General features: G+C 39.9%; 7 protein-coding genes and 1 long non-coding RNA gene across 10 annotated transcripts in view; 4 read left to right on the forward strand and 4 right to left on the reverse strand.

Moving 5' to 3' along the window:
- Positions 1 to 12,297: 12,297 nt before the first annotated feature.
- On the reverse strand, positions 12,298 to 46,755 carry LOC113121634 (gamma-aminobutyric acid receptor subunit rho-3-like). The gene is made up of 10 exons (XM_026292306.1): positions 46,619 to 46,755; positions 41,165 to 41,277; positions 31,320 to 31,387; positions 29,992 to 30,215; positions 21,906 to 21,988; positions 21,616 to 21,753; positions 20,651 to 20,803; positions 20,227 to 20,288; positions 19,917 to 20,048; positions 12,298 to 12,600 (listed from the first exon to the last, which is right to left on the reverse strand). Exons 1-10 carry the CDS (start codon positions 46,753 to 46,755, stop codon positions 12,298 to 12,300), a joined length of 1,413 nt encoding a protein of 470 aa, XP_026148091.1.
- Positions 46,756 to 60,895: 14,140 nt separating this feature from the next.
- LOC117152789 (uncharacterized) lies at positions 60,896 to 67,431 on the reverse strand. The gene is made up of 2 exons (XR_004463346.1): positions 67,287 to 67,431; positions 60,896 to 65,833 (listed from the first exon to the last, which is right to left on the reverse strand). It is a non-coding gene; the product is annotated as an uncharacterized LOC117152789 (long non-coding RNA).
- Positions 67,432 to 70,208: 2,777 nt separating this feature from the next.
- Positions 70,209 to 78,447, forward strand: LOC113121355 (CD276 antigen-like). The gene is made up of 6 exons (XM_026291724.1): positions 70,209 to 70,338; positions 71,673 to 71,984; positions 72,652 to 72,918; positions 73,674 to 73,967; positions 75,267 to 75,356; positions 76,177 to 78,447. Exons 1-6 carry the CDS (start codon positions 70,272 to 70,274, stop codon positions 76,200 to 76,202), a joined length of 1,056 nt encoding a protein of 351 aa, XP_026147509.1. The 5' UTR covers positions 70,209 to 70,271; the 3' UTR covers positions 76,203 to 78,447.
- A 10,749-nt stretch (positions 78,448 to 89,196) lies between these two features.
- On the forward strand, positions 89,197 to 95,117 carry LOC113121551 (piggyBac transposable element-derived protein 4-like). Of its 2 annotated transcripts, none has more exons than XM_026292165.2 (5): positions 89,197 to 89,605; positions 91,402 to 91,519; positions 92,044 to 92,206; positions 92,939 to 94,240; positions 94,369 to 95,117. In XM_026292165.2, the coding sequence occupies exons 1-5, from the start codon at positions 89,243 to 89,245 to the stop codon at positions 94,940 to 94,942; spliced, it is 2,520 nt and encodes an 839-aa protein (XP_026147950.1). In that variant the 5' UTR covers positions 89,197 to 89,242; the 3' UTR covers positions 94,943 to 95,117. The 2 variants fall into 2 exon arrangements, with proteins under 2 accessions (XP_026147950.1, XP_026147951.1); XM_026292166.2 differs by lacking the exon at positions 92,044 to 92,206 and adding an exon at positions 92,657 to 92,714.
- Positions 95,118 to 97,452: 2,335 nt separating this feature from the next.
- Positions 97,453 to 104,064, reverse strand: LOC113121555 (zinc finger protein 583-like). Its single transcript, XM_026292170.2, has 2 exons — positions 103,525 to 104,064; positions 97,453 to 98,961 (listed from the first exon to the last, which is right to left on the reverse strand). Exons 1-2 carry the CDS (start codon positions 104,062 to 104,064, stop codon positions 98,269 to 98,271), a joined length of 1,233 nt encoding a protein of 410 aa, XP_026147955.1. The 3' UTR covers positions 97,453 to 98,268.
- Positions 104,065 to 107,418: 3,354 nt separating this feature from the next.
- LOC113121554 (zinc finger protein 383-like) lies at positions 107,419 to 118,194 on the forward strand. The gene is made up of 2 exons (XM_026292169.2): positions 107,419 to 108,225; positions 116,761 to 118,194. Exons 1-2 carry the CDS (start codon positions 107,419 to 107,421, stop codon positions 117,667 to 117,669), a joined length of 1,716 nt encoding a protein of 571 aa, XP_026147954.2. The 3' UTR covers positions 117,670 to 118,194.
- A 10,429-nt stretch (positions 118,195 to 128,623) lies between these two features.
- Positions 128,624 to 139,643, reverse strand: LOC113121553 (zinc finger protein 501-like). Of its 2 annotated transcripts, XR_003294749.2 has the most exons (3): positions 139,222 to 139,356; positions 133,293 to 134,833; positions 130,975 to 133,143 (listed from the first exon to the last, which is right to left on the reverse strand). XR_003294749.2 is itself a non-coding variant. In XM_026292168.1 (2 exons), the coding sequence occupies exons 1-2, from the start codon at positions 139,573 to 139,575 to the stop codon at positions 129,913 to 129,915; spliced, it is 1,557 nt and encodes a 518-aa protein (XP_026147953.1). In that variant the 5' UTR covers positions 139,576 to 139,643; the 3' UTR covers positions 128,624 to 129,912. The 2 variants fall into 2 exon arrangements, 1 of the variants encoding a protein (XP_026147953.1); XM_026292168.1 differs by lacking the exon at positions 133,293 to 134,833 and having other exon boundaries at positions 128,624 to 131,115; positions 139,222 to 139,643.
- A 2,017-nt stretch (positions 139,644 to 141,660) lies between these two features.
- Positions 141,661 to 144,179, forward strand: part of LOC113121979 (protein NLRC3-like) — a 7,128-nt gene continuing 4,609 nt past the window's right edge. The window contains exon 1 of the mRNA XM_026292869.1: positions 141,661 to 141,763. The gene's annotated coding sequence lies outside the window, so the exon portion shown is untranslated. The remainder of the gene's footprint in view (positions 141,764 to 144,179) is intronic.

Below are 144,179 nucleotides of genomic sequence, written 5' to 3' on the forward strand. Positions count from 1 at the left end.
TTTATAAATCTCAAATGGCAACATTTTCTGTAAAATATATATATATTTTTTTACGTTACGCATCACGGTACACGTAATGCATCACGTTACTCTTTACACATCAGCGTATAAGTTACGCCATTATGTGTGCAATATGTGCATTGCTGCCATTTGTCAGTCTACGTAACTGTTTCTGTTTTGATGTCTGTAAAAATAATTAATGAAGTGACTTAAAAATAAAACCTAAAAACTGACCCCAGCCAGAGCAGAACTCAGGCTGGAATCAAACTTCTGCAGCATCTCATGTGACGGAGCTATGCTTCATACCTTTGCCATCCACCCCAGTGAGCCACACACTGCTGTTTCTTATGAATGACAAAGGGTGAGTGACAAAGTAGGCTATAAGATAGTTATTTCAGAGAGTTGATTTAAAAGGAGAAGTGCATGTTAGATTTTTTCCAACCTGGAGCAAGGTTAAAACCACTGCATTCCTGATGCAACAAGAGACGTTTGGGTGTTCTGTCTCTTGGAGTTTGGGCACCCAACCCACAGCTCACACAGCCATCAGTAGCCATCCGTAGCTATGGGCGCACAATATGAAACAATTGACCTTATTTATTTTTATTTATTATTATTACTTTTCTACTATTTATTTAAATATGTATTTTTTTACGTTTTTTGCTTTCTGTTCTAAATGTACCTTAAATTGATAAAGAGTTTTTAACACTAATCAACATGGACATGGACAAACATAGATGCTTTATACAAATGTATGTATATTATTAGTGAAACCACCCTAAACATACAGCATAAAGAACACAGACATGTTTCAAAGACAGTAGATATGTTTTTCAAAGAACTTGTTCATGTCTTTTAATCACATGGAAAAAAGAACATAGAAAAAACACAAGTTCCCATTATTTCTCTTTCTTTGCTCTGAGCCAGTTGCTCAAACAGACAAGCCTGTTTATATTTTCAGATGACAGGGCAGCTCACTTTTTCTGAACAACATGCTCTGACAGTGAAAACAATCTTTCACAAGGGATGGATGTGGCAGGTGTTGTAAGTATCTGCAGACATTGTTTTGTAAATGAATTTACCATCAGAAGACCTTTTTCTTTCTCCATTTCTGTTGGCTGCTGCTCTCTTTACTGTCTATGGCTGCATTTTACATTTCTCCTACTACGGGCTAGGCCACGGGTCAAACAGGAAATGGGCGCTAGGTTAATCGCTCGTTAATAAAAAGTTTGTGCCGTTAAAATGAGTTTGCATTAACGTGTTAATTTTGACAGCCTATTATTAGGATTTTTTCCCTTAATCGAGCACCCATACTGAAATGTATTTAAAACATAAAAGTACTCACCTCAGCACATTCTGAGTATTCTGACACTGCTGAAGCCTGCATCTTATTGGTTAAATCGTATACCTCTGATGGCATGTGGATAGGACAGGGCTGCTGGTAGGTGGTCAGAGGAAAGTAGGTGCTGTAATGATTGTCGCAATGGTCCAGCTGGGCGGGTCGATAGCCATTTTTTGGAGTGTAGGAGGTAGCTGCCATGGTTTTGGCCTTTATCCTCACTTTGAGTGGCTTTCCCTTAAATATCCGAACCTCTTCACGAAGGTACTTGTAGGCCTGAAAACATCCAAAGACAGAAGTGTTTGATTTTGACTAAAGAATTGTTTTAAAATCATACAAATGGTACAGTTTGACTGCTGTTAATGCACAGTCAAACTATGTCACAGGACAGAACACTGAAAAAATATGTTTAGCAGTGTGACCTCACAGCAAGAAGTTTCTGGGTTCAAGCCTATGCAGGACCAAGTATTCTAGCCTGGCCAGCCAGACCCACTCCTTTCAAATGAATATGGGTCTGGAACCCCTGCCCCTGGAAATCAATCTCAATCAAAGAGATTCAGGACTAAGTTTTTGTATAAATTAGGAAAAGAGTTGGTCTGGCTGGTCAGGCTATTTGTTTGCAGGTTGTACCTTATTCCTCTTTAAATTTCCAAAGCAAAAACATTAAAAGCAATATTTGATGATTACTTTGAAGCAGCAAGATCAGTAAACAGATGAATTTTACCTGCTGTGCATCAGCTTCTGATTCAAAGGTGATGAACCAATTATCATTTCTTACAAACTCACAACTCAGGCACTTGGGTATGTTCTCCTTATCAATGAGAGCTTCCACCTCCTGGACAACAGTAATTTTAAAAGAGTCACATAACATGTACATTTAAAACATTTGAACAGCTGTGTCAATATGACACATAGTGAATGTGATAGAACACAATAGTCACTATATTGGTAGATGGTCTCTTGCCTCACGAGGTATAGTGCTAGGGATCTCACGAAGAATGACAACACATCGGTTCTGAATGGGCCGAACCTTCTGTCCACACGGGGCCACCTGGACCAGAGGCAAAGCTGCCATTAAATAAAACAAGACAATGTGTCATATATCAAAAAAGAAAAGAAAAACAAACAGCAACATTCAGTGGTCTCATATTTACAGTCAGCAAGAACATCTTTTCAAACAGACAATATAAAAATTTCCCATTAATATTTTACACTGACCGATTATAATTTATCAATACTGAATCCACGGTCCAAACTAACTAGAAACAAAAACAAAATTCCTCAGATTATTGCTGTTTACAGACCACAGTGACTGGGTTGTGTAGATAAAACCAAATCAAGAGATGGCTGATGGTTAATTTTCCATCCTGAACGATCCTGTAAAGAATAAATGTCAGTCAAACACTGTTGCACAGAAACAAACACTGACATTTAAGAATGTCAGAGATGAGTTGCAGGTCCGTGCTGAGATACTTGATCTTGTCAAGGCTAGCCAGAGTTGCAATCGAAACATACTGGTCACTGTCCATCTGAGATTTGAGGTATAGGTCATTACCAAGGTGTTCTCTGTGGAGGAAAAGAAAAACTGAAGATGTATCAAAGTTTGGAGAAATGCTTTGAGAAGTTACGACACACTGAACAAACCATCAACAGAACAAAACAAATGCAATTTTCCAGTTAAGGAAATGGCTTTTTTTTTTAAGCGTGGTGGGGTTCAAATAATAACCAAATGAAAACCAAACAGTATGTTCAGTGCTCTGTCAAATATGGCAGCACTGGCACTGGTGATCATCTAAATTTTTGATGACATAACTTTCTCAACCACAGCACTGACATTGTTAGCACTGTAACCTCATAGAAACAAACTTCTGGGTTTCAGCCACTAACAACATGGGACTTTCTGTGTGGAGTTGGCATGTTCTCTGGCTGTCTATGTGGGTTTTTTCAGGTACTTTGGTCTCCCATAGTCCAAATGCATATAAGTTAGGTTATTTGGTAACTAAATTGCCTGTCGGTGTGAATGTGAGTATTTGTCTGTCTCTATGTGTCAGCCCTGTGTAGGGAGTACACCGCCTGCCGACCAATGTCAGCTGGGATTAGCTCCAGCCCCATGCCACCTTTTGCAGGATAAGCAGTAGATAAAAGATAGATGGACTGATAGGTAAATACATGAATGGACGTCCTCCACAGAACCAAGAGAAATGTGTATTGTGAGTTACCTGGTTAAACAGGACTCCAAAACTGTCCTCAGCTCTTCTCTGACCTTATCTGAAAAAGGAAGTCATAATTACATCTGTGCTCATTGCTTTACAAAAGAGTTAGTAAAGTTTTGAAAAAAAACATAGCATAACTCATACCTGTCACAGGTGGGTCACTGGACTTTACATTAACTATATGAGTTTCAGCAGAAAGTGGCTGGTACTCCAGTGTGCTGGGATGAGCTTCAACCACAGTTTCTTCCAGACACATGTTCTCCAGTTGGAACGCTGACGTGTAACCTAAAAATCAATCTCCCATCATTTTACCACAACAAAATAACTAGAATCTGCATTGAAACAATGATCATTAGTCAACATTGTTATTCTCTTGCTCAAAGATTAAAGTAAAAACTCTATTGCAAAAACTCCTGAAAATTATGAAATATAATAAATTAATGAAATATAACAGTGAAGACAGGATAATTATGCAGTCCTAAACTCCAGTCTACCTTCACAACTGGTCAGTTCACTGGGGAATTGCTGCCATTGCTGCTGTTCCTGCAGATAGGCAGCACCAGGGATGTCTGAGTTAAAGTTGTTATTGGGCCATACCACAGCAGCAGGGTTAAGGCTAGAGGCCACAACAGGTTCCTGAAAAAACAAACAAACAAAAAAAAAACAAATGTGCAAAATATTAATCTATATGCAATCAAGATTCTAGAAAGGGCTTTTCAGATGACAGACCCTCTCAATCTCATTTAATCCAATACATACGTTGATATATTATGATGTCACAAATGTTACTTTATTAAAACATCTCTGTACCTGGACATCTGTGGGAATAAAGGCCACTAGTTATGTAAAACTTCCGGTATTGTATTTTACTGTATTTCAGCATCCGATGTTAAGTGTTAACTGCTAAGCATGTGATCAAGTCTATACAAGAATGTATCATTAAAAAGCAAACTTTTGGGGATAATACATATAATAACTGAATTTTTTCACCCAATTCAGCTCCCCTACATGTTGATGTAACACTTACAGACAAAGTACACTCTGTCGACCAGTCCAAAACACACAATCCCTGAGGCCTCACAGTGCTGTAAGGAAAAGTTCCCAGCACAGTCATAGAGGGTTGAAGCTGCTCTGAGACAAAGGCTGGGATCTGGTCTGAGTCAGTGCCAGTCTCTCTCTTATTCCACCCAATCTTAGCTGGTCCCTGATTCCATCCTGTTGTGCTGTCTTTCAAACCCAGTTTGATCCGGGGATGGGGATAGATGTGGTAGGCAGAGGACTCTGTGTCCTCTCCCAGCAACTTAAATGCTGTGTCACTGATCCCTCCTTCTTGTCCTCCTTCCTCAGCAGCTGAAAGAAGTTCATGACCCAGGGAGTGAACTGCATAAGATAGAGTTGAGGGATAAGTGTAAACCTGATCTGGGTCCACTGAAGTTATGCTGTACAATGTTCTGTCATCCGGACAAGGGGCGTAATTGCTCGAGTATGGATGGGTCTCAGTGCGTTTGGAAATACCGCAATTTTCTCGAGGAATTTTACTGTCTTGCTTAGGTTGCTCTTTCTGTGCCACCTTTATCATTTTAATTCCCTCCTGCTGAAGTCCATTTGACAACTCTCCAGGTTGAGGGACACCTTCAGGAGTGCGCAGTCCAACATCAACCTGAAGGTTTGCACAGTCAGGCGAAACAATAGAGGTAAATATTTCTGGGGTTTCAGAGGCTGGCTGAGGACTGGAGGACAGTTGTTTTAATACATCTGCAGATTCAAGCTTGAATGGCATAGAAAAGGGGTAGATGTCTTCTCCGCACTTGTACACAGATATTGTCTTTGTGCAATTTACCTTTTGTTGTTCTAGGCTACAGCAACTCTCAGTAGCATCAACTTCTGTCTTGGAACAAAAACTCTGCTCCAATCCTTCAAAAAATGTGCAAGAAGGCAGAGACTGGATGGAGGTATTAACAAAAAGCAAGCTTTCAGCAGAAGGTTGTAGGGGAGAACTGAGACTTGAATATTCAGTGCAAAGGTACTTGGGTTTCTGAAGAGTAATGCTTGAATTTACAACTGTACTGTCATGACATTGCTCTACACTGCAGTTGGATTCAGGAAGATGTCTGTCTAGAGAATTACAGTCAGTGACCACACTCTGGTCTAACGCTTTGTCCTGGAAGTTTACCACCATCTTCTCTCTGCCACTGAGGGTTTCATCTGCTAGTCTGTGATCCTTCAATAAACACACACTCTCCACATACACAGTACCCTCTATTATGTCTTTTGACCCATTCACTATCTCATACTTTACACAGGTCTTCTTCTTATCCAGACATGCACTTTCATCTCTGCATGATATCATGTCATCTGCAGATTCATCCACGTTCCTTGCAGCCTTCTCGCAATTCAAATCTTCAGGTTGAGTGATGTGAGGGTCCTTGCTCATTTTATCGTGATTTGGGGATAGCAGATCAAATAGTGGGTCTGCTAGCAAAGAACATACATCAGGTAGAGGTGATGTGTTCTGTTCTGGTGAAAGCGAAATATGTGTGTGTGTCTGCGAGAGAATGATGGAGGACTGTTCAGCAGCATGTGACTGTGTGGAAGTTAGCTCCTTATCATATTTTTTGCTGTTCCTCATAAACTGTCTAGACTGCTGGACTGTAGATGCCCCTCTCTGTGATTGACTGAGCCCTGGAGACTCCACTGTTAAGGGCAGAGCACCTTCTTCTGCTTCAGCTATGTGCAGTGACTCCTTGTACTCTTCTTTGAGAAAATCTTGCTGTGTCCCTTGACACAAACTGACCAGCTCTGGCTGGTCATCCTTTAACTCACTTCTTGTGATGTTGCCCAAGGAGTTAGCAGATGATAACATAGCAGGAGCTGACGGACACCTTGCTACTTTGTGTAATTTCTGCCCATCTAGGAACTGACTGAACCATAAAGCCTTGGGCCTGGCATTTTCATGAGTGCTTGCTTGGTAAACGTCCTTCTCACTGCACATGCTGCTGTTTGTCACAGCAGCCTTTGTGCAAACTTTGTTGTCCAGTCCTGAATGTCTTTTCTCTTCTTCCAGAGATGTCCTCTGGTATGGCGCCTCTTCCTCTAAGCACACCTGCTGAACTAAAGCCAACAGCTCTAACAGATCATTTCTGTCATTCTCTGGGCTAGGGTTGAGCTCCTTTCTAAAGCAGCACCCCATCTTCTTCAGCCTAGAGTGAAAATAAGACAAAAAACTGCTATGGCCACACACAAAGAGCCTACACAACACAAGACAAAAACAGTAATTTCTCACAGCTAGCAGCAAAAAAACAAACTCTACTACTACTACAAATTTTATGTTGCATCGCGGTCTCAATGATAAGAGTTGGACATTTTTTATTCGATGTGGACAGGTCTTCCACCCAATCATGCAGCAGAAACAAGACCGAGCAGCAAGGCACAAGTTTAGCACGTGTTTCGATTACACATTACCACCCACTTGTGATATAACTTTGCTCTAACAACTCATTCTGTAATTGTTTTGACAAAAAGCACGGACAGCCAATTATAATGAAAACAGTGCCACGCTGAACCATACATGCACACAGCACAGAGTGTGGAGGAGCAGCCAGAAGCAGCTCACATGCTAATGTTTGGGGTGCTGTTGCTTTGTAAGCCAGTACATCAGGAGCGGGAGCCTGATTAAAGAGAAGATGAACAGAACAGAAAATGCTGACGACAACTCAAGTGTCAGTGTTAAAACCCCCAAACGGATACAGCCCAGGGATCAAAAGACGAGTGCATTGTTGAGAGCAAGGGTCTGAGGACTTTAGTAGTGTGGAGATATTTCTGAAATTTAATGTCCAACCAGAAGCAGAGTAGCATACAGTGCAAAACAGAGACATATATTTGGCAATAATATACAAATGTTCTACTAAAATCAGGTAATAACACAAACCTTACATTCCCTGACCCAAGCAAGTGTTGGTGGTCCCCTAAAACAAAAGTGGCACTTGCTGCACAAAAACAGACCTATTGTATTTATTTGGAAGGGACCAAAGAATTTACTTTCTGTTCTGCTATGAAATGTGAAAGCTTTAATATTTTAGTTACAGATTCAAAATTTACAAATTAAGATTTTGTTTTATTCATTTGGAGTTGACCAAATTTAGTGTGTTCTGTAACACTTAGTTTATTATATAATTATTTATTTGAAACAGTTTTATAATCTTCTATGCCATGTTCGGTTTAAAAAGAAAATAACATAAAAATCTAAATTAACCTTATATCTACGCGTCACTTAGGAATAATAGGGAACCTCTAAGTTTGACTGCAAAAGTGCTTTGGTTTATATATATATATATATATATATATATATATATATATATGTGTTCTGTTCTTTATGGACTGATATCAAAAACAATTATTGTGATTAGATCTTTTCCCAGTTTTATTTCCTCCCCATTTAAAAGTTTTGTCAGTGCTTCAACATCTGAACAGAAAGCACCCAGTTGTGAACCAGACCGGCTCACCCAGCGGAGCCGACACAAGGTAATGTCATTTCAAGGTAACCTGTCGTTTCTGTCATGCATTACACAATAGTATTATTGTTTAAAAATACAAAAGTCTATTTTATCCAATTACTCGAGTAACCACTGAAATATTCGGTAGAATACTCAACTCCAAAAATAATCGATAGCTGCAGCCCTAGTTTTTATATTTCTTAACTGCATAAAGATCCAAAGGCACCAGTGTGTTGTATGCTGTGCAAATTATGAAGCATGTTGGAGATAATTCTGCTGTGTGGTTAGATGTTCCTTTTCAGACAATTTGTCTGAGCAAAATCTGTCAATGAAGGTGACTACAAACAAGATGTGTTGTTAAAGTACCTGGTAGAAGTAGTAGTATCCAGGACCCAGCGCTCCAAATGTTAACTCTACGTTAACTAGGTGAGTTGGATACAATGAATTCTGGTGAGACGTCATGTGACTTGGGCTGTAGCTAACTGTGCAGGACAGGTACTGCCACTTGTGGATGGTCTGGGTTGACACTGGCAAGGGGAGAAATGGAGAGAAGGAAATGGAGTCACACCACCAGCTGGCATGATATGGAAACACTGCACCAACTGGATTACTCAATATGGACTGAAACTGCAACCATCCCATACTGCAGTTGGCCACCCATCAAAACTTTTTTTTTTAAATAATCAATTAAGTGTGGAGTATATAAACTTCTTTAGTAGAGCACCAAAATCTTCAAATGTTTAGTTATACAAATAGCTGAGTGGTCGCAATTTATATCCTTAACTGACTTTCTTAAGCTCACCTTTTCTTCCATTGGGCCCACTCATTACTAAAAACAACTGTGACCTAGTTTTATCTGAATGGCTTGATTCGCAGGTTTTGACGCTGGGCCTTTCAGCCTTATTGTATGTTTTTTTTAAACATCAGTTTTACATCTTTTACACAGCCACAAACTAGAATTTTTCTCCACCTCTACAGATACACTTATTTTAACTGCACCACTTTTGGAACTAAGTCCTGGTTATCAATGGATGAGCTTTGGAGCCTACTGTTTTTATAAAGGTTCTCTACAAATGAAGTTTAACTATTTTTATTATTATTATTATTTTATTTATTATTATTTAATTTTTTTAATTTTTTTTGCAAGTGCATAGCTTCTTGTATAAAGCAGATGTGAGACTTGTGTTCATGTCTATGCCAGACACATGTTCACTTACGCATTGTTTTGTTAACAAAGAGCACAAAGAAATCTACAGAAATCTATTCTTTTTCTTCTTCTGCGCAAAAACCTTCAATTTGATCAAATTGTGATAACTCGCACACACATTGTCGGATTTCAATTGGACCGATTGATGAATTGTATTGCTAACTGCTAACGTTAATTTAACGTTAGCATTAACGCTTGTTAGTTTAACGCTAGTTAACGCTAGCTAAAGTTAAGAGTTCCCAAGGATGTGGCACCAAGCTTGCACAGCATGTTATGTTTCTAACACTCAAAATATAACTATGCCTTTGTAAAAGCGACTAAATACTGGAATGTGCAGTAAAGTCAATGGCACAGTTTTGCCAGCTAACGTTAGATAACACGCATAAATCGAACAATAACAGTGGCGAACGGTTTACCTGAGGCTAATTAACACTAGCTAAAGTTAACATTAAAAAGCTGATATATCTTAACTAACTTTCTGTGAAAAACAAACTGTGTCTGCGTTGTTTTCCTTCATTTTGGCGCAGGAACTCACCAGTCACCTCTCCTCCGTGTGGTCAAGCTTGATTTCTGGCTTTGCTGGTGCTGTGTTTTTGTGGATGTGTGAATTTTAATAGCTCTTCCTTTGCGTCCACAAAACCCCAACACACACGAATGCAGTTTAGTTGCCATAGAAACCTAAATCACAGGTAAGCATTGCAAATCGGCCGACACTGTGTGTTTTGCTTTTTGCAGCGCGCCTGCGTACAGATTGTGTTTACTCTTTTTTGCAGAATGTTTGTGTGTTAGGTTCACTGTGAAAAAGAAAGTAAAAGACTGGCTGTGTCTGCCAAACAAAAAGGTTGTTTAGGAAAAAGCTGTTATACAATACAAGCAAACACCTTCAATAAACTTTTAAGTTATTTCAAATTCCCATAAAATATAAGTAATCAAGATTACTGTGAAATATCCTCAAGTAACTTAAAAACACAAAATACATCTGAAATGAGTGTCACAGCAAGAATGAAAGGAAAGGTGGACAAGACAGTGGTGAGACCAGCAGTGTTGTCTGGTTTAGAGACAGTGGCACTGAGACAAAGACAGGAGGCAGAGCTGGAGGTAGCAGAGCTGAAGATGTTGAGGTTCTCTCTGGGAGTGACGAGGATGGATAGGATCAGGAATGAGGACATCAGAGGGACAGCTCATGTTAGATGTTTTGGAGAAAAAGCCAGGGAAGCCAGATTGAGATGGTTTGGACATGTTCAGAGGAGGGACAGTGAATACATTGGTAAAAGGATGCTGAGGTTAGAGCTGCCAGGAAGGAGGCCTAGAGGAAGACCAAAGAGGAGGTTCTTGGATGTAGTGAAGGAGGACATGAGGATAGTTGGTGTGGGTGTGGAGGATACAGAGGATAGGGTTGAATGGATGATGAGGATTCGCTGTGGTGACTCCTAATGGGAGCAGCCGAAAGGAAAAGAAGGTCTGGCTGACATCCCTGCACCTCCTGTCAATGTCCCAGCATTTCCAATATTCCTGCTGTCTGTATCAGTAGGTCAATCATTCCTGCCAACGCCACCGTGGTTCATGTTCCTGCTCCTGGTCACAGTGAGTCGACTGACCCTGCCGACGCTGCGGCATCCCCTGCTCCTAGTGTCTCCAGTGTTCCTGATCACCTGGGGGGACTGCCATCCGGGACATTCCCGGAACTATTAAAGATCTTTGTCTGCATCAAAGAACTTTGTCTCCACCATAGAAGATAACTGCATATAAGTATTTCTAAATTATACTTTAGTACTTGAGTAAATTTAGATTTATCATCTGTCAATAAATGAAGAATTAATATTTGAGGAATATTTTTATTTCTCTTCAGGCATTTGGCTGCTTGAGGGGGTGGGGTCTGATCACTATCTCAAAGAGTTAGCCATTCAGATGTAGGGGTTAAGAGCATTAGCATTTGCCATCCTGTGTTTTGTAGTGGATGTGCCTGCAGTGTCTGTATATCTAAGACACACTGGTGCAGAATAGAAACAACCTTATGTGAATTATTATTGGTGAAATTATTGACCAGTTGCTATCACATTGACTGATCTCCATCTACTGTAAGTTACTTGGTTAAACAAAAGACAAAATGAGATTTTTGAAAATAGATTTTAAGAAAGTAACAATAGAAAACTTTTGTTAATTTCTTTTGGGAAATAAATGTTATATTGACTCTGATAAGTCAGTGGTATAACACATTTCTTTGCAGAAATTCTCAATTTTGAATGTGTGAGCTACAAAAACAACAACAAAAAAAACTCTACTCTGAATCAATCAGAATTTCAATGCACATAAACCCATAAACATGGTTTTAAAAGTAAAATATTTAATTTAGTATTATTTACATGTCACAGTAAAGTGTTCAGGTAATTCATTATCACATCTATATATTCCTATAGAGTCTAAAAAATGTTTGAATCATCAAATAAAGTATATTAATCACATATAAAGTCACAGAAAGGGCAACGACATTTTTGTCCTTGGTGGCAGAATAGCTACAGTCAATTGTACACCCTTATGAATAAGATAAAAATGAGAAAATTTTAATTACATGAACAGTAGTAGGTTGGTTCTAGTCATTCATCAAAAGAAGGGTGCTTTTCAAAAAAGTGCATTTTCATATCAGTTTGATAAAAACTCCCTGTAGCTAAGGGAGCTAACTGTCAAAAATACAAAGTTTGAGTATTAATTGTATAATGATGCATAAAAATAAGAGTCACACAACAGTTATTTAAAAAAGTAAATCAGGTCCATTATTTTCCATATTTCTTTGGGGTTTCAACTCAACTCAACTCAGTCCCATGAGACACATGGCGGGGTGATGGTGTGCACTAACAGAGTTCCTATTCAAGCTGAGGGAGCTCAGTCTCTCTCACAATGAAGCAGGATTAGTGATGAAGATGGAGCTGATTTTGTAAATACAGACTCCTGTCATCAAGAGAGCCCCTTGGAAAAGAGGAGTCCTCCAACTTGCTGACTGACATGACACACGGACCACAGCGGAGTTCATGAAGAATTTGTAGTACTGGATCAGGAGTACATGCTCCAGTAGATGGTGTTAAAGAGCAGGTAGGACAGAGGGAACGCTAGACGAGAGTACGAGTCAATCATGTAGCTGTTGCTGACCAGCAAGTCCACGTTTTCTCTCACTGAACGCTGTCGGCGAAGACGAGTTCCCTCTGTGGGGTGGATGTCTGGGCTTTCAGTTGGAGTGGTGAGTGGGTCAGAGGTCAGGGTTGGAGCCATCCGAGGAAATGGAGTCAGTTCAATGTCATTATCGTGAAAACAACCATCAAAGGCCATCGCCTGGCTGGCATTGAAGGTGGATGGGATCTGAAAAGGTAGAGAAAGTATTTCAGAGGCACCCAGCATGTCAGTACAGGTTATACTGTGTATTGTTTACATTTGGCATCCAGTTTAGTATACAGTGGGTACGGAAAGTATTCAGACCCCTTTAAATTTTTCACTCTTTGTGTCATTGCAGCCATTTGCCAAAATCAAAAAAGTTCATTTTATTTCTCATTAATGTACACTCAGCACCCCATCTTGACAGAAAAAAACAGAAATGTAGACATTTTTGCAAATTTATTAAAAAAGAACAACTGAAATATCACATGGTCATAAGTATTCAGACCCTTTGCAGTGACACTCATATTTAACTCACATGCTGTCCATTTCTTCTGATCCTCCTTGAGATGGTTCTGCTCCTTCATTGGAGTCCAGCTGTGTTTAATTAAACTGATTGGACTTGATTAGGAAAGGCACACACCTGTCTATAGAAGACCTTACAGCTCACAGTGCATGTCAGAGCAAATGAGAATCATGAGGTCGAAGGAACTGCCCAAGGAGCTCAGAGACAGAATTGTGGCAAGGCACAGATCTGGCCAAGGTTACAAAAGAATTTCTGCAGCACTCAAGGTTCCTAAGAGCACAGTGGCCTCCATAATCCTCAATGGAAAAAGTTTGGGACGACCAGAACTCTTCCTAGACCTGGCCGTCCAGCCAAACTGAGCAATCGTAGGAGAAGAGCCTTGGTGAGAGCGGTAAAGAAGAACCCAAAGATCACTGTGGCTGAGCTCCAGAGATGCAGTAGGGAGATGGGAGAAAGTTCCACAAAGTCAACTATCACTGCAGCCCTCCACCAGTCGGGGCTTTATGGCAGAGTGGCCCGACGGAAGCCTCTCCTCAGTGCAAGACACATGAAAGCCCACATAGAGTTTGCCAAAAAACACATGAAGGACTCCCAGACTATGAGAAATAAGATTCTCTGGTCTGATGAGACCAAGATTGAACTTTTTGGCGTTAATTCTAAGCGGTATGTGTGGAGAAAACCAGGCACTGCTCATCACCTGCCCAATACAATCCCTACAGTGAAACATGGTGGTGGGAGCATCATGTTGTGGGGGTGTTTTTCAGCTGCAGGGACAGGACGACTGGTTGCAATTGAAGGAAAGATGAATGTGGCCAAGTACAGAGATATCCTGGAAGAAAACCTCTTCCAGAGTGCTCAGGACCTCAGACTGGGCCGAAGGTTCACCTTTCAACAGGACAATGATCCTAAGCACACAGCTAAAATAACAAAGGAGTGGCTTCGGAACAACTCTGTGACCGTTCTTGACTGGCCCAGCCAGAGCCCTGACCTAAACCCAATTGAGCATCTCTGGAGAGACCTGAAAATGGCTGTCCACCAACGTTCACCATCCAACCTGACAGAACTGGAGAGGATCTGCAAGGAAGAATGGCAGAGGATCCCCAAATCCAGGTGTGAAACACTTGTTGCATCATTCCCAAGAAGACTCATGGCTGTACTAGCTCAAAAGGGTGCTTCTAGTCAATACTGAGCACAGGGTCTGAATACTTATGAGCATGTGATATTTCAGTTTTTCTTTTTTAATAAATTTGCAAAAATTTCTACATTTCTGTTTTTTTCTGTCAAGATGGGGTGCTGAGTGTACATTAATGAGAAATAAAATGAACTTTTTTGATTTTGGCAAATGGCTGCAATGACACAAAGAGTGAAAAATTTAAAGGGGTCTGAATACTTTCCGTACCCACTGTAGATCACACAAAAAACATGCTGAAAAAACCTTTTTATTAATCTTTACACAGCTTTGGATAACACATGGTACTGTGAAGAACCTTTTTGTTTGTGTGTACAGCTGCTATAGTCAATGTTTTTATACTCACAATGGCTCAAATCATTACTGGTATTACTTATGTAACTAGGAATCAGTACAACCCTTTTCCTCTAGAGATCCTGGTTGCAGACAAGATAATGAACTGCTGACCTAGTCAGAAAATAGTTGATATTAACCTGAAGACGTTACCCTTATCAGGTTTAGGGTTAGAGTTATGGGTCAGGATTAACACTGTGGTTGACAGTCTTAGTTGCACTCTGCCTTCTTTATTTGTACCTAGCACTGTCTCTGAGACAGGATATGTATGTACTGAGATCTCATAATTGGTGACATAACTTTTAAAGTCTCATATATGAGGTACTGTAACTCAAAAGACAAAGTTTTTTATCAGCTCCTCTTTCCACTGAGTCTCCTTTCTCAAAGCAGAGGCTCAGTATGTGGTAAATTAGGCATCAAAGCAAATTGTCTTTCAGCCTCTCTCACCTGAGCATGTTCCCCAAAGTTTACCTTACCATTCAGATGAAAGAGATCAGTTCCTACCTTTTGCCATCATTAAGTCAGAATATTTCTGATTAGCATCAATTCCTTTGTTCATAATGATGCCAGAGACATGTCACATTTTCCAATCATTCTCGCAATTATAAAATAACAGCTTAATCACCAGCCACAAATTAAAACAACCTGCCTAATAATGTGTAGGTCCCCCTAATGCTGCCAAAATAGTTCTGAACGCCATGAATCATTCCTGAACAAATTTTACAGGATGACAGGTCACATTATCCTGCTGAAAGAGACCACTGTGTCAGAAAATGCTACTTCCATGAAGGTGTATACTTGATCTGTAGGCATCAGCCATGTGAATGCCCAAGGTTTCCCAGCATAGCTTTCTTCAGAACATCACACTGCCTCAACCACTTAAATGTGATTCATCTGACCAGACTTTTTTCTGTTGCTCCATGATCCAATTCTTATGCTCACATGACCATTGAAGGTTCTCTCAGTAGTGGGTACGTCAGTGTGGGCACTCTGCAGCTATACAGCCCCATAGACAGTTAGTTCTGATGCACTCTGTGTTTTGACATCTGTCTATTAGGTATTCAGCAGTTTGTCCTACTGTTAACTCTTCTCCGGTACTAAAACAGACAGACAAGCCTCCGCTTCCTGTGCACATCAGTGACCCTTGAGCGCCCATGACCCAACTGTCAGTTCACCAGTTGTCAAACCTTGACCCACTTTTGGTAGGTACAGACTGATGTATACTCTGAAAACCACACAAAATCTGCTGTTTCCGAGATGCGATGACCCGGACTTTGTTAAAGTCACAGAGATCCTTATATTTGGCCATTTTTCCTTCTTCCTGTTATGCACTTCAACTGCGAGTGGTCTGAACAGTGTACGATGTTGAGGTTCTTTCAGAAGATAGAAACTGGCAGTTTGTAGACAGTCTCAAGTAAACCATAGACATAACTGCAAGTTTCCATTCCAAAAAAGCCCACAGCCTCTTTTGAGCATGGTGTTATGGCATTTCCATCATGGCTCTTGATGAGTACGCCATAGATTCCCAATTGTCTCCATCATATTGGAGTACAAGTCCATCCTCTGTGCATAGACTCTACTAGGTTGTCTATGCACAGCCTTGTGCTTTCACAACCTGGCTGCATTGCCCCTGTGGAAATTCTCCAGTGCTGAGATCTCCAAAAGGAAGTCCAAAACAGTATCTCTAAACAGTCTATTAAAGGTGTCATACTTACTGCTTTCATGTTTAAGAGTCATGATAAACAACAGGTTGTGCTGCTTTCCTTTCACCATCACCTTAAATGTACTGTGTCCTTTCATTTCAGTTGACTGCCCATTATGTTTTTAGTGGCATACTTTAACCTTTGAATGGTTGAGGTTTCTTTGAGCCCAGCCTCATAACTAGCCCATGTGTCACTTTTAAATAGTGCCAATATCCCATTGACAAGCAATTTATCATTTTCCACTGCCCCTACAGTCTAGACAGGGTGTCTGTTTTTGAAGACTAGGCTGTCATCTTCATCATCTGACACCTTCTTTATATTTCACTAAAATCAATACTGTTATCTGTTTCCTCCACAGTGTTTAATTGATGTCCTTTCTTGTCTTTTGGAAAAAACATATTTTAACATAACTTTTTTTAGCACTTTGAACATGTTTTACCACATTGTGCTCAATGTACTGGAGCACAATGTACTGTACTAATGGCTCACTGCTCAGTGTGTGGACAAACATCAATACCTGTTGCCATGCTAGTTCACTTGTTTGACATATCTTGACTGTAGTTTCCAATGTGAGTTGTGTTTCCATAACGAGTTCCCTCAGAGTCTCTTCTCCTTTATTCCAAACCTGATTAATACATAGATTATTAGAATTATAGATCAATCATGTTGTTACTCTTAAATTTGCTAACAAATCTTTTAAAGTTTCTTTTTTAATCAACTCCAGTCCAAAACCAAAAAAAAAAGTATGAATATATGCTGCAAGGGAACCATCAGATCCTTGCATTTCAGAAGCTGAACTGGAAAAACTTGCTGATTATTCCTGGGAAAATGTTTAAAATAATACATCAATCAAATAATAAATGAATCAGCTTATTATTTTAGATAAATGAAATTTCATCTCAAATATGCTCCTACATCAGAATAATGATGTGAAATTAAAACAGAAAAGAATTATAAACACTGTGTATTAGTTAGCAGGGTGATTCCAATGTTTTTGGTCACATTGTATGTTAAACACAGTAATGACCAATTTACAATGAATGGAAAAGGCATTTCTGCCCTCAAAATACTTCATCTCTTGGATAGAAACTGTTATTTACTTTCATTCTATTCCCATTATATGTGATGACTTGATCTGAACATAATCTGCAGGCTGCAGGTTGGCGGCAGAAAGGCTTGGATTAATTTCTGGGTCTGTGGCATACCAGTGGTGTGAAACAGGACACTGTTTCTTGCCCTGTCAGTGACCACAACAACTGGTCTACATATTTTCTGGTCTGCAGTGTAGGGGGAGAATAATGGATGGAAATGAGAAGGAGAAAAACATCACTCTTAAAGGTAACCACACCTACAGCACACTGTTAGTGAACACCGACCAGTAAATACTTACTAAAGGACCATTCACATTTTTTGAGCCTAGAGGGCACTATTTGTTAATCTATCATACCAGGACCTAAACATGCCTTTTGCTGCACTCTGCATTATGGGGGTGTGATACTAATACAGTTTTTTGGTATTTCAATAAACATAAGTAATAATATACTTAACCATCATTGTAGTTTAACTGTTTTATATTGACAGAATAATAAAAAAATGTTAAATAGATTGCATGCTGGAAAATCTTATATCATTTAACATTAATGTCCTGAGTAATAGTTTTTCATATACAATAATTTATAGTCAGAAATTGTAAAATTAAATTGTAAAATTGAAAGTCAGCCGCCTCAGGAGAAAAAGTCATCTCTGCCCTTTTCTGATCTCACTTTCTCCCCTTTTATATAGAACCTCTGTGTCCAGTGACCAGTCAAACTTGTTGTCCAGGTGCACACCTAAATATTTGGCTGGCACCACTTCAACGTTTGCACCAAAGATGTTGACTGGATAAACAGGGGGTGGAGAACTTACAAAAATCCACTACCATTTACTTTGTTTTAGACGTGTATAGTAGGGAGGAGTCCAATCAGTGAAGGATTTTATCAGACCTCTGTACCCCTCTTCCTGTCCATTCCTTATACATGCAACAATAGCAGTATCATCAAAATACTTATATGTGAAGAACTGAATTGTATGCAAAAGTTTGCTGTGTACAGCATGTACAGAATTGGAGCCAAAACAGTACCCTGTGGAGCCCCTGTGCTGCTTAGAACTTTAACAGTTTCCCAGCCTGATGAGAAAAGCATGTAGAGGACAGCATCATCTACACAAATGTGTTCTTTGTAAGCAAACTGCAGGGGATCTATTGTGTGTTTGACCTCGAGTCTCAGTAGGTTGACTATCCTCTCCAGGATCTTCATACTACAGAATTTGAGAGCCCTGGCCTGCAGTCATTTAAGTCAGCTGAACAGTTTACTTTAGGGAAATGTGAGGGCCAATGAATGGCATTCGTGCCCCCATCATTCAGGAACTGCCTCAAACTCTGGCCACACTACAGAGGAGGAGGAACCCAGGGCCCACTGCACAAGTGTAAGGTCTGACAATAACTCTGACGATTACAACCTGTTACCTAGTCAGGGTACTGCTGGCTATGACTTGGAGATCTACATGGCCCTCCAAGGATATGCCATCTCAGACCATCACTAACCCACCACCACATTGGTCACGGTTGATGATGTTACAGGCAGCATAATTTATCACGGTGTCTCCAGACTCTTTCCTACCTGTCATGTGAATGGGGCACCAATGGTGGATCTGCCAGTTCTGGTGTTCTCTGTCAAATGCCAGTTGAGCTGTATGGTGCTTGCTGGGAGGTCATACTAAAGGATGTAAGGCCCTCATGCCACCCTCAATGCATCTGTTTTTGACAGTTTGGTCAGAATCATGTCCATCAGTCTCCTGCTGGCAATCATTTTTTAGGGCTCTCACAGTGCTCCTCCTGTTCCTCCTTACACAAAAGAGCAGATGTCAGTCCTGCCCTTCCATAGCCCTGTCCAGCTCTCCTGGTGTAAAGGCCATTCTCCTGGTATCTCCTGCATGCTCTTGAGACTGTGCTTGGAGACACAGCAACCCTTTGTGCGACTGCATGTAATCACGTGCCATCTTGGTTCTGCCTCATGCTACCAGTATTGATAAGGACATTAGCAAAACACAAAACTTGCAAAACTTGAGAAGAACCCATCAGGAAGGATTAGGAGAGTGCATTTGTCTGTGGGCAACACATGCAAAACCCATTCCCTTTCTGGGGGTTTTCTAGCTTTTGCCTCTCCATTGCATCTGTGGTTGAGCCATAAACACTTGTGCTTCCTAGATGGACAGATTCCTTAAGTCTAATTGACTTGGTGTATTCCTTTTTTAGCAGTTTATTTTATGGTGTGTATATGTTTATTGGTTGCTATATGCTGCCTGGGATTGTGTACTGATTTTGATTTTAACATTGTTTTAAACTGTTGTTCAGATTATTTACTGTAAATGTGTATGCCTATTAAGAGTGATGTTTTTTGGTTTTTTTTCCAACCATGATTCCATCCTCTGCATTGCAGACCACTAATTGCACATGTGGAGCAGACCAGTTTTTGTGGCTCATGAACCACTGAAACGGCAGGAAACAGTGCCCTCTACAGTGTCTGGCCTCTGGCCTGTACTGGAATGCCAATGACCAAAAAATATTCCCAGACTCATCTTCTTGGTGACAGTTTTTGGTGTGTGCTCTCATGTAATGTCTATGTTTCACCACTAGAGTGAGACATGAAATAAAATCTGAATTTCCTCTTGTTCTGTCCCTGTTTTGTTTTTGTGTTTATGTGGTGTCATAATCCCCTTTGTCCCCTGTGCTGACCTTCCCCCTCTTCATCTTCCTCATCTCCTCCAGTGTAGTGCAGTAGTTCACCGCCGCATACTCAATCACAGACAGAAAGACAAACAGAAAGCTTGTCCACAGGTAGATGTCTACTGCTTTCACATATGATACCTGGACAACAAAATAGACACATGCATAAACTCATATATAATCTGAGGTTTTCTTTTTCATATAAAAGTCAGTGATATTCCAGAAGCTATCAGAGGTTGCTTTGGGAGTTTGAGAGCTGACGTCAACACACACTGACTTGCACAGAGGTCTGTGTATCCCACATAAACACAGCTATTACCTGAGGCATGGAGGAGGACACTCCTGTGATGATTGTGGACATTGTGAGCACTGTGGTTATACCTGTAGGAAGAGAAAGCAGAGGTGTGTCTTTATATAATAGCACATTTGTTTTAACACAAAACATAAACCGACATTTGGAGATCTGCATGTTGGTTCCTTTATAACACAGTGGAGGTTTTACAATTACTGTATCGCTTATAAATATCATTTACATCAGAATTTAAAGAACAGGAATATTTTTTTAATAATAATAATTAGTACAGTATCACCTGCAAAAAATTTGCATCCATGGAGTGTAAATTCCTAATTCAGTGATTAGTAGCAAGGTTTGTACTGCTGCTGTTTTTAAGGCCACTGGCCCCACTTAATGTTAAGTTAGAGTTCAGTCTGTACTAGGTACGGTTAAGATCAGATTAACATACCCAGAGAGACTCGTGCTGGAACAGCCCTCCTATCGATCCAGAAGGACACCCAAGAGAGTACAACCATTAACATGGTGGGAAAGTATGTCTGCAGCATGAAGAAGAAGATGTGCCTCCGCAGGATGAAGTTAATGAAGAGACGACTGTACCAACCTTACAAAGAGAGACATGGAGATGCTGATTTTGAGCATCTCATTCAAAAATCATAGATATTACTCCACTCCTCTAGTTTCAGTCTTTCCACTAGATGTTTGATAAGTGAGGTCCAGCACTGATGCTGGATAACAAGGTCTGGATCATAGTCAGTGTTTTTGTTCATCCTAAGAAAATGTTGGTCGGTTCTTTTCACACCACACTGGGAAAAATCATTTCTCTATGGAGCTACTTGTGAATTGGGGTCATTGTCAAAGAGAAAAAGGACAAACACAAAATTTGGGCACAAATTGTATTGTCTATAACAGTGGTGGAAGCTCACATACAGTATATCCTACTTAACCTTACAGTTGCTCTAGCTTTGGTTTATGTAATTATGTAATTTGTAATAAAAGCAAGCTGTGTGTATTTTTAGTACGTAAAAGTCAGTATGCCTGTCGCATGGTTACTCAGACGTACACAGCATTGTGAGCTACAGTCACAAAATAAGCAGCAGTGAGCAGAATAATGATGTATTAGTGAGTGTAAACCCTAGAGAGTCCTCATCTACTCGTCCTGATATCTTCTCTCAGTATTAGGTATTTAGTTCGAGAAGTGTTTCCTTTGATTATCTTTGACAATGCAAGGAGTCCACTGGACAACAGAGTCAGACTAAAAATATTTTTTCCCCCTCGTTATTAACCCTGTCGCTAGTGGAACCACATGTGACAGCTGAGCTGCTTTGAGATGATTTGATTTATGTATGCACCTACAGTCAAGCCCGAAATTATTCATACCCCGGGAAAATTCTGACACTACAATAACATACATACCAGTGCTGCTGTAGAAACCCAAACCACTGGAAGCCTGAAAATGCTCAATGAAGAACTGAGACAAGACGATTTCATCTGTCCTCAGAGAGTCATTCCCATTTTTCCAGTATAGCATGAGGTCGTTCTCATTATATGCATCTACACAGAGAGACAGATGGAGAGATAGAGGTGGTGATAACTGAATGGAGATTCATTAGTGGGTTTTAATCACTTGTCTACCTCATTATTTGTTACTGCATTTGCTACACTATAAAGAACGTTAATTTGTTAATATGGTGTATGTGTCTCACAGCTCTCCAACTCCAGTGAGCAGTTCTGTGTGTCTAGAGGGAAGCTGCTGAAGTCCATCGAGCAGAGGGCTGTAACAGTGACCCTGAAACACAGACAAGAGATTACATTTATTACGTTCTCAACAAACCTTTAACCTCCGTATTTAACGTCTTCTTTCCTGCTCTCTGTCATTTTCTTGTCTTCTCAATTTCAGTTGCCTTTATTGGCAACTATTGAAATACAGTTTGTTTGAAAATATGTCTCCAGGCAAAGGACTTGGCATTTTAGAAGGGTGTGGTTTCCTGCTCCTATGATCAATAATTTATTTAACAATGGATCCCAGTGTGTGGCACAGTGAGGCAGTGTGTAACACTGTTCTTCCTCCCACAGTCAAAACACATGCAGTTTAGGGTTAGGTTAATCGGTGACCCTAAATTGCCCGTAGGTGTGAATGTGAGTGTTTGTCTGCCTCTATGCATCAGCACTGTGATAGACTGGTAATCTGTTCACCTCTCACCCAAATTAATTTCCATTAGCAATAATTAATAAAAACCAACTGCACACAATCCCTGTAACAGCCAGCTCTCTCTGCCATGGCTGGTTTGTGTCTCGGTCTGGATGCTGTTGCTTGTTTTGTACATTTCCTTCAGTTCCTGGAAGGCAGGGATTGCATTACTGTAATTGGGTGCACCTGGATAGTCCACTCAGAATGCATTATGCTTATTCCACCCCCATTCCTGTTGGCTCTTACATCATCCCTGGCTCTGCCCTCACACCATATGTTGGGTTTGTTTGGTTTAGTTTAGTCGTCTTCATTTTGCACTAAACAACATTACAATGTTCAATGAAACTCTATGTAGAAAGAGAGAAATGTATTTTTCTGAAATCATCAACAACAGCAGTAACAAGTCACGTGTCCTGTTTGCTACAATGAGTAGATTAACAAACCCTCCGTCTCCATTGCCATTGGAACTAATTTCAGCTTCTAAATGTAATGAATTTGCATTATTCTTTAATAAGAAGATTCAGGGTATTAAACAGGGGATTAAGCAAGCAATACATTGCACAAGGCAGATACCAACTCTGCAGCCATCCAGGAGACACTTGGTAGAACTGACACACTTTACACCTGTAAATGACAAAACAGTTGAAGAGACCATCTCCAGTCTGAGTCCATCCACCTGTTGCCTTGATGTTTTACCCTCTAGATTTCTGAAATCAGTACTAACAGTACCACAACTCACTCAATTAGTTAATAACTCATTACAGTCAGGAACATTTCCAAGTGCCCTGAAAATTGCTGTCACCAAGCCTCTCCTGAAGAAGAGCAGTCTTGATGGTACGGTACTGAACAACTACCGGCCCATATCAAACCTGCTGTTTTTAGGCAAAATACTTGAAAAAGTTGTTTACCAACAACTTACTGACTTTCTCCTGCTAAACAACTGCTTTGATGATCTTCAGTCAGGCTTTAGGCCCACTCACAGCACTGAGACTCATGAGCCTCACTCTTAGCTTCTCACATCCAAACTGGAAAACACAAAGTTTTACTTTCAAAGTTCTACTTGTCATTGTGTACCATCCACCTGTCCCTTACTCAAGAGTTTTTAACTGAATATCCAGACTTCCTGTCTGATTTAGTGCTTAGTTCAGGTAAAGTCATTATAGTGGGAGATTTTAACATTCATGTAGATGTTGAAAATAACAGCCTCAGCATTGCATTTAATTCAATATTAGATTCAATTGGTTTCACTCAAAACGTTAATAAACCCACCCACTGTTTCAATCACACCCTTGATCTTGTTCTGACCTATGGCATCAAAATTGAACATTTAATAGTTTTTCCCCAAAATCCTATTTTGTCAGATCATTGTTTAATAACCTTTGAATTTAAAATGATGGATCATGCAGCGTTTGGAAGAAAATTCCACTACAGCAGATGTTTATCCGACAACGCTGTTAATAAATTTAAGAAAATGATTCCATCTTTGTTTACATCTATGCCATGTGCCAACACAGTGGAGGGCAGCTGCCTCAATCCCACTCCCTACCAAATTGATCATATTGTTGACAGCGCTGTAGCCTCACTGTGTGAAACGCTTGATTCTGTAGCCCCTCTGAAAAAGAAGTTAGTGAATCAGAGGAGATTAGCCCCGTGGTATAATTTACATGTTCGTACCTAAAAGCAGGCATCACGAAGGCTGGAAAGGAAGTGGCATTCCACAAATTTAGAGGAATTTTATCTAGCCTGGAAAAACAGTTTATTAACATATAAAAAAAAGCTCTCCATGAAGCCATAACTGCATACTATTCATCACTAATAGAGGAAAATAAGAACAATCCCAGGTTTCTTTTCAGCACTGTAGCCAGGCTGACAAAAAGTCACAGCTCTGTTGAGCCCAGTGTTCCCTTAGCTCTCAGCAGTGATGAATTTATGAGTTTCTTTACAAATAAAATCACAACTATTAGAGATAAAATTCAGCAGATGCTTCCTATAGCTGCAATAAATTAATCTTCTACTACAGTAGCTCTTGAATCATCTGTAAGACCTCAGTTATGTTTAGACTGCTTCTCTCCCATAGATCTCTCTGAATTCACATCAGTAGGTGCTTCATCTAAATCATCAACGTGTCTCTTAGACCCCATCCTGACTAGACTACTTAAAGACACCCTGCCATTAATTAATTCATCTTTATCTTTAGACTTGGTAAATTTATCTCTAGTAACAGGCTACATACCTGAGGCCTTTGCAGTAATCAAACTCTTACTCAAAAAGCCTAGTCTTGATCCAGGAGTCTTGGCTAATTATAGACCAATATCCAACCTACCATTTATGTCTAAAATCCTTGAAAAAGCTGTTGCTAAGCAGCTATCAGACCACTTACACAGTAATGAACTATTTGAAGATTTTCAATCAGGATTTAGAGCACATCATAGTACAGAAACAGCTCTGTTAAAAGTCACCAACGATCTTCTCTTAGCCTCAGATAATGGACTTGTTTCTATACTTGTCCTCCTAGACCTTAGTGCTGCATTTGACACCATCAACCACAGCATCTTATTACAGAGATTGGAGCGTGTGACCGGTATCAGAGGAACAGCATTAAAATGGTTCCAAACCTATTTATCGGACAGATTCCAGTTTGTTCATGTCCATGATGAACCTTCCATGCGCACAAAAGTTAGGTATGGAGTTCCACAAAGTTCTGTGCTAGGACCGATTCTGTTCACCTTGTACATGCCTCCTTTAGGCTATGTCATTAGGAAGCACTCTATTAATTACCACTGCTATGCAGATGACACTCAGCTGTATCTATCTATGAAACCTGATAACACAAACCAGTTAGCCAGACTTCAAGCGTGTCTAACTGACATAAAGGCCTGGATGACCAGTAACTTTCTACTTTTAAATTCTGAGAAAAGAGAAGTCATTGTATTTGGGCCTAAACACCTCTGAAATAACTTTTCTAAAATTATAGCTACTCTAGATGGCATAGCCCTGGCCTCCAGCACTACTGTGAAAAACCTGGAGTTATTTTTGACCAGGACATGTCCTTTAACTCACATATAAAACAAATCCCTAGAACTGCCTTCTTTCACTTGCACAACATTGCCAAAATAAGGAACATCCTGTCTCAAAATGATGCAGAAAAACTAGTCCGTGCATTTGTTACTTCAAGGCTAGATTACTGTATCTCATTACTATCTGGATGTCTCAGTATCTCCATAAAAAGCCTCCAGTTAATCCAGAATACTGACAGGAACTAGCAAGAGAGATATTTCTCCTATATTAGCTTCTCTTCATTGGCTCCCTGTAAAATACAGAATAGAATTTAAAATCCTTCTTTTCACATACAAATCCTTTCATGATCAAGCTCCTTCATGCCTTAAAGACCTCATAGGACCATATTATGCCAATAGACCACTTCGCTCTCAGAGTGCAGGTCTACTTGTGGTTCCCAGAGTCTCCAAAAGCAGAATGGGAGGCAGAGCCTTTAGCTATCAAGCTCATCTCCTGTGGAACCAGCTCCCAGCCTGGGTTCAGGAGGCAGACACTCTCTGTACTTTTAAGACTAGACTTAAAACCTTCCTCTTTGACAAAGTGTCAAAGCTCCCCTCCCCTCTCTTCCTCTCTTCCCCCCTCCCGTATATTCCACCATTGAATGTCACTAACCTTGTGCTCTCTCCCTCTCTCTCTGTACCTTCTGCAGGTGTCCCTGGTCCTGGAGCTGTATATCGCTGATGTGCAGTTACTGGTCCCACCAACCTGCAGTGTCAATTTGTTGTTTATTGTTGTTGTGATTTTCTCTCTGCTCTATCCACTCACCCCAACCGGTCGAGGCAGATGGCTGCTATGGTTGTTTTACACAGCATGGAAAAGGTGGTCAAAGGGTCACTTAAATTTGTTGGGCTAAAGAATGCATGGTTTTAGTGTTTTAGAGGCCTGCAAATAACCGCCAACAATTTGTTTTAGTGCTGGCAAATGCCTGAAGATAGAGGACACCTGAACAAACGTGGGATCATTTCCAATATCAATCCACCCCTTTTTGTCAAGCTATACAAACCTGAATGTTGAGGAAAAGGACAGAGAATTCTGTAAGACTTCTCTCCATGCGCACGTAATTAAACATGAGATGATTCATCACACTTGTTTTGTTTTGTTTGGTTTTTTTTTTTGAGAATTGCCAAAAAGAAATTTCTACGACACCGCCCAACCTGAGCCCGGTTCTGCTGGAGGTTGTTTCTTCTGTTAAAGGGAGTTTGTCCTCTTTACTGTCGCCAAGTGCTTGTTCATAAGGGATTTGTTGGGGTTTTTTTTTTTTTTTTTTTGTAAAGTGCCTTGAGATGATTGTATTGTGATTTAGCGCTATACAAATATATTGAATTTGTTTTAGTTTTCTTTAAGTACGTTTTTTGAAGTTTTAAATTTTACTTTGATGACTGTTTACTCTTTTTGTTTGTGCTATTCTCAAGACCATGATTGTAGGTTCAGTGAAGATTTTAATTGCTGTATGAGGTGGTCCATAATACCTACCATAGAGCTGCATGAAGACTGAAGTCTGGGATAGGTAGCTGATTAGAAGGAACAAATGTCCTTATAAGAACTGATGCTGGGCTCTATGCATTTACTTGGTGTGTAGGGAAATTTGTTTGTAGATGAGTGACATTGTTGATTTCCTTAAAACTCCATCTGAGATTTTACAGATGAATATACCATGAAGCAATTATTGAAAGTCGCAGATGTTATAAAATTTGAATGGATGTGAACAGACTGAAGGACACTGGTAAAGAAATCAATGCCACCCCTGTGATGTGAAAATGAATCACTACAATCAGTCACTGGTGCCTCGAACTTGGATTTACAAATATACAATTCAATTCAATTCAATTTTATTTGTATAGTGCCAAATCACAGTAGAAATCATCTCAAGGCACTTTACAAAAACTAAAAACCCAACAAATCCCTTATGAGCAGCACTTGGTGACAGCGGTCTTCCGTCTTTCCCTTTAACAGAAGAAAAAACCTCCAGTAGAACCAGGCTCAGTCTGGGCGGCCATCTGCCTCAACCGGTTGGGGTGAGTGGATAGAAGAGAGAGAAAAGAACAACAACAATAAACAACTAATTGACACTGCAGGTTGGTGGGACCAGTAACTGCACATCAGCAATATACAGCTGCAGGACCAGGGACACCTGCAGAAGGTACAGAGGGAGAAGGAGAGAGAGAGAGAGAGAGAGCACAAGGTTAGTGACATTCAAAGGAGGAGACAATATAATACCTATATATATATATATATATATATATATATATATATACAGGAATTCAGTTTTCAAAACAAATTTTTCTGCATAGGTCATTGTAGATGCTTAGGAATCTTCATAAAAGCAAAAATCCAGCTCTGTCTAGAGAAAGCATGCTGTCATTAATCTTACCAGCTTTTTATTTCACAGTTTTTTTCCCCTTTGTCCTGTGCAGTGATCATTGATCCCAGTCACATTATTCTGAGAGGCTGGTGCCATGGACTCTTTACTCAGACATTTTCTAATTGACAGCAACACTCGTAACTTTTATCCTGCACTTCTTATCCTGGTAAAGGTGCTGAATACGATGCAACATCTCTTCATAATGCTGTGTTCACCTGTCCGAGAGCCAAGTAGAGCTGTTTATGAAGAGTCACACTTATTTTTGATTATACTGTGCTTGAAGGCTGATGTTCCTTCTGCTGTTGCTTCCTCCAGAACAGTAGTATCTGACAACAAGAGTGAGGAAAACTAATCAGATGTTTTCTGTACAGATTGCTGTGACACATTAGGGTTATTGGTTAAAAACAAACTGAGAGGATATATACTGGATATAATGAGTAACACGTGATCAGAGTTTCCATGAGTGTCCTATTTTTCAGAATGTTTTGCTTCTGAATTTAGGGTGTCTATTCTAAAGTATGCACATGTGGACACTCTGGTGTCAGGAAATTTTACAACTGCATTTTGAGGCATTCTTTGACCAGAGTTAAAAAGCCAAGTTGCTGCATTCATTTTGGTAGGCGTTGTCAACAAATAAAACATTCTGTTCATGCCTTTGGGGTGTTCAAGTCCAATGTGAAAATGACTCTGAATCCTTTCTCTCTGAAAAAGCTGAAGACTTTGGCTTTATTGTGTGATGGTGGATACATTCTCAAATCGGCCTGTTAATAAAACTTCACACTGTCTCAGATTCTGGTTGTTTTTCCTTTTACTATATTTAGTAAAACTGATTCATATGGTACCATCTGATGGGGAACACGACGTGCTGGGTTATTGTTGAGGTGGATGTACAGGCTATCTGACTATGGAATGTTACAATGTCAAATTTGCCAAGTCTACAGGTGTTTCTTTAATGCTTTTAGGTATTAATCTTATTGCTGATTTGGTTCTGGGGTACCCTGTAGGGACCTTCTTTTTAAGGCGAGGGTGGGAGTTTGGTGGGGTGTACGTCTTCTGACTCTACCATGGCCTGTAGCTTTGCATCTTGCCATGGGATGGTTGGTTGTGATTTACATTTCCTTTCATGTCCTGGGCGGCAGAGAACATATTGCTGTAATTAGGTGCACCAGGCCAGTCAATCGTGAATGCATTAGGGTTGAGCCATCTTCATTTCTGGTGGGTTTCACGGCATACTGGGTCTTCCTCTCTACCACATGCTATGTTTGATTAAGTTCAGTTTAGTTGCTCTTGCCTTCATTTTCCACTAGACCACATTACACCACCATTGCCAACCCTCCTGATTATCCCAGGAGACTCACGTTTTTCACCATTCTCACTTTGTTTCCTCCCACGGTCAAAATTCTCCTGCATTTCTCCAAATTTATAACAAAATATCACACTTTTCCTCACTTTTGTTATCACAACCTGTTCCTGGTACTGTGCATCATAAGACCATTGTTCTGTGTTTTCCATTGTCTGGAAAACAATGCAGCTGGACCTACTTGGCAAACAGATAAGCACTGTTCACCACTGCTCAGGTGCTGTACTGCCAAAACATTTGATTTTTAAATGGTTTGTATAGCAGGAAACAACTTAACCTTCTTTCATATTACCTCAGTGGACTGACAGAGGTGAAATATCACATATTTCAGGTTGTTCATTTATACTTCTTTTACATCTTTGTTATTTGTTCTTTGTTATTTATGTGCTATTGTGCTGCAGCTTTACTGGTCTACTAATTGAGTTATATACTGTATGGTCCATAAAATAAAATGACTGACACCACTTAACAAATGAAAGAGGTCTTGTTAAAAGAGGCAAATTATCTATCTGTTAATGCTACTGGTCTACTGCCATTTCACACATTTAGCTAGTCATGCATAGATCATGTAAATCAAGATGCTCTGTATCTTCCTGAAACAATGGTGTGTATTTCCTTTCTTTTGCCACTGCCTCACAGTTAGGTTATGATAACACTAAAAGGAAAGGTTAGCAACCAGCTGGTTAAAATGGTGGGCAAATTTGAAAAATGTGCACAACTCTGAAACCATAAAACAAGAGTTGGGTAATATTAAGCCTGTGTGTTTGTATGCACAAACCCCTAGTATCTTCCCTTCCCACCCATACCAATCCTGCCCTATACCTGACGCTGTAGAGGATGTTTCCGTCGGGAAATACCCGCAGCATGATGTTGTCCATGGTGGTGTCGTGGATGAAGGAGCGTTTGGAGTGGACAAAGAAGACGTCTGGAACCCAGATCTTTTTCACCAGTCGAGAGTCAAATGTCCTGCTCTGGTTGTTACGGGATGGAAACGACAGCCGCTCATCTTTCCAGTAGTGACGCAGGTACAGAGTCATGGTGAAGTCCTGAAGGACAAAGACACAAATTAAACAGTATCTATTCTGTTTAACTGGAGTTAAATGCATAAAGATAATTATTTATGATAAAATCCTTAATTATATATTGTTTGTCAGTGTAATATATTCAAATGATTGTGAAATGATTCTGCTTTGCAATACAAGTAACTAAAACTGGTTTCAAATTCTTCAAGTGTGTCTGTAACACAGTGTCATTCTTATTTTGGGAGTATCGTACTCTAAGATGGTTTACGTTTCTAGTGTCAAATGGATGAGATGTGTGTTGTTCTGCAATCTGCAGAGGATAAAACAGACTAATTGCAAATTTTCATCACTTCTGTTCTGGTAAAGTATTTATGAAATAAAAAGTAGCCAGCTGAATTGAAGGCAGAGCAACAGAGGGGTCCAGAAACCAAATGAAGGAAATGGGTAGGAACTGATTTAAAGTAAAAACCCTCATTTAACTTATGTCTCTATGAAAGAGGACAAGCTTTCAGTAACATTTTATTCCTTTTATGACCTTTGTAGTGCTCATAACATGTGGAAAAAAGCCAACCAGGGCAGAAATCAAACCTTTCAAAAGTTCAAGATTTCATTTTAAAAAATTGTTTAAACCCAGATTTACTTTAAGATAGAAAAATATATTATTAAATATTTTTTGATCACTTTAATAATTGAAGATTTAAATGTGAAAATCCAATCACATTTTACCTCCTTACCTATAGTTATTTATTCGTATATTAAACCATAATCAACCCAGTACCTAAACATCTTGTGTTTGTTTATTTTGTACATTTATATCGCAGTTATTTCATAGTTGGCATCTTATTCATGCAACGCACGTTTGCCTGTAGGTGTGAATGCAAGTTTTTGTCTGACTCTGTGTGTCAGCCCTGTGATAGACTGGTGATCTGTCCAGGATGTACCCCACCTCTCACTCACTGTTAGCTGTGGTCTATTAATTAAATCTATTAATCACATATCATCATATATGTTTACAGATGTATGGCATTTAGAAATATAAATATACTGTACAGCACCAGCTTTTTGAACGAAAAATCAACTTCAGGTTTGTTTGTATTGTCTGCCACTGAAATACACAGGAGTTCTCACCATGTTGACCTCTGAGATGCTGTCAATACTCTCCACCTGCACATCAATGCCTACAGGGATGGCTGCACCTGGAAAACCAAAGAAACCCATTTGTTTTAACATCAATGACTCTAACTTTAAAGGTATAAATCAATGCAGAGTTTTTGCCTTGACTTTGTATAGCATAGAGAGCATACTGAGCATGAGAACAGTAAAAACATTCAGTCAAAAATATTCTCATACGACTGATGGTGACGTACTGCCGAAAAATCTGGTTTCCAAAAAACACCATAAAAGTCCATTTTATTTTATTGATGAGTTTTAGTGTGTGTGTAGTTAAATTTATAGAATGAAGTTGGGCCAAATGTCAATGTCAGGATTTCAATGATCAGCTTTCAGTAGCTTCAATCCCATTATCTGTATTGGCCTTCAAACCTCATTTTGATCAAAGAACATCCTTTGTCCTCACCATCAGCTCACCTCAACATCTGTCTTCATCACTCCCCCACTTGATTAGCAGATTAAGCTTGTTTAACCAATAAACTTGGACAACCTGATTTTTAGACTCAAACAGAGCAGAAATAACTGAACAGTTCAAATCCCACCAGAAAAAGATGTCTAATCACATTTGAGCCTTCTCTGTTTTCTGCTCTGCCTCCACAAAGCAACCATGCCCTGAAATATTGGGAGGAACATTTTCAGGATGTTTGTCTATGCCAGTGTTGTAATGTAATGTTTGGTGGTCCTGTTGTTTTCTAAAAATCTCAGCTCCTTTTAGGAGTTATCCAGCACACTAAGCGCACCTGCAGACTAAAATCTCATTCCTCATTCAACCACAAACACCAGCAATAATTTTACCATTGTCTTAAACCTAAAACTTTCCCATCTGTAACACCTGTTGTATGTTCTGTGGACTTGAATGTAGAAGTGCTGCTAAACCAGATCTGACCACTTTAAATTGCACTGAAAAGATGTCCAGATGTCTATGATTAAATGGCTACATTTGTTTAAACAGCTAAGTGACATCATAATTGTTGTTTGAACATAACTGAAATGACTATATACAGTCACCCCCATCTACACACTGAAATATAATCATTTAAATATGTTGAAAGATAAGTTATACACACACATAATGACCCTGATTTACACACTAGTGCCCCAGCCGATATCATCCCCAACAACCTATAAACTGCAAGCTTAGCAGTGACCTCTCACATCAATGCAAGTCAAACATTATCAAGTAATACTAAGCACTAATTAAGAGGGAAATTACAATAAAGTCCATTTATATAAATGATTCTAAAAATTAGATGATAATAAAATGCAGGTATATAACAAATATGCCTACACTGTAATTACATGTTGTATTATACATCTGAATCGCTCAAATACAGATTCTGTTTGTGAACAAAAGTTGCCTTGGCAATGTTCTCTGCCCCAGCTGGAGCTATAAAAACATAGTTTGCCTGTCAAGGCTTGTGAAAGACTCTCAGCTAGTGCATTGAGTGTAAGGGCAGAGTGTGCATAAGTACGAAGTAGGTTGACAGGCAAGTACGCCATACAATGTTTTTTTTTTTTTTTTTTTGGGACAAATAAAATGATTGGTCAGGCTTTTTCATTCCTGCTGCTGCAAAAGATTATTTTCTTTATGTTGCCTTTATTCATGGTCATCGGGATGAAAAGAGAAATTTAAGAAATGGAATAAAAATGAGAAAAAAAATGCTTCTGAAAAGAATAACCAACCCTGAACCTTTAAAACAGACCTGAATTAAATGCATCATAACATAAATGGAAGCAACAGAAGACTCCAGGATTCAATTCAACAATAACAACAACAAAAATAATACAAAGAAGAACCATACGTGTAAAATGAAAGTCCACAAAACAAAAATCACAAAAATTGTTTTGTAATTTTAATAAAATTTAAATAACGTTGTCCATTGACCGGTAGATTGGTTGAAGATCCGTGGGAAGATCCAGGTCGTCAGCACAGACTCTCAGGCAGGAGGGGGCACACCCTCAGGACCTGGAGCCCCCTAATCTTTTTTCTCTGAAAGAGCTGTTGTACATCATCTTCACAGATCTTTAGAGCAGGCAGAGGGTATGGGTGGAAGGGTGGTGGGCTGTGCAGGCAGTCCATTCACATGGGTGAGAGGTGTGAAGGGACATTTCTCAAACCTGCAGTAGAAATTACTCAGGACATCTGCTGATCTAAGGTTTTCCTCAGGGTAGGGAAATGGTGTCCTGTAGTTGATAATGTGCTGCAGGCCTCGTCAAACAGACACAGAGACCTTGGCTGAGAAGCTGGGTCTTACCTTCACAGTGTTGCTCTTCTTAGTTACCCTGATATGTTTTGGCAGCTTGTAACTGGCCTGTGTGAACAGTGTCCAATTCTGTAGGTCTTCCTCCTTGGCCTGAAAAATATACTGTCTACACTGTCGTTGACTGCACAGCATCATCAAGATCCTACTACCTATTGGAACACATATCTAAACAAATCTAAACTAACACTGCATCACATCCACTGCCTCAGTGTGCCAACGGTGGCGTCCCTGCTGAGGTTCCACCCCAGCTTCCCGGTACTCAGTGTGTCAACGATGGCATCCCCGGAAGAATCCGCCGCAGCTTCCAAGACCTAAGTGTGCCAAAGAGGGTGTCCCCGCTGAGGCTCTGCCGGAGATTCAAATTCTGTCCCTGCTTCCCAGATTTGGTCTTCCCAGTGGACTGCTAACGAGACTGGAAATGTTCACATCCTGATCACATCCAGATCCTGACTTTTGTTCTGGTGGGTCGGCCTGTCCTGCCTACGCCACTGCCTTTTCTGGTCATGAGCTTCATCCAGGTAGGTCGGCCGGTCCTGCTGACACCACTGTCCTTTCAGATCCTGAGCTTCATCCCAGCGGGTTGGCCGGCTGTGTTGACACCACTGCCTCTCCTGGTCCTGAGCTTCGCCCTAATGATTGGCCAGTCCTGCCAACGCTACCACAGCCCATGTTTCTGCTTGCAGTGGGGCCGACCACCAGATCAGCCCTGGATCCACATTTACCTGAGTGGTCGTCCTCCAGTGCGGCCCCAGGTCTCTATTAGCCTGACGGGCCATGTTTTGAGTTTGCCAGGTGCTGGAGTTTTGTTTTGTGCCTGTTTCTGTCCAAGCCTGCCTGAGTCAAGTTTTTCCTTTTTTCGTCTTTCAATAAAAACCTTGTTGTCTGCACTTGGGCCCTGTACCAAAACACAACAACTTTGGTACTTCTATCTTTGTGAAGCCACTCATATACATATTGCATTACCCTAACCCTTAACAATCACAATTAAACGCCTAACCTCAAACCTTCCCTAACCTAACTAATTCTAATGTTAAAGCCCTAAAACCAAATGTTAAGCCTGTATGAAAAGTGAAGACTGGCCAAAATGTCCCCACTTTCCTACAATGTCCTTACTCTGGTAGAATTATGCTCAACATAGTCCTCCCAAATACAGAGTTACAAGTACACACACTCACATAGACTGTCTCACTCAGGCACACACACTGTCTGGGCTTTTTGTGACTTCTGTTGGGATGTGGTTTACCAGGTCACATTCCTGTTTATATTCTGAAGGATCACAAGAAAACCACACACATACTAGAAAATGTCCTTGTGTTTTTGTTTTGTTATGCAAACCTGAAACTAAAATATGTTAATTGCACTTGAATGTTGATGGGACAGCAGCTGGAGTATGTACAATGCTTGAAGAAAGAATTTCATAGACATACATGTGAAGTTAAACTCTCTCACTTGATGCACAGACTCAGTGTAAGTCCAAATTTTAGAAGTGATTGTTATATCATTGATGGATTTAAATCCAGATTTAACAAAACATTTAAGGTAGAAAAATGGACAAATTCTCAGAAATAGGTTGAAACAGCATCCCAGATATCATATTATAATAAATGAATTATTAATTAACGTGATTAACTAAAACAAAGCATGACAAAGTGACTGTCCTTCTCGATTCTGTGTAACTGTAAACAATCCCTGTGTGACACTTGTTTGTGCCCTATTCTCAAGCATGCAGCAGAAACTGCAGAAACTAATTAAATTCAATTCAGTTTTATTTGTAAAAATCACAGAATCCCCAAATCACCAAATCACAATACAATCATCTCAAGGCACTTATACAAAAAACAAAAAAAACCTAACAAATCCCTTGTGAGCAAGTACTTGGCGACAGTCGGGCAGTCTAGGCCTATAGCAGCATAACCAAGATATGGTTCAGGGTTACCTGAAGCCAGCCCTAACTAAACGCTTTGTCAAAAGAAGGTTTTAAAGGAAGGTTTTAAGTCTAGCCTTCAAAGTACAGAGAGTGTCAGATAGTGTAAGCTATTTCTGAGGTGTTTAGGCCCAAATATAATGACTTCTGTTTTCTCTGAATTTAAAAGTAGGTTACTGGTCATCCAGGCCTTTATGTCAACATGCTTGAAGTCTGGTTAACTGGTTTGTGTCATCTGCATAGCAGTGGTAATTAATAGAGTGCTTCCTAATGACATAGCTTAAAGGAAGCATGTACAAGGTGAACAGAATCAGTCCTAGCACAGAACCTTGTGGAACTCCATACCTAACTTTTGTGCGCGTGGAAGGTTCATCATAGACATGAACAAACTGGAATCTGTCTGATAAATAGGATTGGAACCATTTTAATGCTGTTCCTCTGATACCAGTCACATGCTCCAGTCTCTGTAATAAGATGCTGTGGTTGATGGTGTCAAATGCAGCACTAAGGTCTAGGAGGACAAGTATAGAAACAAGTCCATTATCGGAGGCTAAGAGAAGCTCGTTGGTAACTTTCAGCAGTGCTGTTTCTGTACTATGATGTGCTCTAAATTCTGATTTAAAATCTTCAAATAGTTCATTTCTATGTAAGTGGTCTGATAGCTGCTTAGCAACAGCATTTTCGACGTAAATGGCAGGTTGGATTTTGGTCTATAATTAGCCAAGACTCCTGGATCAAGACTAGGCTTTTTGAGTAAGGGTTTGATTACTCCAGTCTTAAAGGCCTGTGGTAATGGCTTCTGCTTAGGAATATGTTTCCGTCGGATACAAGTATCATTATCACTAAAGGAGGCAGAGGAATAACTATACATGTGACACCAAGCAGGAAAGAGAGAGAGAGAGGGAGAAGCCATGTTACTAGCTAGCTAAGCTAACTGGTAGGCTAATGAACGCTAAGTCTGTAAATAGCAATAAATACCGGTCAAAATAGAAAGGTACTTGACTAGTACTGGAATGTAGCGGTTAATGAATTGTTTAGAAAGTTTAGTTAGTTTTTAGGTGTGTTAGACTAAAGCTAGTCTGTTGCTAATCTGTAGACAAACTATACAGCACAACACTCTTGCAATAGGAAGTGGATTCACTTACCAGGAAACAGTAACCAGAAGCATCAGCTCTAAAGGCATAAGCAATAGCAAGTGCATACACAATACAGAGGAAGAGTAAAAAGACCAGCTAACAATTTAATGTTGTTAGTTCTTGCTGGGCCGACATAAAGACTCACACTCTCATTCACACCTATGGGCAATTTAGAGTCACCAGTTAACCTAAGCCCAACCTGCATGTCTTTGAACTGTAACAGAAAGCCACAAACTCAGACACAGAGAGAACATGCAGACACCATAAAGAAAGGCCCTTAGCAGAATTTAAACCTAGAACCTTTTTGCTTTTAGGTGACAGGGCTAACTACTGTTCCACTATGCCACCCTAAATTTGTGTTTGCTCAGCAAATTTTTCTTCTTCTGTCTCTGCAGTCTTAATGATTGTGTTGTTTTTTTAATCATTCTTATCGAAATCTTTGATCATTTTGGCATACAGCATATTTTACTTCTCATGTGTTGAGTCTCTGCTGTGAAACACACCATAAATAAAATCAAAGTTGAAGTTGTTTTACATATTCGGAACATGTTCTGAACGACTGGCCATTACAAGTAGGATATTTTGCTACCGAAAGGCAGGAAAGGTTCATTATTTGAATTCCTATGTATTTCAAATTTTGTAATACTAGTCATCAAATCCAGCTTGGACTTGTATTTAGGTGAATCTATAACATCCTCAGCTAGTGAGATGCTGCAGATTTACATTAAAAACATTTGGTTTAAGGTCATGTTTTTCTGTCCCAAAGTGTGTGCTTAGTATTTTAGAATGAGTCCTTTAATCCCTCAACACAACGCTACAGATGGATCAATTCATTGCAGACATAAGCAGCGTAATGCAGCTTTAAGGTCGTAGGCTGTTTCTGTCCAGTCTCCATCACCACCAATCAAAGGAGGGGGGAAAGTGAGAGGGACAGAAGGATTACGAGACGATTCTGTGGGTGGCTTTTGGAGAACATTGTCACCAGACTTCTATGTTATCCATACTGACTCATCTCAGCCATGAATAACCCTGGCAGCTTGGGCTGAAACTGTAATGTAATTAAGGCTGTCATAGGAGACTGAAGAAAGTGTATACTTTCAGCCTACAAATGTGCAAACTTCCTTTACTAATACTTTAAAACACCGATCCAGAGGTTTCCATTGTTAAATCACATTTACTTCAAATTGCATATGCTATACACCACAGCTTTGGTAAAACTTGCTGTATAGTTTTAGAATCTAAGATATATTATTATATAATCTAAGGTATATTCTCTGAATCCTTTTATACATTTCAAATTTAGGTATAGTGCTTGCTCTCTGCTGTCTGGAAAAACAGTTGAGCCAATCAGAGCTTTTTGTGCAAGATAAGCAATGGAGACATGGGAGATCATTTTCCAGAGCCAGAACCACAGAAATAAAAGAGGTGGCAGGTTCTGATGGGTCCTGTTACAGACACTTACAGTTACATCCTCATTTTCTCCTTCATACCATACAGATCTATGACTGGTCTGGAAAAAAGTGTTTTCTTATGCCATCACTGTTTGGAACAGCAGCTGAAGACAAAAAGTCTCTTCAAAGGATTTAAACAGCTCAGAAAAATCATTGGTACTCACCTCCCCACTTTGGAAAACATTTATCATACTCATTGCATTAAAGAGCATCCTGGTCACCATCTGTTTACCCTCCTGACATCTGGGAAGTGTTATAAGACAATAAAAGTCTGCACAGTTACATTAAAGAACAGTTTCTATCCCAGTGCAGTGCTGCGGTTGAATCAATCATTAGATAACCAGGAGTACCTGATCAGACTGGGTAACATGCATACCCTTATGTGCACACATCCAATTCATTTTATATGCTATGTGGTTATTGTTGTTACATTGTCTGAGAAGACTTTCACAGTAATGGCACAAACTGCCTTAAAGTGTACATACTAGGACAAACAAGAACAGTGAAAAACAAATCCGCCATCCTAAACTATTTTTTTTTTCTATTTCTGTTTATTATGAGAGGAATGACTCTGCTTATCAAATCTGAGGTTGGTTACCTGAAACTGCAGCAAGGCAGTGTGACGCAGTGGAGAGCCGTACACCAGCATTTGGCAGGCGACCAGCTGAAACCAGGTCCTGCTGGTGAGTCAGTTACAGGCATTTGGTATCATGATGCAGAACTATGACGTGAAAGTTTATAGTAAATGTTGTAGGGATTCATTAAGATTATAGATGTCTTTCTAAGGTTGCTCTCAATATAGAAATACCACAAGATCTGAACATGTGCAAGAACTAACAAGAAATGTCACATGAAGTATTTCTGGAATCTAGACCCTGGAGGCAACTGAAGATGTATGGTTTCAATTCTTTGGCTTTTTTTGGTCTCGCACACATGAGCTATAGGCTTATCTGACGCAGAAAGATCTGAGATTTCCCCCTGCATAAAATTATAGTGCCTGGAAATGCCACAGGGCCATGGGGCAGACAGTGGTGCTTTCACTGACCCCACCCTGAATGACAAGCAAGACCACAGAGACGCTGATCAACCACATAGGCTGAGAAGACAGAAACAGTGGGAGATATGGTGGCAACAAGCAGACTGTGTGTGTGGCAGTGGTCACTAGAAACTTAAAGGCTCAGTGTGCAGTGCTTGGGAGGTGCAGAATCTCACCACTAGATGCTGCAAAATCTTTTACATTTTACACACTACATGTTTAAGGTGCCCCATGGTAAAATAGCACCTGATCCTGAAAGGTTCCCAAATAATCAGTGGTGAAATCAGTTTTTAAACCTTATAAAAGCAGAAAAATCTTGCAAAATGGAAAATTGCTCTGTTAAGTGGTAGAGTTTTACTTTTAGAAAGTATTTGCTCTGTGGCAGGGTAGCTGGGGGTGGTGGAGGTTCACTTTAGGTGATGATATTGTTTATGATCATTGGTTGTGATGGCACTTGTACTGAGTGTTCTCTGTTGTGAAGTGTAATTTGTAGGCACTACAGCAGATCACAGTTTGAATCCTGTTTCGTACCAATACCAGGGTTTATAGGGCAGTAAACTGCTGTGTTGAAACAACCTTATTAATTCACATTGGGGGGCCAATGCATAGAGTTCCATCAAAAAGAAAATCTGCAATGAAAATGTATGAAGTGATATATTAGACAGGAAGCAATTTTTAGAAGCTAAGGTTGTTTAGAAAGTTTGAAAGAAAGAAAACAGAGGTTTGCATAATGTTTTAAATGAGCTCTTGTGAAAGAGTTTGCATTTTATCAGTGCAACAAGATGAATTCATTTAATGGAGAATGTTGTTTGCTGAATAACTGACCTGACTGGAATGTTATCAGCTACTGAATGGCTTGTTTGGGCTTCTTATCAGTTAGTTATGCCTTAGTAGGTCTTTACCTATGTACTTGAAGGTTCAGTAGGTTGTCATCATCCTATAGATCTTCATTGCCATCATTACAGTAACATAGAGAGTTCCTGGAGTATGCATGGCAATAACTCAGCTATGTTTAGGCATTAAAGGTAATTGGTTAGAGTTAGGAAAAGATTGTGACTTGCATTGCATCAACCTACAGCTACCACAGGTCACTATGTACTACAGGTGCACATTCATTGATCTAGAAAAAAAAAAAAAAAGACTTCCCACCTTCTCTTGATGAAAAAATACAGAGTTGCTGTATTTACTGCACCTCGACTTCTAGAATACATTCATATTACATGCTCAAGCAGTACAAATTAATTTTTTATCCTAAGTGATTCAGAGCTAACATTTTCACAGAAATGTTAACAAACCAATTCAGTCTGACTATTTGAGCTATTGTCTCACTCCTTTGCACATATCACCTGTTGTAATCAGTCGGTGTCGGCCCACACAGACTGGTACAGTAAAACAAACAGTGGCGGGTCAGATGAGGTAGTTTCACATTTGTTCTTCTGAAACTGATACACAGTATAATTTTAAAGCATGATAATTTATCATTGTGCACTGTGTTTGCATGAAATGTGTGGCTGTCTGCATGCATTGTTGTGTGTTTGATTGTGTTACTGCAGACGTTAGTTTGTTTCCCACCCCTCCATCTGCTACAGACCTGGAATATAATCCAGATTAATGCACATGAATCCCCCCAACTCACACACACACACACACACCCTCACACACATAGAGGTACTCATTATACTGTCAAATCACACACAGGGACACAATCACATTTGAGGGAGCTCTAACAGTTTTACAATATTTCCAATGCATTAATGCTCAAAGACACTTGTGCCACTACCCAGTGTTGTAATCTGGGTCAGTGTTCGTGTTTTTTTGTCTGGGTGACCCAGTGCCCATCATCACATCATCAATCCACTGCATCATCATTACGGGACGAGTGATTTTCTCTGTTAGACAATGTGCAAGTGAGTGGATTAAATCATCAGGGATCAGAGATGAAATGATGTGTGCCTTTGTGTATCTGACCACGTGTGTGTGGGTGTGTCTGACCTCCAAAACCTGGTCTGATAGCAAAGTCGTGCTCCTCGATTCTCAGCAGCTGTTCACTTTTTATGAGCAGCATTTTGGTGCTGTCCTGCCGCTTCAGTTTGTAGTCAATCCGTCTGCAGAGACATACAGACAATATGTTCAATGATCAGTTTTGGTTAATAGTAATGACAAATTGTGTGTTTTCTGTCTTTCTCTATGGTCTCCCCCTCCCTGCCTCCCTCTCTTTTGCCTGCTCTTCACTTGCCAAAAACCCTAACCTTGATCAAAGGCATGGCGTGATTCCATGAACAAATGAACACATGTGCACATGTGCACACGTGTGCACAATTTCTCTGTCTCCAACACAAACTATTTTATCATCCAGCTGCAGGATTGACAAAACCAGCTCCTGGCAGTGTGTTGCTCTAATGTGGATAATAAGCAAGCGTATACTACATTTCCCAGTGTAAAGTCAGTTGGGTGAAAAATGTACTTCAATACTTTTACTTTTATAATACTTTGGACTTTTATTTATTCCTCTAGAGAAACAATGCACAGCTTTATGATAAATTATTGCACAGATTTCTTCTTTTAAAGAACTGAAACCATGTTTAAAATCATGACATTTAATTTTCAAAGAAGGACATGATGTGGTGTTAAACATCTTGATGAAAACCGTTTTTCTGCCCAGTGTGTAGGCCTACATGTTGCTAACCTGAATCTTGACTGCAGCTCTCTGAGAAGCACTGCGTTAAAAAACTGATGTTGCTCTGGTAAATCTGATTTAGTCACTTCGGCTTAAATTCCTGAATCATTACATTTCTCATAACATCTTTACAGCATCCAGGGAAACAGTCAGGTCAAAGTCTGCATCCTGATGATTCCATTCAAAACAACTCACAAAAGCTGAACAGTAAAAAAAGGGACCCCTACAAGAATGACATATGTTACCTGGTCACAATGTTTAGAGATAAAATATGCATAATAGATACCTGTCTTATTATATTTTCATTAATACATAAATTAAGTGGAATTTAGTGGAATAACAGAAGCTTTGTTTGTGGATTGGGATTGTCATGATTGTTTTAGTGTTTCTTTTTTTTTTTCTTCAGCTCTGGAGCTTTCAGCCACATCCCATGACCTTCATTATGAGCTTTCATGGTTGGTTTAGTTGTTATTTAAGTATGTCATTCCAGTCACATATCAGGGGAGTGTAAAACCCTGTCTTTGCTGTCCTCAGACAACATAAAATAGATACTGTATTTAAGTACATTGAAAAGTACTATATATGCCTATAATTCAACCACAGAAACCCAGACAAGATGATGCTCAGCATGTGCAAGGTGTAATTACAGCTCGAGCACAGCTGTCTCTTCACTGTGATACATACTACACTGTCAGAACAAATGTTAGGTCAAAACCATTGTGTGTGTGTGTCCGTGTGGGCATGTGTTTGTGTGTGTATTTGGGTGGTGAGGTGACACACACACACGTGGAGCAAATGAAGCAAGCAAGCAACAAAAACTCTTTCCGAGTTTGAATGAATGAAATGAATGAAAAGCCTATTTTGAAAGTCACACCCCTTGATGCAGACAAACAAGGACACACACATTCATGTCTTTCTTTCTACAGGTACATTATGAGGGTACACCTTAAACTACAGGTAACTGTATCCTTAAGTTTAACTTAAGGTTAGCTGACACTCTAAAATTCAATGTTTTATTAGGCAGAGTTTTAATGGTCCCCACAATGTGAGTAATAATAGACGCACACACACGTGTTCCTCTATCATTGTGAGGGTCACTAAAATTTATTTGAGCCAAATCCTATTTCATAATCTGTTAAATTAACCTTGAATCAAACACTATAATTCCCCTGAAACAAAGCAATTTAACATGTCAACCCTGAAGCTTTCAATTAATTAAACCTATTATGAGATTTAACACTAAACCTGGCCCAGATTTAACTGATGTTGCTTTTTAGGATAATCTTCCAAATCTTCATTTTGATCCTTATAAAGGCAGAAGTACATACAAATACACATACACACACTTTTTTAATTCAAATAATCACTCACAGAAAATACGACAGGACAGGTATGACAGATGAGTCCAGCCTGGCTGCTACTGTTGACAAACGCATTCAACCATAACCACAGCTGTAACATGACAATGATCTCATGCACACACACACACACTGAGCCGTAGAAGTCGTGGTTAAAGTAATTTAAGTCTTATTTATACCTTTTATCATCTCCTTTAAAAGACACAATTGGGAAATTGGTTTGTTAAAGTTAGCGTAGAGGACCAAGTCCAGCTCATGTTGCACTGGCAGCCTGAGTGTTAGGAATCGCTAATAGGTGAACCCAAATCCACAGCCTCCTCAGGCAGGTAAGGTAAACTTTAATGTTCACACAGGCAGGAAAAGGCAGAGACAAACCAGCAATGTGTCAAAAATCAGGTAATCAGTCCATACAGGCAAAGTTCCAGGGAATAAGCAAAACAGTAATCCAAGACGTCGCAGAGGATCATAAACAAACATGAACGGGTAAGCCGACTGAACTCTGGGTTACAGCGCAGACAAACAGGCAACTAGTGCAGCCCTGAACTCCTGTCTATATACTTCCCTGATTGGGACAGAGTTATTGAGCTGCACGTGGAAGATTGGTAAACTGGAAGTAACGTGACCGAAATGGCTATTGTATGCATTTCAAAATAAGATTGGAAATAATATTAATTCATGACACTGGGGCAACAATCTATCACTTTAGTCAAGTGGTTAAACCACACAGCCTGTATTTAACTGAAGCCTTTCCTCCTGTAAAAAATGTTACAGTTCGGTGTCATCTAATTTCTATATTAATTATCACACAAGGGAAAGAAGAAGCCAAGTGAAGTAGCATAAATCATAGCATAGATCTAGTTCATTTTTTCCATATTCACAACCAATCACAGTTCTGACAGAAATTAGCAAGTGAAATTATGTTTCTCCTATAATGACCCTGAACCATCCCTTAGTCATGTTGCTACAGGCCTAGACTGCCGGGGGACTTCCCATCATGCACAGAGCTCTCCTCCCCCCTCACATGTATATGCCACCATGGAATGTCATTAACTTTGTGCTCTCTCTCTCCTGTAGTTTGTGCTCTCTCTCTCTCGCTCTCTCTCTTTTTCCCATCATGCCTCTAAAAACAGTAGGTCAGTTTGATGGCCTTTTTGAGTTTACTATAAATGAAGCACACCTCCTTGAACAAGGGTCAACAACAGCAGTTTACCGCAGTCTCTGTATAAAATCAGCTTTAAATGTAGCAGGGAATGGGCTTATCCTCATGTATCTGATATCACAGGTAGAAGTCACAAGGACAGTTTCGACACTGCTAAAAAAAGGTAGTATACCCCACTGAAACATGCCCAAAGGGTTTGTCCATGTCATTGCCCCCCAGAACCATTTTACTTACAAGTTCACACATTTACGCTGTGTTGTTTCGGTACTGCATTAACACCACTTAACAAATGAAAGAGGTCTTGTTCACCTGACATTCAGGGCCCTGCTGTGATTTTATACAGGGGATCAAGATTATGTTAACTCACAGCTGTTGTAACTAATGAACAGGGAAATGTGGCTTTCACAGTTTTACTACCTACTTTAGCAGTAAAAGATTTTTATTGTAGAGAATCACTTTGTTACATGTGTGACACTGAAAATGTGCAGTCTATTTAATAATAGTTTTTTGATATATGAACAGACCCAATTAGCACATAGTCATTTTCTCCTGCTCGCTTCTAAAAAGCTTATTTTTTATAAACATTTTCTCTTCCTTTCTAACTAATTTTATTCTTCTGCACCTTCAGCGGGTTTACAGAACAGCCCACAGTTTACAGTGTAGCTTTGCATTTGAAGTAGCTGCCGATAAATACTTCCTTGTGGTAGCTGCAGTGGAAGAAATCCAGATCATGGGGAATGTGAAATGAGGAAATAAGAAATAAATTAGTAACCATAGTACTGGGAAACAAAAACAACACAGAAATTTTGCAGAATGTAATAATTCAGTGATTTTTCATCAAATGACACAAAGCACTAAGCTTCATTCATTAATTTTGTTTTCCATGAGAACCGCACAGCTGGCTGCTGCTCCCTTTCTGTTAAACAAATAAAACCTGTTTGAGTAACTCACAGCAAAAGCTGGAAATAGTACAATATATGAAACATGACCACTTTAATTAAGCTACACTATCCCAAGAATGCTGCTATGAAATTAAGTTTTTAATGTGTAAATATATGTGTGCATGGTCATTTCATTTTTAAAGAAAATTAAACCAAGAAATTGTACAAAGCTGGTATTTTCTTCATAGTTTCTATATATAATGAAACAGGGAGGGAAAAGTGGGGACATCTGTGTGACATTTTCCTCAGAAGTGAACTCAGTTTCCTGACAAACAACAAAAATGCTGTAAAAAAAGTAAAAGAAGGAGTTAGTGAGCTGGCTGTGATTAATGCCATACACAACATAGAAACTGCTTTATGTTAATGACTTTTACTCTGAAAAGGGGCAAAAATCCAATTCCAGTGTTTGAATGTATAACTGGTGTTAACATGACGTAATATTGAAGGAGTAGTATAGAAGTAGCACTGGGCCCTAAAGGACTAATTACAGCTTTGATTTATTTGCTTGTGGTATTTATGTCCTGATGAAGAGGTAGAAACGTGTGTGAGTGCTTCAGATATAACTTTTCTCCTTCTCTTGCCTAACAGGTACTTGAAGAATGTAATATTTCTATGTTACGTCTTTATTTTGGCCACTTACAGTTTCCTAGCCATAGTACATGCAAAGCTGATTGAGCATTTAACCTCTGCATCACTCGATATACTATTATTTTGATATACTTGACGTTGTTATTTACATACTTCTATGTGAGATATTGAGATTGGAGATACATTTTCTGAATGACTTTTTGACACAGAACATGAGGAGGTCACTGTTCTTTAAGAGCAGACTTTCTACTGACCTTGAATAAAGTGGCTGCAGACTAATCTTTGAGAAATTTTACAAATACAAGACTTCCACTGGTAGAATCGCACAACACAAAGAGTCCTATAGAGTCATATATATTGACCTTGTCTGCAGTTTGAGGATTTCGAGGAACAGTTACGGCTGTCGTTCATTTGGTGCGTTATAGGGAAAATGCTTGATTGTATAACATGAACTGGATACTGAACTCAAAGATGGTGGTTGGTCATTCAGACAAATATTCCTCACCTGATGCATGAGCCAAAAAAGGTTTTCTAGTCTCCATGTTTGTTTTTGAATTGCGTGGCCCAATGAACATGTGCTTTGGTGCTTCCCACATGTGGCCCATAGATTTTATATTATAATGGCATAAAGAAAACAAACATCACTTTTCTAAGCTCAGGGAAATTTAATAAATATAAAACCTCTGTGGGCAGAGTGTGTGAGTGTGTGTCTGTGCTTCTCACCCTCCAAACTTAAACTTGCTGTTTTCTCCGTGGAAGGCCTCCTTGTGTTTCCTCCGTCCAGAGCTCCGACCACCAGTCACTGTGCCAACAAGGCTGGCCGCTGCCAGGGCCAGGCAAGTCAGCACTTCTGCCTTCATGTTTCACAGGTTTTGCCACCACAATGGACACAATCCACCATCCAACCCTCCTCCACCTCCACGTTTCTGCAGTTAAACCATCCACACTCCTGCTGACTAACACTCGTGGTATTAGTCAAACATCCCACAGCAGCTGGAAGTTTCCTCAGCCAGAAAGTTCCAAGACCTTGATGTTTTATCTCACATGCCCCTGTATGCATACTTACATTCATGCATTTCTGCATCTGGTGCTTGTGCAGCTTCTGAGTCTGCGGATGAACATCCCATCCGCGATGATATCCAGGAACCGTTGTCTTCTGCCCCAGCTGCACATTACCCATTCGCTCCTCCCCTCTCTCGCAGTCTGGATCTGTCTGTTTTATCTGTGGTTTTGTGAATCTTTCTATCTCTGATTAAAATCGATATGAATCTATTCCTCATGGTGATAGAGGAATGACACTAATTCCACCCTAATCCTCTTATCTACAGCCACAGCAATCTTTCACTAACCTACAAACAGTCACACACACACATCCATGAAACAATGAAAAAAGAGGCACCTGGTGTGATTATTATGAGGATAGCGCAAACCTCCACCTTGTGTGTGAATGTGTGTGTGTGTGTGTGTGTGTGTGTGTGCCTGGTATAGTGGACTGGACTAAAACTTGTTTACACACTGTGTGGCTCGGCCTTCTCTGGACCAGTAGCCAATAGAGGTTATGTATGGTTAAAGTCTCCAGGAAGTTAATGTAAGGCAATGAAAAGTCCTATTAAGGAACAAAGCCAAATGAAATGTGTGTGTGTTTGTGTGTGTGGAGGGAGATTTTTGTGTGAGAAAATGAATCACGGGTTTGGAAGCAGCTCAGGCAACAAAAGGTCATCAAGATCAGCTGAGATTTAATCCGAGCTGGAGTGGAGTGAACTGCGTATAATCTAACGTCACCTAGCGCCTTCGTAAGCTTCCACCTTTGGATAATATAATGCCACACACACACACACACATACTAAAATACACATATTTTTCTCAACTTTTGTGAGGACTTACATTTATTTCCTGGAGACTAACACTGACCTGAACCTCATACTGACCTTAAGTCATTACCCTAAAATAAATCTTCATTAATCAGTTCATCCATCCATCATCTATACCCCCTTAGTCCTAACCAGGGTCCCAGGGATCTGCTGGAGCCTATCCCAGCTCTCTTTGGGTGAAAGGCAGGGGTCCACCCTGGACAGGTCGCCAGTCCATCCTATGGCTTAATCAGTTTTATACACTGTAAAATTTACCTTTTTTTTTTACATGTACCTGTATAAATACAGAATATTTTGGTTTTAGAAACATACATTTACTGTAATCATCACATAATAAACCTCATAAAATCTACACTGTAAAATTACAGAAATGCATCTTTTGAAGAGATACACTGCAAAATATCAAAATACTACCAAAAAGACTTCAGCAGTGGCTGCTGTAAATTAATCATGTTAAATAAAAAAAATTTATTCAAAACACCAAAACACAAATACTGTGTTTCCAATATGTAAATTGAAATCAGTAATTTTAGTTTTATTTGTATTGTGTATTGTGATATACTGTTAATAAATAAAATAATTCTTAAAAAACTGTCATTTACGGTCATTTAAATCAATCAGTCAATCAATTTATGTAACACTTAAACACAACTGGAAGTTGAAGAAACACTTTACATATCAGATAAAAATAACATACAACAGGAAAGATAAAAATACAAAGAAAAACTATGCATAGAGATTTAAAATTCTAAAATACAAGCCAATGAAGAGAGCAGAGAAAGGGAATTACAGGTATATGATTGCACTTTGAGGTATTACTTAAAAGACAAGCAGTAGTGTTTTGGACCAGTTGGAAGCTATAGCATTCTAATAGTCTGCTAATATTTCTCCAGGCTTAACAGTGAGTCCATAAGGGCCAGAGTATGTCCTTGTTGATGTGTTGGAGCCTTCACCATTTGGTTCATGTCAAAGGGATCCAACAAGGATATAAATGCATTTGCCAGCTGGTTGGTTGGGCAGCAGACATGGATGTTAAAATCACTACAAATTAAAAAAAAAATCTTTTCCTGACAACACTAGCAAGAAACTCAGAGAATTAATGAATCATCTTTTTTCTAAAGTTTAGGTGAAGCCACTGCCAACAGTAGAGTAAAAATCAACCACATATAATTACAGCTCGAAGCTGGACAAGCTGTCTGTAGGAATTAAACAGCAGCTAAAATTGTCTATAAAAATAGAAGCCAAGCCTCCACCTCGGCCAAAGCCTCACAGAGAGCTGAGGAAGGAGAATTTCAGAGAAGGCAATGTTTTCACCTGCTTTCAGCCAAGTCTCAGTCACTTAAAGGAAAATCAGCCCACAGGAGAAAAAGACGTCACCAATCTGATTTGTAAGATGGCAAAGATTTAACGATTTGCAGCAGCTGTGTATTGATGATTGATGCATTTGACTCCACATCTCCTCCTCTGGTCATATTCAGCAGAATCTGGTTGCAAATGAATCACAAACGGAAGATGGCAGCTACATATCCAAAATAGTTTGGCTTTACTTTTTCATAATTGAAGGAATAACTGACATGTAGTCTATGGTTTCAACAGGTTTATTTTATTATTAGATTATATGATATAAGTGTTTCTCCAAAACAAATATTAGACAAGGGAAGGATCAGCTTATAATTAGAGCAATGACATTTTTAAAAAAAATGTTTTTGTGTTTTGTTTGTTTCAATCTTTTAGTTTTGCGTGATACTGTACAATATTCTAACATCCTGAATTAAAGAATTAACTATGTCTCTGGTTTGTTATTAAAAAGGTTTTGCTCATTTGTTTTGTGGGATGTCGCTTTACTGTAGCTGTAGAGGCTAAACACAGTTCTAATAATAAAATTCATGTTTAAAACGTTAGAAATCCTGAAAAGACTGCAACATTAATTCAATTCAATATAGCACCAAATCACAATACAATCATCTCAAGGAATATTACAGAAAACAAAAAAACCCAACAAATCCCTTATGAGCAAGCACTTAAGTGCACTTACACTTAAAAAATATCTTTATAGATTAAATGCCCCTCTTATTAGATGTTTGCATATTGCTTGAAAGCTAAGTGTTACCCAATTTTATTTAGAGTGCACAGAAATCTAATTAGAAATTAATGTCATTATTAGCGTCATTATCTCATGATTCACCATCTACCAGTTTTTCCTCTGGTAATTCATCATCCACTACATGTGTTTTTCTTAAATGACTAAAGCTGAGTAAACAATGATTTGATGATTAACAGGAAATACAAAGCAAGCCCACTCTGCTGATGTTGTAAGATGAAACTTCTACATTTTATGCAATATCTCATTTGGCGTGATGTGATTTGCCTTATATTTTTCACGTGCTTTGAGCTCAGAATTTAACTGTAGAGTCTATTTGTGTCTCAGCAGGTGTTTTACAGATTGTCTGTTGGGTGTTTGACATATAGCACATAGCCCAGGGGTGCACAGCCTGCACTAAAACAGCTCTGTACTGTGAAAACAAACCCTCCTGACATTTAATGGTGCTGTGAAGGAAACACTAACTTTTATGGAGACTGTTGTGTGTGTGATTTTGTGTGTATATATATATATATATATATATATCTATATATGTGTGTGTGTGTGTGTGTGTGTGTGTGTGTGTGTGTGTGTGTGTGTGTTTTTTTTAACTTTGCCAATCACAGCCAACTCCACCCATTTAGAGGGTGTGTGTCTGTGTGTGTGAGGAGTGACCTCACCCTGCCTACAACGCTTTGTGTCCGATGAAATGTGTGTGTCAGTGTGTGTGTGTGCTGCCTATTCTCGAAAATAACCTGTTGAGCCAGTCAAGCTAACACTCAGGAGGCAACAGGCTCGGCACTTCTTTTCCTCCTAGTGGACCTCTCTAACTGGAGCTCCAGCTGAGTCACCGTGAGTATCTCTTTGTCTTTTCTTAGCTTTCACACAGAATTCCCAGCATGTCAATGACACAGCGTGTTAAGGCATGAATTTCAGCACTGTAACAGCTCTATGTGAACATATCAATGTAGAAAAAGATTTCTTTTGTGGCTTTCCAGAGAGATTTTATTGTTGAGTTCCAGGGGCATGTGTACTAAGATATTGCATTTGTTGCTGTGTCAAGGACATTTTTATAAATGGGTTAAGGTTGAGACAAATCCAAACTGATGCTTTTTGCTGTGAAAAGAAGGTAACAGAACTTTGGGCAGTTTCGATGCTATGGTCATGTTTAAACATCCCACAGCAGCCATTCATTCATTCATTCACCAACTCAGACACAAATTTAAGTGGAGATTTAATCATGTGCGGGGTTGCAGTTTCGAGATAAGCTATGAGTGCGTCTCAGGTTAGAGCTAATGTTAAAGTTGCTATTAACAGTGTAAAATTCTGAAACGAGTTGCTGTAAATTTTAGAGGCTGCAGTGTGAGTATAGTGTGTTCCTGCACAATTCTACATTGACATACTGTTGCATGGTCTTACTTTCTCATTTTGTTCTTTACTTTTTATTTGATGCTGTAATAAGCTGAACTTAAGGTTGGCCTGTACCAGAGGTCAAAGAGTTATTAATAGTGTCTCAATAACAGATATGTTATTAATACACTGTAAGGTGTTTTAAAAGAAGTGCGTGTGCATTAGAGGTAATAAAAGGTTTTTCCTGCACTAATTTGCAGTAGTTTATTGTTGTTTTCTCATGTTTTATTATATTCGTCTGTGCATGTTACTTCCAGCTGTTGAAAATCTAAATGTAAGATACATTCGATTTAAGATAATCTGGGACTTCTGTGCTCAAATACTTGTAATAACACTAAAGTTACTTGCTGCTGTGACATTAAGGGATTGATAGAGGGAAACGTGTCACTATGTTTTAGAAGCAGCAGAGCGACTATAAAATCAGTGACATATTTTTGTACTTTCCCATGATTTACTGTACGGTTACTTTAAGAAAGCTCTCAGTTGCTGTAAATACAGTGAGTTGACTGGACCTGGTCTTTATAACTCTCAAAGCTGTTTGATCTGGTGCTATTGTATGTTGATGGTTGCACAGAAGTGAGTGCTGTTCATCCCTGCACAGTTTTTTAACATATAGTTGCATTTCCTTGTAATTTCATACTACTTTGTGTACATGTGAGTTGGTGCTTTACGCATGTCAAAGCGACCTCAATTAATTTCTTGTTTCAGTTGTAAGAAAGTGATCTTCACATAGATGGAAGTAGAATAATTTATTCATGGCAATGCAATGGACTCCAAATGTTTTGTCCTTTTATTTCTGCTGCAAGAAACAATTTTGTCATTATTAGGTGCTTGGTAAACTGTTGCTGCACTTTCGCTCAGTTTCCAAGAAAAAATCTTGCAAAAAAATCACCCAACAACTGTCTTTCCAGAGAAGAGGCATCAGCAGTAAATGTCAAATGATGTGCTTCTTCTGTGTCTACCACTTAAATAGGGGATTACCTTCAGCAGAAAGATTCAACAGAAACATGTGAAGACTATGACAGTGACACTTGCTACATGCCTGCTTTATCTCCACTCACCTCTTCTTCCTCTTCTTTGTGTGCCAGTATATTCCTTTACCTTTAAGACTGACTGATTGATTTATCAGGATACGTCACGTTTCCTTGCACTCTTTGAAGTGTGGTACTAAGTTCACCTGTGTTTGTTTTGTATTGTAGAGATAGTGGTGAGATAACATGAGAGGGTTTTATTGTGCTCAAACAACAGATGTATCCTCTTTGTTTTCCACTTGAGTGATAAAAAGAAGGGCTCAATACGACTTATCCAAAGAAATGACACAGAGGAATGTGGGAGAAAAAAGAAAACGGTTGTAGGTTTTCAAGGTTTGCGGCAGCTAAAAGACTGCAGGGCACCAGCTGAAAATCTCAGTTTTGCTGCTGTAACAGGAGATTTGAGATTCCAAATCCTCCCTGCTCATTAAAGGATCAAACTTGAATTCTCCTTAAAAAGACTCACATGTTCTATCACGTTTCATTTTGTTCATCTTCCAGTTTCTTTTATCAACAGGAATGTGACTCTAATTATACTTTTTTCCTGTTACTTTTCCCGTGTATGTGTGTGTGTGTGTGTGTGGGGGTGGTTGTGTGACAGCAAACCACCCAGAAAGATCCAAGGGAAAACCTGTGTGAAGGAAAAAAGAGAGCAAACCCTCAGCTAAAATCACCACTGTGGAACCAATATGGACTGAAGCCCTGTCAGCATATATTTCTCTGCGTAACTGGAGTTTATGTGTGTCTCTACACACTTTCTTTCTGTAGCTGAAAGAAAATCATGTCATCGATACACACCTTGGCCTTTTTCCTCCTCTGGTTCAGCGTTGCCACACCGGACAAAACTCCAGGTAAGACACAAAGGTCTCTTTGTCTGGCAACCTCAAGTGATCTCTCAGCAGGGAAACATTCACAGTGACTGACTGAAGATTTTCTTTACAGAACCAGAGACACAGATCACAGTTTGTTAAGAAAATACAAAAAATCTCTGTATCTTAAAGCTGCAACATTGCAGTTCTTTCCTCTTTGCTGTATAGCTTAGTCTAACTTAGTCTAAAATCTGGTGCCAGGTCAGTATGAACTCAGGATGGAAAAATAACAACCACTGCAAGTGAAGCTGAAGGAAAACTCTGGTCTTATTTTCACAGTTTTGATTATCATTCCTAATGGCTGAGATCATTTTTGACTCAGCGACTATATCTGTGCCATCTGTGGTTGCATAAACTTGTACCACGGTCTATACCACAATTAAACTGAAAATAAAACAGAAAGTCAATGCAGCTGAATTGTCAATAACAACAAAACAGGATATGTACTTTCTCGGCAGTGCCTAAGGGTAATAGTATGTCATACATGTTCAAAATGGACAATTAATTTAGATAAACAAAAGATAAACAATCCTAATTTACAGCCAACATCTTAAGCTTTTAATTGCTTTTACATGTCACAGCCTTGATCAGAACTTCATCATTTAGATGGCTCTGTAGTCGTTATACACTGGTGAAGGAAATATTTTGTTTCTGTACATAAATAAAAACAATACCACAATTTAAAAATTCTCACATGCTTTCAGTTCACTCAAAACATACAGAGGCTTTATCAACAAAGTGTAGTTCAGTTGCATTGGAACTGGCCATTTGGCCTTGGTAGCGCAACTTCAAAAAGCTTACATTTGTACTATGTTTCTGTCTCTAAAACTTCAGTTCAGTTACTCACCAATGTGTGTTTTTATTAACTTCACAATATACCATTAAGTAGCACACTTTATACTTTGACCTATAACTAGTATCAGATTTTATTTTGAGATTCACAAAGCTGTCTAACTTAAATTGATGGCAAACAACTGTTGATGTAAATGTAATGTTATGATATATTTATATGCAAGATAACCAATTAACTAATCCAATTAATAAGGTTTTATTACAAACCGCTCAGCACACTGATTTAATATAATACTATTTTTCTCTATCTGTATCTTCATCTGCACTGATAACATAATGCCACAAAGCAGAACAACATAAAGACACAAAGACCTTCATCATGCAGGTGGATGTGACCTGCCTTCAGACTGGAGCAACCAGAAAGGAGTTGATTAACACTATTTGGTTTTTCCATAGGGAGACAAAACATCTGTCTGCCTAGAGGGCAAAAATAGAAAAATGCACAAAAGACATTACATCGACTATAACAGCAATTCAGACATACATTGTCCCTTTGGGACAAGCTTATTTCATCATTTTGCACATAAAAAAATAAGTTTTTATTTATCTACATACAGTACCTGTGAAAACTTCATGGTAAGCTGCATTTTTCGTGTTTTTCGTAAAATTTAAGCATTTCAGTTCACTGATTGCCTTGAAAATGGATGCAAGTAGTTCCTACAGGTGTCCCAGCTTTTGTTGAGTCCTCCCAACAAACTGTGTGTGTATAAAGGCAGTGTTGGAAAAGACTGTTACTGTACCCTCTGAAGCTTTATTTGGACAATACAGTACAGCAAGAAGTATCACTGTATTTTACTATCATAATGAAAAGGAAAAGACAATAAACAAAGGAAGTCAGGACAATAGGCAAGAACTACTTCCAGGCTGTTTAAGAAAAGAACAAGACAGTTGCTTCAAATGATGAAGGGCAGCACAGTCTCCTGACTCTCCAAGCGAGTGAAAGGAAAGAAACCTACAAGTGCAACACATTTGTTGGAACTTCTGCAACAGAGCTATCTATCCCAACAATATTTGGTTTCAGCTGGAGAGACAATGACACAGTGTGTTAGCTGCTAGGCTAGATTTGATTCACCCAAAAACCCCATCCCTTAAAGTTCAGTAGGTCACTAGAATGGACTGAATGTTTTGTTGTTGTTTTTTTCATTTAAAATGATGTAAGTTCATTTCACACTTTGTTAGATACCTTGAAGGAACCATGTTTGTTTTGTAAATTCCACGAAGACCAAGAATCTGCAAGGGCATGAAATATCACGTCATTGTGTGGGAGGAACCATGTCACTGAGCTGTCAGGCAGGTAAACAATTTGGCTGCCATGCTACGTTGAGCACGTGGGAGTCAGAGTTCATAGTTCATAGTTATTTTACTGCTGCTATGAAAGCTGTGATTTGCAAGAGGAGCAGGCAGCAATGTGAGGAACAGCTGTAAACAAGCGTTGACAGAGTCGTGGTCAGCAGGTGGGGAAATCAAAGAAGTACTCACGTGATAAAGACTGTGCAGCCATTCTGACTGAGCCTGTTACAAAACAGAAACATGGGTGGGTGGACTCACTGAGTAACAAAGTGTCTTTCTGAGAAAAGATTGCAGAGAAGTGTGGAATTCATTTTGGAGCAATTATGCAAATTTTTCCCGTGGTAGGATTGTGTTACACATGCAATTTGGTGACGTTAAAACAGGCATTGTGCATTAGATAGGTCATAAAAAGTGTTGCCATCAAAATAGTAAGATGGGTGTAACCAAGAAAAAAAAATATGAACAAAACTAAAATCTGTTATGTATTTGCGAGGGAGGAGAAACCTTACGCAGATCCGAGTGAGTAACGTCTTTTATTAAGAAAGGAATCTTTTAAGGTGGAAACGAAAAGTGTCTCGACCAGAGAGGTAATTCCAAAAGGAAGAGACCACGGCACACTGATAGCAGGCAGTAGAGATGGTTGCCTGGGGAAGGAAGGCATGCTGGTAGGAGACAGCTGGGCAGCCGAGGAGATGACCTGCGAGAGGAATACACCTGCAAGAAGGCAGGTGGTAGATCCATAAAAGTGGTTCGCCCTTTCCAGCGACACTGCCGCCAGTGTTGAAGCTGCAGGACAGGGAGCTCAGGTTGAGGAAATGGGGGCTCAGGCTGAGGGACTGAGAGCTCAGGCTGAGCAAGTGGCTTTGGCAGGTCCTGAATCTTGAGCTCCCGCGAGCCTCTGTCGGTTTTAGTGGCAGGGGAGACTCTGGCTGTGGGGAATACTGAGATGCAGGAAAGAGACAGGGCTGATGATATTTCTCAGCTTATCCAAGTATTACAGGGCGTGTGAATCCCTACACATCTACATTTGATAAAACTCATATATATACATGCTTTCCAATAAAATATGGTTTATGTTAAGTTACATGTATTTTAAATTATATAAATGTAAGGAGCTCTTTGGTTCATACAGAATCAATAGCTTCATAATAGCTGATGTAGGTCACGGCTTACATGAAAATGCACTACAATCAGTCATGTCCAAATTGTTCAGAGAATGCAAAAACACCAGGTCAAGAATGTGCAGAAGACTCAAAGATTTATAAAATTACTGATGAATAGGGGCATCAAATATGCATATTCAGACCTCTTTGGTCTATAAAGTAAGACATATAGGTAATTTGATTTATTGAAAAACTAAGCTATTTAAAGAGGTAATACTGCCTAAAAAAATACATTCACTTTTTAATATGATGACAACCCAAATCTCTCACCTTTAGGTTTAAGTTTTATCAGCAATAGGTCATGACAAAAGGATTTGTTTGCCAGGAATCTGACATTCAGGAGCCAAAACACACAGGTTATACTTGTTTACAGCATTTATGCTGAGAGGAACCGTTTTAACTGCAGGTTTTTTCTAGTGCAGATTATATTTCCAAGTCCCTCTCCTGAAATGTGAGATTGTAAAACAATAAATACAGGAAAGTAAGAAAGGAGAAATATATTAACATGAAGTAAATACTAAATAACCTCCTGGATAAACACTAGACATTATGGCTGAGATTGTCATATACATTTTTTTTTTAAAATTCACTTCTCACCCTACAAGTGCTATGTGTGTCTTCCTCAATCTCGGGTCCTCTACCAGAGGCCTGGGAGTTAGAGGTTTATTCGCAGTATCTTAGCTGTTCCCAGCACTGCGCTCTTCTGAACTGAGAGCTCTGATGTTGTTCCTGGGATCTGTTGGAGCCACTCTCCCAGTTTGGGGGTCACAGCCCTGAGGCTGCCGATTACCACAGGGACCACTGTTGCCTTCACCTTCCACATCTTTTCTAGCTCTTCTTTCAGCCCTTGGTATTTCTCAAGCTTCTCATGTTCCTTCTTTCTGATGTTGCTGTCACTTGGGATTGCTACATCTACCACTATGGTCTTCTTCTGCTATTTGTCCACCACTACTATGTTGCCATCACTTGGGATTGCTACATCTACCACTACGGCTTTCTTCTGCTGTTCGTCCACCACTACTATGTCTGGTTGGTTAGCCATCACCTGTTTGTCTGCATCTGGAAGTCCTACTGGATGTTACCTCTATTATTCTCCACCACCTGTGGAGGTGTATCCCATTTTGACCTCGAGACCTCCAGCTGATACACAGCACAGATGTTCCTCTACACTATGCCAGCCACTTGGTTATGGCGTTCTATATATGCCCCCAGCCTCTATTGATCTTGTGCTCAGATCCTGTTCTTTTGCTGCTATTATTAGTGCCTCTGTGCTGTCTTTCAGTCCAGCCTTTTCCAGCTGGGATGACATTTCGATATCAGCCATTTCTTGTATCTGTCGGTGGTAGATACCGTGCAGGGGTTTGTCCTGCCATGATGGTTCTTGCTCGTCTCCCTCTGGTTTGGGCTTGTGTTGCCTGAGATATTCACTAAGAATTCCATCACTTGGGGCCATCTTCCTGATGTACTCATGGATCTTTGCCAGACCAGTCCTTGGTCTCCTTCCTTCCTCTTAGTGTACAGTCTCAGGATGCTGGATTTGGGGTGAAACCCTCCAAGCATTGTGAGGAGCTTCCTTGTCTTGACATCAGTGGCCTCTATCTCCTCTTTTGGCCAGCTTATTATGCCAGCAGTGTATCTGATGACCAGTAGGGCGTAGGTGTTGATGGCTTGGACCTTTGTTCTTCCAATTTTGCTGACTTCTTAGGACTTGCTTTGTAGGTATTTGGCTGTGGCTGCTTTCCTTGCGGCTCCTTCTTGGTTCCCATTTGCATGCAGGGTTCCAAGGTACTTGTACCTTTCCTCAACATTCGCTATGGGGCCTTCTGGATGTTCAATTACATCAGTCCTTCCCTCTCTTTATCATGTACTTATCCAGTCCGAATGACATTCCAATGTCGTTGCTGTAAATCCTGGTGGTGTGCTCCAGGGGTGGCCAATGAAATGGCTCTAGGGGTGGCCGTGACTACCCTTGACCACCCCTCTAGAGACGTCCCTGTTAACAGCTGGATAAATTCCTCCTCCTCAGCCTAAGACTTTGATTAGAGACCCGTACTGTTTAACCACAGATCAACCAGAGGCTGATCTTCTTTAATGTGAACGCTGAGCTGGACTTTTGTACTGGGTAACAACAGGGTAACAACATCCTACCAGAATATACTTAAAAGTTTGTTGATATTCCCTTTAATCCTGAATGATTCCTGAATGAGCCCAGGGATCAGAGCTTGTCTTGAAGACTAATCCTTCCAGATAAAAAGACACATGGTCAAACAGAATGATGTCACTATTTGTATACACTGCTCTTCTGCTACTAAAAGAAAAAAATTGAGCTCTGGTAGTTATTTTGACCATTAACCCATCCACGCGTGTGGATGATTAGATGGAAAGTACTCTCTAGGGAATACTGTAGATTAATCCACCACTATAAAAATAATTTTGAACAAAGGGACGATGTCCTACTTGTTTGATAAAATTACCAATTGTTTTGGTCATTTTTCATTAAACTGTATAAATTGCTGAAAAAATGAAGGGGATACTTAAGTATCAAAGTATAACACCAAGTCAGTTAAACTTCAGGAATATAAATCTTTCCATTTACGAAGCATAAGTTATTGTAAATCAGTTTTACCTGTTTTGGTGCAAATGAAAATGACAACAGATGCAATGGAAGGGCCAAAACAAGACAAGCTGTTGTGGTGGCCACAGGTCAAATGCTCCCTGTCCTTCCTGACTGATTCTTCTGAAGTTTTGTTTTTTGCTAATGTTCTTGAGAACCCATAGAGCTAAAACAATAAATGTAACGGTACGAACTAGAAATTTTCCAAGAATAAGGTTTGATTTCCTGCTTTGTGTAATTCACGGGGTAAACATTTCTGTACTGCCCAGATGATTAACCTCGTGGCTGTGTGGCAACAGAGGGATGTTAAGAGTGAATACAGAGAAATTCCCATGTGCCCACATCTATTCAGTACTACCTTGAAAGCATGTTTAGATTAGAGAATAATAATGAGTCCACATTGCATTCATTATGCATGATCTCTCATTTAGAGACAAAATAGGTCAAAAACATCTAACTAGAATAAAAAAAGAAACCCCTTTAAAAGGCTCAGAAGGAGAACACGGTCTATAAGCTCTTAGTATAAATAATGCTCATATTGTACTTATCCTTAATTTGATGTTCCTATTACTTCTCCTTTCTTTTTCTATTCTATTCTTCTTTTTATGATCCTTTGAGGTCACTGTGATATTTATTTAACTCTGTTTGCAATACTGGCGTTTCCAGTGTGTCATCTATAAAGAGTACCAGGTGTAAACAATCTGGTTCTCATTTTTCCATCCTGATAGTTGAAACTGCAGTGCCTAATTAAATAAAGGCATTCAATATAACTGAGCACTAGGGCTCATCTTTTGCCTAGAAAAAAAAACTTATTAAAAAGTAGTAAAAAAAAAGGCTTCACTGCACTGTATCATATAATAGAGGAATTTGTATAGAGTCAGTTTTCACATTTGATTAGCCTCTTTCTTCAAATATTTACTGATCATCTAGTGTTTTTGTATGATCATTCAATAGGACTTGTGATTTAGTCCAAACACTGGTGTTTATGATAACATCTGTGCTTGCACATTACCACCCATGTACATTATGAAGTACAGCAGCAACAATAAAAACAGCAGCACCTTCAAGATTCATTACACCTCTCAGTTTTTGCAGTGACGATGATGCAAATATGACCATAAAGAGCGAAATGTTTCCTCCGCTTGTTTCAATGGGTGAAAAGTTTGTTGTGGGAACTAATAAAAGAGTTCCTCTGAGAAACATGAGCTCTCAGTAAAATACTGAGAATGTGATATGAACCAAATGAAGGAAATATTTCTACATTACACAGGTTTCTAGGTATCAGTACAGTGATGTTGACATCTGACATGCATCAGTAGTTTCTCAGGCTTGGATTTCTTTGTATTACTAAGACTTTTACCTTATTTCCTTGCATATTGTATGGTTAACTCTATAATCGCATTACCAACTGCCCAAGGGAACCCAAAGGCTATGGGATCACTGTGTATTCATTTGGTAATTTGATTCATTTGAAGTCTTTCTGCAAATTTGCCCAATTTAGGCACATTATTAGCTAAGCCTCCTCCTATGATCCAGTATGGATTTACTGGTTGGTTTATAGTCTAGGTTTCTGGTTTTACAAAAAGAAGCCTTACTATATATAGTCTATCTGAGCAGTGAAGGCATCATCAGTGTAGTCGGGGTGAAAGCACTGAATAAGGTTTAACTCTAGCAAGGCACTGTGGTTATCAATCAAATACATCCAAGTGCATACATTTATGTGATTTTATAACCTGAACACCTTATTTAAGATGACTACCTCAAAATCTCCACAGCTAGAGATATCTGCTGCTGTGATCAATATCCAAAGTGAAGTCAGCTCTATTCAAGATTCTTTATGTCATTGTACAAACATACAACATAATTTACTTTACACCATCCTCAATAATAAATAGAGAAAAAGTAGAAAAATAGCAAAATATCACAAATCACATTATTTGTCTCAGTAGGCTTTACAATCCTTAGACCTTGGTCCTTGAGTTTTACTGTTGAGCAGTGTGTGAAACCTTAAAACACATTCATACATTACATTAATTAAACTTCCTCAATTATATTTTCTTATGACGCTAGTATCTCAAACAACATTCTCACGACCTACAAGACAAAGCCCTTTATTGGGGTAAATGTTCCTAAAACTGACCAGTGCTCAGGCAAAAACAGTCCAGCATGTGTGAACAGCTCCTCTATGTCCTGTTGGTACTGAACAGCTAATGCACTATTTCCAGCTCCTTTCCTGGCAGAAAGATGATGTTCCAGTCCTGAATTTGCTGGGTTTTATGTTTGCTTGTTTTTGTTAGGGATAAGCTCGGCACACAACTTGCAAAGAGTATGTTCCAACACTAACTAAACTTGGACACTATACAAACTGGCAATCAGGAACATCCAGTGTTTCCTATGATGTTGCTCTAAATCACTCTTAGGTTCTATGACCCCACTGAGTAGTGAAAAGGATGATGGGAGCTAAACACAGACATGCATCGGTCATTATGCTAAACTACAACAGTAAAACCACATTAACTTATGATGCTTAACACACACAAAATTAACACAAACACAAAATAAAGCTGCAATAAAAAAAAATTGGATCATATCTGGTGTAACCCACACTGACTCTGTGTGTCATGTTTCAGATGTCACTGTGAAGTGCATTGTTTCAGAGGAGTGCTTGCTCCCCTGCAGCTTCCAGCCTGGCAGCGAGGAGGCCATCGAATGGTTCAGACAGGATGTGGTGGTGTACAAGTTCAAGCGGAATGACGACGACGATGACGATGACGATGACGATGGCTCCGACAGTGATGATGATGACAGTACCAACGAGGAGCACTTAGAGCACAAACAATTTGCTGGACGTGTCTCCATCTTCCCACATCTGATTTCCCGGGGCAATGCCACGATGATCCTCAGGAGGAGTGGCCTCAAGGACAGGGGCACCTACAGGTGTCACGTGAGCACATCCAATGGCAAACATGATGCAAAAGTCATCTTGAAAGTGGAAGGTAAATTTAGTCACTGCCCGGTTTTGATGTTACAGGTAGTTCATGAAAGGCAGTTTTGTTGAGTAGCTATGTCATTAAGCTTTAATGTAACTCCAATATTTCACTTTTAGACAAATTCACACACACTTGCCCACAGGAATGTTTCAGTTCATATCGCTATTGTGACTGTGGGTCATGCTAACCTAGGCAGCTCCACAATCACAGACACACTGGCCACGATTATGGGAATAGAAGGTTAAAATCCAAGAGTTGAAAATGTCAGCATGACCTGACAAATTGTACCACTAACAGATTGTTTTTTTTTTAGCATAATAGCCAATTGCAGTGGTTTCTGGACATTTTCAGTCTTATACAACATATATCCATTAGACCCAGAAAGTAAGAAATCTTATTTCAGTTCTGTGTTGATGTTTTGGCACATAGTTTTTAAAAACACAGTTTACTTTGCATCTGTGCCATACTGTAAAATTAAATTAGATAAAAAATACAGGATAAGTGTATGAATTTGAATGCATGGTTGCAAATTAAACCAAGCAGTTTATACTCTAAACTCTAAAGAGCAAGGGGAGGTGCTGTCACTCGGTCACTTTTGTTCCTTTTTGTCTAAAAGAGTAAATTGAATTAAACCGTTTCCAATCTGGTTTTGTAGGAACTGTCTGCTCTTTGTAGTTCTGCTATAATTTGTTGCTCTAATGTTATCTGCATAAGAAAGATATCACCTAGTGTCAGGGCTATATTAGGCCCTGGCATTTAGAGTCTATTATCTGGAGCTGCTGGGAAACATTTAGGCATGCCATGAGTGTGTTTGTGTCTGTGTGTGTGTGCAGCACCCATCCGAGGCTTGTCTCTGGAGTTGTCAAGGCTGAGCGGCAACGAAGAGGTGAAGTGCACAGTCCGTAATGTCTTCCCAGCTCCTCGGATAACCTGGGCAACTGAACCTCCCACATTTGAGAACCTCCGACCAATTACACGCATGCGGACCGACAACCAGGGGCTGTATGAGGTCGACAGCCGCCTCAGGTTACTGAAGGGACAACCTGACCTCATTTACATCTGCAAAGCCACAACATCCTATGGTGGCCCAGCCTGGACTACCTCACTCAGAGAGAGGGGTAATAAATATAACAATAATTTTAATGGTTCTAGAATTTCTCTGGAAATATTTCACTTTCTTCCTTAACCCAAACCCCTCTCCGTTTGAGTTACTCACTAAAATCTCTTTAAATAGTAAATATACTTCCATCCAACAGTTTTAATGCGCATTTTAAATTTGTGCATTAAAACTGTCAAAATTCAAAAATAAAAATTGAAATATCACAAATCATTGGCTGAGGTTGACTAATAAAAGCAACATATACAAAGAAACACACATGCAAATATAAATGTTTGAGTTTTCCTTCATGTCTTTCACATAATTGTGATTAGGTTCACTGGAGTTCTGTTAATGAGGTCTTCCCAATGCTCATTCAGAAGAACATTCAGAACATTGTGAAGAACTAGCACCCCCAGCTGTTCATTTTGAGACATTCAGCTGCTCCCTAATGGAGAAATTGTAGTAATTTGCATTTTCCTTCTGAAAATTTTCAGGAGATTCAGTTCAGATTTGAATTATAGATATTCCCTTACTCTTAAGATGTTAAATGATACATTAAATACTTGTTTCCTTAATAAAGTGGCAACTGACTGTATATATGAACTAGAAATGTGTGTCTGACTTTAACTACACTTGTTATCTGGTAGAAATAAAAGGACCTCAAGGGAGAGATCTGACTATTCCTTGCTATGCTCCCGCTTACCTGAACAACCCCACCCTCAATTGGAACTTCTCCAAAGATGAGGAGCCCTCCCACATCCTCACCTATGACAGCCGGTCAGGGCACAGCATCACCACGCCTTCCTGGAACCACCATGTGGAGCTGGATGGCTTCAGGGTCCCCTTTGGAGATGGCTCCCTGCGGTTAATGGACCCCACGAACTCAAAGCACACAGGCAGCTTCATCTGTGTGTTCTCCATGCCATACAACACACACACCGAACGCACTGCCGTCACCATTGACGAGCCTTTAGGTGAGGACACAAGCGCAGTCATGACACTGTAAGGAAAACAGGCCTGTGGGCAAACTGATTCATAGAAGCCATTACAGGAACAAATGAAAGAATAAATCTAGTGTTATTCTATATTATACTCTAATATATATCCTCAATACATGGTGATTCTGATGTCTTTAGTCTATCTGTGGCTCACAGCTCCGAAACCCCTGGCTCCTATACATTAAAAACACCACATAAAAATATACTTTCATTTTTAAATCAGCACTATGCTGTTTTTATATAAACCTGAAGAAATTCATCAGCAATTAAAACACATTTGATGCCAATTTAAAATCAGACACACAGAATATATATTTTGTTAGGTTTAGCTATTAATTGTTGGTCTTGTTTTCATTTATTTTGTTAATAATAAGAAAAAAAAATAGAATATCAGCAGACTGAGATAAACAGGTGGTTCTGTGCACACCAGCCTTTTAAATCATTTTCAGAGATACGATTTTAGATTAGTTTCAGAAAAATAGTACTGCTGTCAATCGATAAAAAAAAATGTAATCACAGTCATGGATTAATCATGATTAATCGCCAATTTAAAAGACTAGGATGAAACTTGCTGTTTAGCAGACCAGGTGTCGTGTCTTCTGCCATCATATTAAGTAGAGTAGCGTTCGCTGTAACTTACCTTTATCACATAATGATAGATATCGATGGCAAGAAGTTGAGGTCAAACCTCATCAAATGATTAATTTGCGTTAAAAAATATTGAAGCGTTACAATTTTTTGATTAAACGCATGCGTTAACAACGTAACGTTGACAGCCCTAAAAAAGACAAATGACCTAAATTGCAAATTAATTTAATCTTAATATAATTTTGCACTGGTTTAATTTCAATTTAATGGAAATTTAGTACCACCAGCTGACTTATTGTAATAGTTGGAGATGGAATGGCAGCGTGTTGGATGAGTGGTTAGCACTGTTGCCTCACATCAAGAAGGTTCCTGGTTTGAAACCCATCAGGGGCCTTTCTGTGTGGAGTTTGCATGTTCTCCCTGTGCTTGAGAGAGCTGGGATGGGCACCAGCAGATCCCTGGGACCTTGGTTAGGAATAAGCGGGTATAGATGATGGATGGATGGATAGTTGTAGATGGAAACACATATTGATTTTCATTCACGTTTGCCTGAGGAAATCCTGTTAAAATTGCCCCTACATTTGGATAATGAGATAGAGCTGGCATTTGTACCTTTAACCTAGATTACATACAGGTTAGGGTTACTGGGATTCTGAGTACAGGCAGAGATGATCCTTTTGTTAATGCACAGACTTCAGAAAGCCTAAAACAATAAATATCTTTAACAGTTTTAATTGATTTTACACCAATTTTCTGTGGTTATGGGTTAGTTACGTTTGGTGCAAAAGTCAGCAGTATTGTAAACCAAACCATCCACCCAGACCTCCTGTTGAAGATGTTTTAGGTGTCTGAACAGATGACCCGCACTCTCCAGATTTTTCAGATTTAAAACTAAACGGGATTATAACAATGGGGTGAGACGATACAGAAAACAACAAATGTGAAATTGATAAATAATAAAAGTGTTATGTGTGTTATCTGTGTGCAGCTCAGGCACGTGTAGCAGATAAGCCATCGTACTGGTGGGTTGCTGTTCTGGTGACTGCAGTGCTGATTCTGGCTCTGGTGGGAACACTTGTCTACCTGAGAATGAAAGGTAAAGATAGACACCAGGAGATGCAGACAATAACTGATAAGATAAGTCACTTTACTGCTCTAAAAAAATAAAAGACTCAACTTCCCAAAGAGATGAAAGTGTCCAATAATAGGCAAAATTTGAGAAAATGTGAAGAAAAGATCACTTTGTTGTAATATTTTTTACTTTATCCCTTAAATTGTGGTGAAAATAATGACAAATGTGTTCACAGATTGCAAATCAAGCTAATATAATTGTCCCTAATGAATGCATTAAAGGAAATGTAGGCAGTCACCAACACAAGAAGGAGAAGCAGGAGTGAATAGTTGAATAAAAACAAGAAAATTCATTAAAATAAAAATGTAAATTAAAAAAAGATCTGCTACTGAAAACAGCTTTGTAAACTTTGTCTCTCTCCTGTTTTCCCAGGAAACATGGGAAGGAAACATAGAAATGACCCTGAAAGGATGACAGAGCTGCATTCAGTGAAAGGTTGATTATCAAAACTAAAATATCACATGCAAACACTAGATGGAGATATGGGCTAACATAAAACACGTGCTCACCTGATAACTCACACATTATATTCAGGATATTAATGCGAAGGAAAGACTATTTGCGTGGATATAGATAATGAATGAGTGTTTTGTTATATGTCACAAGAGACATCTCACAAAAGTATATCTCATAAGTCTGAGGGTTTGTGAGATGTCGAAACAGAGGATTAAAAATATTCCTGCTAGAGAAAATGATGCCTTTTATTATAAATTTCCCTGATCTGTTGTACTTCTTGTTAGGTAAATTCTTTTAACAAATAGACTCAGAGGGTGAACTTCAGTAAGATTATATAGAAGTTTTACTTGCAAGGAGTAACAGTCACACGGCACCTTGGTACAGCATGAGGGTCACTGGCTGCTTGCAGCCCAACACATCAGTTTTCATGGAAACACAAAAAGGGAGGTGATTTCTCACAGAAAGACATCTGGGCCCTTATCAAATAGTCAAGGTTAGAGCAAACTGTTCTCACTGAGAGCAAAAACTATATTATAATACACAATAGGAACCATTCAGAAGTGTTTCGGTCATACTAAAGTAAGGTGGATCAGGTCACAGGAGGGTAAACATTTTAATATCTCTAACACTTCTCTTTTAACTTGGGTTCTGTGGAAAAGCAAGGTTTGTGAGAACTGTGTCTAATGCCAGGCCAGAGTGAGATTTGTCAAACTCCAGCAAAAATGATCATGTTTACTTCCACCTAGTCAAAATTTTGAATTAGAGTGTAAAACAGACTTATAATACTGATTTGGTGATAATGGTAATCACAGCTCTACTGAGTCACAACAATGTCACACTATCACACTAAAGTATTTGGTAACTTTGGAGAGTCAAATGGCGCCAGCAGGTCACATTTTAACAACAGATACCACCTGGCATTGGAAACACTAGATGATAAAGACTTACTGTGTCCGACATTGTTGCTATTTAGCTGATAAACTTTTTTCTTCCTTACAGACGCGACAGCAGGCAGTAACCCGAGTGAGAGCAGCCCTTTGAACGTCAGTGGCCCTCAGTCTGGCACTTAGAACAACCAGAAACAACTTGGCAACACCTAAGCTAACAAAACATTAACAAATCCAACATTCACACACTGAAAACAAGAAGAAGAGAATATGCTTTATATTACATATGTTTAAATCAGTACTTTTATGTGTTTGTGTTTTTAAAGTGAGAAACTTTTCATGGGCTCTTAGAATTTTACAGGAACACTGCTGTTTTTATTTTAAAATGTTGACATGTAGAACATAGATTCCAAAAATTTAAAAAAATGCTTTCACTGCCTTTATGATGAGAAACACTGAAAGTACAGCTGTGAATCTGCAGTTTTTGGAACAACTCTTTTTGAAGAATCTTAAGATGGATCATTTGGGAACTAAAAGCCAGTTTCTATAGCAAGAGCTTTTCCAGGTACCCCAGGACCATTTTAAAGTCTGAATTGAAGCAAACCCTATTCCTGCTGCTTGTGACACATTTAAGGCCTGGTGACAAAAGAGTGTGGTATTGCAAAAGATAAACATGTTGTGACATGTTGCCATACATCTTCAGAATAAAACTGAAATATATTTTAAGAAGAATAGGCTTTACGTAGGTGCAGCACGGTGGTGAATTAGTGGTTAGCACTGCTGCCTCACATCAAGAAGGTTCCTGGTTTGAAACCCATCAGGGACCTTTCTGTGTGGAGTTTTCATGTTCTCCCTGTGCTTGTGTGGGTTTTCTCCAGGTACTCTGGTTTCCTCCCACAGTCCAAAAACATGTATGTCAGGTTGATTGGTGACTCTAAATTGCCCATAGGAGTGAGTGTGAGTGTGTGAGGTTGTTGGTCTCTATGTGGCCCTGTGATGGACTGGTGACCTGTCCAGGGTGGACCCCTGCCTTTCACCCAGAGAGAGCTGGGATAGGCTCCAGCTGATCCCTGGGACCTTAAAGATAATAGGTGGATGGATGGATAGACTTTACATAAAGACAACATGTAACAATATTAGCAGCACAAACAGCATTTTTGATATAACTGTACACTTTCAATAATTTTCTTCTGCTGCTTCTTTCTATCATTCTTTTGAATACTATTGTGAAATAATTTCAGTCATTGATACAAAATCATGTTACTTTCAAAATCAATTCATTATTGAAATGTACGTGTTTTAAGACCACTGAAGTCAGTTTATTCCTTGCACTGTTTTTGGACTATGTTCATGTGTCATCATTTTACATCTTGTGCTACTACCATGAACTCTGACAGTGCAATTCATGACCAATGAGAAGGAAAGGGGAGAGAAGGGTTTCCTTTTGTCCTGCTGCCTCTGTCTTTTAAGTTAATTTCTCTGTCATAGATTTGCACAGATTTGATTCTCAAAAATACAATCACAGAACCCAGGGTTTCTGATGTTTGGGTTTGTTATTTTCAATTATTTCTGACAGTCACAACAAGTACAATAAACAATTTATGTAGCAGAAAGAAGTATTTGTAAATAAACTGCATGCTGTCTCTCGAGCTGTCGAGACAGACTGCTTTGATGCAGTCTACAGAACTTGAATTGAAAAATTAGTGCAGATTTATTTGCCTCTGTGAGTGAATCCACTAATTCCTGTCATTCTCCTGAAATGAACAGTCAAACATCACACTTCACTCTGTTTAAAGCTGGGATGTCTAATTCTTTATTTATTGTGCAAAGATCTGTGTAAAAATAACTTGTGCTTCCAGAAATAGTTACAGAAACTATTCTGTCAAAAATGACATTGTATAGCTACCTGTAATTATTTCTCCTGAGGTTGGACTCAATTATCCCTGGCACAATTAGGAATTCAGCGCTCTGCAGGATTGCACAGACTGGATGGGGAATTCATACCTCCTTCTTCATGACTCCTTCTGGGGAAGGTTTCCTGGAAAAGACTTTCTTTTTTGATATGGACAGATTAATATATCACTTGCTGTAAATGGGTGAAGAAATCTACAGCCAACAGCAGATTGAAGTTGTTCCTTCTCTCAACACTGCCACATGTGCTGTAACCATGCATCACTTTAGACATGAATTCTGTCACAAATGTGTCAAAATTTACATGATTAAAAGAGTAATCACTGAATTTCAGTCAGTAGTTATGTTTTTCTGTTTAATATAAAAATAGTTTAATATAACAAAGTTTTTTTTTTTTTCATTTTCAGTGCTTAAACCTGTGAAAATCATGAAAAGCTATGAGGCCTTTGCTGTGACTGCATGACACAGACTATATGGATCAATAGCTCCTCCTATAACCCATGCGTCATTCTCGGCATCACCTAAACCTAAGCATACAATTAACCAAAAAAGAAAGTAAAGGTTGCATGAATTAAAAGGAAAAAAAATGAAGGTCACAACAATAAGTGTAGATGTAAAGGAAAAATCTTTTCTTAATGCGTCCACTGCCAGCATAGTCAGAAACAGGAGTTTTGCAAATTATTTAATTTGCTCATTTCTTTATCAAATTGTATTTTGGTAAAGGTTAAAAATATGATTAGGTACATTTACTTAATTGTTAAAAGTACTGCAGGTAAGTGATTTTTTTAAATAATTAATTTTAATAGAAAATCACATTTGTGAGTGAGAGTCTGCTGCTGTAGCTTTTCAAATCTGGGTTAGTTTTAACAACTTTATATGCAGATGTTTTGATTTCCTCCACAGGAGACATATTCTTCACTATATGTGAACAATATATTTTCTTTTCAGTTTCCTTCTGAACCCTTCACCTTTTTTTTTGCACACACACATGCCACAGTTGTTATGTCATATCTATGAAAGCGGCCGTGCCTACAGGTGTGTTCACAGTCTAGTATAAGTTTCAAGGTTGAGACCTTAATACATGTGACACTCACTGACTCCTTGTTAGTGTATTAACAGGTTGGTCACTAGCAAAATGACTGAGGTGAAATGTGCCGTCTTTTTAATGGTGTTGACAGCTCTGTGGACTTCTACCAGAGGGGGTAAGTCAAAATATAAGTCATGTTGTACAGTTTGTTTATATGTTCAGGGTATTTTTTGACTTAAAGTGCCTTTCAGTTTCTGTCTTTTGGGTGCCAACGTTTTTAAATGTTTTACTGTGAAACCTGAGACACAATGTTAATATGGAGATGAAGCTAGTTTAACTTCTGATACTTTAGGCTTTGAAAAATAGTTTCACTGGTTTAAAAAGGGAAATGGCTTGTGACAATATCTCAATAAGATAAATAAAACAAAGAAACATTTTAAAATTGTTCAAATGAATCTTTAAGCTACAGCGGGTTAACCATTTGCTTGAGATTATAAAAATCAACATGACACATATGCAATAGGTGATAAGGTGCTGTACTTTGAGCTACAGGCAAGTGCGAAAGTTTGTGACTAAAAAAAAACACCAAATGAATCTTACACAAGAAAAAAAGAAACAAGAAGAACAAAAGAAAAAACATTTTTATTGACAATCAAAATATAAAAACAAAACAGTAAAATATATGAGACTGAAAAACATTAGGATGTGTTTGTAATCCTAAAGAGGCAGATTCCACATAGTTTTGGGAAACCAAGAGGAAATTGCATGCCTGACTACTGTTTTAAGTGTTCTACTTTTCGGACTATGAACCTGCAGAACCTGCTTACATGAGTTCATTTCTCAAAAAGCAAAAGAATCCAGTAAGACTAGTAGGCCATGTTCTACACCCATGAATGCCTCTGATGTGGGTGGTGGCTTTCTTGCTACTGTGAAAGGAAATGCAACAACTTGAACAAGAGATTTTTCATTTCACCAGCAAAACTAACAATCCTTCATCTCCACTGCCCTTGCTCAGTGAACACATGCCCAAGTTTTTTTCACTATCTCCACCTTAATGAAAACAAACCCTGAAATGTTAATTCAGCCCACTTATCATCACCAGACTGAAAAATCTGTGCCACAATAGTTCTCCCAGCTACAGACAATTTAGCTGTAGCCACATTGGCAGTCTTTTTGTGTCTGTAATTGTTGCTGTATTTTTATGACTAGTTGTTATGCATCTTTTTGTGGACATTCTGCACATATTTGTAGTCATTTGCATGTCATTTTGGCGTTTATGCACCTTTTTTTAACTTGTTTTGTGTCTCCGTACAATTAATCTGCATCTGTTTGTTGTTGCTGTTGTTGTTATTTAACCAACACAATTCTCTTTCTAAAATAATTTCCGTTATTTAATGATATCTTATCTATTTATTATCTGCTTATTTGTCAAATAAGTTAATGAAAAGGTTTTTAAAGACTTCTCCTTGACCTGAACATTGATGAATGCCTCTTTACCTGATGTTTCAGAGCCTAGAGTGTCTTGTGCTTTCAAGGAGAGCTGCATCTTGCCCTGCCTCTTCCAGATGGGCAGCGATGTGGTCATTCACTGGATTCAGATGATGGACATTCCTGTTCACTCCTACTATCACAGTGAAGACCAGCTTGCACGCCAGAATCAGCGCTTTATGAAAAGGACATCACTGTTCAAGGACCAGATCTCTGAAGGAAATGCATCGCTCCAGCTGACAGGCGTGGACTTTCAGGACCAGGGCCGATACAAGTGCTACACCAGCACCATCACTGGCAACAAGGAGTCATTTATCACCTTACATGTGGATGGTACGAAAAACTCTGTATATAGAAGATAAAAACAAATATGTAATTTTACCTTTAATTATGCATATGTTGTACAGTGACTTATTTGGGGATTGCTTTGATGTTGCACTTTTTCAGTACAAATTCATATATTAACTAATTAACTAAACGTATTTTGCTAAATTAAATCACGCTTTAATATAAAATTACAAACACTGTTGCGTCACTGTTGCCAACACAAATGTCAGACTGACTGTCAGACCTGTTGACCTTGGGTTCAATATAGCTTTTTAATTCCTTAAACTTTGTAAATAACTTATTTTACTTAATGACAAATATGAAATGCAAATGTGATTTATTCATATAAACTGAGATTCACAGTACTGGAGCATGAGGTGAATACAGCAGCTTTAAAGTATAGAACAAACTACTTTCCATACAAAATAATTATTGTAATCCATCCATCCATCTATTACCTATACCTGCTTATTTCTATATGCTGGCACCTTTGTAATTACTCATAAAGGAAAAACTGAAAGTGAACTGAAAGATGCCTTTATATCAGCAGCTTGGCAGGTCAACCAAATGAGGAGCAGAAACAAGCACTGAGTATCAGTGATTATCGGTGCATTTTCCCCATATTTATATTTCAAAAAACATGTTCTGATGAAGTGAATCTTCTGTTTTGCAGCTCCAGTTAATAAAGTCAACATTGAGCAGGTAGAAAACAGGATCACCTGCAGCTCAGGGGGGATCTACCCTGAGCCTGAGCTCATCTGGTCCACCAACCCTCCATCCACTCTGACTCTCCAGAACAACACCACAGTCCAGCAGACTGAGCAGCAGCTTTATAACATCAGTAGTCTTCTAATACTATCAGACAGTGTTACTGATCTGGACTACATCTGCACTGTCAGCACTAACAGAAACAAGAGACGAACCACTTTGTTGAAATCAAGTAAGTGTTTTCCTTTTTTTAAGAAGTCCTGGAGTCACCAGACTTTATGGAACAAATGTTGTTTCTCAAACAGTTGAAATGTTCATTAGGTCCAGCATAAACAATTAAAACAAATTAGCTGTTATAATAATAGAAAAATTGAGAATTTCTTATTTGGAACTAAAAATGCATCAAAATAATATTAGTAAGGTTTACATGAATTATCATAAAATTAGACATAAACCCCATTTGTTTCTGTATGTAATACTTGATGAATTATTAGGCTTATACATTAATTAATATAAGAAAAATACATTTAGAACCTACTTGAGAGCCTGGCTACAAACTTCCCTGACCCAAGAAGACAGGACAATAGAGTTGTGATAGACACAAACTGTTTTCACATTGAACAGTGATTTTAAAGAATGTGCATCCAGACTGCAGAGATGAACGCTGAACTTAAGTATAAGATTAATCATATATTATACTGATTATTTCATGAGCTTTCCAGCAGACTTTAGTGCCTTTAGCTGTCAATAATTAACTGACTGACATCAAAAATGGTCTTGTTTTCATCTTCCTGTCTTTTTCTGACAGAAAATTAACAATCTCACTGTTTTTGCTGCTTTTCTCCTTTGTTCTTTTTTAGCTTCCTAGTTTGCTCTTTTGCCTCAGTCTCTTCTAGTACAACGTACAGTAACTGCATTTGCTAAAACTACAGAAATACACCATAAACTTTATGAATGATTAATATTTTCTGTCTTTTTTAATTTTAGATTCTATCACTAGTTCAAGCACTGAAGCAACAATCTCCTGCACTGACTCCAACAGCCCTTCAACAAGCCTCATTTGGAGATTCAACCACAGTCAGATCATCCTGACCCAGACCAGAGCTAAGGACCCCACAGTCTCGGAGGAGTGGAGGAAGCTGGTGAAAGGTGTGTCAGACTCAGGCAGCCTCACACTACAGGGGATATCATCAGATAAGGAGGGGATATACACATGTGAACTCATACATGCTGGAGAGGCATCTGCAAGAAACACCTTCCTGAAGGTCGAGAACAGTCAAGGTAAAGTAGCATGAGGTTCATGTTTGGAACACAAACTGTTTCTAATATCTATATTGCCAAGTATTCACACTTAGATTTTAGCAAATCAAATATACAAAAGTACATTTAGAACAGATAAAAATGTTGACTCATGACAAGTTGACTCATGACAATCATTGTGATTAATTGCGATTAGACATTTTAATCGATTGACAGCCCTAGTCCAAATCTACAGTAAGTCATTTATTTGGGTCTCTGGTCTACAGCTGCCAGGAAGTTGGAAATCATTAAACTGAATATTGCCTGGCAGTTCAAATGAATCAGGTGAGACCAGTAGAGTGCAATAAAGCCGGCTTGACTGGGACCATCCAGCCAAAAGTTGGCTGCAGGGCCTTTGTGGGCAAATCCACAATCAATCAACTTTACTGCTGGTATGACTGAGAGAAACAGTTGGAAAGAAGGAAAAGGAAGGCAGAGCATCCCCACCAGGAGATGCTCTGCATAGGGGGTAAAACATCAGTGAATGTGACACCACTGTAATGACACCAGGGAAATGCAACAAGCAGGAAGAACATCATGTGCACATTGATCATATCACCAGCAAAATGATCATTTGAGAAAACACTGTGTGCAAAAACTAATGTTGAAAAAATGACTAGAATATATACGATGTGAGTAGTGAGTATGTTAACAAAATATATGTTAAGTTAAATAAAAAAATGTATCTGATATTCACTCTCAAGTAGTACTGTGCTTGTAGTACCTCTAACATCAAGATGTAAAGTGTACAAATTATTTATTAAGAAAGCTTTAACTAAAATCTTGCACGTTGTTCTTAAGTGCATTACCTATTGTCTTTTCTTATTATATGACTTCACTTCTTATGCTAAAATTGTTGGAAAGAATAAAACTGAAATTCCTCACGTTAAATAGAAATATAGTTTGTTTGAGTTTGAGTAAGCATAGCAATACCACTATGTATAAACTGTGTCTGTTACAAGTATGTTTGCATTGAAAATTTTATTCATATATCAAGTACAAAAGTATTAGCAGCAAATATATTTTTACTATTTCTCTGATTCTGAAAAGGAACTAAAGTTATAAAATAAATGTAATTTAAAAAGTACAATAATTGTAGTGAAGTTCAAGTATAAAGTAGGAAAAACTGGAAATACTCAGGTACAAATACCTCAAAATTTTACTTAAGTAAATTACTTAAATGCACATAGTTATTTTCCACAACTGGTATGAGGTGTTATTTTTGGATATGTGGTTGTTGGTGCTTTGAAAGTTCAATTCACTGACTTTTTTCTGTTTCAGGGAACACACATTTTGTCATTATCGGTGTGGTTGGGCTTGCAGTCATAGTTGCAGTAATAATTCTGTTGCTGTGGTTTAAACGACGGAAAGGTAAAACTACATCTTGCTTTCTTTCAGTTTATAATGTGTGTTTGTTATATTCATAGTAATGTCTTTTGGACTAAAAATATCTGTCTTGTCAACAGAAAATGAGAAAATATTTGAACTTTTTGGAAAATGTAACAAATGCAAATACTCTGCACAGAAATTTAAAGACAAATCCTGTTTTTAGCTCAACGATTGGCATGAACATTAACTTCTTGACTCACATGGTATCCCATGTTACCTTCAACTTTTGCTCAGACTGAGGAATAATGACCCATAAATATCAAGAGTCCTTTAGACATTGCTTAGTGACTGAACATTTCTCTATAAGGAAAATTTAGTTTTTCACAATTCTCAGTAATCAGAGGATCATCATATGCTAACCCGAAAACCTGTTAACTTGACACGTGACCTGGACTCTAATTTTACAACTTCTGCCCCAGAGATTTCAACCATTTTAGCATTAGTATTTTGTGATTCATTCATTTGTCTGTCACTTCCCATCTGTAAACCCTGTTCATTGCACATTGTACGTCAATTAATCAGTAAATAAAGAAACGACATATAAGTTAAAATTGAACCCACTGAAATATAATTTTCCTCTCCCTCCTCCAGGATTTTTACATGTGAAAAATCTTATTCCACATTTTTACTTCACTGCATCAAACTATTCCAGTTGTGACATTGATTTGAATCAGATCCAAATCAAATCTTTGTAGTTACTGCAATAGTTTGATTTGAAAAGGCTGTTGTATTTTAGAAGAAAAAACTGGAAGTTTGACCTCTATGTTCTTCAAAACTGAATATGCTTCAATTTTGTTTACAGCCCAAAAAAACAGGAACAACCTTTGAAAATGGAAGAAACATCCCTGCATAAGGTTGATGAGTCGCCCCACCCTTTACACTGATCTCACCGCTGAAGTTAACTGAAGACTTTCGTGCTTTTTTAAAATAATTGTGAACAAATGATCCATGGAGACTTCCATGTGACTGGAAGGGAACTAAACCACTCCACTCAGAAATGAAGGAGTAGATTTTACTTGATGCATTGATGTGCTGAGCTGCACATCTGTCAACGTTACCTCAGGAAAAGACACTCTCTTCTCTATTTTCACTTGTAACGCTTATAAAAACTGAAGCCTTCAGCTCTACAGAGAAAATAGAAAATCCTTTATCTACACTGATTATTAAAACCAAGGACACTTTGGGCTTTGGCCCTAAAAGCTCTCCACAACACACTATCTAATGTACAACATGCTATATGAGTGTTTTGTTGCTTAAAAAGCGTACACTGATAGCCACTCAGATAGACAGGCGAAGAAGTCTGTCTGTCTGTCTGAAATAATAAAATCGGAGGTACTTCATAACAGATGTCAGACCAGAGAGAGGGAACTATACACTGATGAGCCACATCTAAACCACTGGAAAACAGCTCGTTGTTCTGAGCCTTTCAGTCAGTCGACAATCCTTAAATCTTCTAAAGTTTCTGTATCATCCACAGGCCAGTTTAGTTTTATTACCACTGTGTTTCTGTCCTTCCTGTAAACTAACCTAATTTTCCAAAGTTATGCATTTCTCATAGTTCAATTAGTGGAATCGTATGGTCGATAGAGACATTTGGGATCTGCTGAATGTGCCGGCCTCTTAGCTATGGAGGTGCATTGCAGCACTTAAGAATCTGTTGCTAACATCATGGTCCAGGTCTGGTCTTGAGACAGACACTTGATCGTTGAATTTATTGTCTCAGATGGCCCAGCACAATCAATCAGATACCACCCAGGCTGAGTAATAAATCCCATGGATACTGTAAATATGCCAGTGTAAGTGACCCAGTATGTGGGACAAAATCAACAGTCCAAGCTCAGTCCAAGTATAAATGACTTCACATGTTTATATAAAGTATATATGAGCTCCAAAATGAAAACTGTGGATTTTGTCACATACCCTGAAATTTCTTCAGCAAGTGGTCTCTTCTCATCAGGACCAATTACGCCAACCAATTGTTGTTTCTATATACATATGGGCATGTCAATATTGATGTTTATTTCATTACTGGCCTTGTTTCTGGAAAGTGTCTACATGTTTTCACGTGCAAAATTCAATGCGTGTTTACATTCAGTATGTTCAGATGGTTTAATCTGTGTTTTAATCTGAGTTTAATCTGTGTTTTATGACGACATCAACATCACAATTCCATCAAGTATTTTGATAGGTTGACAAATAATTGAATTACCGATGAAAGAAGGAACAAAAGTCTAATTAACAAACCTGTCTTTTTTTGGTAACTTCTCTAATTTTCTGTAATGATGAGTTTGGAAAGCAAACAGATTGCTAACTGTTAACAACTCATAGTCATATAAAATACAACAATCTGCCTGAAGTATACATATCTTTATTGTAAGTATAAACCTGCAATTCTCCTGTCTTTTTATTTATTTTTTTCTTTGTAAAATTCTAATTAGTTACAGACCAATTTAATGTTTTTAAAAAGCAAAATATTTCCTGGTAAATGTGTATAAATGTATGTATAAAACACTGTTGTTCAGGTACTTCTTATGTTTGTATGTTTTGCTGCACCTCTGGCCACATGCAGCAAATATTTTCGTATCTGTGAGTGCAATAGGGAGACATTATAAATCACAGCAGTGAGATCACAGCAAAACAGAGATAATTAACAGAGCTGCTGGAGACGACATCAAAGACACACGAGTGAAAAAACATCACAGATTAGGTAGAAGATTCTTATACCAAGAACTGAAATGATAAAATATATTTAATTTGACTGGTAATTTATATTGATTATATTATTGACTGTTGTTTGTCTCACATAGGATTTATTTTATCTTATTAAAAATGATTATGCATGTGTTGGATGGATTTAAGACTTAGGTTTTACATTTATATTTATGATTTTACCCACAAGGGCTTGGAAGGATTTTGTATTTGTTCAAAACACTGAGTAAGAGCGTTACTTTTACCAGGTTTGATAAACTATAAAACTTTGCACACAGACTGGACATATGTCACCACCTCTTTCAGTAAGGACTTCCAGTAAATGTGCTTGTTTCAGTATCAGTTGTTATGCCAGTTATGCTGTCTTCTGATAAGAAAGCACATAGTTCCATTTACTGTGACCACAAATGCAGCACGGGTCTACTGATGGCAGTTTTGATCTGCCAATCCACCACCTGGGGCCAGATTGAAAAATCTAGGCAAATAATGGACTGGACTCTTTATATTTGCATATAGCAAATACAGATTGGTCTTTATTAGAAGCAAGAATAAAAGAAGAGCTCAAGACTTTCTGGTGATATCCATTCTCAGTGCATTTGTGGGAAATATTTTTCAAACCATGTACACAAACACTGATTTTTTTTAATGTGGATTGAAATATAATTTGGTCTTTTAATTACTGCACTAGCAACAATGAAAGAAAGCTTGAAGGCGTTGGCTTTTCATCTACTGCTACCTGCAGATAGATTTATTTCATTGCTGCAAAATATCTGCAATCCCTGAATGCCTGAGACTGTTACAGTAGTATGGAAGTTTTTTGGTTTCTTCATCCATCCATCCATCCATCATCTATACCCAGTTAGTCCTGACCAGGGTCCCAGGGATCTGCTGGAGTCTATCTCAGCTCTCTTTGAAAAAAAATCTGAAACTGAAAAACAACTTTGGCATTAAGATTCTAACTTTTTAAGCTGTAATACTTTCTCAGTTCACAACAGTTTTCTTCAGTACAAATGCTTTAATGCCAATGTTTAATTTTCAGCTATGGTTTTATTTGTTTTAGTGCCAAAGTTTAAATCTATTGTTCTGGCTTCAAAGACTTTCAGCTATAAAGAAAAATAAAATTAAATAAAGCAACAGAAACAAAAAATGTATATCTTGATGCTGATGAAAAACAGATCAGCATTTACCGATCTGATTTAAATCATCCATCTTTTACCAAGACGTGATAGTACGAGGAGACAGAAAATTATTGTTTCCTCTGTTGCATCCACATAATGGAAATAGTAACATAAACCACATGTATGGGCTGACAGGTACTATGGTTTGTCTGTTGTTACCTCGATTATTATATAGTGTATCTTGGTGGTGACACTGAAAATCACAGGAAGTACATGTAAGGTTTTAAACAAATAAACCAGTTTGGTGACGCTGGCTGTATGTGACACACCCATTCATATCTTTCCTTCGCTCTCTGCGTGTCAGACACATCATATTGAGCTTGATAATGGCTGGCATCAAGTGTGTCATGTTTGTGGTGGTCGTGACTTTTCCATGGACACTTACCAGAGGAGGTGAGTGAGGTGTTCACAGCTTGTCTGATTTTATTCTGAACCAAACATGAATTATTGTTTAGGCCTGTGCTCCTCTGTGACAATTTACACTGATCAGTAAAATGTCTGAGGTTCATTAAAATGACCTTGTTTCTGTAAACATAATCTGCTGGCACACAAACCTTCATAGTATGGGGGGGAATCAGATATTTTAGTTGGTGTATCTTAAAATCTTTGTGCATATAGCCCAGATTGTATGGGTGGTTGCTTTTTTCTGTCTTTGTCCTTCGACATATATAAATAATAGACAGAGGTAAACGAGAACTGCCTGTGCTTAAACTTTAAATGCATTGCAACTCACTGTACAACATTTTTTTCAGTTGACAGGACAACATTCCTGAACATGTAAAAAGAATCTAAAGGGTGTTTCAGGATGAAGATGTGATTTAATCTTGACACCAGGGAAAATAATGTCTGCTGAATCCAGAGCTTAAAAAATTGTTTTCAAAAAATTAATCAGTTCTCAGTTGTCTTAAATGGGGAGAATTTTTTTTATTTAGAATATGAAGATTATTATTTTTTAGTCTTTAACTTGATTCCTGGTGAACCTGTCGGGGAACATTCCCAGAAACCTGAGCCAAATACTTTCGTTTTCCACCAGGGTAAATAAGAAACTGCAGAGCCTTTAGTTCATCAAGAAAAACACTTATTGTTGCTGGTGCAGCCAATTGTTTCCATCTCACACATCAGCATTTTTCATTTTGGACACTTTCAGATCTTTGGTTGCTCTTCTATCTCCTGATCTTTTCCAAATATTTTTTTAGAATATACAGTAGTTTCATGAGGGAAATAAATGAAGTTGAAATGTAATTGTGATTGTGGTTTAGTTTTTAGTGGTATGTTCGAGGTAGAGAGCTAAACTTTATGACCTGTTTTATGTGTATGCTGGGATTCTGTGTCAATATGCCAGGGTCTTATCGTTGGAGGTCCAGAGTGAGTGAATAATGTGAAGCTGAACAGAAGATACTGACAAGCCCTTCCTATTAGACAGGAAATGAAGAGGTTGACAACCTAGGGAAACCTCAAAAGGAGAAAGACCTGGAGCAGAAGAAGACAGGCACAAATGTAAGGATGTGGGATTGGTCTCACACATGCAGTGTAAGGCTGCTTTCAGTTTCTGGTTCACAAGTTTGCTGGAGATGGAATTCCAAAGAGAAGGTGGATGTGGCCCCAGAGTCGTACAGAAACATTTCCAGACTTGAAAGGTAAATTGGGGGCCTCTGTCTGACACAGTGTTCATGGGGACGCCATGCAAACGAAAGACTTGAAGTAGATTATCTGTGTCTTAAGCAGTGGAGAGCTTAGTGAATGGGACAAAATGGGTCAATTATAGTGAGAATGAGTGTGTTGCCTTCAGAGATAGCCCAGTGATGAAATCTACTGCCAAATGTGATCACGGGCAGTAAGGGAGAGGTAGAGGATGTAGGAGGCATGCAGCTGCATGGTTAGAGGACTAACTGGGTGTGCAGGTGGTACAGGCTGCCACATACTCCTGGACTTTGTTAGGCATGGAGAGACACTAGAAATGGTGCTGCAGTAATTTTAATGTCTCTCCCCAGGATGACGGGAGAACCGACCTTTGTTGGCCCAGAGTAGGGCTGAGGGTCAAGTTGTTGTAAGGGACATACTGTTATGTAGGCTGCCTGGTCCTTTCTTGCCTCTCCTCCTGGGAAAGCCAAGTTCTGCCGACCTGCATTGGTTCTCCCAGGGTATCTTTCCCTGTCCCTGCTACTGTCGCCTCCCTTAGTGGTGACAGATGAGGTCTTGTGCGAAAATTGCAGACTGAGTAACCTTGGATTTGTCTCAGTCAGTTGCTGACATGAAATTCTAGGGAAACTAAGGATTCAAAAGAAGTGGTTACATCATACTGAGCCAGCTCATCTTTCATGTTTTCATTTAAACTGATTTAAAGATCGCTCTTAGAGTGCCCTCCGCAGAGAGAATCCAGAGTCCACTGCAAACTCTGCTACACTTTGGCAATCTTGTTTAGGAGTGAGAAGATTGCTCTCTACTCCATAGTCACCATAGGCCTAATGCAAGTACAATTGAAAACATAATAATTTCATCAGTGGACATAAATTTAGATTTATGTGAATACCTGTGAAAGGAAACCTTGAATTCAGCTGCTGTTTTCCCTGAAACAAACTTTAGTGCATGTCTTACCTAATGTGTTGCAGATGAGGTGTCCTGTGTTTTCATGAAAAGCTGCATCTTGCCATGTAGCTTCCAGCCCGGCAGTGATGTAGTCATACACTGGATTCGGGTGTCAACAAGAGACCAGCCTAACCAGCCTATTCACTCCTACTACCACAATGAAGACAAGCTTTCACACCAGGACCAGCGTTTCAGAACCAGGACATCACTGCTGAAGGACCAGATCTCCAGAGGAAATGCCTCACTGCAGCTGACAGGGGTGGAGTTTCAGGATGAGGGCAGATACAAGTGCTACACCAGCACCATCACTGCTGGCAATAAGGAGACATTTATCAATGTGAAAGTGGATGGTAGGAGAAACTCAAAACATAAAGCCACATTGAGGTTTTCTGTGACAACTTTTTAAAAAAAAAAAAAAAAAACATTAACAAAATGTATAAAGAAAAAAGTATTTTATTTTTATCTTGTTTGTTTGAATCTTATTTAATAGAGACATTATTTTGTGGTGTTATGAATACCTTTGATGACAGTATAAAAAAGTAGTGCTCGTCACAGAAAGTGAATATATGACTATTATATCTTCTCTGTTTCAGTTTCTATCAGATTTTTGTGTATAAAAACTAAACCCTTATCAATATTGGTAAAACCTGGTCAGAGTTTTGCTTCAAATGGTTTAAACTTTCTAAAATCAGGACGCTTTTAGGAGTACATAAAATAGGACACATTAAACTTTAAAACAATGAGTTCTGAGGTAATGTGACAGTGACCTGATGAAACTATGGAAGGTCAAACTAAGAGTTTCACAAGATATAAAATATCCCACTATGTAAAAATGAAAACATCACTCTAATTAGCCATTATTTGATACATTATCATTTCAAAATCGATTTCAAACTAATCAATCAAACTAATCTTGCAGCTCCAGTTAATAAAGTCAACATTGAGCAGGTAGAAAACAGAATCACCTGCAGCTCAAATGGGATCTACCCTGAGCCTGAGCTCATCTGGTCCACCAACCCTCCATCCACTCTGACTCTCGAGGCCAAAACCACAGTCCAGCAGACTGAGCAGCAGCTTTACTGCATCAGTAGTCTTCTAATACTATCAGACAGTGTTACTGATCTGGACTACATCTGCACTGTCAGCACTAACAGAAACGAGAGACGAACCACTTTGTTGAAATCAAGTAAGTGTTTTTGAACTGAAGTCACTGTGGTGGATCATGAGGCCTTATGGTATAAAACAATCTTTCTGCTCAGGCTACACAGTCTTTAAAACACTTTTTTTTGTAATGACACAAACAAAAATTAAGTGGGTCAAGGCTGCATATTTGGAGACAACACAATTATGTGTTAACTGCCAGTGGGAAAGAAATCCACTGGGTCATTAATCAGCCCAAAAGCAGTGGATCACTTCTGACCCAGTAGAAAATGTTGGGAATTTCTGGTAAAAATGGGATTTATTTGTTTCATTTTTGTGCATCTATTTGTGTCGTATCATTTCAGTTTCAATCACTGTGTCAGAGACTGAAAACACAATCCCCTGCACTTCCAGAAAAACTAACTTCTCGGGCCTCATCTGGAGATTTAACCACAGTCAGATCATCCTGAACCAGACCAGGTCTGACACCCTTGATGCTGTGTCAGAGAATTGGAGGCAACATGTGAAGTATGTGTCCAAGTCAGGCAGCCTCACGCTACAGGATCTGTCTGTAAACCAGGAGGGCTTATACACCTGTGAATATAGCACTACTGACGAGACGTATATAACCACAGCCTTTGTAAATATAAAGAAAGACAGAGGTAAGCCAGCAAAAGGCTCTGTTTTCCTGAAATAAGGTGCAAATGCAAGCAAACTCTTTAGCCTAACTCTTTTTAACTCTTTTTTAGCCAACTAGAGACAAAGTCTCCAGGAACAATCTGAAGTCAAAAAATACACAACATCCCAAATATTAATTTTCATCATCCCCAACATGTCAAATGTAGCATTAACATGCAGCCTGGGTATATTGATTCAGCACCTGCTGAAATATTGACGTTACACAAGTTTATTCAAACAAATGTATTGAAGGAAAATTAGCTTAAACTCTATTTTAAAGTGTCACTTCTCTTCTGCATATTTGAAAACACTCTTTTATGACCTAAATTCTTCTGCTTCTTTCCCTGAAACAAAGGAAAAAGACGTGGAAGGAAAAAGTCTAAAAAAAAAAATCTAAATTATGGAGGTTGTTTCTTCTACATGTTGCCTTTCGTGTCCAACTGAGCCTTTGTTTAATTATGGTCAGATCTTACAGTAACGAGTCAGCTCAAGATGAGTTTAGAGTTCATGCTGAGGACAGCTGTGGTAATCCAGATGATTTTAATGCTAAACTGAGAAAATGTGTTTAGAAAAACAAAGAACAATATTCACTGTCAGTTCCCAACACTAACTGACACTTCTTCTATTTCAGACAGTGTCGAAGCCATTAAAGGTGCATTGAATCAAGCCATCGTGGTCTTAGCAGCAATAGCAGTAGGTCTGATACTGCTCTGTGTAAGATAAAAAGGTAAAATGACATTCTGCCTACATTTTTAAATAACTTTCTTGTATGTTGTGTGTACTCATAGTGATAATATGATATAACATTAATGATCATAGTGTTAATATTATACAGTATGCCATACAGATGACAGTTTTTTGGACTCAGATCAGTAAATGCCAGAAATGCACAGCTGAACTGTTTAAACTACAATAAATAATTCAATATGTTAAAGGAAAAAACTGTTATCATAAAGTTACAACTCATCTAATTTACATTTCTAAGTTTATAATCAATACCCTTTCTGTGTGGAGTTTGCATGTTCTCCCTGTGCTTGTGTGGGTTTTCTCCAGGTACTCTGGTTTCCTCCCACAGTCCAAAAACATGTATGTCAGGTTGATTGGTGACTCTAAATTGCCCATAGGAGTGAGTGTGAGTGTGTGAGGTTGTTTGTCTCTATGTGGCCCTGTGATGGACTGGGGACCTGTCCAGGGTGGACCCCTGCCTTTCACCCAAAGAGAGCTGGGATAGGCTCCAGCAGGTCCCTGGGACCCTGGTTAAGGAATAAGCAGCTATAGATAATGAATGAATGAATGAATTTAACAAATCCACTAAAATGACAATAAAAAGACAAAAATGGACAAACTGAAATGACAGAATCGGGATCACAATAGTTTGTTTTGCACTGAAGAAGCCAGCATACTGAAGAAGAATAACTGAGATGCTATTTCGGGTCTGACTTTTTATGTTCAAAGTGAATTTTATTTTATTTGTTTTACAGGAATAACAAAGTTAGAATGACACAGATGGAGCCTTTAAATCACGAAAAACAAACTGAAACCCCTCAGCCTCAATAAGATGAAGAGTCTGGTCTTACTGAACAGTTCTGAGGTGTGACAATAATACATTATTGTGAGCATGGAGACTGAATTTCACATCAAACAAAAGGTCAAATAAATTTCTCCATCTGGGACTGAAGAATGAAATGTTGCTGTGTTGTGGAGTAAATGCTAGAATCTTTCTTTTTAAAAGAAAGAAGACTGTGAGGTTCTGCACTAAAGTTTTTTTATACTTCAATATGCTTTTCAGAAATTTGGCTTGTAGCAGACTCCGGTTCATGAAGTACATGATGTATGTGCTAACTTAAGAGTTTAGCTTTTAACTTCTGGATAAAATTAATGCTGAAAACACCCATTGTATGCTAAATAAGTTTCAAAGCTAAATTACCAAATGTCAGAAATGGTGATATGACTCCTTAAAAATTCGAGAAATTGTAGGAGATCGGTGAAATGAAGGATCAGTGGAAACAAACGGTTTTCTTTATTTTATTTTATTATTTAAAAAACAGTGCCACATTTCACTCATAGTTTTGGAATTTTCAAAAAATGATTTGAAATGTAAATCACTGGAAAAGTGGGAAAACTGACAATATTGAAAGTACTATGATATTGAAATTGTCATGATTCCCCTTTGGGACTTCCTGCCGGGGACCTTTAAACTGAAAAGACTTCCTTTTTCCCCTGCATTGGTCCATGGCAGCTTCACACACTAATCTAACCTAATTTGTTTCACCTTTGGTCAATTGCCTTTTGTTCTCCCCTCTATTTAGGTGCTTCCCTTTGTGTTTGTGGAGGTATTACATAGGTTGCGTGCAAATGTTTTGTGTACGTATGTTGTGTATATGTAGTGTGTGCTACCGTTTCATTCAGCTATTCTCTGTTCCCGTTACATTCAGTTCTTCTTTGTGTTTCTTTTTCTGTACCCTGGTGCTCCCAGGAGGTAGAAAATAAACTTTTTGTGTTCTGCATTTGGGTCCTACCTCACTCTGCTACACACCACCAACTCCTAACAGACGTTTTGCTGCAAAAAACAAACTGCATAGCAAATATACAGTGAAATAAAATCACTAAGATAATATAAATATTAAAAACATTTTAAGCAAGCTGCTTTTGACAACTTTCTATAAAAATTAACCTTAATCTTTCTAAGGTAACATAACTAGTTGTGTTTCTACTTGGATAAACAAAACGTTTAAACTTGAAACATAGATTTTGGCAGCAGGTTTATGTTTGACGTGCTTATCAAAGGTCCTTTCTTTTAGAAGTTGCCAGATTTGTTCACTAGGGACTGAAGCTAAATCATCAAAATGGACGCAACTCGTTCATGGCATACCTGGTAACAGCTGCTGCAGGTGCATATGTTGTGCAGAGGTGTTGAAACAGATATATTACTGTCCATGGAGTTTTGTCTTTCATATTTTATTAATGTTTCAGAGAGGATGCAGGTATATCTCTCCATATCAAGCTTTTTATTTTAAAATTTACATTAAAGATCAGCTGATTCAGCCTCAATTGTTGTCAGCAAGCTGCCAATCAGACCACCGAACTATGCAAAAGTGGAAAAACATTATTTGAGGAGTCTGGTTAAATACAAACAATAGGCTTCATATCATATAGTCAAGATACACTGTAACATTTGATAAAAGATTTTACTATTTTCATTTTTAAGGAGAATTCAATTCAATTCAGTTTTATTTGTATAGCACCAAATCACAATTCAATCATCTCAAGACACTTTACAAAAACAAAAAAACCCAACAAATCCCTTATGAGCAGCACTTGGCGACAGTGGAGAGGAAAAACTCCACAATATACAGCTCCAGGACCAGGGACACCTACAGAAGGTACAGAGAGAGAGAGAGAGAGAGAGCACAAGGTTAGTGACATTCAAAATAAACTGAATGAATGTGTGAGGAGTGTGTTTCCGTCGGACCGAGACCCAGGCTAATTCTCCGGGCTGCTCTGGAGCTGTCCTTAGACCACTAACAGAATCTGAGCCTGAGCTCGGTGGCTCCACACCTGCTAACGGGACTAGGCTAGCTGGCTTTGAAAAAAGAACAGTTCACAAAGGCAGGGTGGTTGACCATATTTTAACCCCAGTTAAGTCCCTTGTCTTAAAGATGGATGACCAGAGTTCTGTCTCTTATCTTAATCTGGAAGATGGTTGACTGCTCTTTAACCTATTGTGGGTTTTATTTTAATCTGATAGATTAAAAGTGATCTCACCTCAAGAAGAGTGTACTCCTCTGGTTATAAATTCTGGTTATAAAATGCATACTATAAAAATGTCTGGTCCAGTGACTCCTCACTCTGTACTTAGTGTGCTCCGTGACAGTTAACTCCTTGTATAAGTAAAAATGACTTAAACTTTGAAGTTTGTCCTCAGTCTTTTTGTTAACAATTTCCCTAACAATTTCCCAAGGGAGTGAAAGCTGGACAGCTTAAGCTTTTAGCTTCTAACACATAACCCACATCTCTGTCAATGCCAAAGCCTGGAACTCAGGTAAAGGCAGTGGAACTGGGGCAGAAACACAGTTTGGTAATATCTACTCATGGATAAACTGCTGAAAGGGCCTAGTGGGCACAGGCCCAGAGGCCCGAGGGTTCATGTACCCTAGAGGAGAATCGTGAAGGGACTTTAACCTATTTTAACAACTAATACTAACAAACAATTGCAAAATTGCAGTGAAAATATATGCAAAGTAGCGACAGATACAAAATCACTAAAACAGAAATACTCTGAATTATGTAAAAAAGTAAATAAAAAGCTGTAGAATGATGACCAATATATATATATTTATATATATATTTAAAAAAATTCAAAAGAAGTAGATATAGCTCCTAAGTAACTGTAAAGAGATGCAAAACAAGTCAAAATGGTCACAAAATGGAAAAAACAAACCAACAACAAAACAACTACAAGAAGAGAAACTGACTACAAATCTTCATCCTACAAATGCAGCAGATATAGGGGCCTTTACATGTCTGTACATGCAAACAAACCAAATGTTGTACAATGATAACCAAAATATATTTTTAAAAAAAGGCACAAAATGGCTAAAGAAGGACACAAAACAGGCACCAAACCACAAGAAAACACAAACTGACTACAAATCATGTGAGTCCTATAGTGTGCATATCAGGTCTGCACCTTTTCCACACTGATAACCTGTCGATAACCTGTAATCCATCATCTTTCTATTAAATATATAATAAATCGATAAAGACACATTGATAGTGAACAAAACCAACTTTGTTGCCTTCATTTGCAAAACAGTTAATGTAGCAATGCAACAAAAGAGAAAAAGTGACAGAATCAAAACAGTAGTAGAAGCAGCAATAGAACTCCTTTGAATTAAAGAAGTAATGGCAGAGATTATTCATGAAATGCTGAATGTAGTTAGCCATGAGAGGATGTCACAGACTGATAGTGGTATTTCAGAAATGGTCAAAAATTCAAAAAGTAAAAGCAGATATGGAGGATACCCCTAAGGTTACATGTATACAAGAAACATGGCTAAAACCACACTTTTTTACTGCCAGTTTACATCACATCTATAAGATGATACACTGAGTAGAAGAGCTCATGGAGCTCATCTCTAGTATCTTTATATGGTGGCAGAACTACCAGAAGAGATGTTGCAAGGAACACAGACTCATGTTTAGATTTAATGTTAGTCTCGGGAACCTTAAGGCAAGGTGGGATGCAGACAACAGAGGGAGACACTCGTACAGTATCCAGCAGTCGGTCAGTATGATGGCATTTCAAGGGAGGTGCAGGAGAGAGGAGGTGGTGTATTCACAGCTGGATTGTTGGCAAACACAAATGTGAGGTGTGTGGTGTTACAAATAATGTACAGCAGTTATTTATTTCCTCTCATATGACTGTGTTATAATGCATAGACCGTAACATGCAGTACTCGCTCAGTAGGTGGCGGTATGCACCTTCAAAAGCCGGTTGCGACCCGCCAATATATAAAACAAGAAGAAGAAGAAGAAGAAGAAGAAGAATGCCGCCGGTGATCTTTGCGATTCAAAATGGCGGCGATAAAAAGAGAATCACAGTATGAATACAGCGATAACTGCTACAAAACCGAGATTAAAGAGGAGAACCAGGTCCCAGGTTTTGTCTACCAGGACCACTTCAAACATGAAATTAAAGAGGAGAGTCAGGACCCGGATTTTACCGACCAAAGCCACTTCAAGAGCGGGATAAAGGAGGAGATCCGGGATCCACGTATCGTACACCAGGATCACAACAAACCTGAAATGAATGAGAATCAGGACCAACATTTCACCGAACTGAACGAACACAAGAGCGAAATAAAGGAGGAGAACCATGACCGAAATTTCATCGACTCAGTTCGCCTCTTCTCGTCCGCTTCTCCCAGCGATCAACAGGTCAGTCGTTCAGGACTTCTTAAGGAAAGTTAGAGACACGAGGACCAGACGCGATGGTCCCTGTACAATGCGTGTATTCCGGTTTTACGTCAAACCTGAAAACATCTGGACCACGCTTTGTGCTTATTTACTTCCGACTGTGTATTTTTCCAGGTTATACTCAGTTATGAATGAAACGGTTCAGAAGTAGATCTGTGCCACAACCCAGACAGTTTCAGAGACTAAAAGATAACCGACTTGAACTGACCGTTGGTTCCTCTGTTTACATGAAGAGAATAATCTCAACAGCCTCCGGATTCATTGCTTTACTAACCAACGTTAATAAAATCCCACTGACTTGCTAAACTGCAAAATATAACCTGTGTAAAGGCAAAACCTAAAGGCGACCGTGCTTGGTGGCGTCACAGCAGCGCTGTGTGGTAGCTACTCAGCTGTAATGGAAAATGCCCTAAATCGAGTTGATTGGAGTGTAGTAGAGCCGAGTAGTGCTAAAACTGTATAATGGAAAAGGGGCATTAGTAATTCCAACTGATTTTTCAATGGGAGCCAGGGCTTGATGGAGCAAAGAACTACTTCCTATATGGATTCAAACCTGCTGTGTTCACGCCTTCGTACAGTCATTGGTTGGATGCGATGTGCAAAGTGATTCCTTTATGTTAAGGGGTTTGCAACAGGTCGAGTCAGAACTGGCGAGAAAACAAAGATTTTTACTTTTACCTTCATGGCTATGTATGAACCAGGCTTTATTAATGTTATCTTTGTGTTTTTAATTAAAGCCTTTACTGTGCTTTGAAGTTGTGCATTGTTATCTTTATATTTTTGCTGTGAGAAGCATCTCTGGTTGTGACCAGTCTGTATCGCTGGCTCTGGCAACAGCCTCAGGTGTGTTTAGCCAACGAGAAGCTGGAAGAGAACATCTCAGATGAGGTTGGAAGTGGGGGAAGACCAAATGAATTGGTACCTTGCAGCTTCTGATTGGCAGAACACACTTGACCCAGTTAATCAGCATTGCATGACAGCGATAGTTGTAAAACGAGCAGGGCTGTGGCCCACAGTGTCCACCCCTGCTCAAAACCCTATGAATTCTGCATATTTTGGAAATAGATGGATTGTCTTTAAATGTTTTCCTCTTGGGGAACTGTGTTTACTGTGGGGATACTCACATTTAGGGCCATCAAGCAATCAGAACTGAAAATCTACTCATTCAGTTAGTAGAGTAAAACAAATTGCATCGCCTGTTTATTCCAGATTTAGGCTACATATACTTTACTACATCTGAGAAACTGTGACCATCATACAACTCGGGAGTTTCAAAACTTAGCCAACACAACCATGCCAGTTTACTTTACTAAATATTATACAGGTTATTCATTAATATTTAGGTTAGTTGACCAACTGGTTTAGAATTTGTTTGTGCAAACCCTGCCTTTTTTATTATTATTGTTTATTTGTGAGGTTAGAATTAGGTAGTGCTTCCTGCACACATATCTACCCATAGCCTCATATTTACGCTGAAACAAGACAGGTTTGCTGTTTGCTTTAGAGGATAGTTGAAAGAATTATCAACATTTTGTGTGGTAATTCCATCTGCTTTATTAGCAAAGTATATTTGTTGGTTTGCTCAGCATAGCTACACTATAGTAATTCAGTGAAATTGTTTGCAGGAGTGATACATTTCGACATTATATAAAAATACTTACAAAAGGGGGAAAAGTTCTTATTTTAAAAGAAGTTGCTGCTGTGTTCCCACATTTCACTAATTGGTTAACTAAACACCATCTCTTTCGTCTAAACAGGCAAGCACATCACAAACACAGCAAACAAGGGAGGTGGCATGCCAAACGGTCCGGCCAGTGAGGAAAGTTGGTACACAACTGTCTTTGAGGACTCTCCAGGCTCATATACGTAGTGAAGGTTTGTTGACTAATCAGGTCTTTTATCTATATCCTTAGGGAAAAACCCATAAATTATTGTTGTTTTCTTTCAGTACCCACTAACAACTTTTAGTTTGGTTTGCTCTCTGCTTGTTTTTATCGTTTTTGTCCCACTAACATTTAGTAGGTTTCATTTCAGCAGTGTCCTGAAAAACAAAAAAACAAGATGCAACTCAAGCATCTATGTTAAGGCCTGTGCAATCTTTAAGCCATGAAACCAATCAGGCACCAATGTTAAGGCTAGATTCATTCTGTCTCTGATACACTTCTCATATGTCTAGAACCAGCCACTCACATGACTTGTCAATGATGACTGACACACATTTTAGTCAATGAAGTGTGCTTTAGGATTGTAAAAATGTATAATGTCAGCATTTTTGAGGAAGTTCTACACAGAGGACAGACTAGAGTACAAAGGAGCAGCTGTTTTTTGGAAAGAGAGGAGTCAGATTTTCTTTCAAAACTGGATAAAGGCATTTACATTAAAACATCTCACTTGTATAGAGAACGTTTTGAATGACATTTGCCATTCAAATGATGAGGACAATCCACTGAGAGAAGATTCTAGCGACAGCGACAGCATCAGCGACTGCGTCAGCGTCAGTGACAGCGTGGACTCTCTGGCTGAGGAATATTATGAAGAAGGATTAGATCCTGTTTTAGATTTGTAAGTTCCTGAATGTCTTTGCTTTTATTTACCATATTTTTTGGACTGTAAGTTGCACTTTTTTTACTCAACTGGCTTGTCCTGTGATTTATACAATGAAGTGAAATATGTGCATATTTACAGTAATTTTGTTTAGTCACTAGTGTTAGATGGCACTCTTGACTCAATTCAAAATTATACCACTGAAAAATTAAAAATGCACATGTTCACACTAAACTCTAACAAGTGTAACACAAGTCTAAATGCCACCCAAAAGAAAGCACTACATCACGCTGCAGGTAATGAAGTATGGTAGCTGAAACAAAGTTTGGAGTGAATGAAGCATTCAGGCAACTTGAGAGGACACAACGACCACCTCTTCGATGTTGGCGCAGTTGTTTAATGTTACTTGTACAACAAAGTGACTTTTGTTTGTTTTTTCTTTTCATTGTTGTTGTTGTTGTTCAACAGAGCTGTTCTTTCTAAAAGCGATTCATACGCTCGTGCAACTTATAGTCTGGAAAATACGGTATGTTAGCGTGATCATTTTTTGATAATTATGAAAGCTGTTATTGCTACACAACTAATTCATAATGATTATGTAACCAGCCCTGGTTTTCACAGATGCAGTCCTATTGTGTTGATAGTGAGATATTGACTCAAACTTCAAGACTGTCAGATATCTACAAATACAGTTACTTATGCATTTACTGTATATGTAATTTTCAGTCTCTTGTTATGTGCACTTGACAGTGTTCAGAGCTCAGACGACAGCGAGTTAGAAGCAGAATTTTCCAGAGAAAAGCGTCAGAGATTGGATGGCGCCCCCACCCCATCATCAGGGCATTCAGAGACAACCTCAACTACTGGTTCCACACCGAGCAGAAGGAAAGGGATATTAACAATAGGAAGGAGTAAGCGAAAAGCACCAGACAGCAAAGAACCAACTACCAGCAGTACTGCAGATGGATGGCATGATATGAGTGAAGCTGATGTTGATCCACCAAGGGTCTCATTCCGACCTGCAAGAACACCAGGTCCCCAGCTAATACCCACATCCACCTATATCCCACTGGAGCTGTTTCAACTATTTTTCACTTCAACTGTGCTGCAGACAATCCTTGCTAATACAAATTCTTATGGATCTTTGAAGCAGCAAGAAGGTCAGAAGCCATGGGAAGAAATTACTCTGGATGACCTTTACTCTTTCCTGGCACTTGTTATTTACATGGGCTTTGTGAGGTTTTCCAGGATCACAGACTATTGGAGGAGCTCAAGACTATATTCCCTCCCACTGCCTTGTCAAATCATGTCAAAGAGGAAGTTTCTGAGGATTTTGTCTTGTTTGCATCTCAGTGATCCTAAGCTAGATGCTGAGAATGACAAGAAGAAAGGCACACCAGCATATGACCGTCTATGTAAAATCAAGCCATTATATCATCAGATAGTGGAAGCATGCAAAAGCAATTTTCACCCGTTCCAGAGTATTGCCGTAGATGAGCGTACAGTGTGGTCAAATGCCAGAAGTGGATTGAAACATATAAAAGATGAACCAACAAAGTGGGGGTACAAACTGTTTGTTTTGGCTGACTCGTCATCTGGCTATACATGGAACTTTTTAGTGTACGAAGGGAAGGCGGTGGTGGATAATGGCAAAGGACACAGTTATGAGTCAATAATGAAGCTGCTAGAGCTGAAGGTGTTGGGGACTGGCTACAGATTGTTTGTTGACAATCTTTACACCAGCCCGACACTCTTCCAGGACCTTCTCCAAAAAAAGATCTTGGCCTGTGGTATGATTTGTCCTAAAAGGATTGGATTTCCAAAGACTCTAGGGAACACCACGACAATGAATGCTCCCAGGGGGACAATACACTGGATCAGGGAGGATGAGGTGCTTTTTGTTAGATGGATGGACACACGGGAGGTGATTATGTGCTCCACAATGCACAAAGCCTTTGAGGGGGACACAGTTCAGAGACGAGTCAAGGGTAACAACAACCAGTGGTCAACGGTGAGCGTCCCTGTACCAGCTGCTGTGAAGGACTACAACACGTATGTTATTATATGTTTATTCACTTTGATTTGTTTGCACTTTTATCCCAATTGTATTGCATATTTATCTATATCTATATTTCTGAATTAAGTTCAAATATAACTTTTGCCTCTTTGTGTCCTTTCAGGAGCATGGGGGCAATGGACAGTCCCGATGCTCTGATGAGTTACTACAACATCTTCCATAAAACACAGAAGTGGTATAAGACTTTCTTTTTTCACTTCCTGGACATTGCAGTTGTAAATGCTTACATACTGCACTGTCACATGGCCAAGGCAAAGCAACAGAAACCTCTGACACAAGAAGCTTTCAGAGAGGCCCTGGTGTTACAACTGGCAGAGTGTCAGTCCACATCATCATCCTCATCTCATGCAGCATCATCTACATCAGAATCCACATCTGATGCAGTACCATCTACATCAGCCTGCTCTTCTGATACAGTACTATCCGCATCAGCATTGTCTTCTGATGCAGCATCATCCACTTCAGCATCCTCGTTTGATGCGGCACCATCCACATCAGCACCCTCTTCAATGACACACAAACCTGCATACATCAAGGGGGACAGCACAAATGGCAGACGAAAGTGCAGGCACTGTCACCAAAAGACACCTGTCATTTGTACCTCCTGTGAAGTGCCTCTCTGCTTTGTGGCTAAAAGAGACTGCTTCAATGACTGGCACAGTAAGAACAGCCTGTAAAATTTCTGTGGATTTGTGCAAATTTATAGTTTTGTTTTAGACAGGAAACAGTTGCTTTGTGTAATTTTGTGAATTGATTTTTTTGGTTTTTCAAAGCTTTTCAAAGTTTTTATATTCTATAATATAGCTGTATTGGGTGTTTTTTCAGTTTTTAGAATAAAATCATTTGTTACGAGTAATTTAGTAGATTTTTTTTATATACAAATCAACAAAACTATGTTTTAAAGTTCTAAACATTCATAAAGTCACTTGGTTGTATTATGCTATTTTGCACCTTTTGTATACTCCTAGACATAGTTTTTCAAAAAATGCAGAAAGTTAATTTTTAGCTCCTTTGTCATACAAAATTAATACACATACATAATTTATGGTACGGTGCTATTCTAGCAATAAACCATGGATCACCAGTGACATTAAAGACAACCTGAACCAGAAGAATTCCAGGACAGGGTTAAGGAGAAGCTGAGGAGTATACAACTGGAGCTCAAAAAGACACTGAGGCCGGCTAAGGTGGAGTAAACGAAAAAGTTGGAAAGACAGCTGGAGAACAATACCACCAGGTGGGTGTAGAGAGGGGTAAAGACCATCACTAGCTACAAACTGAAGAAGTATTACATCAGGTTTGACAATGTGGCTACTTCCACCTACATCTCTGCAGCTACTCTCTCCACCACCACCGCAGTGGTTGCTCCCTCCAGCTCTGCAGCTCCTCACTCTACCTCAACCTCTACAGCTTCTCCGTCAACCTTCACCTCTGAGGCTGCGCCCTCCACCTCTGCATCTGCTCTCTCCACCTTAAGCCCTAGGGCTGCCTCCTCTACCTACCATCCCTCTGCCTCCTCTACCTACCATCCCTCTGTTACAATCTGAACAGCTCCTCCTGTCTCTAACAACGAAAGAGGTTGGGGCTGAGCTCAGGAGACTTCGTCCAGGAAAGGCAGCAGGACCAGATGGAGTGTGTCCGGGACTTATGAAGAACTGAGCAGGACAGCTAGCTGTCCCTCTTCAGAGGCTCTTTAATATGAGCCTTTGGATGGAAAAAGTCCTGGCTCTGTGGAAGACTTCTTGTCTCATACCGGGTGCCCAAAACAGGGCGGCTGGTAGAGCTGAATGACTGTAGACCGGTGGCTTTGACATTCCACGTCATGAAGACCTTGGACTGGCTCCTTGTCTGTCGCATGAGGCTGCAGGTTGAGGGGGATCTTGATCCCCTTCAATTTGCCTATCAGAAACACATGGGAGTGGAAGATGCGGTGCTGTACATGTTGCATATCTCGATGTGCCTAATTCCTATGTGAAGATTATTATTAACAGGGTACTGTTCTTGCTCCTTTTCTGTTCACCATGTACACATCTGACTTTAGGTATAACTCAGAGTCCTGCCAAATCAGAAGTATTCTGATACGGCTGTTGTGGCATGTGTGTGCGGTGGACGGGACAGGAAATACAGGGACCGAGTGGAGACCTTAACTGACTGGAGCAATGAGCTAGTGGTTGATTTCAGGAGATCAAAAGCACCATTCCAGTTAGTCTGCATTGATGGACAGGAGATAGAGACTGTGCAGACCTTCAAGTACCTTGGGATGGTAAAGGGAAAGGGAAAGGCAACATACTTTTCCTGAAGAGCCACCACTTATTCTAGGTTCTAGTCAGCAGTGTTTCAATTATAGTAGAGAGTAAAAATGTTCTTAATTTCTCTGAGTTGTGAACAGTAAAAATCATAAATTTTACCTCTTCCCAACAAGAAACCACCAACCATCAAGATTGCATGATTATATAGTGTCGTAGCTGTGCAGTCAAAAAAATGTCATTATAATGGCAGTCAAAGAAATCTTAAATCTGATGCTGCACAAAAACAAAAATCACTTTTTATATTGAAAATAAGTCATTTTGTGTTTTTTCCCCAAATCAGTGACATAACTTATGAAATTGGCATTTAAAGAATTTAAATCCTGGAATTTTTATTTTATCATTTAGTAGCTTTGATGCATGTTCTCTCCGTTCTTGCATGGGTTTACTCCGGGTACACATGCAACTACACTAACCTTCAGTAAGTGGCAGATTTGTAGTAATGGAGAAAACAAAGCTTTCTGAAGCTCTGAATAAAAATGCAGCACTCCATGATAGCACAATGCACCACTATTTGACACAAAAAAAAAAACTCAGGTCATGCCCAGACAGCCTTTTGAAGGGTTAATAAAGCCTCACAGATCAGAGAAATGTCTTCCTGGGTTTTATTCACACACTTACTTATATCCACCTACATTAAGTGAGGAATATCATGCCAGAGTGGGATTTTTACATCGCATTTCCCACCTTAGAGTATTTCATAGAATTTTTAATACATCATCCATAAACTAAACTACATAAGCCAATCAACAATTTGAACAAGCAACTTATTTCATAATAACCACATCATAAATTAATAATTTAAATCAGAGCAAGAACTACTATATACACAAAAATATTCTACATACAAGTCACTACCAACAATTAGTATATCAAATTTAACAAAAATAGTAAATACTTATAATGTAGGTCTGATGGACACAGCCATCACAGGACACTACACCCACAGTTTAAGTTCAATTTGCAGTTAACTGCATGAAGTCATTTAACATTACAGTTTGTTTAATTTACATCTGTATTTGCTTTTAATCATATAATGTTAAATGTAGTGCACACAATAATATAAGGTTATATCAGCAAGTTATTAGTTTGTCTCCTGGGTTGACTGTATTAATCTTTCCTTGTCTTTGAATTACCTAATTGTGGTGTCTTTCCTGCTGGACAAAAGGTGTGGCTGCTCATCACACAGTACCATGTACTGCTATAAAATGTGGAATATTTGAGTTTAGTTTTGTTAACTTTGTATTCAATTGTAGTCTGTTCACATGTCTACTGCCTTATGTTTCATTTTGTTTGATCAAACCAGCATATAGATCTTCTTGTGTGACATTGTTTTGGTGAGTTTGTTTAGTACATATCTAATTCTGTTGTTATGCATGTTTGTTATTTGATTGTTGCTCCACTTGTGTTGCCTCACTGCTTGGTCAAAGTAACCAGGGAGTAAAGACTAAAACCTGTCTTAGACCTATCTCATGCAGTTTCCACAAGGAATCATCAAGAAGCTATCAACTCTCAAAATCCTGGACTTTTTCAATGCTTTTAGACCTGCGTATATGTCCTGTTCAGAGTAGTGTAATGTCCTGGTGGGTTTTCAGACTATTTAATATAGAGAAACCAGTTTCACTGTTTTTTCTTGGTGTGAATTTGTTGATGGACTATTAAGAGTACTTGAACATATGAAACTTTTTCCACGTTGTTTACTCTCCAGAGTGAATGCGCTGATGTCTTTTCAAGACGTCTAACCGGGTAAAGGCTTTTTCACACTGGTCACAGCTGTATGGTTTCTCTCCAGTGTGAATACGTTCATGCTTTTTCAGGGGGCTTAACTCTCTAAAGGCTTTTTCACAGTAATCACATCTGTATGGTTTCTGTCCGGTGTGAATACGCTGATGTCTTTTCAGGGTGTCTAAGTGTCTGAGTGCTTTCCCACACTGGTCACAGCTGTACGGTTTCTGTCCAGAGTGACTACGCTGATGTATTTTTAGATCACCTAACCCTGCGAAGGCTTTTCCACACTGGTCACATCTGTATGGTTTCTGTCCAGAGTGAAAATGTTGATGCCTTTTCAGGGTGTCTAAGTGTGTGAAGGCTTTTCCACACTGGTCACAACTGTACGGCTTCTCTCCAGAGTGAATACGCTGATGTCTTTTCAGGGTGTCTAAGTGTGTGAAGGCTTTTCCACACTGGTCACAGCTGTACGGCTTCTGTCCAGAGTGAGTACGCTGATGTGATTTCAGCTGGTCTGACCGTGTGAAGGCTTTTTCACACTGGTCACAGCTGAACGGTTTCTGCCCAGTGTGAATACGTTGGTGAATCTTTAAATGATAGGATGTTGTTAAGGTCTTGTTGCAGTGGTGACAGCAGTAAGATTTGAGTTCCTTTCTTCTTTCCTGTTTTCATAAATAAAAGAGACACAGAGTGAGGATGTGAAACATGATAGGAAAATCTAAAACTATAAATGGCATTTACCACATGTCTATGAATGATAAAACACATTAAAACTGACTAATACATTTTCATATCTATAGAAATTCAAATTGATGCCTTAGGACATTTCTTAATAATTGGCCGATATCCCCATTACATAAATGCAAAAAAATGACAGAAATGGAGACAAAACAAGTAACAACAAGCAAATAAAAACCTGTCAGATTTAGCAATGGGTTCTGAGTGGATTTTTGGACCACTACTTACACTGACGTTTGTATGTTTTTCCACTAAGTCATACACAAAATAAAAATAATATCTGTGTTGGGGTTAAAATGGGAGCGAGATGGCAGCAAGCAAAATGGTGTAGCATACCAGCAGAAAAGAGTGGAAAAAAATTTGGACTGACCAAGCAGGACCTGCATTGTCTCAACTCGAAGGGCCTTGTTTTTATTTATGCCTTAACACTGCAACCCAGTGTAAAGACTAAGATGAGGATCATCTCCCAGACCTTTGCACTCCAAATCAGACAGGAACTGCTAATTTACTATTAAAGAATGCATACACAAGCCCCCTCTGCTCTGAAGAGCTCTTAAACTCAAAGATATAAAATTTCTTTCTATCAACTTTTTCCCCAGCATAGCAAATTCAATTCAATTCAGTTTTATTTGTATAGCACCAAATCACAATAGACGGTCTCAAGGCACTTTACAAAAACAAAAAAACCCAATAAATCCCTTATGAGCAAGCACTTGGGCGACAGTGGAGAGGAAAAACTCCCTTTAACGGAAATAAAAACCTCCAGCACAACCTGGCTCAGTTTGGGCGGCCATCTGCCTCGACTGGTTGGGGTGAGTGGATAGATGAGAGAGAAAAGAACAGCAACAATAAACAACAAATAGACACTGCAGGTTAATGGGGCTAGTAACTGCACATCAGCGATATACAGAGAGCACAAACTAGGGGAGAGAGATAGCACAAGGTTAGTGACATTTAATGGTGGAATATACATGTGAGGGGAGAGGAGAGGAAGAGAAAAGAAGGGAAGGGTACAGCCATACAGACAGTTTCAGGTCCTACTCAAACTAATTTGAAACTTGCAGTGCTCAATGTCAGATCTTTATGTAACAAATCATTTTTAATCAATAATTTTATTTCTTCATACAATCTTGATTTTATGTTTTTAACAGAAACATGGTTAGATGGCAGGACAGCAAATGCAGTTCTTATTGAATCCACCCCACGTAAATTCACATTTGTATCAGAAACACGAGAAAACACAAAGGGTGGTGGCATCTGTGCCTTTTTTAGGGATAATATGGTCATCCACAGGCTGTCATTTGGGGAGTTCTTATCATTTGAGTATGTATCTTTAAAAATGGAGCAAAAATGATCTCCCTCTGTACTTTTTATAAACATTTACAAACCTCCACAATGCTGTCAAAATTTTATTGATGAATTTACTGAGATGCTTTCAGTTGTCCTCACAGAGTTTGACTGTTTGGTTATTACAGGTGATTTTAATGTTCATGTGGATAAGGCCTGTGACAGATATGCCAAAGAATTTTCCTTGAAACGTATGGTTTTAGTCAGCATGTTAGTGAGCCGACCCATACCAGAGGTCACACTAATGTCACTGTGATTGATGTTGCTTTGCCTGACGATTTTTGTGTCTTTTTTGATTTGTCCATAATTCCCAAAGATGCAACTGGACCTACACTTGTTCAGAAAAGACACATAACTGATAACACCAGGACACCATTTATGGAGATGATTAGGTTTGAAAATACCACTTTCTCTCATGTTGAAGATTTGTTGAATTAATATACTTCAAGTGTTCTAAATGTCATAGATGTGATTGCTCCTGTTAAAGATAAATTAATCAGCAACAGGTAAAAGCCACCGTGGAGAAATGATGACTCGGTCAGGGCACAGAAAAGGGAGGGCCGGAAGGCCGAACGAAAATGGCGTAAATCAAAGCTCCAGATTCATTATGATATTTATAAGCAGATGTGTGTGTTCAATGAAACTCTACGTAGAAAGAGAGAAATGTATTTTTCTGAAAACATCGACAACAGCAGTAACAACTCATGTGTCCTGTTTGATACAGTCAGTAGATTAACAAACCCTCCGTCTCCATTGCCATTGAAACTAATTTCAGCATCTAAATGTAATGAATTTGCATTATTCTTTAATGACAATATTCAGGGTATTAAACACACAGCACATTGCACAAGGCAGATACCAACTCTGCAGCCATCCAGGAGACACTTGGTAGAACTGACACACTTTACACCTGGAAATGACATAACAGTTGAAGAGACCATCTCCAGTCTGAGCTCATCCACCTGTTGCCTTGATGTTTTACCCTCTAGATTTCTGAAATCAGTACTAAACAGTTTTTTACCACAACTCACTCAATTAGTTAATAACTCATTACAGTCTGGAACATTTCCAAGTGCCCTGAAAATTGCTGTCACCAAGCCTCTCCTGAAGAAGAGCAGTCTTGATTCTATGGTACTGAACAACTACCGGCCCATATCAAACCTGCCGTTTTTAGGCAAAATCCTTGAAAAGCTGTTTACCAACAACTTACTGACTTTCTCATGCTAAACAACTGTTTTGATGATTTTCAGTCAGGTTTTAGGCCCCATCACAGTACTGAAACTGCCCTCATCAAGGTGACAAATGACATTCGTCTGAACACCAACACTGGCAGAGTCTCTGTCTTAGTACTGCTGGATCTAAGTGCTGCTTTTGACACAGTGGACCATATGATCCTGTTACAAAAGTTAGAGGACTGGATAGGCATCTCTGGTACTGCCCTTAAATGGTTTAAGTCCTATCTTGAAGAGAGGAAGTATTTCATTGAAGTTGGTAACTGTGTCTCAGACCAAATGGCGTTGACATGTTGGGTCCCCCAGGGGTCCATCTTGGGACCCCTTTTGTTCAATCTTTACATGTTTCCTTTAGGCCAGTTAATACACTGCAATAATGTGTCCTACCATAACTATACAGATGACACTCAGATTTACATTTCACTCACAGCTGATGAATATGGACCAGTCGATTCATTGTGTCACTGTGTGGATGCAAAACTCTACAAATAAACAGTGACAAGACTGAAATAAACATCTTTGGGCCACAGAAACAAAGAGAAAATGTCAGCAATCACCTCGAGTCTCTTTCTCTAAAATTTAAAAATCAAGTTAGAAATCTAGGGGCGTAATCATGGACTCAGACATGAATTTTAACAGCCACATTAAATCAATAACATCGTTAGCATTTTATCATCTCAAAAACATTGCCAGAATCGAAGGGATCATGTCTAAACCAGACTTGGAAAAACTCATCCATGCATTTATCTCTAACAGGTTAGATTACTGTAACTGCCTGTTCACAGGGCTCTCAAAAAGAGCTGTGCATTCAGAACGCTACTGCTCGGGTCCTGACTAGAACTAGGAAGTACAACCACATTACTCCTGTTCTCAGATCTCTACTGGCTTCCTGTCTCTCAGAAAATATACTTTAAAACAGCACTGCTTGTGTATAATGTGTATAAGTCTCTTCATGGCTCAGCACCACATTACATTTCTGACATGCTGATGCCATATGAACAATCTCGAAATCTGAGAACATCAGGGACAGGCCTTCTGCTCGTGCCCAGAGTCAGGACTAAACAGGGAGAAGCAGCGTTTCAATTATATGCAGCTAAACCCTGGAATAGTCTTTCTGATGATGTTAGACAAGCCTCATCTCTGGCAATGTTTAAGTCCAAGCTAAAAATCTTTCTTTTTAGCGTGGCATATAACATAATGCAACTGACAGTGATCTACGTGCACTCAGTTTCCTTTAATTGTAATTTCACTATTTGCTGTTTCTTATTTTGATTCTTGCATATGAACTTTTGTCTTTTATTTCTGTAAAGCACTTTGAATTACTCTGTGGATGAATTGTGCTATATAAATAAAGTTGCCTTGCCTTGCCTAGAGATCTCTGTTGTCAGGATCCATGCACGCCAAGTCTCGGGTCCTAACGACAGCTGAGAAGATCATCCGTGTCTCTCTTCCCTTACTCGAGGACACTCATCTACACCCATCTCGCTCGCTGAGCCCTCACCACTGCAGGCGATCCCACACACCAGTCACACACCGTCTTAAATCTACTGCCATCAGGGAGGAGACTAAGGAGTCTTCGGGCCAGGACTTGCAGACTGGAGGACAGCTTCATTCACAGGCTGTCAGGAAGCTCAACTCTGACAGCCACCCCCTGTATTTTTTTTTTACATTGCACTCTTTACTGTTCAGAGTTTATCTCAATGCACCAAGGGTCTGAGAGTAATGCAGTTTTGATTTTTTGAACTACGTCTGTTCAAAGTCATTATCTACTTTAGCCCCTGAAACTGGCTGGGTAATGGCACAGACCTACTTCTAAGCTGTTTTATTCGGAACTGAGTAAAACCAGAAAAACACACACGAAAAAATACATAAACAAGCCGTTTCTATCGATTAAGTTTCAACGCTGACCTGCTGACCGCTGGTACCAGAGAACGACTGGGGCCAGTTTCTTTGGTGGTGTGGGTCGATGAAATCTTGATCTTGGTTCTCCACTCCACTCTCGGTCTCTTCCAGTTTGGTAAAATCCGTGTCCTGATTCTCAACTTTAACTGCGCCTTTGTTGTGATCGTGGTAGACAAAACCTGGGTCCTGCATATCTTCTTTTAATCCACTGTTGTAGTGATCCAGTTCGACAAAATCCGGGTCCTGATGCTCCCCTTTAACTTCACATCTGTTGTCCTGGTAGACGAAATCCGGGTCCTGGTTTTCTTCCTTTATTTCGCTCCTGTAGTGCTTGTGGTCGATAAAACCCGGGTGCTCGTTCTCCTCTTTCTTTACAATGATGTATTGATCGCGGTCGATAAAATCCGGGTCCTGACTCTCCTCTTTAATTTCATGTTTGTCGTGATCCTGATAGACGAAACCCGAGTCCTGGTTCTCCTCTTTAATGTCGAAGTTGTAGTAGTTCTCGATGTATTCAAGATCCGATTCTGTTTTTATCGTCGCCATTTTGAAACACAAACGTCACCAGCAGCTGAGCCCAGCCCCCTTAGTAACCGTTGCTAAGTGTCAGCAGTTTGTGTGTTTTCTTTAACCCTTGAGGCACCTTAAAAATTAAGTTACACTTTTTACCCTTACCAAGACGGTCGCTTTCATAAAAGTGAGGCAACAGTGGTAACCACTCAGCCACCATGCTGCCCCTTGTATAAGAATCTTATATATAAATTTTTTCTTTCATTTTCACTGCAATAAATCTTTTCAACAAGTTCAGACCTAACCATACATACATTTACATATGTATATATATATATATATATATATATATATATGCATATATATATATGCATATATTGACATATATATATATATATATATATATATATATATATATATTTTTTTTTTTTTTTTTTTTTTTTTTTTTAGGCCCTTTTTGTCATAAGAACCCCTGACTTGTTTCAATGGGAAAAACACAAAATATACAATATTTTCCAAAAAGGAGGTGCAAAGTAGAATATTTGGGATGAGGTTATTACAGCCTTGACTAGGTCAATAATTGGTCAATAAACACTGATTTTCCAGGCCCACCCATCCATCCATCCTTCCATCCATCCATCCATCCATCCATCCATCATCTTCTTCTGCTTGTCTGGGGTCAGGTTGCACTCGGTTGCAAACCACCCCAGCACACGCTGGACGTCCTGGCTCGATGGAGCCAACAGGACAACATAATCTGCAAAAAGCAAAGATGAGATCCTGTGGTCCCCGAACTGGACTCCCTTCGGACCCTGGCTGAGCCTAGAAATTCTGTCCATAAAAATAATTAACAGAACCGGTGACAAAGGGCAGCCCTGCCGGAGTCCAACATGCACTGGGAACAGGTCTGACTTACTGCCGGCAATTCGAACCAAGCTCCTGCTCCATTTGTACAGAGACCAGATAGCCTTTAGCAACGGGCCCCGGACCCCATACTCCTGGAGTACATCCCACAGGATGTCGGCAAGGGACCCGGTCGAATGCCTTCTCCAAGTCCACAAAACACATGTGAACTGGTTGGGCAAACTCCCATGAACCCTCAAGCACCCTTGAGAAGGTATGAAGCTGGTCTGGTGTTCCATGACCGGGACGAAAACCGCATTGTTCCTCCTGGATCAGAGTTTGACCACCGGCCGGATCCTCCTCTCCAGCACCCTGGCATAGACCTTCCCAGGGAGGCTGAGGAGTGTGATCCCTCTCTAGTTGGAATACACCCTCCGATCCCCCTTCTTAAAAAGAGGGACCATCACCCCAGTCTGCCAATCCAGGGGTACTGTCCCCGATCGCCATGCGATGTCGCACAGGCGTGTCAGCCATGACAGCCCAACAACATCCAGAGACTTGAGGTACTCGGGGCGGATCTCATCCACCCCCGGTGCTTTGCCACCGAGGAGTTGCCGAACTACCTCATTGACCTCGGCTTGGGTGATGGATGGATCAGCCTCCAAATCCCCAGCCCCTGCTTACTTTATGGAAGACGTGTTGGCGGGGTTAAAGAGATCCTCAGAATATTCCTTCCACTGCCCGACAATATCCCCAGTCAAGATCATCAGCTCCCCACCTCCACTGTAAACAGTGTTGGCAGAGCACTGCTTCCCCCTCCCGAGGCACCGGATGGTTTGCCAGAATCTCTTCGGGATTGACAGGTATTCCTTTTCCATGGCCTGACCAAACTCCTCCCTTACCCGAGTTTTTGCCTCCATCAGCTGCCTCAGGAGTCCCACAGGCCTTCTAGGCCCAATGGAAGTTATTACTATTAAAAAAAACACAGACTTTTGTGTGTTCACAATTTAAGGCATAAACTACAGATCACTGTTGGGTGCATTTTGCATTTTATATGCATGTGCTCCACTGTGCTGTGAGCACAAGACACACTGCCTCCGCTTTCTGGAGGGCCCTGACTGCGTCTCCGCTTTCTCCCCTTCCCCCCCCTGACCTGGCCCTAGGCTTGTAGGACCAAGCTGGCTGCAGTCAGTCTCCTGGGCAAATGATGAGAACTCTGCCAACCTGCTCCAAGTTACCACCTAAAGCAATAGGCACTGTTCCAGTTGGGGTCCACGGAGGTGAACAGGACATAGGCATTATAGCATGATATGTCCATCATGTGGCATAGCAAGCACATGGGCCACTTGTGTGTCTGCTAACAATTCTTTTTTTCAGATCCTCTGAGAGTTCTTTGCCATGAGGTGCCATGTTGAACCTCTAGTGACCAGTATGAGAGACTGAGAGCAATAATATCAAATTTAATACACCTGCTCCCCATCACCCAACGAGTACCATGACAGGAATATAGGAAAATGGCTAATTGGGCCCAATTTGGACATTTTCACTTAGGGGGGTACTCACTTTTGTTGCCAGCAGTTTAGACATTAATGGCTGTGTGTTGAGTTATTTTGAGGGGACAGCAAATTTACACTGTTATACAAGCTACTACTACTTCACATCGTAGCAAAGTGTCATTTCTTCAGTGTTGTCAAGGGAAAAGATAAACTATTTACAAAAATGTGAGGGGTGTACTCGTTTCTGTGAGATACTGTATATGTGTCAAGAAAAGACAAGTGATGTTGATGTTGCTGATCCGTTGTGTTTCTGAACATGTTTATAGACAACACAACATTTAGCGACATCCATTTCAACATGTTGAGTCCCATCTGTATATGTAGGCTCTATCACTATCCGGTGGCTTTGAAGAGCTCTAGAGCCACCTGGTGGGGGTTGGTTGGTGTTGTGCTCTCTGGACTCACTGTTTGTGTCAGGCTAAAATTTGGTGCAGACATTATAGACATGCTGAGCGACAAATGATGTAAATATCAGTCTAACAGCCCACACTGTGACATATTTACAGCCTTTTAAATATCTGATTTATCATTTGTTTAATCCTTTACCAATCTGTGTTTGATGTAGAACGAAGTCAGACATCATAAGTTTGCATCATAAGAGTGTTTGCTTTACTAAGAAGGTGAGAGAAATCTCATTTAAATTAATTCACAGAATGTGTCCAGTTATTTCTTTCCTTAATAAATGTAAACGCGACAGACATTAAGACTGATTGCTCTTTTTTGTTACAATTCATGTGAAACTGTGTCACATCTGTTTTGGTCACATCTGATACTGTAAAATTCTGGTCGAGTATGTTAGATTTCATTCATACCGCTAAATCCACACGTTTCATGTCAATATTTTTTGTCATGTTTTAAAGGATGTTTTCTTTGGCATGTTCCACTTATATGGAGGGTTATGTTTCTTGATTAGTTTTATTCACGTTCACTATTTTTTTTCACATCCACTTACGTAAATTTGCTCAGCTTCTGGTGACGTTTGCTTTTCAAAATGGCGGCGTCAAACACAGAGTCAGAGCATGAACACAGCGATAACCGCTACAAAAACGAGATTAAAGAAGAGAATCGGGACCCAGGTTTCGTCTACCAGGATCACTACAAACATGAAATTACGGAAGAGAGTCGAGACCCAGAATTTATCGACCAGGACCATTACATCATTGTTATGAAGGAGGAGAACGGGGACCCTGGATTTATCGACCACGAGCACTGCAGGAGCGAAATAAAGGGAAAAAACAAGGACCCAGGTTTCGTGTACCAGAACCACAACAAATGTGAAGTTAAAGAGGAGAGTCAGGACCCGGATTTTATCGACCGCGACCATTACCTTATTGCTATAAAGGAGGAGGACGAGGACCCGGGTTTTATCGACCATGAACACTTCAAGAGTGAAATAAAGGAAGAGAACCAGGACTCGGATTTTGTCTATCAGGACCACGACAAACTTAAAGAGGAGAATCAGGACTCCGATGTTACCGAACTGGACGAATACATCAGCGGAATAAAAGAAGAGAATCTGGACCCAGGTTTCGGCTACCAGGACGACAACATAGGCGTAGTTAGAGAGGAGAATCAGAATCCGGTTTTTACCGAACTGGATCAGTACAAGAGTGGAATAAAGGAAGAAAAGCAAGACCAAAGTTTCGTCTACGACGACCACAACAAACTTGAAGTTAAACAGGAGAATCAAGACACGGATTTTATTGAACTGCACAAGTACAAGAGCGGAATCAATCAGGATCAAGATTTCATCGATCCAAACCAGCCCGACTCGTCCTCTGCTCCCAGCAATCAGCAGGTCAGTGTTGACATTACAACCGCTACTGTATTAGCCACCGATGCTAACGAGACATTTCCTGTTGCTGCTCACATTAAAGACATTCCGCTTTAACTAAATGAGTGGCTCTTATTGTGAAGTGTTCACAGGAAATGTGACCTCTAATTAGCGCAGCTCCTGAATAGAACATTCCACAGTATTTGCACACTTTTTACGAGTTTATCAGAAAAGGCCGGTGTTGCGTTCAGTCATACTAGAGGGTTAATTTATTTAACATCAACAATGTTTATTCTGCTTATTTTGCTTTTATTTGGAAGTAGGAATTCCGTTTATGGGGCAAATTTTAGCAAGCAACAAAAAGGCAGGAGTATTATACGGTATTTTATTTTTTTTTAAAAGTAAGGCAAGGCAAGTTTATTTATATAGCACAATTCATAATCCATACACTGTGCATGTATGATGCATTCATGTACATAACTAAATAGTAGTAAATTACAGTGGTGGGGGAAAATACGTTAATACTTTAATGAAATAAAAGTAGCAACATTACAGTATAAAAATATTCTGTTACAAATCTAAATCCTAAAAAATGTTTGAGTGCAAAATTGTTAGCATCAAAACATACTTAAGTTATCAAAATTAAAGGGACTAAGTACGCAGAATGGCACATTTTGCATTAATATGTATTATATTGCATCACAATTAATGATGAATCACAGCTTTAAGTTATTTTTTTCCAGCTTCTTTATTTTTGATGTTAACTTAGATTGATGAGCTTTTTTCTTCTCTCTATGGCTTGGTGCATGGGCTAAGGGAAGGTTAGGATTGATTTACTGACAGAATACTGGTTTAATCTACTACCACTATCTAGTAGGTATTTGTCTTCTTTGCTCATGCCTAAAAACTGGCAAAGTCTGTGATTTTTAACATTCCACACACAATAAATAATGATGTAACATTTACACAAATACTTCATATATCCAACATTTTAAAAACAACAGAAACAAAACATGACTGATTTATGTCACATCACAGAACAAGCTTGTCATACAATGGGACATTTTCACCATTGTGACCATTTTGAGTCATTGCTATACAAGACTGACCTTAGCTGTTATGCTAACTGAATAAGTATACTGTTTTTAACTTTAATAGGTTTAATTCTCTGGGGCAGCATGGTGGCTGAGTGGTTAGCACTGTTGCCTCACAGCAAGAAGGTCCTGGGTTTACAAACCCTTTCTGTGTGAAGTTTGCGTATTCTCCCTGTGCTTGCGTGGGTTTACTCCAGATACTCCGGTTTCCTCCCACAGTCCAAAAGCATGTATATCAGGTTGATTGGTGACTCTAAATTGCCCATAGGAGTGAGTGTGAGTGTGTGAGGTTGTTTGTCTTTGTGTGTCTCTATGTGGCCCTGTGATGGACTGGTGACCTGTCCAGGGTGTACCCCTGCCTTCCACCTGAAAGAGAGCTGGTATAGGCTCCAGCAGATCCCTGTGACCCTGGTTAGGAATAAGCGGGTATAGATGATGGATGGATGTTTAATTCATTATAATACATTTTATATTTTGTTAACTGCAGCTGTCACACCACAAGCCTATCAAAAAAGGACACGTTCATTGACAATGACATTTATGAAATTAACAGTAACGTTACGCTTGAGCCCATCTGATTGACAGAGTATCGATCTTTTGAAGTGGACATGTCGCTAAGCAGTGTATGGATGCCTGCTTCAACATGCTCTAAATCAGGTGACCATTTATGAGCAAGGCCTCGTTACATCACATCATGTGTTGAGCTGCTTCACCTGAATTTGGAAGGGGCTGGGTACTTCAATATGTCAAAGCATTAGAAGGGGTCTGAATCACTGCTCAAACTGCAGTTTTTTTGACAGGAGGAGATTACTTGAAGCAGTGTGTCGTTTTCAGGCCAGTTGTCTTAAAGTTAGTGAGCAGGATTACTATTGCAACAACACATCATCAGTAGGGTAAAACTAACCTGTCTCACGATGGTAGAAACCCAGCACAGTGCTTCATAAAGCTTAAATTTTTCCATCATTAGAAATTAATTAGAGGTTAACATTCACCTTTCAAACTTCACAGCACATTGAAACATCTGAGGGGCTTCCTGGTGGGGGGCTTCACTAAAGGACTCCTAAAACTGTCCATGTAACGGCCCGTTCAAAAATCTTATATTCCACGTCACACAGCAGGATAGTGTTTTTGTTAATTGTTTTTTTGTTTGTTTTGTTTCATGTAGGGTTTAAGTAGCACTTTGAGATAATTGTTAACTGTTGCTGCTGAATTGTTTGTTTTTTGTGTTACTACTTAAATTAATAAATCACTTTCTTCTGTGAATTCTGGTTGGGGAACGGAGAAAAGCTATTCATATGTTGTGCACATTTTCCTCTGGACAAGCATGGAACACTGCTGTCAGGGAAAGAAGCTTCGTCTCTGCTCTCCTCCACCTAAGTACACTGACACCAATGTTTCCCACTGGTCTGAAATATATTGGCAGTGGTAGCCAGTAGAGCGGACAAACATAATCTGCTGGCCCAAAAGTACTATACTACCTACAACAACCAATACATACCTTTAACACAATACTTTGATCTATTCAATGTTTCTATTAATTTTCCAAATCTGTACCACCCTGAGACCTGCTACTGAGGTGACCTTTGTTGTATTGTCCACAATGTTTTCAGATAATGTTTTTCTTGCTCTCTGTAGCCTTTCACTCAGACTTTTCACCATGTGAAAGATTGTGTTTCTCTGCAGCGCATGTGCGACCATCAGTACATCCCTTTTTGCCTTTTAATGGCAGCTGGTGTTAATTGTACTTTTAACATCACTCTTCACGTGTCATGCACATCACGTCTCTCTTGCTTATCCTCCATCTGGATCCTCACCCAGAAACCCCTCAGCCTTGACAGTTTAGTTTGATTGCAGTAAGTTGGGTCAGCAGGGTCGGGCAAGGCCCACTGTCAAGAGGTACAGATGAGTCGTGCCAAGTCCTAGAGGGACTTTACAGAGGTCTATAGTTGACCATTAAATGCAATCAAGTACAATTTACTTACTGGTACAGTGGGTATGGAAAGTATTCAGACCCCTTTAAATTTTTCACTCTTTGTGTCATTGCAGCCATTTGTCAAAATCAAAAAAGTTCATTTTATTTCTCATTAATGTACACTCAGCACCCCATCTTGACAGAAAAAACCAGAAATGTAGAAATTTTTGCAAATTTATTAAAAAAGAAAAACTGAAATATCACATGGTCATAAGTATTCAGACCCTGTGCTCAGTATTGAGTAGAAGCACCCTTTTGAGCTAGTACAGCCATGAGTCTTCTTGGGAATGATGCAACAAGTTTTTCACGCCTGGATTTGGGGATCCTCTGCCATTCTTCCTTGCAGATCCTCTCCAGTTCTGTCAGGTTGGATGGTGAACGTTGGTGGACAGCCATTTTCAGGTCTCTCCAGAGATGCTCAATTGGGTTTAGGTCAGGGCTCTGGCTGGGCCAGTCAAGAACGGTCACAGAGTTGTCCCGAAGCCACTCCTTTGTTATTTTAGCTGTGTGCTTAGGGTCATTGTCCTGTTGAAAGGTGAACCTTCGGCCCAGTCTGAGGTCCTGAGCACTCTTGGAAGAGGTTTTCTTCCAGGATATCTCTGTACTTGGCCGCATTCATCTTTCCTTCAATTGCAACCAGTCGTCCTGTCCCTGCAGCTGAAAAACACCCCCACAACATGATGCTCCCACCACCATGTTTCTCTGTAGGGATTGTATTGGACAGGGGATGAGCAGTGCCTGGTTTTCTCCACACATACCGCTTAGAAGTAATGCCAAAAAGTTCAATCTTGGTCTCATCAGACCAGAGAATCTTATTTCTCATAGTCTGGGAGTCCTTCATGTGTTTTTGGCAAACTCTATGCGGGCTTTCATGTGTCTTGCACTGAGGAGAGGCTGCCGTCGGGCCACTCTGCCATAAAGCCCCGACTGGTGGAGGGCTGCAGTGATAGTTGACTTTGTGGAACTTTCTCCCATCTCCCTACTGCATCTCTGGAGCTCAGCCACAGTGATCTTTGGGTTCTTCTTTACCTCTCTCACCAAGGCTCTTCTCCCACGATTGCTCAGTTTGGCTGGACGGCCAGGTCTAGGAAGAGTTCTGGTCGTGCCGAACTCTTTCCATTTGAGAATTATGGAGGCCACTGTGCTCTTAGGAACTTTGAGGAACCTCATCTGATACACACATTCATTCTTACATTCTACATTTCAGCTTGTCATGTGTTGTGTGGTCCAAACTCTTAAGAGGGAGAGAGACAGAGAATCCCAAACCTTTAATTAATGTAACCTTCATGGTTAATTTGGTAATTTATTTAATCATTCATATTTTGGTCTCATGGTTTCATCTTGTTATAATTTCTTCATTCAGTGTCAGATTTAGCTTATTTTGTAATCACTGACTGGAGAACATTTTTGTTCACCTCTTGTAACCAGGACCACAATAAAAGATGAGAACCAGGACCTATGTTTCCTTTACCAGGACAAAACATATTTCAAATTAAAGAAGAGAAGCAGCACCCAGATTTTATCAAACTGGATGAGTACAAGACCGGAATAATGAAGAGAAGCAGGATCTGGATTTCATTGACCTGGATTACCAAACCAATGATCCATGCTCATCCTCTGCTATCCCAACAATCACCAGGTCAGTGTTCAGGACTTAATTGATAGAAACGGCTACATAAGGAGAAAAAGGGCATTAGGACTAGACTTGAGGGTCTGTGTCTAATTTATATTTATTCTGGTTTTTGATCAAATCTGGAAAAACTCTGAACTACAAGATGGTTTAAGCTTTGTGTTTTTGTATTTGTGTGTGTGTGTTATTTTAGTTTTTACTCAGTTATGACTAAAACGGCTTAGTTGTAGGTCTGTGCCATTACCCAGCCAGTTTCAGAGGCTAAAGATTCACTACGTCTGTTCAAAGTGATTTTCTGCTTTTTATATTCACATAACCGCTCCTACTGCTAGAGCTGTAGTGGTAACAAAACATTTCCTGTTGCTGCTCCTTCACATTAATGGCATTTTGTTTTCAAAACAGTTAGTTGCTCTTACGGTAAAGAGCAACTAACTGGGAATTATATCTTTGTCACTGACATTAACAAAAAACACTATTGTGAATGCTTGAATACCTGCTCCACTAAAATAGATTAATTAATAAAACAGTTTAAATTAGTGTTACACAGTATACTGATACTTGAGAGATATCACAATACCATGCCTTTTATAAAAAAAAAAAAAAATTGTACTCTACCTACATAGTCTTTTTATAAGTATTGGTACATGAATGACAGTTTTAATAAGCGCACGCTGCTTATATATGCTCATCAACGATTTTAATTTGTGTTTTATATTTCAGGACATGGTTCATGAGGTTTCTCTCTCGATGGATGTCAGAGGAAAAGGTTAAAGAAGATGATGATGAACAAGAAAATGATTTTAAAAAAAAGAAAGATGGCTGTGGTTCTCAAATGCATAATATTGAAGTGAAAATGTCATTGAACACTTACGACGAGGAATTACTGTCTGTATTGTGAAAAGCCTTTTGCTAAAATTACAAGACATGTGATACATTCCAACAAAGTTAAAGTTACAAAGGCACTTGCACCCAAACAATGCTCAACCATGTGAAATCTTTTAATGAGCAAAATAAGGAACATGGGGGACTACCACCATAAGTGCTCAGTCATATCCCCTGGGAATGGAGTAATCATTCCAAAAAGACAAGCAACCTATTTGTCCTCCCCAGAAGACTGTCTCCCTTGCATATTTTGCTTTGCAATGTATGTCAAAACAGACCTCTGGAAACATCACAATAGATGCAAAGTGCAAGTGAGAGAAGATGGGCCAGTGAGACAAAAGGTTCAGGCAAGTTGTTCCATGTTGTTGCCCGTAGACACTGAAGGTTCCAGTGGACTTGAAAAAGTACTTGAATAAAGGACATATGATCATGTAACACAGTTGGTGTAATCTGACCCAATAATTCTGTCAGTGGGTGAGAGAATGTTCCAGAAAAATGGAGATGTTAGCCAGCACCGAGCAGACATCAAAAACAATATGTGATATATTGTTACTTTGAAGGATCAGTTCAACACTGTACTTGAAGCTGTTAAAAATTGACTGGATTTGACCATTCTCTGTTTCTTAAACTGCTTTAAAACTATGCCAATCACTTGTGAAGGTAGCATATATTTTCCATCAAGAAGATGATGTCTTAAAAGGAAGGGTGGACCACTTCATCAGATTAATCGAACTGGAATGGACAACCCATGTCGTCCAAAGCACTACAATACTGCCTCTAGCAGAGGATATAAAGAAGCTCCATGATCACTTAACCCTCAGGGGTCCACGAACGCGCTGGTGCGTTTTCTGGCATTTTCTCCTGATAACACCAAAACCAACTTAAATTACGCTGCTAGTTTTAATTGTACAGATAAAGGTAATATATCATTCAAATCTGTAAAGGGTCTAGTTTTACGCTGTGTTTTTGTCAAATAAAAAGCTGTACGTTTTCTCCTGTCTCACCTTTACAGCTAATGTGATCCCTCCTCACACTGAGCGCACTCGTCACATGTAAATAATCTGAGGTGAACCAGTTAATTATGTACACGCCCCTCAGAAATGGCATAAAACGTCAAACTTCATCATAGAATTTACTCACTTTTTCTGTGTGTTTGGATGATGACTTAAAAATTTTAGTTTTTCATTAACCATGCATATATAAACTTGCTGCTCGCATATTATTGTAGCCCAGTTTGTGCTGATTACAGTCTTAACTGACTTTAGCCATTAATATGTTTAAAATCAACTGAAAAAAGCACAAATGTCAGGGCATGTCAAAACTTGTCCAGGGCCCCAAAAACACCCTCAGACCCCAGAGGATTAAAGTGCAATGAACAGACCAGCAAAAAAGCACTCATAAACAATCCGTCACATAAGTCATGGAGTGATCTCTCTGAAGTTTTTCACTAACCATGCATAAACGCTGTTTTGTCAAAAACACAATCATGTATAAACACACTGCTCACATATTGTTGTAGCCCAGTTTGTGCTGATTACAGTGTTATCAGACTTAATATGTTTAAAAGCAACTGAAAAAAGCACAAATGTTAGGGCATGTCAAAATTTGTCCAGAGCCCCAAAACAACCCTAAACCCCAAAGGGTTAAAAAAAGTAACAGAAGAGCAAATTCACTTACTAGACAAATACAAAATGATAAAAACTAATAAATGTATTCTCTTTGAAAAATAGGCTCTTACAGTAAGACTGCATTGAGTTAGAGATACTGCACTGCCGGTCTAATTTCACTAGTTCTGTATCAGGTGTCAAAGTTTCACACCATTCAGAAGTTTCTTTACAAATGTGCTGACAGCAATAGTTTCTCTTAAGCATGTTATCAGATATAAGCTGTGCCATATTCAGTTTACAGTAGAATTTCTCTACAAAAATGCATTGTTCAACTGGTTGAACTTTTACATTCTTTTAAGATTATATTTCTTTGCTGTTCTGTGGATGATGTAGAATGCAGTTAAAAATCCATTCACATATTTTGTGCTCATGTATTCAGAGTGAAAGTAAGTGAGAGTTCTTTGTACCTTGTGAATAATTTGCGGTTTAGAATTTTATGTTTCTAAACCCACTGAAGAAATGTTTGCGGTGCAATAATTTTTAAGTACACTGCTTCTGATGGAGGGTTTACAGTTTATTAACATTTTGATATTGTGTGAAACCATTACGTGAAGTTTATATGTTCTATAAACTCAATAAAATTTTTACATTTTTGGTCAGTGGAAATAGGTATCTTCATTTTTTTCTGTATTTGCACACACTTAAACCAGTATAGATATCTGTACATTTAAATGCAGTTAATTTTATTAAAGCAGTTCAAGACCTAAATCAGGTAAAGGACAGACTGAAATTGGTTCACATTTACATAATTCCTTTGAGTAATATTACCATTGAGAAATCAAGTTGGAGCTATAGTTGAAAATTTGGTATTCTTGACATGATGAAATGTTAAAATTACAAAACAAATTGATATTATAGTAACATTATTTTGAATCATGGTTCTTTTAAATAGTATAACTTGAATGAAATGCCTTGGTTTGAATAGTTGAGAGCAAAAAATGGTCAATTAGACACATTTTGATTGTGTGGAACCAATGTAAACATTAAAATTAAATAAATTCAACAGATGTTTTTCCAGTGTACACGTCCTGGTTTAAAAACCCAGTGACAATTTAGAGCCCAGGGTTGCATCTGACAGGTTCCTATTTGCTTATGTTGTTGCTCATGCTATCTCCATTGCTATTAGGTTTTGTTGTATGTACATAACTGGGATATAAATCATTAACTAAGAAATATCGAGATATCAATCATATTTTATAGAGGTTGTAATGCATTAGTGTTTTATGATTCCTAAGCATGTTGTAAAGTCAGTTTTAGATTTTTCGATCACTATTTTTAACATGGCTTCTCTCTGTATCTGTCTTTTTTCTATAGAAACAGAAAAGACAGGGCATCAAATGTCACTGCTGTCAGCACTGCAACAAGACCTTCACAACATTGCAAAGTTTAAAGATTCATCAACGTGTTCACTCCGGACAAAAACCATACAGCTGTGTCCATTGTGGAACAGCATTCACACAGTTAGGCAACCTGAAAAGACATCAGCATATTCACTCTGGACAGAAACCATACACCTGTGACCAGTGTGGAAAAGCATTCCCACATTTAGGCCACCTGAAAAGACATCAACGTATTCACACTGGACAGAAACCGTACAGCTGTGATCAGTGTGGTAAAGCCTTCACACAGTTAGGCAGCCTGAAAATACATCAGCGTATTCACTCTGGACACAAACCATACAGCTGTGACCAGTGTGGAAAAGCATTTACAGTTTTAGACACCTTGAAAATACATCAGCGTATTCACTCTGGAAAGAAACTTTACAGCTGTGACCAGTGTGGGAAAGCTTTTACAGTTTTAGGCACTTTAAAAAAGCATCAGCGTATTCATTCTGGACAGAAACCGTACAGCTGTGACCAGTGTGGAAAGGCTTTCACACAGTTAGGTCACCTAAGAGCTCATGAGCATATTCACTCTGGACAGAAGCCGTACAGCTGTGACCAGTGTGGAAAAGACTTCACACAGTTAGGCACCCTGAAAATACATCAGCGTATTCACTCTGGAGAGAAACCATACAGCTGTGACCAGTGTGGAAAAGCCTTCACCTTGCTGGGTAACCTGAAAAGACATCAGAATGTTCACTCTGGAGAGAAACCATACAGCTGTGACCAGTGTGGAAAAGCCTTCACCTTGCTGGGTAACCTGAAAAGACATCAACGTGTTCACTCTGTAGAGAAGCTGCACTGGTGTGAAAAATGTGAGAATGTCCCAGTAACTCCATAAAATGTGTTTCATTTGTTCAAGTGCTCTGACAGCCCATCAACACATTCACACCAGTAAGAAACTTTGACGACTGTGGTCAATATCTGTCTGCATCAATTAATGTAAAGACACACCAGGACATTACACTGTTGTGAACATTACATGTACACATTCACTAATATTTGATAAATGCCGTTAATCTACTAATAAAATTTAAGTTTGTATTATTTACTGTTTTATCATGTTTGAATATTGTATATCAAACATTATCAGTGATTTTAGGAATAGACATGTTATTTTTTCCTTACCTCACATTATATAACTGTTTACTATTTATGTTACGCCTGATACATTGATTGCTAATAATGGCGTGTATCTAGTGTATTTTGTAATAATGTAGTAAATCTTACTGCGATTAGGATTAAAGTATTTATAATGAGGTTTCTCTGGATTAATTTACTTGTTTAAACTGTTGCTGGTTGGTCGTTTTGTTTTACGTAGTTCTGAAACTCATGGATGATGTATTAGAAATTCATTGAAATATAGTAAATATGGTGTAAAAATATCCCTCTGACACGATATTCCTCACTTGATGTAGCTGGATGTAAGTGTGTGAATAAAACCCAGAAAGACATGTCTCTGGTGTGTGTCTTTATTAACACAAACTGCCTCCACAGTTTTACAAATAGAAAATTACTTTTACACTGTAAAAACAAAAACTTGATCACCTTATTGTGATTTTTAATTCCGATGAACAAAAATGATTTAATGACCTCATCTCAAGTTAAAGTTGACTTTGGATATGCCTGCTCATGGCTGCTAGTAGCGGCACACCTCACCTAACTTAACTATGGTTTGTCTAGATATACAATACACTGATTAAATACCTCGGACACCAAGGAGGGGGTATACTGCCTGGTGGGGCTCAAAATGTCAGCAAAAATGATAATTGATCTAATTCTGAAAAAAAAAACTAGAGAGAGTGAAGGAGTAATAGGGTCCATGTCTCTTTTGTTAATTGGATTTTCTGTTCAAAAGTGGATATTATAAAATAAGAAACGAGTGGTTATTTGATTTTTGTTTTAAAATACAAAAATTAAAGTTAAAATACTATCACAAAGCCCAAGTAGATCGGTGGATGTATCTTTTGGTAATTAGATTATCTGTTCTAAAGTGAATACTAAAACATTTTTTGTTGGTCTAAAGGGGATAAACAAAGTTTAAAAATTGGTTTGATTTTTTTTCTCCATGTAGCATTGCAAAATACAAAATAACAAAGAGGCAAACATGAAAACGGACGTTTTTTCATATTCAGAGATCAGATGTCATTCCTTCTTGTTACTGGCCGGAACATTATTACACCTGCTTTTCATTTATTATAATGGTTCTTGCATCTGGGACATCACTGTAGAGCAAAAAAAGAGTGGTAAAAGTGTTCTGCAGAAACAAGTTTTGTGTTGACAGTAGGGCCCGCCGTGTACATGTGGAGGCCCTAAGCAGGATAATTTTGGGGCCCTGTCTTGCAGTGAATAATGGAGTAATTCCATCGCAAACCAGCAACTGTATACAGCACATTTTACATGTTATCTGTACCTCTTTTAACATGATTGCCCGCAATTATATTACTGCCTAGTAAGTACACTAACAGAAATAGTAAAAGTGAAGCTTACAGATTTGCCATATTTCTTATTTTTTTATACATTTTAAAATGGCAACTGTATAACTGTATAACTGTTTTTGTCCACTAGGCAGCTTCAAAACTGTAGTATCAAACAATGATGCAACAACTTTCATTTTCAGTCCACTGAAGAGGCAGGTGGCGGGAGCAAGCGGGCAGGCATTGAGGCAAAAGCTGTGTATATCAGTAACAGCAGCACGCTTTGCAACGTAATGATTCAGACCACTAGTGGGCGCCCCCTAGTGTTGGTGGGGCCCTAAGCAGCCGCTTAGTTTGCTTATAGGGCTCCGAATGGTTGACGGTAACTGAGGCAAATATGGAGCAATATGCCATTTTTAGAAACACTAAAAGACTTGCATCTTTCAGGTAAAGAAAAGACAAGTAATTTGAAATAGAACGTAACTGGTACTCCTACTTGGTACTCATTCACTAACATTAATTCAGTTTTATTTGTATAGTACAAATCACAATACAGTCATCTCAAAGCACTTTACAAAAAACAAAAAAAACCCAACAAATTCCTTATGAGCAAGCACTTGGTGACAGTGGAGAGGAAAAATTCCCTTTAATGGAAGAAAAAACCTCCAGCAGAACCGGGCTAAGTTTGGGCAGTGTGGGGGTTTTACACAGCATGGAACAGGTGGTCAAAAGGGTCACTTAAATGTGTTGGGCTAAAGAATGCATGTTTTTAGTGTTTTAGAGGACTGTAAATAACTACCAACAATTGTTTTAGTGCCTGAATATAGAGGACACCTGAACAAACATGTGGGGTCTGTTCAAGATTAGTCCACCCCTTTTTACAAGCTATATAAACTGAAATTAAGGGGAAGAAGACAGAGAATGCTGTTAGAAGTCTTCTCTCCATGCTGCATGAAATTAAACCTGAGATGATTCATCACACTTGTGTTGGTTTCAAGAATTAGCAACTCTCAAACTTACCGAAATTTACAGTGGCCATCTGCCGAGCCCGGTTGGGGTGAGTGGATAGAAGAGAGAGAATAGAACAGCAACAATAAACAACAAATAGACACTGCAGGCTGGTGGTGCCAGTAACTGCAGATCAGCAATATACAACTCCAGGACTAGGGACACCTGCAGAAGAGAGAGAGAGAGAGAGAGAGAGAGATTACAAAGTTAGTGACATTCAATGGTGGAATATACATGTCAGAGGTTAGGAGAGGAGGGTAGGGGAGGGATGGTTCAGAGTTAAGGTATGAAGGAGCTTGATCATGAAGGAATTTGTACCTGGATTTTACAGGGAGATAATGAAGAGAAGCTAATATAGAAGAAGAAGAAGAAGAAGAAGAAGAAGAAGAAGAAGAAGAAGAAGAAGAAGTACTTTATTAATCCCCAAGGGGAAATTCAGTTGTTATAGCAGTTATTAAATTTGAGATTATTTAAATTATATTGATTAATAGTAATTCATTAAGTAATTAATAAAGTAATAAAGTAATTAATTATTTTTTGGGGGGAGGGTTGTGTGTGTGTGTGTGTGTGTATGTGTGTGTGCGTACATGCATGTGTGTGTGTGTATTATTGTTTATATTGAGGAATTATAGAGTCTTAGGGCCGTGGACACAAAAGACTTCCTGAATCTTTCAGTCTTGGCTTTAGGGGGAATTAGTCTGTGGCTGAATGAACTTCCCATTCGCCACAGTTCCTCATGAAGTGGGTGGGCAGATTTGTCCAGTATGGAGTTGATTTTGTCCACCATCCTCCTCTCTGCCACAGACTCCAGACTGTCCAGTTCCAGTCCAACAACAGATTTTTCCTTCCTGATTAACTTATTTAGTCTGTTGGCCTCACCAGCCTTGATGCCACCTCCCCAGCACACAACTGCAAAGAACAGTGCAGTCGCTACTACAGACTGATAGAACATCTTCAGTAGCTTGTTGCACACACCAAAAGAACAGAGTCTCCTGAGGAAGAACAGTCTGCTCTGTCCTTTCTTGAAGAGTGCATCTGTATTGTTTGACCAGTCCAGTTTGTTGTTAATGTGGACTCCAAGGTATTTGTAGGAGTCCACAATCTCTACTTCGTCTCCAAGGATGGAGACAGGGACTGGGGTCTTCCTGTTCCTCCTAAAGTCCACCACCAGTTCTCTGGTTTTCTTGATATTGAGCTTTAGACAGTTGTTACACCAATCAACAAAGCTTTTTATCAAGTGTCTGTATTCCTCATCGTTATTATTGTTGATGCATCCAATGATTGAAGAGTCATCAGAGAACTTTTGGAGGTGACAGGTTCCTGAGTTGTAGCGGAAGTCTGAGGTGTAGAGTGTAAACAGGAATGGTGCTAGTACAGTTCCTTGAGGTGCACCGGTGCTGCTCATCACCACATCAGATATGCTGTGGCTGCCCAGTGAGGTAATCTTTGAGTCACTCCACCATATCTGCGGGAACTTCCATATCCTGCATCTTTGCACTTAGCAGGTGGGGCTAAATAGTGTTGAAAGTGCTTGAAAAGTCAAAAAACAGGTTGACTCTCACAGTGTTGCCCTGACTCTCCAGATGGGAGTATGCTCTGTGCATTAAGAAGATGATGGCATCTTCCACTCCGATGTGTTCTTGATATGCAAACTGCTGGGGGTCCAGAAATTCAGACACTTGGGACCTCAGGTGTTGCAGGACCAGTCTCTCAAACACTTTCATGACGTGTGATGTTAGCGCTACTGGTCTGAAGTCACTAAGGGTACTGGGACGGGTTCTTTTTGGTAATGTTAAACTTAGGCACCTTTTTGAGCCTCAGAGAGAGGCTGAAGAGTTTCTGAAAAACCTCTGCAAGCTGTCCAGCACACACCTTAAGTACTCTGGGACTGATCTCATCTGGTCCTTTTGCTTTGTTGGCCTTTAGTTTAGCTAGTTCCTTCCTCACCTGTTCTGTGGCAAAGGCTTGGCCTGTGTATTGTGTTGATGAGGAGTCAGATGATGAGAGCAGGGGAGGAGTTATTAGAGGTGAGGTATACTTCAATGTTGTATGGCTGCTGATAGAGGAGATGGTATCAGTGGGCAATGGGGAGGCAGCATTGGCAGAGATGTATATAGGAGAAATATGATCTTTCTTGCTAGTTCCTGTCAGTTCCTGTTTGGCTGTAGCATTCTGGCTTAACTGGAGGCATTTTATTGAGTTACTGGGACATCCAATAAGTAATGAGTTAGAGTAGTCTAGCCTTGAGGCAACAAATGCATGGACTAGTCTTTCTGCATGATTTTAAAACAGGATGTTCCTAATTTTGGCAATGTTGTGCAGGTGAAAGAAGGCAGTTCTAGAGATTTGTTTTATGTGTGAGTTAAAGGGCATATCCTGGACAAAAATAACTCCAAGGTTTTTCACAGTAGTGCTGGACCCAGGACTATGCCATCTAAATGTCATGAGTTCCCCTTGGGACTTCCTGCCAGAGGACCTTAATTTTGTATAGACTTCCTGTTTCCCCTTGCTCTGGTCTCCGGCAGCTTTATGTTAGTAATTTGTGTTCATGAGTTTCACCTGTTTCTATTATGTTCCTAATCACCGTTTGTGTTCTCCCTATTTATACCTCCCCCTTCCCTTTGTTCCCCAGCAAATTCGTTGAAATTAGTTATTGTTGATGTGTAGTGAAAGTGAGTTTTTTTATGACGACGTCTTTCCTCAGTCTTACCGTCTCATCCGGTTCCCTAAGTTTGTGTATATTGTTTGCCCTGGAAATCCCAGGAGGAAATAAACCTCTTTAGTTCTGCATTTGGGTCCCGCCTTCTCTCCTGCACGTACACACACACCCCAGTTCGTGACACTAAAGCAGGTATAATTTTAGAAAAGCTGTTTCTTAGGTTTTTAGGCCCAAATAGAATAACTTCTGTTTTCTCTGAATTTAAAATTAGAAAGTTACTGATCATCCAGGCCTTTATGTCAGTTAGATATGCTTGAAGTTTAGCTAATGGGTTTGTGTTATCAGGTTTCATAGATAGATACAGCTGAGTGTCATCTGCATCTTCTTCTTTTCCTTTCAGATGCTCCCTTCAGGGGTTACCACAGCGAACCATCTGCCTCCATTCAACCCTATCCTCTACATCCTCCACACCCACACCAACTATCCTCATGTGCTCCTTCACTACATCAACAAACCTCCTCTTTAGTCTTCCTCTAGGCCTCCTTCCTGAAAGCTCTAACCTCAGCATCCTTTTACCAATATATTCACTGTCCCTCCTCTGAACATGTCCAAACCATCTCAATCTGGCTTCCCTGGCTTTTTCTCCAAAACATCTAACATGAGCTGTCCCTCTGATGTCCTCATTCCTGATCCTATCCATCCTCATCACTCCCAGAGAGAACCTCAACATCTTCAGCTCTGCTACCTCCAGCTCTGCCTCCTGTCTTTTTCTCAGTGCCACTGTCTCTAAACCAGACAACATTGCTGGTCTCACCACTGTCTTGTCCACCTTTCCTTTCATTCTTGCTGACACTCTTTTATCACACATCACACCTGACACTTTCCTCCACCCGTTCCAACCTGCTTGCACACGTCTCTTCACTTCTTTTCCACACTCTCTGTTGCTCTGGACTGTTGACCCTAGGTACTTAAAATCCTCCACCTTCTTCACCTCTACTCCTTGTAACCTCACCGTTCTACTTGAGTCCCTCTCATTTACACACATGTCCTCTGTTTTACTGCGGCTAACTTTCATTCCTCTCCTTTCCAGAGCAAACCTCCACCTCTCTAGATTTTCCTCCACCTGCTCCCTGCTCTTACTATAGATGACAGTGGCATCATGGTCCACGGAGATTCCTGCCTAACCTCATCTGTCAACCTGTCCATCACCACAGCAAACAAGAAGGGGCTCAAAGCCAATCCTTGGTGCAGTCCCACCTCCACCTTGAACTCCTCTGTCGCCCCTACAGCACACCTCACCACTGTCTCACAACTCTCATACATGTCCACTCAAGCATACTTCTCTGCCACTCCAGACTTCCTCATACAAAACAACAGTTCCTCTCTCTGCACCCTGTCATATGCTTTTTCCAAATCTACATTAGCACGATGCAGCTCTTTCTGGCCTTCTCTGTACTTCTTGATCAGCATTCTCACAGCAAATACTGCATCTGTGGTTCTCTTTCTTGGCATGAAACCATACTGCTGCTCACAAATGTTCACTTCTGACCTCTGCCTAGCCTCCACTACTCTTTCCCATAACTTCATTGTGTGACTCATCAGCTTTATTCCTCTGTAGTTTCCACAACTATGCACGTCTCCCTTGTTCTTAAAAATGGGCACCAGTACACTTCTCCATTCCTCAGGCATCCTCTCACTCTCCAAGATCTTGTTAAGTAGCCCAGTCAAAAACTCTACTGCCACCTCTCCTAAGCACTACCATACCTCCACAGGTATGTCGTCAGGACCAACTGCCTTTCCACTCTTCATTCTCTTCAACGCCTTCCTCACTTCATCCTTACTGATCTTTGCTACTTCCTGCTCCACAACAGTCACCTCTTCTACTCTGTGCTCTCTAACATTTTCCTTTCATCAACTCTTCAAAGTATTCCTTCCATCTTTCCCTCACACTTGTGGCATACCTGCTGCACATCCTTCCCGTCTCTCTGCCTCGCCAACCGGTACAAATCCACCTCTCCCTCCTTAATGCCCAACCTATCATACAAATCCTCACACGCCTTTTGTTTGGCCTTTGCCGCCTCTACCTTCACCTTACGCTGCAACTCCCTGTACTCCTGTGTGTTCTCTTCTGTCCTCTCAGTGTCACACTTCTTCTTAGCTAATCTTTTCCTCTTAACACACTCCTGAACTTCCTCATTCCACCACCAAGTCTCCTTATCCTCTTTCCTCTTTCCAGATGACAGACCAAGTACCCTCATACCTGTCTCCCGGATCACTTTAGCTGTAGCTGTCCAGTCATCAGGAAGAATCTCTGCACAAGATGTAACAAAGGTGTTAAGGTAACTCCAGCAAAGGTAAAATAAGCGTAATCTAGAGGCCTTTGCCTTTCATATAAGCCACTTCTGAGTCCAAATGATCAACTAGTTAGGATAGGCGACAAGACTATTGTCAAGGTGTGTGCACTGAAACTGCACTCATCAAGGTGACAAATGACATTCGTCTGAACACAGACGCTGGCAGAGGCTCTGTCTTAGTACTGCTGGATCTAAGTGCTGCTTTTGACACAGTGGGCCATGTGATCCTGTTACTGTGATGGTCTGAAGTTTTCTCTTGTATTGCCCCTGGTGTCCGGTATCTGTGCTTTTGTTCTGAAAGGTTAAGAGGATCCACGCCAGCCTCAACTGACCGATTAACCTAGGCGTCTGATTGAATTCACCTGTGTGCTTTCTGTTTTCAGATATATACCACTTCGTGGGCAGTGATAAGCCGCCAGGTTGTCTGCCTTCACTTTTCAGCAGGTTTCGTTGAACAATCTCCGTTTCTCTCTGACTGGATTAGCACTACGCCCAGACTGCAGCTGCGGAACCGAGGATTCCCCCGCACGGCTAGAGTCAAGTAAGCCCTGTTTACGTCCAGTCATTTGGGGCCCTCCGGGCTAAATTGGGGAGGTTATGAAGAGAAGCTGTTTTTTGTCGGAACCAGAAGAATTCGGATTTTGTAGTTATTGTTGGAAAGAAGGAAGTTTTTGTTATTGGCTGAAATATAACCTGGAAAGAGGAAAGTTTTTGTTATTGCCTGAAGTATAACCTGGAAAGAAGAAAGTTTTTGTTATTGCCTGAAATATAACCTGGAAAGAAGAGAGTTTTTTTGTTATTGTCGAACATTTAACCTGGAAAGAAAAGAATTTTGTTTTGTCGGGAATATCACCTGGAAAGGGAGAGATTTGGTTTTTTTGTTGCAACCCTGACCCTAGCTTTCCTGAGCGTCTGGCGACAAGCCAGATTCCCTGACCCAGGAGAGACTGTTTCTGCTGGATTCCTGCTCTGCGGTCCATTCGGTCCAGATTTCCAGCCCTCAGCTCTCATCGCTTCGGGAGGTACCGAGATCAGCCGGGACCGCAACCAGCAAGAAACCACGGGTTGAAAACCCCACATCTCTCGAGCTAAGCTCAGTTTTCTGTTGTCAAAATTCTCAATAAATTCTGAACCTTGCTTATATCAAGATACCTGGAGTGAATCGAGTTTCTTTTGGGTCCTGAATCCTCCTGGAATATGACAGTTACAAAGGTTAGAGGACTGGATATGCATCTCTGGTACTGCCCTTACATGGTTTAAGTCCTATCTTGAAGACAGGAATTATTTCATTTAAGTTGGTAACTGTGTCCCAAATGGCGTTGACGTGGGGTTCCCTAGGGGTCCATCTTGGGACCCCTTTTGTTCAAACTTTACGTTTCCTTTAGGCCAGTTAATTTATTGGTGTGGCTTATATAATCTTCCATCTACCCTACACATACTAATGCCTACATTAACTTCAGATCAAGCTAAAAATATTTCATATCTCTGAGTAAATTAATCAATTTGTGTGTCAATATGTGTTTGGTTATTGTGACAAGAGGAAATGTGTGCAACCTGCAGGCGAAATGAAGGCCTGAAGTGAAGTTGTTGAACAAATCATAACTCCAAAGTTCTGGATCTCAGCAGATGCTGTATTTGCCCTTTTGGAAGGCTGATGGACAAAGATACATGTTTATGAAATGGTCTTTGGTCTACTAACTTCACAAATAGCTTCACAAATACCTAAAAAGCATTTACAACTTTTGTTTTCTCAGAATGACTTGGGCTGTATGGGCTATATATTTCTTGACTTACTTTTCCTCTGCTATAGTCATCACCTTGGCAAAAGGCAAAAGTGGGGAGGAAAAACGCCTTGGCCCAGACACAATCTCTATCGGGTTTGGGGGGTAACGGCTCTAAGGAAACCGCAGAGAGGTGTTTGAGACTGAGTGTCTGTGTCCCGGTCCCCATTCTGGATTGTCAAACTTTAGGCTGGCTAATAAACTCGACCAGATTTCTAGACATGAGGATGGCACCATCCAAAGTGGGATGGACGCTGTCCTTTGCTACCAGGTTTTCCCCAGAAAGTGACCCAATTATCTATGAAGCCCACATTGTTTGCTGGACCTAGACAGTCAGCGATGGAACAACGACATGCGGCTAAACATGTGATCGCTGGTCAGACTGGGAAGTGGTCCAGAGAAACTTACAAAATACGACACTGTTTTAGCAAAATGACACACCGACATAACATTAATTTCAGTGACCTCTGATTGGCATAATCAGGTGTCATTTCTGCTGACGTGAAAAACAATCTTATGATATTTACGATTAGCCATAGCCAGCAGCTTCAAGTTTGTCTCAATGTCGCCCCTCTGGCCTCAGGAATGAATTTGACTATGGTCGCTGGTGTCTCTAGTTAAGGAATCGTCAATTATCAGAGTCGGTTTCTCAGTGGGTTTGTCACTGAGTGGGGAAATCTGTTTGAAACGTGAACAGGCAGTTGATGAGCCGTGAGCTACTGCTTAGGAGTACGTTTCCGTCGGACCGTCACCCAGTCTAATTCTCCGGGCTGCTCCGGAGCTGCTGTTGGACAGCTAACAGACCCTGAGCTCGGTGGCTCCACACCTGCTAACGGGGCTAGGGTGAAAGGGGTACACCCTGGACACATCACTAGTCCATCACAGAGCCACACACCAAACAACCTCACACACTCACACTCACTCAATTTAGAATTGTTATATACCAGTTTTGTGTAAATCTCTTTCTTGTGATCATTTTCAATTGTCATAAGTCTAAGCAGCACCATCCTGTGGCCAAATTACAGCATTGACATATAAGTTAAAAAATGAGAAAGAAAACAGACCTGATTACAAAACTTAGCACAGTACAGGTCTTTGAAAACTTTTATACTGAACCTCTTCCGCAAAAGAGTTGGACATTTCCAACTCTGCCACAGCTGCTATGATTTTATGAAACTGTAGCATTGTGCTGTTGCCTAGAGCTGACCAATGACTGGAGCCAAACATGACTGATGCAACCATGCAGCAGATACATAGTGATATAAACAGAAATAATTGATTTAAGGAACAGACCCCCTTTTATAAATCAAACATATAACATGCGTTGATGTAGGATATTGATGCATATTTATCATCTGTGTCATCAATGAAACCAAGTAAACTCAGCAGTCTTATTAGACTTTATCCATGATCACTGCAGATGCTGAGTAAATCCACTTTGTGTGTCTGACTGAGAAAGCAGCAGGAATGTATAAACTGTTTATGAACCCAGAAACAGCAGATTTCTACAACTAATTTTCTGTTTGTAAAACTATGGAGCCAGTTTGTGTTGATAAAGATTCACAAACCAGAGAAATGTCTTTCTTGGTTTTATTCACACACTTACTGACATCTAGCTACATCAAATGAAGGTCATGTCATTTACATTTATACCACATTTCCCCCTGTGAATATTTCAGTGAATTTCTAATACACCATTCATAAGCTGAATAACTACTGAAGCCAAAATGACCATTTAACACTTTAAACAAGTAACTTAATCCATAATAACCACATCATCAATAAATACTTCAAATCAGAGCAAGAATTATTACATACAGAGAAATATACTAGATACAACTCATAATAGTATATAATTATATAATGTAAATTAAGAATACATTTTTATAAAATATCACATTTAATGTCTGCATGTCACAGCATTCAAAGGTAATAAAACAGTAAATAAACAAAACTTCTTTTTGTTAGTAGATGAAAGCCACTTGGCAAAAATGGCTAATTGTGAATAATTAGTTAATGAATTAGTTATTAGTTAGTAGTTAGTGAATAAAAATAACAATTTGGTAAATGGTCTTATACTTGTAGAGTGCTTTCCTATACACAAGTCCACTCAAAGCAACTTTTACACTTTGCCCAATCGTTCACAAACCGATGGAACAACCACCAGAAGCTTCAATGTCTTGCACAAAGACACTAATATATGTGGACTAGTAAAGCCAGGGATCAAATCACCAACACCGGTTCATTGTTGATCTTCTCTATCTGCTAAGCCACAGCCTACATTTCATATCAATAGAGATGCAAAGACAAAAGCCAGTCTTAGATTTATCTCCCACAGTTCCCACCAGCAATTAAGAGGCTATTGACTACCAAAATGCTAGACATTTTAAAGGGATTTGGACCTGTGGACATGTCCTATTTACAACAGTGTAATGTCCTGGTGGGTCCTTAGGCTATTTGACACAGACCTTGTTAGAGAAATTAAGAAAATGTTTTACCCTCAAGTGACCTAATCCACGTTATTCTAATATAACTGAAATACTGCAGAATAGGGCCTATTGTGCAAAAATAACTTTTGCTTTCAGTAAGAACAATTTGTTCTAACCTTGACTTTTTGATAAAGTTTCGAAACCCAGATATCTTGCAGTGGGAAATTGCCTCTTCTGTTCACATGACCTTATTTGTACCATACCATTTGTATCATTAAAAATTATGTGCTTGGCTGCTACCAGCCAGTGACTCTCATGCTGTACTAAGGTGCTGTCGCTCCTTGCAAGTAAAACTCATTTAATTTACAGAGGTTCATTCTCTGAGCCTATTTGTAAAAAGAATTTACCTAACAGACCTCAACCACAGTGGTCAGTTTTAACATTTCTTTGTGGTGTGAATGCGCTGATGGACTGTTAGACCACTTGAGCTAATAAAAGTTTTTCCACACTGGTCACACCAGTACGGCTTCTCTCCAGAGTGAATACGCTGATGTTTTTTCAGGTTGCCTAACACTGTGAAGGATTTTCCACACTGGTCACAGCTGTATGGCTTCTCTCCAGAGTGAATACGCTGATGTCTTTTCAGGGAGCCTAACTCTGTGAAGGATTTTCCACACTGGTCACAGCTGTATGGCTTCTCTCCAGAGTGAATCCGCTGGTGTCCTTTTAGGTGGCCTAACTCAGCGAAAGCTTTTCCACACTGGTCACAGCTGTATGGCTTCTGTCCAGAGTGAATACGCTGATGTCTTTTCAGGGAGCCTATCTCTGTGAAGGATTTTCCACACTGGACACAGCTGTATGGCTTCTCTCCAGAGTGAATGCGGTGATGTCCTTTCAGGTGGCCTAACTCTGTGGTAGATTTTCCACACTGGTCACACCAGTACAGCTTCTCTCCAGAGTGAATACGCTGATGTTTTTTCAGGGAGCCTAACATTGTGTAGGATTTTCCACACTGGTCACAGCTGTATGGCTTCTCTCCACTGTGAATACGTTGATGTGTTTTCAGGTTGCCTAACTCAGTGAAAGCTTTTCCACACTGGTCACAGCTATATGGCTTCTCTCCACGGTGAATACGTTGATGTCTTTTCAGGTTCCCTAACTCAGTGAAAGCTTTTTCACACTGGTCACAGCTGTATGGCTTCGCTCCAGAATGAATGTGCTGATGTTTTTTCAGGGAGCCCAAGACTCTGAAGTCTTTTCCACACTGGTCACAGCTGTAGGGCTTCTCTCCACGGTGAATACGTTGATGTGTTCTCAGGTTGCCTAACGCAGTGAAAGCTTTTCCACACTGGTCACAGCTGTATGGCTTCTCTCCAGAGTGAATACGCTGATGTGTTCTCAGGTTGCCCAACACTGTGAAGGATTTTTGACACTGATCACAACTGTACAATTTCTGTCCAGAGTGAATACGCTGGTGTCTTTTCAGGTTGCTTGACTTCCTGAAGGCTTTTCCACACTGGTCACAGCTGTACAGATTCTCTCCAGAGTGAACATGTTGATGAATCTCTAAATTCTGGAATGTTGTGAAGGTCTTGTTGCAGTTCTGACAGCAGTGAGATTTGACTCCCTTTCTTCTTTTCTATTTGTATAGAAAAAAGTGACATGGAGAAAAGATATTAAACAACATGATAGAACATTTTAAAACCACAAATCACATCCACAACATGGTCATTCCCCACAAACTGTCTACACAGGCACTACACCCCACACTCTGTGACTGCCTCCTAGACTTCCTGACTGGCAGGCCGCAGTCTGTCAGGATTGGAAAGAGGACTCAGCCATCACTACAACAAACATTGGCACCCTACAGGGATGTGTTCTCAGCCCCATCCTCTACAGACTATTCACACACTATGACTGTAGTGCCTCCCACAAGGACAACACCATCCTGAAGTTTGCTGATGATACAGCAGTGATAGGGCGGATCAGTGGTGGGGATGAAGCGGCCTACAGGAGGGAGGTGGCCAGTCTGGTGACATGGTGTGAGGACAACAACCTCACCCTCAACACAGAAAAGGTGAAGGAGATGATAGTGGACATGAAGAAGGAGAGGAGAACTCATCAGCCACTGTTTATCTCGGAGCTTGAAGTGGGGAGGGCAAGCAGCTTAAATACCTGGGTGTACACATCAGTGAGGACCTCACCTGGACACTCAACCCCACCGAGCTGGTTAAGAAAGCACAGCAGCGGCTGTACTTCTGAGGAGACTGAAAAGGTTTGGCAAGTCATCTAAGATCCTCAGCAACTTCTACAGCTGTACAGCTGTACTGTGTGGTATGGCAGCACTACTGTCATGGACCGCAAACATCTGCAGAAAGTGGTAAAGACTGCTGAGAAGATCATCAGGACTCCATTGCCCTCTCCGCAGGCCAGAGGCCTTGCTGCAGAGTCCACAGCAGAGTGGCCTCCATCCTTAAGGACCCCACCCATCCCCTACACGGAGTGTTCACACCCCTACCCTCAGGCCGGAGGTACAGGAGTGTGAACTGCAGGACTTCCAGGTTAAGGAATTCTTTCATCCCCATTAGACTTATAAACAGGTTGCCAGTGGACACAGAATGACTGAATTACTTCAAAACAACAACATTTAATAATGTTACTGCTGCTTTTATTATCATTATTGTTCAATATGCACATCTGGTACTGCTACTGCTGTAAATGTATTATTACCGTGGTTCTAATTTACTTGCACATAAGCCAATATTATACACCTACCTTGCACTACAGTTATACATAGCCTATATTTTTTATTTCTTCGTTATATTTTTAGTATTTTCTTCTGTTCATAGTGCTTGACTTAGTATTTATCTAGTCTGTACCTTATTACTTTTATTTGGCATTCACTGTGGACAGCAAAGAAAGAATTTCTCTGGAGTCTAAATTTTTCCCTTACCCAAATTTGGTTTTCAGAACTGTATGGTGATGATTACTTTTAAATTAAATCCAGTTTTATGACTTGGTGCCACACAGACCCTGGTCTGTCAAACACCACAAGACCCCAGGAAAACTCAACAACATTAGAGTGAGTACACCTGCTTGGTGACAAAGACCTTCTGAGCCTGCAGCTTAGAGAAGTCTTGGAAATCCAAACAGATTCTGCTCTGAGGCCCACATGGCCACCACAGCAGACATTCTTGCCCTGATTGCATAGTAACCTAAGCAACCTCCGGGTGATGGCTTGTAGCTAAGTACTCTGCGGTGAACAGACACATACATACATCATATACTCACAAGTTCAGTCCATAAATTCCATTAATCTATTCCATTGTTCATTATGTGTCATTTTAATCAGTGTTCCTTCCCATTTCCTCTGTAAATAAATGTAATTAGATTTATAATCCTGGCAATTTTATTGTGTTATGTTTTGGGGTCGTGTGTGTTTGAGTGAGAAGAACCCACACGCAGATACAAACAAAAGGTGTTTATTTGAATATAATGGTCGGATGAGACAAGCGGTATCTGGATCTGAGGAAGAGTTGTCCCGTCGTGCAGTGAAGGCTTGGTGTGTTGACGTGGACGCCAAGGAGGTCTTCAGCAGAGACTGTCGATGGGCGAGGAGTTGTTCAGCGAGCTTTGGAATGCAGGTGGCTGGGACTGAGACGGTGACCTGAGAAAAGATAGTCTTGGTGAGAACAGCACGTAGTAATTTTAATATGAGCCAAGGTAAGTTACTACCAGGTAGGCAGACTGACGAACTGGCGATGTGACTGAAGGAAACCGCGGCTTATATTGACAGACATCTGGCGGTTGGCGAACCGTATAGGCTGGAGCGTCGTCAATAAGCCGGGGAAGTGGGTTGGGGCATGGCTGGAGGTTGTAGGATACTGGTGGAGACTGGTTTTAGCTGAGAAACATGGAACACTGGATGGATCCGCATAGTTGGAGGCAGTGACAAACAAAACAGTTAACCAGTTAACCAGGTGGGAGAAAGTGAAGGGGCTGATGAACTGAGGAGATAATTTCTTCGTGTCGGTTAGCAGGGAGATGTTCTTTGTGGGTAGCCAAACTGACTGTCCCACCTGGTATTCTGGTGCGGGGGTCCAACGATGATCCGCCAGGTGTTTGTTCTGTGCCGCTATGTGGTGGAGGGCCACCTGGGTTTGGGCCCAGGTCCGTCTGCAACGCCGAACGTAGTGCTGGATGGATGGCACGGTGACCTCTTGCTCCTGAGATGGGAAGAGAGGGGGAAGGTTGCCAAGCAAGTCCTCAAACGGGGTCATTCCAGTAGTGGAGCACAGTTGTGAGTTGTGGGTGTGTTCGATCCATGGGAGAGTGGCCAGGAGGAGGAATTGGTGGCTGTAAGGCACCGGACTGCAGCCTCCAATTTGTGATGCGTCCACTCACACTGCCCGTTCAACTAAGGATGGAAATCTGAAGATAGACTGACCGACACCACCAGTCCCCTGCAAAAGGCTCTCCAAACCCTTGAGGTAAATTGGTTTCACGGTCCGAGATCAAGTCCTGAGAAATCCCGTGGGGGCCGAAAAACATGCTCAGTGAGCAATTTGGCTGTCTCTAGAGCTGTGCAGAGTTTCTGGAGAAGGACATCATTGATTGCTTCTCTAAGGCGATCAATGATGGTAAAGATTGTGGTATTACCTTGGGAGGGTGGCAGGCCTGTCACGAAGTCCAAGGCAATATGAGACCACGGACATGAAGGAATTGGTAGGGGGTGAAAGAGTCCAGCAGATGGAGGCCTTTAGCAAAGCTTTGGGCGCAGGTGGGGCAGGCCTTGACGAACTCCCTTATATCGGCATCCATAGCCAGCCACCAGAAATGCTGCCTGATGAGATTCCAGGTCTGAGTCACTCCTGGATAGCAGACGACCTTCGAGGAATGGGTCCATTGAAGAACCTGCGAACGAACAGACTCAGGAACAAACAGGCAATTAGTAGGCCCACTCCCTGAGTCGGGATCTTGCTCCTGAGCCCTTCGGACTAAATCCTCTACATCCCACGGCCACCATGCGGTGAGAGGGAAGGATGGATTGTGGATTGTGTCCTCAGCCAAGTGGGAGAACTGGCGGGAGAGGGTGTTGGGCTTTTGGTTGCGGGAACCGGGCCAGTAGGTGACGGTGAAGTGAAATCTACTGAAAAGCAGAGCCCACCATGCCTGGCGTGAGTTTAGCCTCTTGGCTTTTTGGATGGAAGAACACCTCGAGGTTCTTGTGGTCGGTCCAGACAATAAATGGCTGATCAGCTCCCTCCAACCAGTGTCTCCACTCCTCAAGGACAAGTTTGATAGCCAGCAACTCCCAGTTCCCTATGTCATAGTTCCTCTCCGCTGGCGTGAGTCTTCTGGAAAAGAAAGCACAGGGATGTAACTTGCTGTCTCTCCGAGCACTGACATAAAACAGCGTCCACACCAACATCAGAGGGATCGACCTCCACAATGAACTGCCGCTGAGGATCTGGCTGAATGGAAGATGGGAGCCAAGATGAATTACTGCTTAAGGACGCTAAATGCTTCCTCGGCTTGAGGAGGGACAGGCTATATAGTCTGCTTGATGGTAATGTGGCACCCATTAGAAAGTCGATGGCACAGTCGTATGGGCAGTGAGGAGGGAGGTCCTCCTTGGTTTCTTGGTCCTTACTAAAAACCTCCACGAGGTCATGATAACATTTTGGGACCCCTGTTAGGTCCAGTGGCAGTTCGGGTTGTGTGCTAATAGATTTGGCTGGAGTGAGGGCGGAGCGGAGGCACGTTGCAAGACAGCAAGAGCTCCAACCCACCGCCTTGTTGCTAGACTAGTCAATCTACAGATTATGTTGGCGAAGCCACGGATGGCCTAGGACTAAGGGCGACACAGGTGAAGAAGTAATCTTAAGGATTATCTCCTCCCTGTGGTTACTAGACAGAAGGAGTGTAAGGCAAACAGTGGTGTGAGTAATTTGAGTGAGTAGCCATCCATTTATAGCCTCCTCTCGAATTGGATGAGAGTGGGAAACGATTGTGATACCTAGATGTACGACTAACTCGGTGTCCAAAAAATTGTCATTGGCACCGGAATCGATAAGTGTCGAGAGAGAATGATTTTGAGAATTGGTTGAAATTACCGCGGGTAGTTGGTAGCGTGAGCCGCATGCCTGGGCATTGATCTGGCTCACCATTATTCCCAAACCTATTGGTGAGCCAAGTCCTTTGGCTGAGTGAAACGGGAAATGGGACAGGAGGCGAGCGCATGGCCATCACCACCGCAGTACAAGTCAATGCCTTATCCCTCAGTAGTCCAGAAAAATAAATGATCTTGGTCAAGTCTGTTAAAAAGGCTGAGGGACGTGACTTAAAAACATTAGTGCATTGGAAAATAAAATTTCTGCACTTATCTGGTTCTCTATGGTAGGGTGGAGGTTACGGGACTGAAAAATCCCATTGGGCCGGAGATGGAGGAGGCTGAACAGTCTGGTTGGGGGGGGGTCGCGGCTGAGACTCAGCCGATGGAGCTGGGGAAATCAGCTGGGAGAAGAGAACTCGCATCTGTTTGGTTGAGTAACTGAGTAACTTGCTGCAACAGTTGCATGTTGAATGTTGGTTTCAATGATTGGCCGAAGGGTTTGGTCATGTTCGCCCACTAGTGTGCACTGCCACAGGAGTGCATGCTGAAGGTCAGACATGCTGGGGGAGGTATCCGGTCTGGTATCTACTGGGTACATTCTTTGGTTAGCTTGTTCTGTTACGTTTTGGGGTCGTGTGTGTTTCCTCACACAGATACAAAGTAAAGGTGTTTATTTGATTATAATGGTTGGCTGAGACGAGCAGCGTCTGGATCCGAGCAAGAGTTGTCCCGTCGTGCAGTGAAGGCTTATGATCTTCCAGACCTTTGCTTCAAGAAGTTTTCTCTAACTGGACCTCTTTAAATTTTTGTTGAATACCCCTGCTCTAAACTAACAGAAAAGCTATGTGTAGATATGTACATGGTCGCGATTGCTTGGCACCGTAAAGTAACAGTGACTCGGTCAGGGCTCAGAAAAGGGAGGGCCGGAAGGCAGAACGAAAATGGCGTAAATCACAGCTCCAGGTTCATTATGACATTTATAAGCAGATGTGTGTGTTCAATGAAACTCTATGTAAATATATCTAAAAAGAGAAATGTATTTTTCTGAAATCATCAACAACAGCAGTAACAACTCACGTGTCCTGTTTGATACAGTGAATAGATTAACAAACCCTCCATCTACACTGCCATCAGAACTAATTTCAACATCTAAATGCAATGAGTTTGCATTACTTTTTAAAGACAAGGTTCAGGGTATTAAACATGCAATAAACTGCACAACACAGATACCAAATCTGCAGCCTTCCAGTAGACACTTGGTAGAACTGACCCACTTTACACCTGCCAATGACAAAACTGTTGAAGAGACCATCTCCAGTCTGAGTTCATCCATCTGCTGCCTCCATGTTTGACCCACTCTGAAATCAGTACTAAGCAGTTTGTTACCACAACTCACTCATTTATTCAATGACTCATTACAGTCTGGAACATTTCCAAGAGCCTTGAAAACAGTGTCTCAGACCAAATGGCCTTGACATGTGGGGTCCCCCAGGGGTCCATCTTCGGACCCCTTTGTTAAATCTTTACTCATTTTCTTTAGGCCAGTTAATATGCAGGAATAATGTGTCCTACCATAACTATGCAGATGACACTCAGATTTACATATAACTCACAGCAGGTGAATATGGACCAGTCGCTTCACTGTGTCACTGCATTGAACAGATCACTGTGTGGATGCTGCTGCTCGAGTCCTCAGATCTCTGCACTGGCTTCCTGTCACTCAGAGAATAGACTTTAAAACAGCCCTGCTTGTGTATAAGTCTCTTCATGGTGAAGAGCACAGCACATCCCTGACATGTTGGTGCCATATGAACCATCTTGGACTCTGAGAACATCAGGGACAGGTCTTCTGCTCGTGCCCAGAGCACTATGAATTACTCTGTGTATGAATTGTGCTATACAAATAAAATTGCCTTGTGCAAACTCACAACATTTCTCCAAAATCTGCAGTTGCTTCTCTACTACTTCTGCTGCTAAAGTGCCGACTTCATGTACAGAGGGAGTGACAGTGCTTTTATTGTCACAAAATAGGACACATAACTGCTGACTGTGTAGCTATAGGAAAAAAAATAGATCACTACCAAATGACTCAAAACCCACCACCCATAAGGTGTTTGGTTTGTAGTAGCTCCTCCCACCAGTCTGACTGAGGACTGTTTCAAACTGTTCCTTTTTGAAGGAGTAACTGGGAAACCAGTAGACAAATGAGTAGTATGTACAGTATCTTAAGAGACATGTGGACTTAATTTCATTATAGTAGCACTGTTCCCTTCTCAGACCAATCTGTATGTGGGTCCAGTTGTATTTTGTGAGCACTACATTACTGTAACTCTAAATTAGTTAGCAGAAGATTTCCATAACAGTACAGTCCAGCAGTCTAGTAGGGCTATAACCCAGCCCTTCCACAAAAAAAAGATGACTGTGTGTTGGCAGACAATGTTTCTTCTAGAAATGTTTTCAGACACTTACAATTTTCCAAGCAACAGGATGACGGGTTTTGCTTCAGGTTTAGCACACAGGCTAAAATTTTTGTTTCTTTATTTCCTGCACAACACTTTATTGGTAAGATGTATTGTACACAAATAAGTGTCAAAGCTAAGAGTCGTCTCACAATTCAAGAAGTTAAAAAACATCTTCAATAATTAAGAAAAATAATATAAATAACCTACATATATAAATTATAATAAACTGTGAAGTGGGTGCAAACTGACCAAATCACTACATTCAAAATGAAAACTTTACCACAAATAAATGATCACTTATTTTGAAGGCCTCCCATAAGACCCTCAAGCAAATGATTTAGGTCATCTGATTCATTAATGTCACAATTTTATGGCCACACTAGAATCTCCCTGTGAACACTCAGAAGAAAAAAATCCCATGGTGGATGCCAAATTGAAGTACTGGTCAGATAATGTACAGAGCAGCATACGAGAGTAGCAACACTCCAGTCCTTAGTATTTGTAAAGCTGAGTGTACACAACATTCCTGTAGCAGGTTTGTATTGTAGCTGTGTACATTTGTTCAAGTCAGAAGCTCGGTCTTATTTTCTACATCAATACTCTGCCACTCCACTGACAATATTTTGGGTTGCTCATTTTCCTTTGTGCGGAATCTTTTTTCTTGTCCCGCATTTCCACTGGGGACGCTTTTTGGGTTGCACTGCCCCTAGAACTCCACATTCAGCTAACAGCTAAACATATTTTTATAATATATATAACGCTAGCTGAGTTTTGCTGGTTGGACAGTGAGCAGAAAGACATTGTACTGACGACACCTTAAACTGTTTTCTGAATCAGACCTTTAATGTGAAGACGCAGCTACAGGAAGTGCTCCGTTAGCATTAGCGACTAACGGAGCAGATGTTTTTCTGTGAATAAACAGTAGAAAATCATTTTGAACAGACGTAGTGAGTCTTTATCATCTGAACTGGCTGGGTAATGGCCCAGACCTAAGCTGCTAAGCTGGTTTGTTCAGGACTGAGAGAACACACACCCGGAAATACTTTAACATGAAGACTGGATTTTCGCTGCTTCCAGACCTGAACTAAAACTAGAAAGAACAGATGACACCCAGACCACCTGGCCTCTTTAAGGAGCCCTCTCTATCGATTAAGTCCTGAACACTGACCTGTTGATCGCTGGGACGAGAGGACTGGACCCTGTTGGCAGGGTCGTTGCTTCTGTGGTCCGGGTCGGTTAAATCTTGATTCTCCGCTTTCATCCCGCTCTTCCATTGGTCGTGGTACATAAATTCCGGGTCCTGATCCTCTTTAATTTCGGTTTTGTTGTGGTTGTAGTAGACAGAGTCTGGCTGCTGTTCTTCCTCCTTCATTGCCCACATATAGCGGTCCTGGTCGATGAATCCCGGATCCTCTTCCTCCTGTTTTATTCTGCTTTTATAGTGGTCCTGGTCCTGGTAATCAGAGTCCTGGTTCTCTTCCTTCATCCCGCTGCTGTAGTGGTCCTGATCGGTTGAATTCATGTTCTGATTCTGTTTTACGTCGCTACTCAGAAGCTCAGAAGCTACCTCCGTGATTTCCTTATCCCAAAAAAAAACAGCAGCTCTTCTTCTTCTTTCTTTTTAGTGGTGGTTGGAAAGCCAGCTTAAAGGCACATTACCGCCACCAACTGGACTGGAGTGTGGACAAGAGGTGTCTAGGTGTCTGTCCTCATACTGTTCTCAGCCACTGGCCCCACATCACACATAGACCCAAGTTCAACCGCAACATAACTAATGGCACTGACAACACTGCCAACTGAACAACTTGAACATACACAATAACAACTGTTAGTCCCATGAGTCCTTCATCATGTTACCTCTGACAGCCCTAAGTCCTATTTAGAGATAAGAATGCATTGGCATCAGTTCTGTCACACGACACACACCGGTTCAAACTTTGGAATAACACCTCCACTTTATCAGATCTGATTCACAATGAAGCACTTCAAATCCATTAACTGGTCCAAGGCAAAGTGGTTCTGGTCAAGGTTAAGAAGTCACTTTACACAGGAAATGAAGCAAATGTCAGGTACTAGGCTACTTACAACTTCTTTGCAGCAGCAGAAGTAAATTGGATGTGGATGCAAACAATTCCTACAGGTGTCCCAACTTTTGCTGAGTACTTCCAACAAATTGTGTGTGACAGTTTTACAGGTGACACACTAGGCCAAGAACTAACTAAATGTACTTGTTGTACTTTGACATTGCTTAAACTCTGGGACAAACACATCAATTCAGTTTATCTATAATGTAACGGTGACTCAAGCTGAATTCAGCTTATAGATGTTAGACTAGATATAATTCAATATTAGGCCAGTATCAGAGAGCTGCAGGCACGACTGCAGAGCCTTAAAAAAAGAGTGTTAACAAAGAAACAACACACAAATAACTAAAATAGGGCAGTTAAATAATGAATGTATTGAACACAAATGAACAAACAGAAATTTACTAGTCCATGTAGTGGACTTTATTACCCAGGTCCTCCTGTGGGCTTTGTGTTAGACTGGTCACTACATTGGACAAGCTCAGTCTGTGGTTTCTGTTTTGACTCACACAACTTTAGTTTTTCCTGTAGGTTCTGTGAAATCCATTGTGTGAAATTTTCCCGGGTCGGTCACACGGTTTATTATTGGACGTTTAGGACGGAAGTCACTAATTCCTGATCTGAATGATGATGATGATGATGATGATGGTGGTGATGGTGATGGTGAGCCATGAGCTGAACTCGGTAAGGTCATGTGGGCCTCAAATCCAGATGTGTCATGTTTTAGTCCTTTTCCATTTGCCAAGAAAAAAGTGTGGTTGTCAAATGAAAGAATCATCCTGACTGGAATCAGGAGATCAGTGTGGAAATGCAGCTGTACAGCTCAGCACACTGAGGAAGAGAACCAGCTTTAGTTCTGGTCTGGTCACTACCTGTCAGCTCCAACTCCCAGAGTTCCCAGTAGACCAGTATCAGCAGTCCAGTGCTGTCAAAGTCCTTGTAGTACTGCAGGATGTGTGAGGAGCTGTGACTTCAGCCAGGTAGTTTGTTGCTTTGGACAGCAGGTGGTGCTGGTGAGGCTCAAACATCCAACACTGGGTTTTTGGCTCAGCTGCACTTAGACGACACACAGGGAGACGAGCTGGGCTCAAACCTGGGACATGGACCGGACTAAAATAGATCCACAGAAAGACCAGACAGCTCCATGGGAGTACTGCAGTACTGACAATACTGTGTTGTGTACTGTCCCAGTCTGGGAATCAGTTTCCTCCCTGTGGACTGTAGAGCTGAAGAGGCCCCATCAGCTTCTGTGGGTTTGCTGATGATACTTGGTGCAGTATAGTTGTAGTATGAAATACATCTTAGAGGTACAACAGTACTGTGCTCCAAGTGTACTGCACCAACAGAAGTATAATCAAACTGTACTGCAAATACACGAAAGGGATTGGAGTGTAATGTGAGTACTTACTAACAGTATATATCACAGTTTATTTGCTGTGTACTTCAAAGTGTACTGCAAATACACTAGAAGTATATAAGTAGTACCTGTAGGTTCAGTACCCAATACAGCTGCAGTACAATAGAGTCATGTGACTTCCTGTGGCGCAGCAGGAAGTGTTCAGTAGGTGAGCTCAGACTCCATGTTGAGAGCAGACAGCAGGAGGAGGAAAAGTGAAGCTGAGGCAGGTGAGTGTTAATCCAACATTATTATGATCTGACTGTTGGAGGCTCACACTCACTTTTCTCTCTGTGGACTGTGGAGGGAAGAACCTGGGTCCACACAAAGCCTCTGAAACTAAAGGAGGAAACAACAGGCCGTGACTTCCTGTGGACACAAAGTCCTGATCTGCTGAAGAATCCACATTAAAGCTGCAGCTGAGCCCAGAACAGAGGGCCAGCTTTAAAGACAGTTGTTGTGCTGCCTGCTCTGAGTCCAATGGACTCTGGCTTCATGTCCATGTGGCTGGACTACCTGTTTTGTGATTTTGTTACTGCGTCACTTGAATGGCCTGGTTCAGAAACTTTAAAACTTCCTGTCTGTGAGCGTTTGTGGATTCAGAGCTCCATAAACAGTCAATTGATCAGTGATTGATGTGAAATCAATAAAACCATGTTTGTGTTTACAGAGGTCAGTACCACAGACAGAGACTTTGAGCAGTAAGAGGCTGTTTCCTCCTGTTATCACGTGTTTTTTATGGGAATGAGGGTTTTCAGTAAATCACGTGGGATGAATCATCAGCCCTTCAAAGTAAAGGACCCCTCTATTTTTAAAAGTCTTTAAAATATTGAGTGGTGTCAGAAATGCTTTGAGGTTTTTATTGTGAAGGAGCTGGTAAACATGATGCAGGTTTTTCTATCCAGCTGATTGCATTGGGATTGAACCATAGCTGCTGATACAGTGTTGATATGAAAACCAAATATGACCAAGTCTGTGCTATTGTTGTTGTCGATGCTTTTCTTTAGAGGTCTGTGTGTTTGTGGGTCTGACAGTCAACTTTTGGACCATAGTGTCCATCAGCAGCATCAACAGAAACGAACAACAACCAACAACTGCTCCAGTTCCTTGAGTTCACAATAGACCAGTATCAGTGTTCAGGTTTAGGAAATGGAAATCCAGACCTTCCTGAGGGTTTCAGAGTTTCTGGAGACAACAGCTCTGGGACCTTTCTGGGAAAAGTGCGTCAGAAACAACAAGTTTCTCTTATAGTTGCTGTTTCTCTTATGTTGCTCTGCTTCTCTGGTCTGTATAAAAGCCACAGTCCTGACCCTCTAAAAGACCCCGAGCAGGATTGACATTAGTCTGCTCCCCCTCTGTTCAAACTGAATGAGGGTTGAGGTGACAGGACAGGACACTGTGACTGCAGTGGCCTGGTTTTTCATGTTGGACACCCCCATAAGCATCAGGCCTCTGGGAACAGGGTCCCAGCAGCTGTGTAACCTGCCCACAGGAAGTGGGGCAGTTTGCTGCCTTTTTTCAGTTTAGTGTCAATAAAAAAGTGTCAACAGCTTGTTCTAATGTGTGTGAACGCAGGGCTGGAGCTCAACAGAGCTGTGGACTTTAATGAGGCTGTTTTCGGTCGTGTAACCAGAGATGATACCAGCCCATCTCTTTGTATATCTGCTGCTTCTTCTACTCTTGATAAATGACTCCTACCACCTCCTGTAGTGGTGGACTGGGCTGCACGTGTGGTTAACGGGCGTCACGGTCGCCTCCAGGAGACGATCAGCTCCCTGTCCAGCCCAGAGACAGACCAGGTCTCAGAATCTAAGTCAGGTCGAAGTCCAGAGGCAGAGACAGGCAGCTGAGGTGTGTTTGTCGTTTTCATCCAGATGCTCAGAAGAGGAAAAAGACCTGAATTCCAGCAGCAGGCTTTGTGTGTCTTACAGAGCTGTCCAGGTGTGTGTGTTTCAGAAAGGCTCCTTCTCTCTGGTCCTAAATGTTCTGCTAATACTCACTGTGGAAGTAGTGCTGCTGTAAAGGGACCAGGGTCAAGCTTTTCTAATTTTACCATTAATCCTGCAGAAGATTTTTTCTTTTTACTTCTGCCTCCCTCTCCCACTTTTTGGGAAAAGGTGCCAATTTATTCTTTCCTTCTTTGCTTCCTTTTTCTTTTTCACTTCCTCTTCTCTTTTTTGTAACAATTTTCCACAACCACACATTTAACCCATTTATCTGCCATTAGCAGGGCCTGTAAAAGAGTTGGATAAGACTTCTCATTTCCCTGGTTTATTCCCCATGTTCCTAGACTCACTGGGACTGGTGCTTAAAATTCTCCTGGGCTTATAACATACACACAATAAGTTCTCACTCACACTGATCTTTCCATCTCATCTTATAGTCAGATCTTATCACACAAGCACTAACTTTGGATGACTCATTCCAGCCAGGTAGGTTTGTATGAGATCAGAAACAAACACAAGTGTGATGAATCATTTCAGGTTTAATCATGTGCACACAGAGAGAAGTCTTTACAGAATTGTGTCTTTCTCTTCCAAAATGTCCGGTTTTTATAGCTTGACGAAAAGGGGTGGACTCATATTGGAAAAGACCCCACATGTTTGTTCAGGTGTCCTCAGTACCACAGACAGAGACCAGAGTGTC

This window comes from Mastacembelus armatus, chromosome 20 (assembly GCF_900324485.2).
Source record: "Mastacembelus armatus chromosome 20, fMasArm1.2, whole genome shotgun sequence".
Lineage (NCBI taxonomy): Eukaryota > Metazoa > Chordata > Actinopteri > Synbranchiformes > Mastacembelidae > Mastacembelus > Mastacembelus armatus.

Excerpts from the sequence above, each read along its gene's own strand:
- LOC113121634 (XM_026292306.1), bottom strand. The coding sequence starts at position 46,755 with ATGAAGGCAGAAGTGCTGACTTGCCTGGCCCTGGCAGCGGCCAGCCTT. Across the intron at positions 41,278-46,618 it reads AGCAAGTTTAAGTTTGGAGG|ACGGATTGACTACAAACTGA; the intron begins GTGAGAAGCACA and ends ATGTCTCTGCAG. Across the intron at positions 20,804-21,615 it reads GGGTTTCTACAGCAGCACTG|GTTGGTACAGTCGTCTCTTC; the intron begins GTATGTATGTTA and ends TCTCTTTGTAAG.
- LOC113121355 (XM_026291724.1), top strand. The coding sequence starts at position 70,272 with ATGACTGAGGTGAAATGTGCCGTCTTTTTAATGGTGTTGACAGCTCTG. Across the intron at positions 70,339-71,672 it reads GTGGACTTCTACCAGAGGGG|AGCCTAGAGTGTCTTGTGCT; the intron begins GTAAGTCAAAAT and ends CTGATGTTTCAG. Across the intron at positions 75,357-76,176 it reads GTGGTTTAAACGACGGAAAG|CCCAAAAAAACAGGAACAAC; the intron begins GTAAAACTACAT and ends TTTTGTTTACAG.
- LOC113121551 (XM_026292165.2), top strand. The coding sequence starts at position 89,243 with ATGGCGGCGATAAAAAGAGAATCACAGTATGAATACAGCGATAACTGC. Across the intron at positions 89,606-91,401 it reads CTTCTCCCAGCGATCAACAG|GCAAGCACATCACAAACACA; the intron begins GTCAGTCGTTCA and ends TCGTCTAAACAG. Across the intron at positions 92,207-92,938 it reads TTAGATCCTGTTTTAGATTT|TGTTCAGAGCTCAGACGACA; the intron begins GTAAGTTCCTGA and ends TGCACTTGACAG.
- LOC113121555 (XM_026292170.2), bottom strand. The coding sequence starts at position 104,064 with ATGGCGACGATAAAAACAGAATCGGATCTTGAATACATCGAGAACTAC. Across the intron at positions 98,962-103,524 it reads CTGGTACCAGCGGTCAGCAG|GAAAGAAGAAAGGAACTCAA; the intron begins GTCAGCGTTGAA and ends TTATGAAAACAG.
- LOC113121554 (XM_026292169.2), top strand. The coding sequence starts at position 107,419 with ATGGCGGCGTCAAACACAGAGTCAGAGCATGAACACAGCGATAACCGC. Across the intron at positions 108,226-116,760 it reads CTGCTCCCAGCAATCAGCAG|AAACAGAAAAGACAGGGCAT; the intron begins GTCAGTGTTGAC and ends TTTTTTCTATAG.
- LOC113121553 (XM_026292168.1), bottom strand. The coding sequence starts at position 139,575 with ATGAATTCAACCGATCAGGACCACTACAGCAGCGGGATGAAGGAAGAG. Across the intron at positions 131,116-139,221 it reads CTCGTCCCAGCGATCAACAG|AAAAGAAGAAAGGGAGTCAA; the intron begins GTCAGTGTTCAG and ends CTATACAAATAG.